The 144179-nt window shown below is 40.0% G+C and overlaps 2 protein-coding genes across 2 annotated transcripts; one reads left to right on the top strand and one right to left on the bottom strand.

Moving 5' to 3' along the window:
• Nucleotides 1–89367: 89367 nt before the first annotated feature.
• LOC126341837 (UDP-N-acetylglucosamine transferase subunit ALG14 homolog) lies at nt 89368–90080 on the bottom strand. The gene has a single exon (XM_050001805.1). The coding sequence runs from the start codon at nt 90078–90080 to the stop codon at nt 89415–89417; it is 666 nt and encodes a 221-aa protein (XP_049857762.1). The 3' UTR covers nt 89368–89414.
• A 91-nt stretch (nt 90081–90171) lies between these two features.
• On the top strand, nt 90172–143580 carry LOC126341821 (protein TFG-like). Its single transcript, XM_050001804.1, has 7 exons — nt 90172–90781; nt 98002–98143; nt 107483–107725; nt 112573–112716; nt 113989–114288; nt 132059–132212; nt 141908–143580. The coding sequence occupies exons 1-7, from the start codon at nt 90704–90706 to the stop codon at nt 142137–142139; spliced, it is 1293 nt and encodes a 430-aa protein (XP_049857761.1). The 5' UTR covers nt 90172–90703; the 3' UTR covers nt 142140–143580.
• Nucleotides 143581–144179: the final 599 nt, after the last annotated feature.

Here is a 144179-nt window from a genome sequence, read left to right as displayed (position 1 = left end):
ACAGGAGGAAGCATTGCTTGTAAGATTTGATAATTAAGTACCTCCTCATAGCGGTGGTATTAAGAAACCTTATGCTGACCATTTCTCGAGAAGGTGGCAATTAGCAATTGCTTAACTTGTATGTTTGACCTATGTTTCGCTTAAGTGGTATTTGTTAATAGCCCTGCTTTGTCTTCTGAGCTTCGCGGCCGGTTTGTTTCTATTATGTTGTGGTGAAATAAATATAATCATTCAAACGACAAATGACGTTGCTATTCTGGGTTCGCCCTCGCACGCTTTCCTTCTCCTACCCCATCCTGTGTTTTGAGGTTTCATACTGAAATGAAACTTTTAGGTACATTCAATACAGCTGGTTGGGTCATCCTGCTCAAAGAGCCCGAACAGTCTCTCCTTTGCAAATTACATGTTCATAACATTATGATGCAAATGTTACCAAGCGAAATGTATCCATTGAAAAGGAAATATCGAATTACGTGGACGATCGAAGCACATACAGACGTATTCGGTACTGCGACATATTCCCTTCATTGACGAGTGCACGACTTGCCCAACGCCCTGTGGACGTCGCAGAAGATTGTGGACGCGGCCAGGTCCCAACACACAACTCAATCATGCTGCCCCACAGGTTCGACAGGCAAGTTGGTCACTGTTGCTTTGAGCCGGTATCATGCATGGGTTTCGCACACCTCCCAGCACTGTCGAGAGGCAGAGATCAGTGTAAAGGAATGTACACTTCAAAACAAAAGAAACCAACACCACGAAGGAATTATCCGAATGGGACAGGAATCAGTTGATATGAAATGTCTGTACAAACAACGAAAGATTATAGAATCAGAAAAAATGGATGATTTATTCAATAGGCCGAGCATTAGAAATTGAAAGTCAGTAACATGTTGGTTGACGTCTGATCTTTATGCAAGAAATTATCTGGCTTGGCATTGATTGATAGTTGTTGGATGTCTTGCTGAGGAATACAGCGCCCAATTTCGTCCAATTTGCGCGTTAGATCGTCAAAAAATCGAGCTGGTTAGAGGGCCTGGCCCATAAATCTCCAAACGTTCTTAATAGAGGAGAGATCCGACGGCCTTTCTGGCCAAGGTATGGTTTGGAAAGCATGAAAACAAGCAATAGAAAGTCTCACAGTATGCATACGGGCATTGCCTTGCCGAAATGCAAGCCAAGTCATCCTTGGCTTGCAGGGCAACAAAACGGGGCGTAGTATATCGTCGACATACCTACGTGCTGTAAGGGTGTGCGGATGACAATAATTGGTCCTGCTATGAAAAGAAATGGCACCCCAAACCATCAGTCCTGATTGTCAGGCTGTATGGCGGAGGACAGTCAGTCAGGTTGGTATCCCACTGCTGTCTGGGGAGCGTCCAGACACAGCTTGAATGCAGGGCTCATCACTGAAGATAATTCTACTCCAGTCAATGAGATGCCTGGCTGAAGAAATGTCTAGAGATGCCTCTGTCAGCTGTAGGGTACCAATTTGAATTTCATCCTTCTACAGCCCGAGAACCAGCACTGATTGTCTGGGAGCCATTTCTTTTCATAGCAGGACTCCCTTGCTTATCATCCACGGCATCCTTACAGCACAGCGGTACATCGACGGTATTCTACGCCCCATTTTGTTGCTCTTCATAACGAACCACCCTGGGCTTACATCTGAGGAAGGTAATGCCCCCGCTCACACGGGGAGAGTTTCTACTTTTTCATACGTGATTGCAAAGCCCTACCTTTGGCCAGCAAGCTCGCCGAATCTCTTGCCAGTCGAGAACGTTGGAGCGTTATGGGCAGGGCCCTCCAACCAGCTCGGTATTTTGACCATCTAACGCTTCAAATGGACATAATTTAGCACTATATCCCTCAGGATGACATCCAGCAACTCTGTCAGACAGTGTCAAGTCGAATAACTGCTCGCATAAGGGAGAATGGTTGACCAATGCGTTACTGGCATGCGCAGCTTGTTAAGCATTTTCCCTTGAATAAATCATCCAATTTTTCTGAAACTATACTCGTATTTTTTTGTGCATGTACATCAAATCTACCGGTTTCCCTACCATTTGGATAATTTCTTCACGGTGCATCTTTTATTTTTTTCTTAGGGTGTATTTCGGTATCTGCTGACGTAAATACGGCTGTACCTGCTTTGATCCAGTGTGTCGTCTCAACAGCCCTTCTCAGAGAGTAAAAATGACACTAGGAGTAACGCCGTATAAGAGTGGGAGACGCTTGAATAGCAAACGCTTCTGCCACATTATGGACAGCAAATACAGGAAAATACACACGTGTTACAATGCACAGCATTTACCAGCACGACACTGAATGTTCACCAGCAGCAGATTTTGATTGCACAGGTGTTCAAGGATTTGCACTTCTGAAAAGCCTGCCTTTGTTTTTGTTTTTGTTTTGTTTTGATATCTCAGAATAGTTAGCTTTTTAGCTTCATAAAATTGTTCATTCATTCCCACTGCTGTAGGAACTGAGGTTATACACATTCACAGACACGCACGTAATTTAAAACGCTCCAAGCAGTTTGCATCAATTAGCCACCTCCTTCCCTTTTATTTTCCTTTCATACGAACGATAAGGTAGCAAATCTTTTATTAAATGGATGAATGCACTAGCCTTCCTTCTCATAACACTATGCACAAATCATCAAGAACCATCAACAAGCTGCGACGGCAAAAGATAAACGTTATCATTAAGTCAGTAAGATAAAAACAAAACTACCCTGAAGAGTCAAAGAAATTGGTATACTTGCCTAATATCGTGAAGGCTTCCGAGAGTACGCAGAAGTGCCTCAACACGACGAGGCATGGACTCGACTAATGTCTGTAGTAGTGCTAGTAGGAATTGAAACCATTAGTCCTCCAAGGCTGTCCATAAATCCATAAGAGTACGAGGGGGTGGAGATCACTTCTGAACAGTACGTTGCAAGGCGTCCCAGATATTCTCAATAACGTTCATGTTTGGGGAGTTTGATAGCCAGCGGAAGTGTTTAAACTCGGAAGAGTGTTCCTGGAGCCACTCTGTAGCAACTCTCGACGTGTGGGGTATCACAATGTCCTGCTGGAATTGCCCAAGTCCGTCGGAATGCACGATCGACGTGAATGGATGCAGGTGATCAGACAGGATGTTTACATACGAGTCACCTGTCAGGGTCGTATCTAGACGTACTACGGGGTCACATATCACTCCAGCTGCACATGCCCCACACCATTACAGAGCCTCCACTAACTTGAACAGTCCCCGTCTGACATGCAGGATCCATCGATTGATGAAGTTGTCTCCGTACCGGTACACGTCCATTCGCTCGACACAAATCGAAACGAGACTCGTCCGACCAGATAACATGTTTCCAGTCATCAACAGTACACTGTCGGTGTTGACGGCCCCAGTCGAGGCCTAAAGCTTTTGTGTCGAAGGGTCATCAATGGTACACGAGTGGGCCTTCGGCTCCGAAAGCACATATCGATGACGTTTCATTGAATTGTTCGCACACTGACACACGTTGATGGCCCAGCACTGAAAATCTGCAACAGTTTGCGGAAGGATTGCACTTCTGTCACGCTGACCAATTCTCTTCAGTAGTCGCTGATCCCCTTCTTGCAGGATCTTTTCCTGGAAGCAGCGATGTCGGAGATTTGATTTTTTACCAGATTGCTGATGCTCAGGTATACTCGTGAAACGCACGTACGGGCAAATCCCCACTTCGTCGCTACCTCGGAGATGCTGTGTCCCATCGCTAGTACGCCGATTGTGACACCACATTCAAACTCACTTAAATCTTGATTACCTGCCATTGTAGTAGCAGTAACTGATCTAACATCTACGCCAGACACTTGCTGTGTTATATAGGCGTTGCCGACCGCAACACCGTATTCTACCTGTTTACATTTCTCTGTACCAATTTCTTTTGCGCTTCAGTGTAAATCTCCCTTTCATACGTCCTTAATAAGGAAATAGGGCGTTTCTGATGACCACAAAAGAAATCGTTATCGGGTTATTCTTAAATCACATCTAGAGAGACTGACTTGGCAATATCTTAATTAAACGCATGCTCCAAAGACACAATACGTTCGACGAATACTCTGAATTAGGAGAGAAGTATTCTTTATGTCCTTTATGTTTATAGGGCGTTTCTGATGACCACAAAAGAAATCGTTATCGGGTTATTCTTAAATCACATCTAGAGAGACTGACTTGGCAATATCTTAATTAAACGCATGCTCCAAAGACACAATACGTTCGACGAATACTCTGAATTAGGAGAGAAGTATTCTTTATGTTGCGCTGAAGTACATTCTTTGATATTATAGACAAAGGTAACGAGAAGGAATGTGATATAACACAGAATATGAACGTTCTTTAACTGAAAACGATGTAAATGTGACGCTCTGATTCATTTATACTGCGTATCTAAATTAAGATTCCCAGGAGCCATTACCTGTAAATATCAAACAGAACTGTCCACCATTACTGAAATGTCAGTACTTGATGTTGTAATTCGACAATTCTACCCACTTCTTGGCTCTCAACACGTTGTCTTATAGGAAGTCTTACTTAGTTACGGCGGCCGTAATTTAAGTTAGAAATTAGTTCTGTCAACAGCGTGATCGTCAGAGATGGATATCTTATTCTATAGGACAAGATAGGAGAGTGACTAGTGCTGTCTCTGATCGTGATGCACAGTCATTTAGGAAAAATAAGTTAGTGCCTTATACTATTGCCACTCCTCAAATGAAATTATTCAGAATAATTAATGGCTCCATAGCAAATGATTTCAAGAACAGCTTACAAGAAATGACCTGGGATGAAATTTATAATAAGCAAAAGGGCGACATAAAATTTAATCTACTCAATGATAAATTCATATCATTAACTGAAAATAGCGTTCCGCGTAAGTTAATCAGAATGGGCACTGAACAGTCGCGGATCAATAGAGGGACTGAAGTATCTTGTGAAAGGAAAACGGAAACGTATTTGTTGTCACATGCACACTATGTCAGAAATCAGTAACTCCAACAACAGACTTAAGGCTATATGGAACGTAGTGAAACGAGAGACAGGATAACCAGCCACAGAATTGGGTAATATCGCTATTGTATTAATTGGAAGTGATATTAATGACTCACAGGTAGCAATTATACTTAATAATCATTTCTTAAATATGATAGAAAATATGCGAACAAACAGTTGAAGGAAAAAATACTGCCTCTTTCAAGATTATGCTATTAGACAGTTCCGAATTCAGTTATCCTGTCATCTCTTCACAGATCGGCCAGCATCACATCTTCCTGTAGGATGATACATTATCTAAGGGCAAGTTTCGGTAATCTATTGTCCTCCGTCCTAAAAATGTGGTTCACCCAACTTCTCTTGTTTACGGAAATTCTATTATTCAACGCGAATTTATTTGATTGTTGCCTTTTCTCTTCATTGCGTCTTTTGTCTTTTGAGGAGTACCTTTCACCGATCTGAGGAACCCTATTTTAGACGATTGTATTTTGTTTCCAAAATTTGTTTTATTCACACCTCGTCTCGCTTCAGTACAATCAATAATCGAGTTCGATTCCAAGTGTAGGTGTAACTTTTTTTTATTTGATACACTTAACGATATAGTGTCTGGCTTCTTAATCGTTACACAGCACGTACAGAGCACGTAATGCTGTCACACAAATGAGAGTACAGTCGTTTCTTCCTACAACACTTTTAAGACGTATTTTTCCTTTAGTGTTTACTCTGTTGTCTTCCACGCGCTATAACCCTCCCTGCTCTCCGGTACATTGTCAACAGCTTTTCTCTTTTTACGGTTATACCAATTTTCCAAAATTCCTCTAAAGTCGAAAAAGGTTGATTGCACTCGTCTCCTTCTTGTTACATTTCTGATTCTTTTATCCCAGTAACTATGGAAATCACGTCATCTAAATATACTGTTTTGCACTACTCGATCGACTACTTTCGGACGCAGTTTCCGCTGTACGTTACTGCTATTATGTCAGTCGATTAGTGTCAGCTACCAGACTTACCACATTCATGTACATTACGTTTCTTTAGGACATCGCGTCACCAATCAGGCTAGCAACTCCTTCACAGGTAATTACGAAACTCTGTTATTATTTTTATCTTTCTCTGCCTCGTGATGACTGGGTGTTGTGTGATATCCTTAGGTTACTTAGGTTTAAGTAGTTCTAAGTTCTAGGGGACTGATGACCATAGATGTTAAGTCTCATAGTGCTCCGAGCCATTTGAACCAATTTTTTTTTTTTTTTTTTTTTTTTTTTTTTTTTTTTTTTTTTACTGGGTGTTGTGCGATGTCCTTAGGTTAGTTAGGTTTAAGTAGTTCTAAGTTCTAGGGGACTGATGAGCATAGATGTTAAGTCCCATAGTGCTCCGAGCCATTTGAACCATTTTTTTTTGACTGGGTGTTGTGTGATGTCCTTAGGTTAGTTAGGTTTAAGTAGTTCTAAGTTCTAGTTGACTGATGACCATAGATGTTGAGTCCCATAGTGCTCCGAGCCATTTGAACCATTTTTTTTTTTTTTTGGACTGGGTGTTGTGTGCTGTCCTTAGGTTAGTTAGGTTGAAGTAGTTCTAAGTTCTAGGGGACTGATGACCATAGATGTTAAGTCCCATAGTGCTCCGAGCCATTTGAACCATTTTTTTTTTTTGACTGGCTGTTGTGTGATGTCCTTAGGTTAGTTAGGTTTAAGTAGTGCTAAGTTCTAGGGGACTGATGACAATAGATGTTAAGTCCCATAGTGCTCCGAGCCATTTGCCATTTGAACCATTTTTTTTTTTTTTTTTTTTTTTTTTTTTTTTTTTGACTGGGTGTTGTGTGATGTCCTTAGGTTAGTTAGGTTTAAGTAGTTCTAAGTTCTAGTTGACTGATGACCATAGATGTTGAGTCCCATAGTGCTCCGAGCCATTTGAACCATTTTTTTTTTTGGACTGGGTGTTGTGTGCTGTCCTTAGGTTAGTTAGGTTGAAGTAGTTCTAAGTTCTAGGGGACTGATGACCATAGATGTTAAGTCCCATAGTGCTCCGAGCCATTTGAACCATTTTTTTTTTTGACTGGCTGTTGTGTGATGTCCTTAGGTTAGTTAGGTTTAAGTAGTGCTAAGTTCTAGGGGACTGATGACAATAGATGTTAAGTCCCATAGTGCTCCGAGCCATTTGCCATTTGAACCACTTTTTTTTTTTTTTTTTTTTGACTGGGTGTTGTGTGATGTCCTTAGGTTAGTTAGGTTTAAGTAGTTCTAAGTTCTAGGGGACTGATGACCATAGATGTTAAGTCCCATAGTGCTCCCAGCCATTTGAACCATTTTTTTTTCTGACTGGGTGTTGTGTGATGTCCTTAGGTTAGTTAGGTTTAAGTAGTTCGAAGTTCTAGGGGACTGATGACCATAGATGTTAAGTCCCATAGTGCTCAGAGCCATTTGAAGCATTTTTATCACCTTTTTCATCATCATCATGTAACGACTAATTAAATTATTTCAGCTTTCAGTTAACTGGCCGTTCTTACTGAAGGCAGTACGTATGCTAAGAATTCCACGCTAATAAGGTTTGTAGTTATTTCTGCCCTATAGAATATCAGGTACTTAATTTCAACTTGTTGTTAATCTTCATGTATATTTTTGACGTGTTAGATCAACAATTGTTAGTTCAACATTTAAAAAATTGTAGTTATAGGGTATGTATCGTTTCAGAAACTGTGTACTATTAGCAGTATAGGGCATATCAAAATTCTAAACCCAGAATTGAACTCCCTAAATCGCTTCAGGAAATTGCCAGGATGATCCTTTGAAAGAGCAAGGTGGATTTCCTTCCTCAATCTGGAAACATTCCAAGCTTCTGCTTCGTCTCATATGAGCTCGATGTCGAGGGAATGTTAAACCCTAATAACCCTAATCTTCCTTCCTTATTCGTCTGCCGTCAGCGATTCTGGTGGATTTCGCGTGACATCGTTCAAATTCCATCGATTATAACTTCACTCAATTTTTTTTTAAAATTATTACGCTGTGCTACCGTGCCTGCTCGCTAACGGGGCAGCACAGATAAATAGTACTACATGAAGATACTTGCCGTACAAGTGATTACAATGTTGCCAAAGTATCAGTCTTCTATGTCCGTTATTCTACCGACAATACGTATGGGACTAAAGTTTGTCAAACATATTCTTGGGCAGTTGGCACGCGAGGAATGGCGCTGTAGCGTCCGAGTGCGTGAATTTTTGTTCGTCCTTTATAACGGAACTGTGGCTCTGAAACCCTGGACAACTGACGGCGACGGGATAACGTCTTAGAACTTCTGGTGATAACTTGACCCGAACTTCTCAACTCAGCGTAGAACAGGGACTCAGTGGTCGTTAAGTCGATTACAGCGTCACTGAATAGGTATACTAAGAAAAACAGGAAACTCTTTCAGTTTAGCAAGATAGAGACAAGAAAAGGATTTCTGATTATCTGACAGGACATCACGAAAATATCACCTCAAGCATTGAGAATGTTGAGCATCAATGAACAAAATTCAAAACCATCGTACAATACGCTGCAGACACGTATGTCCTGAGAAAAATTGTGAAGGATGGAAAAGATCCACTGTGGTTCGACAACCGCATCAGGAAGCTACGAAAGCAAAGAGAGCTTCACTGCAAATTTAAACGAAGCTTAAGTCACACGAATTAAAAAAAAAAATCAAACGAAGCCGAAATTAGGGTAAGAAAGGCTAAACGTGAAGCGTTAACGAATATGAAAGTAAAACTCTAGCTACCACTCGGCACAAAATCATAAGAAGTTCTGGTCTTATTTTAAATCGGTAAATTGATCGACGCCATCTCTCCAGGCACTCTGTGACAACAATGGCACTGAAACAGAAAATCACACAGACTTTATGCATAACAGAGTTTTCACACACTTGTAATTTTCGTGATTCTGCAAAACCTCTCGTTTAGCCAACTGTACCGTTATGTGGCTGATGGCAGTGAAGGAATATGAGGTGGCGCACGAAAAACCGACCCCGAGTACTGACTGCTCGCCAATTACGCTACGAGCAGGATAATTAGGCAGTGAAGAAACAACAATAAGCTAATACAAACAACTTCGAGACAATAGATGACGATTGGTAAGCGACAATGAGCAGTCTAGTACTCGGGGCCGATTTTTCCACTGTACCACTGAAATAATCTTGTAGGAGTTTTCATATTCTCTTTACAAAATGTGACTCCATACACTCGATTACGAAGCGCGGGCTTCATTCGTTTGTTAAGTCGGTCTGCCTTCCATAACAATGAACATGCTCTTTTACCTTGGATCAAAAAAAGACGGAAAATGGCCACTCGTGTGTTCTGTGTCGACATCCTTTGCATGTGTAATAACAAAAATCTTGCCATTTTACAAGTATTTCTTCTGTTGTTTATCGAAATAGTGAAGTAAGCTGATACGCTGTTTTGTTACCTGAAAAGAACCCGCCCGGTTAGCCGTGCGGTCTAACGCATGGCTTTCCGGATCGGGAAGGAGCGCCTGGTCCTCGGCACGAATCCGCCTGGCGAACTTGTGGCGAGGTCCGGTGAGCAGGCAATTCTGTGGATGGTTCTTAGGCGGTTTTTCCATTTGCCTCGGCGAATGCAGGCTGGTTCTCCTTATTCCGCCTCAGCTGCGTACGTGTACACCACCATTACCCTACCACGCAAACATAGGGGCTACACTCGTCTGGTGTGAGACTTCTCTGGGGGAGGGGGGAAGCGCCGGGGGCCGAACCACACAATAACCCTGAAAGAGTGGTTCGGTGTGGGGCGACGGAGGGGTGAAGTGGACTGCGGTAGTCGTCGTGGGGTTGTGGACCACTGCGGCTGCGGCGGGGACGGAACCTCTCCGTCGTGTTTAGGCCTCCGGTTAACATACAACACAAGATCGGAAAAGATGTATGTATTACATACCACGTAATTTTTATGTAGTTTACGTAATTAGAAAATACATTTTAATTACAGGTTGTGGGCGCCTAATAGAATACGAAAAGAACCAGAAGTTCAGAGTACAAAAAAGGTTTGAAACAGATCTAGAATGGGCGTGCGAAGCGAACGAAACGAACAACAACAACAACTCGATACGAAACTAACAATGAGCAGCCGGCAGTGGAACTGCGACGAGTGGCCACGCGAAGAAGGACGAGTCCGTCCGAGCGAGACCGAGACAGATGGGAAAAGGACCGATGATGGAACGAGACCGGCCGACGTGCCCTTCGGGAATGAGACCGACCGTTTCCCGTTCCCGGGAACTATAAGTAGAAAGCCGCGACCGAAGTGAACTGTGAAAGACCGTTCCTTAGGAATTCGTTCCTCGGTCGTACCGTTCTTCTTGGTAATCCGTTACTTTGGACGCTTTAGTTCGAGAACGACCCATCTCTAATGTGCAATCGCGTTTGTAAACTAACCTAACAGTACACAGTACACTACAGGCTGAAGCGAATTGTAGTGTGAGGAGGGCTATGCGAGAGGCGTTCAATGAATTCGAAAGTAAAGTTCTATGTACTGACTTGGCAGAAAATCCTAAGAAATTTTGGTCTTATGTCAAAGCGGTAGGTGGATCAAAACAAAATGTCCAGACACTGTGTGACCAAAATGGTACTGAAACAGAGGATGACAGACTAAAGGCCGAAATACTACATGTATTTTTCCAAAACTGTTTCACAGAGGAAGACTGCACTGTAGTTCCTTCTCTAGATTATCGCACAGATGACAAAATGGTAGATATCGAAATAGCCGACAGAGGGATAGAGAAATAATTAAAATCGCTCAAAAGAGGAAAGGCCGCTGGACCTGATGGGATAAAAGTTCGATTTCACACAGAGTACGCGAAGGAACTTGCCCCCTTCTTGCAGCGGCTTACCGTAGGTCTCTAGAAGAGCGTAGCGTTCCAAAGGATTGGAAAAGGGCACAGGTCATCCCCGTTTTCAAGAAGGGACGTCGAACAGATGTGCAGAACTATAGACCTATATCTCTAACGTCGATCAGTTGTAGAATTCTGGAATACGTATTATGTTCGAGTATAATGACTTTTCTGGAGACTAGAAATCTACTCTGTAGGAATGAGCATGGCTTTCGAAAAAGACGGTCGTGTGAAACCCATCTCGCGCTATTCGTCCACGAGACTCATAGGGCCATAGACACGGGTTCACAGGTAGATGCCGTGTTTCTCGACTTCCGCAAAGCGTTCGATACAGTTCCGCACAGTCGTTTGATGAACAAAGTAAGAGCATGTGGACTATCAGACCAATTGTGTGATTGGATCGAAGAGTTCCTAGATAACAGAACGCAGCATGTCATTCTCAATGGAGAGAAGTCTTCCGAAGTAATAGTGATTTCAGGTGTGCCGCAGAGGAGTGTCATAGGACCGTTGCTATTCAAGATATACATAAATGACCTTGTGGATGACATCGGAAGTTCACTGAGGCTTTTTGCAGATAATGCTGTGGTGTATCGAGAGGTTGTAACAATGGAAAATTGTACTGAAATGCAGGAGGGTCTGCAGCGAATTGACGCATGGTGCAGGGAATGGCAATTGAATCGCAATGTAGACAAGTGTAATGTGCTGCGGATACATAGAAAGATAGATCCCTTATCATTTAGCTACAAAATAACAGGTCAGCAACTAGAAGCAGTTAATTCCATTAAAAAAAATGGCTATGAGCACTATGGGACTTAACATCTATGGTCATCAGTCCCCTAGAACTTAGAACAACTTAAACCTAACTAACCTAAGGACATCACACAACACCCAGTCATCACGAGGCAGAGAAAATCCCTGACCCCGCCGGGAATCGAACCCGGAGACCCGGAAGCGAGAACGCTACCGCACGACCACGAGCTGCGGACTTAATTCCATAAATTATCTGGGAGTACACATTAGGAGTGATTTAAAATGGAATGATCATATAAAGTTGATCATTGGTAAAGCAGATGCCAGACTGAGATTCATAGGAAGAATCCTAAGGAAATGCATCTCGAAAACAAAGGAAGTAGGTTACAGTACACTTGTTCGCCCACTGTTTGAATACTGCTCAGCAGTGTGGGATCCGTACCAGATAGGGTTGATAGAAGAGACAGAGAAGATCCAACGGAAAGCAGCGCGCTTCGTTACAGGATCATTTAGTAATCGCGAAAGCGTTACGAAGATGATAGATAAACTCCAGTGGAAGACTCTGCAGGAGTTACGGTCAGTAGCTCGGTACGGGACTTTGTTGAAGTTTCGTGAACATACCTTTACCGAGGAGTCAAGCACTGTATTGCTCCCTCCTACATATATCTCACGAAGAGACCATGAGGATAAATCAGAGAGATTAGAGCCCACACAGAGGCATACCGACAATCTTTCTTTCCACGAACAATACGAGAGGGGAATAAAGGGAGAGCTGATAGAGGTACTCAAAGTACCCTCCGCCACACACCGGCAGGTGACTTGCGGAGTATGGATGTAGATGTAGATGTAGATTCCAAGCTCGACCGCTTCTTTTCGTCACCATTCGCCCCGGCGCAATCAGTGTCTCCAGGAGAAGGGTGTGACGGCGACGCCGACAGCTGGACGCCGCGTTAACCTAGGAGACGAGGCACACGCTGCGGTGCACACGTAGTCCAGCGGCTGGGCGAGCAGCGCGTGCGGGCACGCACGTTCACGTGCGCCACACGAGACGTCCGCGACGCCTTGACCCACACAGGGCCAGCAGCGGCTGCCGCTGTTCCCCACTCCGGGCGCGGGGAGTCCGGGCGGAGCAGCACGTACGCACGCTCACCTGCTAAATGTAAACATTGCCTTACAAGAAACTGCATGCAGCAATCCGTGGCGACCTGCCTGAGTAAACACAGCTGTGGTTGTCGCCTTTCTCTTGCCACTGCAAATTCTCGTCCACCTAATTGCACTTCATTGTTTTTGCGATAGTGTCTGTACATTATCGTCCGCCAATCAGGATAAACACAACCCATTCTTTTCACAATCATTAATTCCTTTCACAGTCTTAATCATCACTTCGAATAAATGGAGTTACGTAATAAATTTTTTTCTTGCAACTTCCTGGGATATTTATACTGTTTGCCACACTGGGTCTCCAACCTGGGACCTTTACCATTCGCGGGCAACTACTCTACTGGTGAAACTTCCTGGCAGATTAAAACTGTGTGCCCGACCGAGACTCGAACTCGGGACCTTTGCCTTTCGCGGACAAGTGCTCTACCATCTGAGCTACCGAAGCGCGACTCACGCCTGGTACTCACAGCTTTACTTCTGCCAGTACCTCGTCTCCTACCTTCCAAACTTTACAGAAGCTCTCCTGCGAACCTTGCAGAATTAGCACTCCTGAAAGAGTCTCGGCCGGGCACACAGTTTTAATCTGCCAGGAAGTTTCATATCAGCGCACACTCCGCTGCAGAGTGAAAATCTCATTCTGGAAACATCCCCCAGGCTGGGCTAGGCCATGTCTCCGCAATATCCTTTCTTTCAGGAGTGATAGTTCTGGAAGGTTCGCAGGAGAGCTTCTGTAAAGTTTGGAAGGTAGGAGACGAAGTACTGGCAGAAGTAAAGCTGTGAGTATCGGGCGTGAGTCGTGCTTCGATAGCTCAGATGGTACAGCACTTGCCCACGAAAGGCAAAGGTCCCGAGTTCGAGTCTCGGTCTGGCACACAGTTTCAATCTGCCAGGAAGTTTCATATCAGCGCACACTCCGCTGCAGAGTGAAAATCTCATTCTACTCTACTGGTATTTTTTTGACGTATTTTCTTTCTGTCTGTTTGTTCATCGTTTTTCTTGAGCAGTTCTGTGCGGGCGTTACATGTATAACCTCCCCCTTCGGCATGGTATTAACTTCTGTATCCTTTTTCAATGTGAAACACTATTTTTGAAATCAATGTTTCATCATTCTAATGAAACAGGTTATACTATCATTTATCTAGCGCATGGCATTAGCGTCTAGGTATCCACGTCCATTGAAAATCTTTTTTAGTATGCTAAAACATAAGAATGATGTTGACCTTTTAGTTTCAACATTTTTTTTATTTTTATGTTCACTCAGAAAAAAATTGTTCACTAACTTTACGTAAGACATTATAGAGTATCAAGTTTTAACACAAGTCAGCCGGCTGGACTGGCCGGGCGGTTCTAGGCTCTACAGTCTCGAACCGCGCGACCGCTACAGTCGCAGGTTCGAATCCTGCCTCGGGCATGGATCTATATGATGTCCTTAGGTTAGTTAGGTTTAAGTAGTTCTAAGTTCTAGGAGACTGATGACCTCAGCAGTTTAGTCCCATAGTGCTCAGAGCCATTTTTTAACACAAGTCAGAAACACTTTCATATGCGTACATGAAAATTTCTGTACAAAAGAATGACAATGAAAATTTGTGCCGGACCGGGATTCGAACTCATACTTCCCGCTTATCGCGAGCGGTCGCCTTACCATTTTTTTTTTAGTTTGTTCGTTGTACACACATCAAAAAAAAGTTTTGCATCAACTCGGTTCCGAGAGTACAGAAAATTGGAATGGAGATCAACGTAAACATCATTTCCGCCATTTTTATTGCTCATGAAAACCACACATTGTGTGTTGTACCACCATACAGCGAGATCTTCAGTGGTGGTGGTCCAGGTTTTTGTACACACTTGTACCTCTAATACCCAATAGGACGTCCTCTTGCATTGATGCATGCCTGTCGTGACATGCTATCCACAAGTTCATCAAGACACTGGTTGATCCAGATTGTCCCACTCCTTAACAACGATTCGGCGTAGATCCCTCAGAGTGGTTGGTGGGACACGTCGTCCATAAATAGCCGCTTTCAATCTATCCCACGCATCTCCGATAGGTTTCATGCCTGGAGAACATGCTGGCCACTCAAGTCGAGCGATATCGTTATCCTGAAGGTCATTCACAAGATGTGCACGATAGGGGCACGAATTGTCACCCACGAAGACGAATGCCCCGCCAATATGCTGCCGATATGGTTGCAATATCGGTCGGGGGATGGCATTCACGAATCGTACAGCCGTTACGGCGCCTTCCATGACCACCAGCGGCGTACGTCGTCCCTACATAATGCCACCCCAAAACAGCAGGCAACCTCCACCTAGCTGCACTCGCTGGACAGTGTATCTAAGGCGTTCAGCCTGACCGGGTTGCCTCCAAACACGTCTCTGACGATTGTCTGGTTGAAGGCATATGCAACACTCATCGGTGAACAGAACGTTATGCCAATCCTGAGCGGTCCATTCGGTATCTTGTTGGGTCCATCTGTACCGCGCTGCGTGGTGTCGTGGCTGCAAAGAGGGCCTTCCCCTTGGACGCCGGGAGTGAAGTTGCGCATCATGCAGCCTATTGCGCACAGTTTGAGTCGTATCACGACGTCCTGTGGCTGTACGAAAAGCTTTATTCAACATGGTGGCGTTGCTGTCAGGGTTCCTCCGAGCCATAATCCGTAGGCAGCTGTCATCCACTGCAGTAGCAGCCCTTGGGCGGCCTGACTGAGGCATGTCATCGACAGTTCCTTCAGGAGTTCTGGGAACCGCGGTGATGCAAAACTTCTTTTGATGTGTGTATTTGGTCGTAGCGGAGGTCACATGACATCCATTGAAGTCCGTTGTTGATCCTTTCAGTCAGTTTTTTTTATTACAGAGACCAGCCAGGTCTTTGACCGAGCACGCTGAGCTACCGTGTGGGCAACACCATTAGGCTATCCGAGCACAATTCACAGCCACACTCAAACTTCCATATGTTGTGAACCATGTGCCCATAACTTGTACTCGTACATCCATTATCTATATTTCCGTACAGGCGAGACATTTTGCTTGAAACTTGCTTGCCCGGTGTCGGCGGATAAATACAATACTGCAGTGGCTGTGTTGTGGAGATATGGTTGCCGACATATGGAAATTTGGGTCTGGCACGACGCCCACGAGAAACACGTGCCGTGGTGAGTACAACACAGCACGTGCCAACTCAGGTCTTACACGAGTGCCAGCAGCCGTCTCCGGAGGGGAGCGAGTAACTGTTTCATACGAGTGTAAGAATTCTTGACTGCATGTTGAAATGCTTGCAAGTTCTCGACAGCACACGACGAAATTAAGACCTTTAGCGAGTAATTCTCCAATCAGAAACTGATTTCTCGCGGGCCCTGCATGGATCCGAGCGTTCGCAAAGTGTGTCGAACAAGCCGACTAGAGTGACGTCACCAGTTCGTTGCCGGGCCCGTATATCTCGTTGGCCTTGGTGTGGGCCTTGACTCGTGCACGGATAGATTAATGTAAGGCGACCTCTCGCGATAGCAGGAAATACAGGTTCGAGTCGCTATGCGGCGCAGATTTTCATTGTCGTCATTTCATCATACAGCTGACGGATGTCAATAGTCCCAATTGCGAGTATATTTCATGTGTCTCCTAACGGCTGTAGTCGCCGCACAGCCTGTTCCTTTGAACATGCATACATGTCCAAAGGAACATTGTACATTAATTCAGAATAACACAGCCACTGCAACATCATACTTTGATACTCACTTTCTCATAATTATCGAACAAACACTAAATGCGTAGTATATAAGCAGTCTAAAAACTCACAAGAAGTGTGTGCAGTGCAGTGTGGTGAGGTACTGATGTGATCGAACAGAAGTTACTGCGAATTTCGTGGTATATAGAAAACAATATTCTTTTCAGAAACATCTAGAAGCTTCTGTTAGTCAAACTGCTAAAAGGTGTAAGTTCCGCCTTTTAAAAGCAGAGACAAATTTAAATAAAATTGTATTTTTTATTAATGCAAAATTCTTAGAAACGTAGTGGAAACAAAAGGTATTTATATAGCTACGAAAGTAAATTCAGTAATTTTCAAAGTCTGTCAGTTATCAACGTTTATATTTAGCGTTTACAAGAAGATAAATTATTTCTGAAGAAGTTAGCAGTGGCACTGGTATAGGAAAATAAGTCTTTGTTTAATGAATAATAAGAGTTTACTTTAATCACATAAATTCGGGAAACAATCATATATAAGTATCATTTGTTGTGAATGATATCAAGAAAAAAATGAAACCAGATAGCTTTTTACACATATACACTCCTGGAAATTGAAATACGAACACCGTGAATTCATTGTCCCATTAAGGGGAAACTTTATTGACACATTCCTGGGGTCAGATACATCACATGATCACACTGACAGAACCACAGGCACATAGACACAGGCAACAGAGCATGCACAATGTCGGCACTAGTAAAGTGTATATCCACCTTTCGCAGCAATGCAGGCTGCTATTCTCCCATGGAGACGATCGTAGAGATGCTGGATGTTGTCCTGTGTAACGGCTTGCCATGCCATTTCCACCTGGCGCCTCAGTTGGACCAGCGTTTGTGCTGGACGTGCAGACCGCGTGAGACGACGCTTCATCCAGTCCCAAACATGCTCAATGGGGGACAGATCCGGAGATCTTGCTGGCCAGGGTAGTTGACTTACACCTTCTAGAGCACGTTGGGTGGCACGGGATACATGCGGACGTGCATTGTCCTGTTGGACCAGCAAGTTCCCTTGCCGGTCTAGGAATGGTAGAACGATGGGTTCGATGACGGTTTGGATGTACCGTGCACTATTCAGTGTCCCCTCGACGATCACCAGAGGTGTACGGCCAGTGTAGGAGATCGCTCCCCACACCATGATGCCGGGTGTTGGCCCTGTGTGCCTCGGTCGTATGCAGTCCTGATTGTGGCGCTCACCTGCACGGCGCCAAACACGCATACGACCATCACTGGCACCAAGGCAGAAGCGACTCTCATCGCTGAAGACGACACGTCTCCATTCGTCCCTCCATTCACGCCTGTCGCGACACCAATGGAGGCGGGCTGCACGATGTTGGGGCGTGAGCGGAAGACGGCCTAACGGTGTGCGGGACCGTAGCCCAGCTTCATGGAGACGGTTGCGAATGGTCTTCGCCGATCCCCGAGGAGCAACAGTGTCCCTAATTTGCTGGGAAGTGGCGGTGCGGTCCCCTACGCCACTGCGTAGGATCCTACGGTCTTGGCGTGCATCCGTGCGTCGCTGCGGTCCGGTCCCAGGTCGACGGGCACGTGCACCTTCCGCCGACCACTGGCGACAACATCGATGTACTGTGGAGACCTCACGCCCCACGTGTTGAGCAATTCGGCGGTACGTCCACCCGGTCTCCCGCATGCCCACTATACGCCCTCGCTCAAAGTCCGTCAACTGCACATACGTTTCACGTCCACGCTGTCGCGGCATGCTACCAGTGTTAAAGACTGCGATGGAGCTCCGTATGCCACGGCAAACTGGCTGACACTGACGGTGGCGGTGCACAAATGCTGCGTAGCTGGCGCCATTCGACGGCCAACACCGCGGTTCCTGGTGTGTCCGCTGTGCCGTGCGTGTGATCATTGCTTGTACAGCCCTCTCGCAGTGTCCGGAGCAAGTATGGTGGGTCTGACACACCGGTGTCAATGTGTTCTTTTTTCCATTTCCAGGAGTGTACATTATCTACTTTGAAACTATGTCATTCTAAAGTTGACAACTAATTTTCGTGGCACAACAGTATCACACAGAAACAGAAAATTACTATTGTGCAATGGACAAATTTTGAAAGACACACAACTTGGCAGATTCACCAATGTACAAAGCGTTTATGTGAGAAAGATGGATCTCATACGATGCAGCGAAAAATCGGAATAAACATTACTGAAAATAAAATGGCGTCGCAGATAACAGATATTTCAAGAAGTTTCTGTAAATCTTGGTTTTTTATACATGACGCCATTCAAATTCCAACGATGAAAATTTCACTAACTTTCTCTGTTATAGACGGGTGCCAGTCCTCCTACCGAAGATGATGAGCCATCGTGCCAGCAACCGATTGATCTAACCAAAGCACGTATGTCTCACGAGCCGCCCTTAACGGCTTTGCCTCCGCGTGCCTCATTACCAGGCAGTACATACCGGTATTTCTACTAAACAATAGCGCCACAGAAATGCAGAAACCAGATTAAAATGAGGTGGGGCCAAGTCGGGACTGTGTGGGGGATGATCGATGACAGTGAACCCAAGGCATCGAAACTGTTGCACTTGTCCACTTCGTGTCCTGCATTGTCATGTTCAAAGAGAGGGTGCTCCATGTGTGGGCGAACTTTCTGAGGTTAGAAAAGCTTGCCGTTGTCGCCGAGCGGTTCTAGGCGCTGCTGCTACGGTCGCAGGTTCGAATCCTGTCTTGGGCATGGATGTGTGTGATGTCCTTAGGCATGGATGAGTGTGATGTCCTTAGGTTAGTTAGGTTTAAGTAGTTCTAAGTCTATGAGACTGATGACCTCAGATGTTAAGTCCCATAGTGCTCAGAGCCATTTGAACCATTTGAGGTTAGAAACTCTGCTTGAAATACAAACAGTTCTTACAGTTTATCCAGCGAACTATCTGTCACACTGACTGAAACGGTATACAATCGGTCTGCGAGTATCAAAATATATGACATGAGTGGCCGTGTCTTTTGATTGCATTTTTTCACTTTTTTTACACCGCCAAGGGACGATAGACCTTAATATGTGACAGAAAATTTCAACTTGATGCGTCTACCTGTTCCTGAGAAAAACGGTACTGAACTGAAGGACATACAGATGGACGGACGACAAATCCGAAGGCAGCGGTCCCTACCGCCCACTAGTGCGCGTTTCAGCTTTCTTTTGGGCAGTAGGCGGTTGGGTGTTAAGTTTATATAAAATTTTTACATCAGGTATTTGGAAAGAAATTATTATTATATGCTTTAACTTGCTGGAACTCTGCTTTATAAATTTTATAATACAAAGTTACTTTCTTACTTCATAAGTTACCATTACTATAGAACTGGTGGGTGTTTAAAAAAAATTACTGCTAACACATATACAAAAGCTGGCGGTAGACAAAAAAGGTTGACTGCCCCAGCTATAAGGGTTCCTTTTTTACCGATTCGAGTGCGGAACCCAAACAAATTATCGTTTATGCAGAACCAAACAAAATTATTTTTCTCTTAAAACACGTATACAATATTAATGAAAATTAATCACTTGGTGAACTTTAACTTAGAATGAAAAGTCAAGATCGCAATAGTATTTGTTTATTTATCGGTTTCGGCTTATGTAAAAGCCATCTTCAGAATTTTTTGTCCCCTGTAGCTGGTGCTGGCGGCTCCTCTGTTGTCTCGGGATAGCGCGATCGTGTAGCGTAAGATCGTGATATCCCAAGACAACAGAGGAGCCGCCAACACCAGCTACAGGGGACCAAAAATTCTGAAGATGGCTTTTACATAAGCCGAAACCGGTAAATAAACAAATACTATTGCGATCTTGACTGTTCATTCTGATTTAAATATAGCATCTGGTCGGTGTTCTCCAGAGACTATGTTGCCTAAATTTATGAACATGGGGAACTGAAGCATCTGTTATTTCTTAATGAAATACATATATTGGCTATACGGATTCCTTTTTATCGATTCAGGTACGGAACCCAAAAAATTGATCGTTAACATAGAACTAAACAAAATTATGAGATATTGCACTGATTGTTTCAAGAGACTGTGCCGACGGACGAGCTGGATGCGTCCGTAAGTATGGACAACGAATCTAGTTGTCGTATGACAACCGGTCGCCATTTTCAACTAATCTCACTCGCCTTCAAATTCATATGTTCGGCCCGTAAATTCCAGCGTTCTATTTCTCATTTTGCTTTGGTCGCAAATACACTATGCTCGGCCAGAGGCAGCTGTTCTTTGTTCAATGAGTTTGTTAACACGTTTGGCCGTTCCCCGAACGACCAAGCCTGACGAAGCGGGGGCACCAAACGTGTTAAACGTGCTCATCAGTATTTCGTGAACACTAATACACTAGTTATGGGAAAGAGGACGCATGTACCTGCCGGTCTAATAAAACGAACGCTAAATAAAGGAGGCACGTCTCCGCGTTTCCGGAGCGGTATATCCTCCGTAAAACGCTATTGTGGAAATTCATAAACATTACACAAATTTTGGCGCCGAATTGACACAACAGTATTTCGAAAGGCTATTGGTAACAATTTGTAGAAATGAAGCATGTACATGGAAACGAACCTTCACGGTTTCTTTACATGTCTTTAAAATAGTTAAATAGCTGGTCTGTTTTGACATGGGTTCGACGGTGGACGACTCTTCTGCACAATAGAAAAGACCCATTATATTAACCGCGAGGCGGACTTCCATGAACCGATTAAATATTGCTAAAATACATTTCCTTAAATAAGTCCTAGAGCTTTAGTATAGTTGGACAAACTATCGTGGTGCAGGCGCCGATCTTGTATCTAAATAAATTAATAAGCAAGGAAGGGCGCCTTACTTAACGTAAAAAGCGAGACACACAGTTTGCTTAGAGCTCTCTTAAATATCAGTTCGGTAAAGGGAGCACCTCGGTATCTCGGTATCAGACTTGCAACGGATCACCACTGTAGCAGTAGTTGGGGAAATTTGGTAACTTTTTCTGGATTTCCTCACAACAAGTCGTAGACCAAAACGTGTTCGTAATCCTTCTAGTCAGCTCTATCATTTGCAGCGTACGTAGAATCCGCTTCCCCGACCGAACACCCCCCCCCCCCCCAACCACACCCCACCCCCTCCCGTCACCTCCACATGATACGTTTGCATATTCCCAAACTGTTCGTGCGACTCAATATTAGAAGGTGATTTCAAACACACATTTTTTCGTGTGAATGGTAAGACGATTATCAAATAATTCTGTGCAATGTAGTAACCAGATCGAAACGCCTAGTCCCCACTAATATCATTTTGATCCTCGATTTAGAAAACACACAAACTTACAAAATAATTATGAACTTTTTAAGAGATTGTTAGCTGTACATACACTCCTGGAAATTGAAATAAGAACACCGTGAATTCATTGTCCCAGGAAGGGGAAACTTTATTGACACATTCCTGGGGTCAGATACATCACATTATCACACTGACAGAACCACAGGCACATAGACACAGGCAACAGAGCATGCACAATGTCGGCACTAGTACAGTGTATATCCACCTTTCGCAGCAACGCAGGCTGCTATTCTCCCATGAAGACGATCGTAGAGATGCTGGATGTAGTCCTGTGGAACGGCTTGCCATGCCATTTCCACCTGGCGCCTCAGTTGGACGAGCGTTCGTGCTGGACGTGCAGACCGCGTGAGACGACGCTTCATCCAGTCCCAAACATGCTCAATGGGGGACAGATCCGGAGATCTTGCTGGCCAGGGTAGTTGACTTACACCTTCTAGAGCACGTTGGGTGGCACAGGATACATGCGGACTTGCATTGTCCTGTTGGAACAGCAAGTTCCCTTGCCGGTCTAGGAATGGTAGAACCATGGGTTCGATGATGGTTTGGATGTACCGTGCACTATTCAGTGTCCCCTCGACGATCACCAGAGGTGTACGGCCAGTGTAGGAGATCGCTCCCCACACCATGATGCCGGGTGTTGGCCCTGTGTGCCTCGGTCGTATGCAGTCCTGATTGTGGCGCTCACCTGCACGGCGCCAAACACGCATAAGACCATCATTGGCACCAAGGCAGAAGCGACTCTCATCGCTGAAGACGACACGTCTCCATTCGTCCCTCCATTCACGCCTGTCGCGACACCAATGGAGGCGGGCTGCACGATGTTGGGGCGTGAGCGGAAGACGGCCTAACGGTGTGCGGGACCGTAGCCCAGCTTCATGGAGACGGTTGCGAATGGTCCTCGCCGATACCCCAGGAGCAACAGTGTCCTTAATTGGCTGGGAAGTGGCGGTGCGGTCCCCTACGGCACTGCGTAGGATCCTACGGTCTTGGCGTGCATCCGTGCGTCGCTGCGGTCCGGTCCCAGGTCGACGGGCACGTGCACCTTCCGCCGACCACTGGCGACAACATCGATGTACTGTGGAGACCTCACGCCCCACGTGTTGAGCAATTCGGCGGTACGTCCACCCGGTCTCCCGCATGCCCACTATACGCCCTCGCTCAAAGTCCGTCAACTGCACATACGGTTCACGTCCACGCTGTCGTGGCATGCTACCAGAGTTAAAGACTGCGATGGAGCTCCGTATTCCACGGCAAACTGGCTGACACTGACGGCGGCGGTGCACAAATGCTGCACAGCTAGCGCCATTCGACGGCCAACACCGCGGTTCCTGGTGTGTCCGCTGTGCCGTGCGTGTGATCATTGCTTGTACAGCCCTCTCGCAGTGTCCGGAGCAAGTATGGTGGGTCTGACATACCGGTGTCAATGTGTTCTTTTTTCCATTTCCAGGAGTGTATAATTAAGTGCTACGGAGAACTTCTCCGACGTACACGTATTTACATATCGCGTAACCATTAACTTCTAATAGCCACTGTGTAACGAGAAGACTATGTTGCAGTTATCACTCCAAAACATATTCGTGTGTTTGTGATGTTCTCTACCTTTCTCCTCAATAATCTGAAAGAAATGTATTTCTCATTCGTTGTCTTGATGCGACGTTATGATCGGGATTCAGCTCATAAGTGGTCTGTACGTACTACCATAAATTTGTTGAATCATCCGATGTACTACTTATGGAATTTGGTAATGACTGCGTTTTATGTACTCCACATGCCAATAAACAGAGCGACGTGCACCCTGCACTGTTCGCAGTTTTGAGTCCATACAGTGGACATCTGATATCCGCGCTCGGCACACTTGAATAAGACATCAAGGGAAACTATTTGAATACATTGGAGGGCATAACACAAATCACACTTGAAATTAGTAAATCTGTAGATTAAGCACTTGAATGTTGTATAAATGGATTATTTAGATCTGGACACGAACATAAATAATTTGCAACTGTTTTTTTTTATTTATTTATTTTAATCGAAAGCCGACTGCATCGTTAGGGGTACGTGAAACCCTATCCATGGTTAAATGTGCAGGCCTTGTAGTTTGGTGTTGAATAAGATATGTCGGTCTGTGAAATTTAATTATAGTTAACAGCATTTCAAAGGCAGAAGGTGACAGAAGAATTTGGGGAATAATATAAGGTTTAACGAAATTTACCAGGGACGTTCAATAAGTACAGCAACACATTTTTCTCCGAAAACAGTTTGGTTTTATTCAGGATTCCAATACACCATGTCGGTCGATGTGCCCGAGGGGTTCTAGACGCTTCAGTCTGGAACCACGCGACTGCTAAGTTGCAGGTTCGAATCCTGCCTCGGGCATGGATGTGTGTGATATCCTTAGGTTAGTTAGGTTTAAGTAGTTCTAAGTTCTAGGGGACTGATGACCTCAGATGTTAAGTCCCATAGTGCTCAGAGCCATTTGAACCATTCGAATTCACCATGCTATTCTGCACTCTTTTAAAACCCTATTGTTCAGCATAATGCGGCGGCGTTACGGCGCCTTACTGACAGGCTCTATATGCCCACATGTTACCACTTTACTGGTCACATTGGAGCACAGATCTTGCTACATGAATAACCTTCCCATCACCCACGTACTGCGTCCCATGGAGTGCAGGCTTCATTGGAACAAACAGATGGAAGTCGAAAAGTGCGCGATCTGGGCTGTAGGGAAGAACAAATCTTTGCGTATCCCAACTGGTGTGTTAGCACCACCAACAGAGAGGTCCAGCCGAGCAGCGAGGTGTTTGTGATCTGTCGATAACCTCGAGTGATTGTGTCCGCACGTACCAGTGTTGCAGGAGTTGGAGGGCGGGAGAAAGGAAAATGTGGACTCAGCGGCACCGAGTGAAAATGTGTAATGGACCTTCGATCCTGGGATCTCCTGCCTACTAGGCTATTGTCACTACTGCGCCACCCGGACACAATGTTCATCGCAATTGCCCGGACTGTCCCAGTACGCTCCTCGACCGACCCACACTCCCACTAAGAGCGCCACCCGTCTCCGTCCATGTTCCTACAAGAGGTGAAAAGTGATTGTGCGTTTGCACTGAAGATGGTGCATTCATAACCCATTGAGGCGACTCCAATATATCAAAGTGTGGTTTCTAATTTTGGACAAGTCCAATATAACAGGCACCACGCATTCAAGTAATTGAAATAGTCACAGCTGTGTGCTGCCGGCCAACACGCGGGAGATCGGCAGGTTTGCGCGACCTTGTTACGATGATAATCGACGCGTCGCCCAACGGCTCACCAGGCTTTTCCTCTCTGCCAGGTCTCCGCAGACATTCTGCAAGCGCCTATGAATTTCTACGACGCTCTGATTTTCCTCCAAACGAAACACAATGACAGCTCCTGCTTGGAACGCACCTCCGTAACGGATGCCATTTTGAAGTAACGTATAACACTGCCACCTATCGGAACTTTATGAAACTACAGAGGCTGAAGCGGGAATATGCCACGATGTCCCACAACAAATTTCACATTTTGTAACGAAGCCGGCCGAGAAAAAGAAATGCGTGGCTTAAGTTATTAAACGCGCAGCGTAGAACGCAAACTGCGCCCGCTCTATTTTAACATAACGACGAAATGAAAACAACCAAAACAATCTACCAGACGTCACTCTAACAAGAACTTTATCATCTGTAGGGGCAGCAAAAAATGAATGAATCAAGAATAGCTGATAGAAGCATTAACCAGCAATAGGTAGATAAAAACTGGCCATGTAAGTAATCGTTGAAATTACGGATTCATTTTCTTGAAAAACTAACAGCCCATATCAATTTTCATGTGGACTCTTAGTTTTGTTTCAATACTTGTTTAAAACGCACAGAGGCATTTTGCGCAAATTTTTCTTCTCCTCTTCTTAACTGCTTTAACGCCTTCTCTGAAGTAAATACGTTTTTATTGAAGAAAAACTTCAACTGAAAAAATTACAAACAGAATGAATGCTTCACTCTGCAGCTGGGTGTGCGCCGGTTTGTAACCTCCAGTAAAATTAAAGCTGTATGCCAGAGCGATCTTCGGACGGGGAACGTAGGCAAGATTTGCTTCAAAGTTCGCAAAAAATTAAGAGCATAAAAACAAGTTGCACTCTTTACTTCTGTAACATATAGTACGCCTTTTGCAAATGCTTCGAAAAAAAAAAGACTTCTCAGGTTCATAATAAATATGTTTCAGTACTATGGGGAGGTGCGGAGCAATATCGTTGTGTCAGACACCTTAAGTTTCAACAGAACTGAAATATCGGGAAAGCTGTTAACGTTTCATTCGAAGGCACGAGCAACTCACGTGACTAAGCTACGTGGTCAGGAATAAGGCAGACAAGCCATGTGATGTTCCAGGCATCCGTCTCTGCTGTATTTCGGGACGCAGAGTCGGTCACGTAGCTCCGTGTTCCCAGAACCCGCAGCGAGAAATCAGTCTCATCTGGCAGGGCAGTTGTGTCTGCGCCTGCGCGTTGACTCAGTGGGAGGAGTCGTGACAGCTTCCGCAATTAACAGGCGAACGGCGGCGTAGCCTGTCCGCCTACTGGCAAACTGTCACGTAATACGTGCAGGCAGGCATGAATGCACCATTCGGCAACATGGCAAACTGTGGTACTGCTGTTGATATTTCACAAAACTCGAAAAATTACCATCCTTCACTTTAGTCCGAAATTATATTTTGACACTGCAAAACTTCAAACTGACGCTCTTACTTTAACTCATAAATAAATATATTTTTATGGCGAACTAAAGTTTCAAATATTGAAACTTGTTCGTGAAATTCGGCGTAACTGTAATAGGTATAGATGTACTACCTAAAGCGAAATATTTAAAATTTTTGCCGTATTGGAACTTAAGCCGGATTTCCCGCTTATCGTGAGGGGTCGCCTTACCACTTGGGCTGTCAGGTGGGAGATCTGGGTTCGAGTTCCGGTCCGGCAGAAATTTTCATCTTTCCATTTACGTCGTGCATCTATATACTGATAAGCCAAACCATAAGGACCACTGTCCATCGCGGCGTTAGATGCCGTTGCGGGCACGTGGCGCGGTAACAAAAGTACGGCGTGATCAAAAAGTCAGTATAAATTTGAAAACTTAATAAACCACGGAGTAATGCAGATAGAGAGGTAAAAATTGACACACATGCTTGGAATGACATGGGATTTTATTAGAATCATGATGGTTATCGGGCCTTTTTTCTTCGAGGAAATGCGTGATTCTTATTCTGTAAGTGCTACCGTGACGGGTGAGAGGTAGGCCGATATGTTACAGAATCGCATCATCCCCAGCCTGGCTGCTAAACACCTGCTGGAACGTACGATGTTTATGCAGGATGGCGCTCAGCCTCAAACTGATAGACGCTTGAAAGATCTCTTGAGCGCGTCGTTTGATGATGGTCGTGTGCTCAGCCGCCACTTTCGTCATGCTTGGCCTCCCAGGTCCCCAGACCTCAGCCCGTGCGATTATTGGCTTTGGGGTTACCTGAAGTCGCAAGTGTATCGGATTAACCGACATTTCTAGGGATGCTGCAAGACAACATCCGACACCAATGCCTCACCATAGCTCCGGGCATGCTTTACAATGCTGTTCACAACATTATTCCTCGACGACAGCTATTGTTGAGAAATGATGGTGGACATGTTGAGCATTTCCTGTAAAGAACATCATCTTTGCTTGGTCTTACTTTGTTATGCTAATTATAGCTATTTTGATCAGATGAAGCGCCATCTGTCGGACATTTTTTGAACTTTTGTATTTTTGTGGCTCTAGTAAAACCCATGTCATTCCAAGCATGTGTGTCATTTTGTACCTCTCTATCTTCATTATTCCGTGATTTATTCAGTTTTCAAATGTATACTGACTTTTTGATCACCCAGTATGTAAACGGAACAGCTACACAAGGGATCACTCTAGGCCGCAAATGGGGAAATCCATTGCGATAAGCGACTTTGACAAAGGCAGATTATTATTACACACAGCCTGTGAACGTGTACCTCGGAAATGGCGAAGACGGTCGAATGTCTGCATGTTACTGTTGTGAGCGTCTGCGGAAAGAGGTAGGACAATGGGACTACAACTAGGCGCTTAATTTTCGGACGTCCACATTCTTCACAAAACCTGAGGTTTGGAGGCTTGTCTGCTCTGTAAAGTAGGATAGATGGTGAACTGTGGCATCTCCGCCCATAGAGCACCATGCTGGTGCACGCACAAGTGTTTTGGAACACGCTATTCATCGTAAATTGTTGAACATGGAACTCCATAGCAAACTACCACTACATGTTCACATGTTTACCCAACGACATAGTCGATTACAATTGCTGTGGTCAGAGGACCATCGGAATTCGAACGTCCATCACTGGAAACGTGTCAGCTCTTCGGCTGAATCACATTTTTGCTACACCAGGCCTCTAGTCATCTCCACAAACGCCGTCATCGAGGTAAACAGCAGCTCGGAACGTGCAGCGCACCATGGATGTAAGCTGATGGGAGCAGTATTACGCTCTGGCAGATATTCTCCAGCACTTGCATGGGATCTGTGGTAGTAATCGAAGACATGCTGACAACAGCGAACCATCTACATGCTTTCATGCTTGATGTCTTCCCTCACAGCGATATCGTCTTTTAGCAGTATAATTGTTCATGTCTCGGAGCCAGAAGCGAGCTACAGTGGTTTGAAGAGCGTTGTACTGTTCTCACGTTGATATCTTGGGACCAAATTCGCCTGATGGAAACCCTATTGAACTTATCTGGGTCGCTACCAGGCGCCATCACTGCGGCTTTTCATTGACGCAAATTACATGACCAGTGCGTCAACATCTAATAACACATACTTTCACAGACCTATCCTGATATGTACAATCAGTTATGTATTTCGTTCCAAGATGGACAAACAAGCTATTAAGCAGGTGGTCACCATGTTTTGGCTCATCGGTGTACCTATTACAGTTAAGTTGACTTTCGGGCATAAATTTCAATATTTAAAGCTGTAGTTAATCATAACAGTAAAAATGTATACAAGGTGAAGACGGGCCTGTGATGAAAATCACAATGATAGTCCATGAGTTGTCAGCTGTCTTGATTCTAAAACCTGCACAGGAATCACAGGAGGTGCGTGTGTGGATGAATGAATTCATAGCCACCAAGAAGAGATAGATACACATGTGACATATGGAACTTTGGATCAGTCCGGAGAGTGTGGTCGGATAGTCTAAATGGTAAGGCGATCGCTCATGCAAACTGGGAAATCCGAGTTTGAGACCCGCTCGGGCATAAATTTTCATGTGTCGCTTTGGTAGTTGATGCATAACTGTTACCTTTAAATAGAATTTCAGGAATAAATTTGATAAACAAGTGCTCATTTTTATTTTTAATATCAAAAGTGTGTTGTTCTGCTGTGGTCATCAGTCCAAAGACTGGCTTGATGCAGCTCTCGACAATGTTCTATCCTATGCAAGTCTCTTCATCTCTACATAACTGTTGCAAACCTACATCCATTCAGTGAGGTGTACTGAACTTTTCCTTAAGATGAGTAACTACAAAAGAATAAAATGTTTGTAATTGTGAATTTACCTTATACATGTAATGAAGCTGGATAATCCTCTCGTTTTTATCAAATTCGTTTTAAACCTGTCATAAAATTCAGATTCAGGCTTCAGCTGCCGTAGGAGATCCTTTTTCAGCTAGCAACAGAGCTACATTTGCTAACCTTTTTGAATTTGTGAACTATGTACAGACTTTTCTATCCTTTTTAGGGCTTGAAAGCTTCTCTCAGCTGCGACACTGGAGGAAAGAATAGTCTAAATAAATTCACATAATTTTACAGTTTTGAGTTCATTTGACTTAATAAACCTCAACAAGCCACCACCACTTTAAGGACGTATTTCTCCTGAAATCCATGTAACCACAAACTGTGACCTGAAGAGGAATGGTCTGTGGACACTATGGGAAACCTTTAAAATTGTCAGTGTTTTATATAGTGTAACACAAAGAATCAGTTTTTTAAGCCCATATAATGCTGATCATCTTTTAAGACATCTTTTGGGAACAGCCTTAGCTCTCACACTTTTTTAATTGTATTTTTTGTTGCAAGTGAAATAAACCATGCTAATTATTTATGTTCACCATGTGTACACATTACTCAAAATATAAACAAAGTAGAGGGTATATTTTTTCTTGTAAGTTCTTTACACTATAGTCTTTAAAACAGACTATTGAAAAGATGGTGCTGTCATAAACCTTGGTAAAAAAATTTTAAGTATTATTATAAAAAATTTGGAAATGAATTCTGGGTTTTTCTTCAAGTAAGCATTTTATTTTCAAAGTTAAGCCACAAGAGTTGTCTACTTTTTAGTTAAGCGTGTTTTAAGACCATATACAAAATTTCAGTACTCTATCTTTAATAGTTTTTAGCCAAAGTGTACCAGAACATGAAATAATTTAACTTTTGGGAAATGAAAGTTAAATTTCCTTTTTCTATTAAACCTGCTCTAACGCAACCCAGGTCCATATTCATCTTTCTTCCTACGTTGTTCTTCCCTCCTCTTTTTCACTCTACTTCTTCTTATTCTTGCTTCTTTGGTGGCTTCGAACACTGATTTTTCTGGGTCAAAGAGTCTCCTTTGGTCAACAGTTATTAGAGCTCTATGCATATTTAGTCCACCAGCCACTCCATCGGTTCCATAACATGAAGCCTTCACACTGCTTCATCACTGAACATAGAACAGCACGTAGCACATCTATTTGCAAAGTATTTAGTCCTACTAGAAAATTTTTTGTATTTGTCCCCATATACAATTGCTGAAACTTTCATGTGGATTTTGAGTCCTACATTTCTCTAATAATCTTGTGTCACTAAGATCCCTATACAGTATATAGGCTTTATAGCTTCCATTACAGCAAACGGCAAAGAATATTTAAAGCTGTAGGTCTCACCTTGAGCAACAGCCTCCAGGTAGTCACATCATGAATCACTGCCAGGAGGACAGAGTGCATGACATGGGTTGTCATTTGTGGAGGATTTATGAAAGAAGGTAGCTCGTACTGCCTTCTTTTCCCCCTCAAGGTCATATTTATTTTGTCTTTTGACGTCCATAATAATACTGCAACCTGTCTATTTCTTCGTTTGTAGGCCAACCATGTCTACTAATGCACTTACGATCAGCTAATTTCTTTCCCTTCAAATTCCTCTTCACGTTCCTCATCTTGTACCTTACCTTTTCTGCACATGTCCAACACATTCCATTTCTTCATTTTTTTGTGGTTTGGATTCACAAACTTTTTGCTACCCTTCTGAGTCTCCACCTCCTCGGTAAAGTGTATAAATCACACCATAGTTGGCCACTGACCTGTCAAACATATTCACAACACCTCCAGATTCCATCCCACCTATATAACCACAAAAATTATCAAAAATTTATGATTTGCAGTTACACTAGTATAGCCATGACAGTATTTGGTAACACATTCCACACCAATGACTTTACCATTTATAAATTATGTGTCGCTTTGGAAGTCAGATCTCGAAGATGGAGAGATCTGGAGAGACTAAATAAGAGTCTTTGACCGTTCTTTCCACTAACCTCTCGTCTTCTAAAGTTGTGTCCCCAGCACAGTCGCAGCTCGTGGGTCGTGGGATCTTCTTCAGCGGAGGTTCCTATGCTGTCAATTCGAACCTGTGATTGTGATTTTTCTAGTATGCCAATTCCCCAGGTTAGTCGCTGTATGTACAGAGGGCAAGATCTGTAGCACTGACAATGATGGTAGGCGACACTTCTTATTAATGTATCCTGTTTGGTTATTATTCAAATATTCACACATTTAAACTATTCACTAACGATAGACTCATAGGGTAACCATGAGAGACTGTCACACTAAAAACTGCGTTAAATACAATGAACAGAATGTAAATAATTACCAAGGGAAATCAGGCATTTTGGCACCTAGCATCCAAACTTGTCAACCAATCAGAAGCAAGTTCAGTACAATTGGCATATTATCCCACGGGACTTGTACTGTACATACTGTACCATCTGTTGCTTGTACCTCACTCCACTTCTGTACCATACCTACTTCACATGTACCAAGCTGCATCAAGGAGAGTATCTAACAAAATACGATACTGGTGGCCATATCCAGGAATACCACACATCCACCTCCTTCTTTGATTTCCAAAATTGGCCTGTCCTCGAAGACAACTAACAAGTTTGGAAATGAGAACATTTTACCCCAAATTTAGAAAAAAATGGAATTTCCCATCTCTCAGTAGATCCCCTACTCTAACAGTCATGGAAATTCTTAAAAAATAAAAATTAAAAAAATTAAAAACCCTAGGAAATTCTGTTCCTCAAATATCACCACAGTGAACCAAAATCATTGACTTACTAACGCTAAACATATAATTTCTCATCTTAATTCTATCAAAAAACCTTAACTATCACACATTACAACATGAACTTCTTCTTGCTACAAAATATCATTTATTATCTTCAGCTCATGGCTGTCCTTTAAATTTTCTGTAGTCTTGTTATTCAATAATAAACATCGGCACCTGGACCATTAAATCTCATCATAAACACTCACTGTTTATATCAGAGAGAAACTAAACAATTTATGTAGTCGGCGCGCAATGCCGTTCATCTTTACACAACAAACGTTTTTCACCTAATATCAGCGCAATGGCGTCCACTCCTACCTTATAACACTCACACTTTTTTTACTTATCCCAACACTAGGCCGTCCATATATGTTGATTACTATAAAATTGCTCATGATACTCTAAATTCTGTCAGCATACACGTGTCCTTACATGCAATTCATGTATAAATGTTACACAGTTTTACAATACAAACAATGCCGCAATAATATTTACCAAGTCTTTGTCACTGCTGTGGTGACTACAGGGCTTTCATTTGGATTGTCTCCTCATATGGCTAATGCTTTGTTCTCCCAACCTTGACTCATCAGTCAGTGCAGTCTCACATCACCTGTTAACATTTCGCCATACACTTCAGATGTGACCCAATCAGATCCCAGTTCCATTCCAGTTTATACCGGTGTCCAGTGCACTGCTGTCTTATGTCTACGTATTGAGAATAGAAATGAAATGAAAATAGCTCTCATTTTATACTTCATGTTTTATTTTCATTTCATTCGATAATTTAACTATACATTCAAACAAGATTCACAGGTCTTTTGAGAGAACTGAAGGTACCCTAGATCGTGATAACAGAGAAAAATAGTGAAACAAATCCTGTTGCTCTAATTCGCTCGTAGCTTGTTATAGAATTTGCTGCGCAAACATGTAAACGCTATGAATACAACAAACACTTCTCATGTGCTTTATGTATCTGTAACACAGTACTTATTATTGTCTGTGTCCAATGTGAGATTCATGTCTTGTGTTCTTTAGCTGTGTGGGTAACATTCCTACATCATGATACAATCAATAAAAATGTTTCGGCGGAACTACCTCACCTACTAATCCCTAAATGTATGGCTGACTCTCACATCTTCCTATTCCTTATCATCATATACGATTGGTCGACTTCTCTGTTTGATCCAGAACTCTTTCATCGTCATTTTAACTGTGGCTGGACTCATCCTAGCATATATATATTGCAGCGGAAACCTCATCACTGATGGTAATCACTCACAGACCATCTACCAATTGTTGCTGATAAAGTTTGATCTATTCTTTGTTCTAATTGTGTCCACTTACTTGGTTTGATGTCGTTCTCTCCCTCTGTGCTAAGCTGAAAGCTAACTATATAAAGAAATATAGATGATTGTTTTCTCTGCATTTATATATGTAATTTCTTTGTCTTTCATAACATATGGTACATAAAAGATTCTGTATGTAGTTTATAGTGTGTTCTCCATTCTGTATGGATGATAATTTCAGGTCTTATAGGCTAGGTTTTGTACTTGTTTCGCAAACTTTATGCTGCATGTTATCTTTTGTTATACATAAGTATAGTCTATGATCGGTTGCTTACTATTCAATCACTACATCTTTTGTTTCAGTTGATCAATTTTTTGTCTCTTTTTTATGTTTTTATCATTTTATCTTGAATAGAGAAAAAGGCTAGATAACAGATTTTAGTTCAGAATTATGAAGAGGGAAAAACTAACTGCATGGAAAGAAAGGATGTAAACTGTTAGTTAACTTAGGTACCAGTACCTGGTAGGTGTCAGCTACCTAGCAATGCAAAGAGTGCTACTGCCCCCTGAGGTTTCTCTGTTTCTGAAGACATTTTTTGATATCAACAATGTTATACAATCCTTTGCTCTGTCCTGTCATGTTGTCAGATATGGTGCCCTCAAACCGACAAATGAAAGCAACAGGATGTGAAATACCTTTGCTAGAAAAGTTATGAAATTTGTAAGCATTGGCATTACTGATTACTTCATTAACACGTTTTTTCTGTTCAACCCACATTTACAATTTATGTTTTAATGCAACTTCCATATTATCTACATTTTTACTCGCCTCACTTGGTTGAGGTATGTTTTCTACCTTCTATTCTATTTCCCTCAAATGACCCTGAATAGTTTTTATATTACCATTACAAACAGCTTCTATTTGTAATGCTTTATCGATAAGGACTCCATTTTCATCCTTTAAGTCTACGATTTGTTTGTTTTGCCTTTCATAGGTGTCTTTGCAGGTTTTGTTTCTTTTACTCTGAACATTACTTAATTTAATGACTCCTTCCATAACTGAAAATACAGAAGTATCTTGGGCTTGCATGAGATCATTTATTTTCACTACTTCATCATCAATCTTACGACTAACCTCTTGTTTCCACTTATCTAATTTTTGGCCCCATTCTTTACTCTCATGTTAATTCTTTTCTCAAAAGCCCATATCTTAGTTTCATGAGAATCAACCCTGGTCTCTAAATGTTTAAACTTATGGTTAATTTTTGCTCTCTCCTCGTTTGTCAGTTCTATTTTATCAGCAAGTAATTTTTGCTCTTTCTTTAATTCATTTGAATCCTTTTTTTAAATTCTTTTTACCCTTTTCTATCTATTCTTCTAGCATTTTGAATTATTTTGCCCCTTTTCTATCTTTTCTTCTAACCCTATTTTTAATTCTGGCAAAGCCCAGATACTAACTCCATTAATATTTCAACCGTACTTTTATTATTATCTTGTGCAGGCCATGCATCAGCTGATGCTGTTCCATGGCTTCATCTACATGTTCTGCTTGTTGATCCATTAGCAGTGGGGATGTCAGAGTCACTACCTCTGATATCACCATTCATCTTATTTAACTTATCACTAATATTCATGTCATCTACAGCAGAATCCATCTCTCCAATTTCACTATTGCTACTATCTGAAATTATGTTTTCTCAGATGATTCTGGTAAATAGCTATCATCCATTTGATTTTGTACACTTTCTTCCTTTACCACTGAATCTAATTTTTCCTGTACATTCTCCATTACTGGCTTTAGGTTAATATGCTCTTTACTTATATTACTAATTTCATCTGTCATGCCCTGTAATTGGCTTGGCTGTACAATTTAATTACTCTGGGGCTGCACAGCCTCTCCACTTCTAAGATTGCATCCCGTTTCGCCTTCCCCTGACATTTTGTTATTAAAGAAATTATACTTTTTATCCCTATGATTGCCAATACCTTCTTTTCTGGCGCGATGCTGCTGCCCGCCGCGTTGTTTGTGTGATATTGTGTGTCTTCGGCTGCCGTAGTCAACCACAGACGCCTATCTCTTCCGTTTGCCGCTTGCTGACGCTGGCCTGCAGCTGGTGGAGGCGACAGGTGTTGCTCCCATGTCATCCGCCTCGCCTGCTGTACGCTGCTCTGCTGACTGCTCTCTGAAGCGATGTGTCTTGTAATGGTGAAATAAAATGTAATCCTTTTGAACCACACACACACCTATGACTTTACACTTCAATTTTCCGTTTTCACTTTCAGCTACGTGACGCGGATTAATTAGCGGCATTTATAAATTTTGTTGCCCAAAGAAACTTACCAAAGTTCAAATAGGATATAATTTCACAGTTCACACAATGTCGCTTTTTATCTGTTTCACTGTTCATACGCTATTGATTCGGGCATTTTATGATAGATCTAATCACTACAGTCACTCTTCTCACCAAGGTTTTCACGTCTCACCCAGTTCACAGTTCTCGTCAACGGATAGTAGACTCTTCTTCATATATACGTTCCCCAGCAAGGAGATACCATGTATAAATTATACGTATGTCCCTTTGGAAACCCTTTGGAAATCAGATCTCGAAGCTGGAGAGAGTGAATGAGAGTCTCTAATCGTTCTTTCCGCCAACCTCTCGTCTTCTAAAGTTGTCTCCAGCGCAGAAGACAGTTCGCCGCTCGTGGGATCTTCTTCAGCGGAGGCTGCTATGCTGTCAATTCGAACCTGTGATTGTGCTTTTTGCGGGATGCCACTTGCCCAGATTAGTCTACGCATCTACAGAGGGCAAAATCTGTAGTACTGACAATGATGGCAGGCGACAAGACAGCACTTCTAATTAATATATCCTGTTTGGTTATATTCAATATTCACACGTTTACACTGTCTTTTACAACACACAACATACTTTCTTAATTGTATGGTAACTTTTCCATCCAACTACCGAAATATGAAACACATGCTCAGCTCTCCAATATGCACTAGACAGAGTTAGTATTATATATTCACCACTAGGTTATGCCCGATATAGAGAACAAAACGTCCAGCTCTGAAGAAGTCCCGAAACAGAGTGACTTGGTACATATTCACATCTAAGTAACGCACGAAACAGAGATACGTGTCCGAGCCTCCAGACCACCCAAAACAGAGATATGTGTCTGGCCCTCCAGACGCAGTCGAAGTATTTTGTATCCGAGGCGCGCCGAAAAGTGACTCGAAGGTGTCCGAAACACTTCGGTTACAATATTGTTGCTCTTATGTTGCGCAGAACTAGTGAACTTTAATAAACAAAAACGATAGACTCATAGGATAACCGTGAGAGATTGTCATGCAAAAAACTGGGTTAAATAAAATGAAAAGTATATAAATAATTAATAAGAGACTTTAGACGTTTTGGCGCCTAACACCCGATTGTGTTGGCCAATTAGAAGCAAGTTCAGTACAAATGCTGAATTCTCCCACGGGACTGGTACATACTGTACCATCTGTCCTTATACCATACTCCATTTTCGTACCACATGCTACTTCACGAGTATCAAGCTACATCAAGGCGAGCTTCTAGCAAAATGACATACTGGTGGCCGCAACCAGGAATATCACATATTGTCCAAGAAGGTAGGAGTCACTACACCATTTAGGGAACTATAGTCTCTTCGTTACCAGCATGCATCCAGGTCTGCAGACATACATGTACTGCTGCCATTCACTTCTACACCTTCCTGAACAGTATTTTTCATACTACCGTTTGTAACTTCTTCTAAAGTGTGTAGAATCATTTTATTGTCCCTGTCAAACCTTGTAGGGGAGGTAAGTCCATAAGAGCACAGAAAATTTGAGCCCTTCTGTACCCTTTGCCTACACATCTAATAGCAAAAGAAGGTTTAATATTTGTGTTATATACTCTATGTTTAGTTGTACCACAAGTACAGCCACATTCGCTTAAATCACAAAAATTACAAACAATTCTTAATCTTGATTCACAACCTCTTCTTGCACATATCTCCTCAACTACCTTCATACCACTGTTTCCACATTCCTTACATTGCAAAACTTCATTCCTTACTTCAGGTAGAGAAGAGAGTTCAACAATAACACAACCTGCATCAATAGTTGAAGTTTCTATCTTATAAGCATTAATAGTGGCAAGCCCATTGCCCAAATATTTCGCTTTTATCTTCGAAGCATTTGGAGTAGTTGCAGCTGATTCAAGAGTTGTATCACATTGTATTTCAGTAATAGCACAGTTAATACATTTGGTGAACCAGTTACTATAAAATTTATGTTTTTTGACACGGAACTTCTTAATTCTTCCCATTGTTTTCAAGTGGAATAAGAAACTCACGCACACAATAAGAAACTCGCGCACACAATTACTTCATCGTAAAAAAAAATATTTGCACCAAAAGAATATCAGTGACTAAACTTTCAGTATAAACGAAAGATAAGCAACTGTACAGCTTTCGCAGGTTAACCAACTTAAGCGACTAAAAAGTCATAAAAACGAAACAAATGAGGGCAAAATTTTATTTTTAATAGACCTGACTGCGTGTCATGGAGGCATCGTGGTGCATGCAGCCACTTTTAAATTCCGCTAATTTTGGTACTTTCTATGGTCCATTTTCCTGGAAGTAAACTTTTTCTTGTTGAGAAAACTAAAAACAAGTTTTCAAGACAAAAATTAAAAAATCGATATTTTGACAGTTAATCGTATACAAGTCTCCTTAAGCAGGAAAAAATAAAAAAAAAGATCCATAGCAGTCTTTTAGTGGTTGAAATGCATGTTCAGGGGAACACTGTTTATACTGGTCAAAATTAAGCACATTTACAAGTTTCACAAACAAAGATTCCAAAACACAGACTTTATCTTACAGCTCTGGAAACATTGTGTCCATAATTTTGCAACAGATCTTTCTGAAGTTTGTTTCCAAACTGACTGGAGCACTACACCTAAGATGTTTAGTTACTTGCTCATTCACATGTTGACTATTAATGACTCTTTCCCATATTCTTTCAAATACATTGGTTTTGAACATTTCTTCGAATTTATTAATTTTTGTTATATACTAACCAATGTCGTAAGCTCTGGCTTGCAATGTATCGAATAATGCATCAGTGAGGGGGAAAATATATCCAAAAGTATGTAGAAGGAAGTTGAAACTCCCGTCTAGCAGCTTAATTTCAAATTCTTGAGCAGCAGTATAGGCATCTCATCTGAATCTATAACCTTCTTGAAAAGTGAAATCATTTCACTGCGATACTCATATACAGTTTTCATCAAACTAAATGCAGAACACAGCGTGGCAGACACTTCGGCCAAAATGTTGCTTTACTTCGTCATTTAAAAGCACTTGTTCTTTTGATTGTCTTGGGGGAAAATGTACAATGACCATTCAGAATGAGGATGAAAATTCTGTATCCTTTGGTCCTTAACACAGCTTGTGATGGCACTAAATTCAGTCAGCAAGCTAAACCATGAAAGAACAGTGAAATAGGAATCGTATTTTTCACCATTCAAAAGACGAACTATGACTGCAGCTCCATAGGAACTCTGAACGATTAGCTTTTCATCGTCCGCGTAATTTTATATTAGCTGTAAGGCAAAATGATATAGTTCATTAGCTGATCTATCATCAGAAATGTTAATGAATTTTAACAATTTTTCATGCACTTGGCGATCAGCTGTGACTAACAAAAGATCGAAGAGACCTGTGAGAGGTTGATCACAACGTAGCTTCACCTAGAATAACTGAGACAAAACTCATTTCGCTTACTGGTACCTCTATTCTTATTTTATTCACGAATGTGTTTGAACAAGAAGAATTAAGCCGTTCTTTATCAGATTTACACTCATGTATGCAAGGAAGAATGTTGTAAATAATGTTTCAGCTTTTTGTCACAATCACTGAGGAGCTGTACGATTTCAACGTAGAGACCCAGGTGATTCATCGTGGCCTCCGAACGCCGTCTCTTGCGCTGATGAGAAACAAACTACACCAATTAAGCATTTCATTGTGTCCCTATTCTTTCGTACAAGATTGTTATGTTGTAAATCAAGAACTGTCTTCTCCTCATCCAACATGCGATCAATTCTGTCTATCCAGACAGTTTTTCATTGATTATGGAGAGGAAGTGGTTCTGAGACTGGGTGCGTTTTTATAATAGATTTGTGAATGATAGCCAAGTCACAGTAACCAACACTATTCCAAATGGATTTGCCACTTCTGAACAAAATTCACGATGAAGACAAAAATATATTAAGATACAGCAAGACGCAAACCTACTTCCATTGACTGCATAACTCAACATTTCTCACCACAAGACCACAGTGAACACATTTAACTGTAACCAATACTATCATTCATCTTAAGTTCTCTTGAAGAATTTTACCACAATTGCGTTGTTAACTGAGATATAATTGCAACGAATCATATTAAGAGGGACGTGACTGTGATAAATTTTCAATGTGCTGTTGCCTTGAAATGTCAGGATGTCATAACATGCAACTTATAATGTGTGTACAATGAAATACGGCGAAATGTAATACGGCGATGGGCTACTATCTACTTTCGCAGTTGCATCGAATTGCAATACGTCATGAATGTTAACCAATGAGCAAATCCAATTCCTTGGCATCATGGAAGTGCAGTAGCTTTTACTGACCTATAGGTAACATCGGTTCTTATTTAAATCGTAATCCACAGCGAGCTTGAAGTTACCAAGTTCGCTGAGAATCGTTAGAAATCGGCAATGCTGAATATAAAATAGTGTGTATTTCTCAACCCATGTAAGCATAAAGGATTAAACTGGTCGTACAATGGTATTTGGAGACCTAGATAGGGCACACTGACAGTAATGAGGCCACTTCCATGTTAGTACTGATCGTTAATCCACATACTGAGCAGACAGCAACCACTTTTGTGCCGCAGCCTTCTGTATGAAGACACCAGGCCTGTCTGCAGGAAGTTACTACAAGCGACCTGCTGCTGGTCTTCTGTGTGGTCTTCTGCATGTCAGTACTGACAAGGACAATCAACACCATCTTGAAGAAGAAGCTGAACTTCAAAGGGAAATATAGCATCAAGAACAGTTTAGATTTAGATAGCAAGTTAACAGATGTTAAGGTCCCAATAAATGCAAAATTAGTTTCTTCTGATGTGCATAGCTTGTTCATATGTATTCCAGTGAAAGGCTGTCTTCCTACATTGGGCAGATGGTGTGGTCAATCTGTAACAGGCTTAAGGAACACCACGGAAGCTGTAGACTGAGGAAGCCTGATTCAGCTTTTGCTGAACATTGCCTGAACAATAATTACAAATACACAATAGATGTATAAGTTCTACACAGAGAGGGAAAGGTGGCCAAACTCGACCAATTGAAAATTTTAGAAACTGGACAAACAAATGGGTATATCTCCACACCTATTATTAAACGAGCAAACCCAATTCAATTATTAACCTCTTTTAGATGAGATTCCATCCCCAGGGTAGAAGCATTGTAGTTAAGAATATCTTGGCTGCTGTATAACTTAACCCAGTCACTGTAGTATAATTAGTGAATGTGTAATAATGTATGTTATTTGTTAAAAAATGGTCATTGATGTCCTTGTACATTAAGCTGTGGATTGATACTTTAAGAAATTGAGATTATCTTTGCCTTGTCATCATGTTTATCTGTGCATTATCATCTTTGAGAATCAGTAATGTACTTGAAAATGGACTTATTACCTGAAACCTGGGTTGTACAGTAAATAATAAATTGTGAAACGAGGCTAAAAAAATAGTGTTTGTTTAGTTAATTGGAACTCCGCGCCATACCCCCCTCAGATTTTGTGGTGAAATGGCCCAGTGGACAGCCAGTCAAAAACTGAACACAGATCGAGCATGGAAACAGAAAGAAGGTGTAATGAATTGTGAAAAGAGAAGCAAAACAGGAACTGTGAACAGGCCAGGCTCAGGATGTGCAACATAGAGCGAATTTCAGCAGGTGCAGCGTCATGATTAAGTGCTCATGGCGTTGGACTACAAAGCGAAAGATCCATGTTCAAATCACCGTCGTGCCCCTTTTTTCACAAGATTGTGAACTTTCCATCTGGTCATTGAGGTGTACGTTCTCCTTCTGTAGTCTCTGCAATTGTCATGTTATACGCTGGTTACAAAATGTGAGTCATGTGATAAGAAAGTACTAACATCGCAAGTAAATATAACGAATAGTGAGAGCAGGCAAGACGTCTCACAGACCTTTCACACAAATGAGTACAACAAATAAATGGGTATGAACTATGTTACAACATAGGAATTCAAGACTCAAAACTTCCAAAACGCAGTCTTAACATGTGGTACTTGTGCAGGAAAAATAGGATGTACGTATGTCTGGAAGTCTCTTCCTTACATCTCACAATTGTAAACAGACTTTGCACCATGACGGAGACACAAATCTGAATACAGTGAACAGACACGTTAATGACCAGACGGAAGTTCATAGTTTCATAAAAAAAGAGGACTTTTTGGGAGAATTGAACATGGATCTCTCTCTTCACGGTCCAATACTGTGACCACATTTGCTCGATGTTGTAGATCTTGAGCTTGGAACGTTCACTATTTTTATTTTGCTTCTTTTTTCACAATTCAGAACACCTTCTTCCTGTTTTCATGCTTGATCTGTGTTCCGTTATTGACGGACTACACTCAGGGCCACCTTACCACCAAATCGGAGGGGTGTGTGAAGGGGAGTTTCCCTTGTGGGCAGCGACATTTAAACACCCGCCCAGCTGAGTTAGTCATGAAGGGCACCACGGGTGTGTGTTAAGGCACCTGCCATGTGCCGGTTGCGTGGCAACATCTACTGATGCGGCCTTGAAGCCGCCGCTGCTGCCACCAGACCACAATCCACGAATATCTGCAGGGCCGTTGCTAGGTGTTTCCGTGTTTCGCCGCCACTCCTTTTTACTATCATCAGTCTCCCCAATATCCCCACCTCCCCATCACCACCAACAAGAAATGACGTCTGCAGCTCGTGGTCTAGCTGCTAGCGTTGCCCCCACTGGATCACGGGGTCCCAGGTTCGATTCCCGGCCAGGTTGGGGATTTTCTCTGCCGGCGAGCTTTGTGTTTCTGTTGTCCCCATCATTTCATCATCATCATCATCATTCGTGACAGTGTCTAGACTGGACTGTGTAAAGATTGGAACTTTGTAGGGATGCTGATGACTGCGCAGTTGAGCGCCCCACAAACCGAACATCATCATCATCAAGAAGCAACGGCACAACAACGCAAATCTCGTATTATACGTTTAATCATCAAGTTATGCTGACCAGACATCCACATTTTTGGGAGGTAGTCCTCAGCTTTTGTGCTTTGTCCCCAATTTATTTAAAGCTGACAGTGGACAATAAATGTCCTCAGTTTCTTTTTCCTTTTTCTTCCCTCAATTTTTGATATTTCCCAAAATAATTGAAATTGAAAAAATGCAATGAACATTTAAAACTAGGACTCAACTGAATATGCCAGTGTAACCGAATTTGCCATAAATTACTTATTTTATTTAAATGAAAGAAAATGGACTAATGAGTAGATGATCAGGGTCGGACTGGGTACAAAGGGCACACATGGCATATTGATGTGAGAGGGCCCTTAGTAAGTACGAAAGATGCAAGGGTAGGGGCGGTTATTGCCACACCATATAGCCGAAGGCCACAATTTTTTAAAGTTCAATAAGGTGTGTTTACGTTCTAAAGAATTTAAATTTCGAGTTGTTCAATGAAAGGAAGTTAGAGGCTAGTGGCATACGTAGCAAAGAATTCTTAAATTTTCTGATATTCTTAGTTTAACACAGGTAATAGTTCAGTTAAAATTATAATGTAAAATGTAATTAAATGATTAAACTATGAAACCTACAGAATTCGTTTCTACGACGTTACCACATCTGGTGAACTTTATTGAGACTTGACCAAACAATCATTTAAATTATGAAATATACGGAATTCGTTTCTACGATGTTATCACATTTGGTGAACTTATTAAAACTTGATTAATCAATCAAAAACTTCGTCAAATTTTTGGATGACTTGGCACACTCATTATAACTTTATCACAAAACATTACAACAGTGTTATTAATACTGTCTGTTTCAGTGTTAAAGATTACGAATGCTTATATGATTTCTTGTCGTAAAAGTGCGTGAAGCCTACTCTCTACTAGCTTTAAAACAGAAAATGTCCTTTCTGACGTTACTTGTGTAAATGCAACGTCAGCAAAGTAAAATATGCAACATAGTGATTGTAGTATGCACTACAGCTTGAAAGCACAATGCACACAACTTTTGCAAATACGTTCCGTCGATAAACAAGTAATGACAGGCTCTTACTGGTTGTTACTTGCGAATACGTCAAATTTTAAGGAAACTACAGCTAATTTGTATGAGAAAAGACAATGTAGCTTTTTGGCGCGCTGCGAATCTCAGACACTCAGAGACAGACGTGTGCATGGTTACGATGAACTGCTCTTACCTTTTACTCCTTTTAGATATGCTGAAAGAGAAGTATAAACCCTACCTTGTGAAACACGGCCCACTCCAGTGCCTCAACAGACATGAATCAAGATCACATTTGTTTCAGCTTCGTATTCAATAGTGGCTACGACAGTTTTGAGGTAGGTAGGGGAATGTGTTTACTTTCGTCAGAGTAAGTAAAGACTAATTACGTAACTTTTCTGTATGCTTCTGGAAACAATTTGGTGTTTCATTTATTCTCCACATTTGCTCAGTTTTTTTCGCTTATTGATTTGAAATTATTTTTTTTCACTCTTTGCCACCCCTAAAATCTTACCTACCTAGGTGGCTGCCTAGTCTTGCCTAACGATAGAAATGGTGTCTTTTTTTCTGTGAGCGGTCGTCCTACTACTTTTTTTTTGCAAGTGCTCTACCATCTTTTCTTTCTCCTTTTTGCTTTTCATGTTTAAAATTTTTTGTTTATTTATTTTTTGCTTCTTCGTTTTTTTATTTTTAGTGCTCTACCGACTTTTATTTTTGTTTAAAAAAAAATAACTTCGCTGTAGAGAACAAAAGGAATAAATACCTACTACCTGAGCAAGAAGTTGCAAGTAATGAGAAAACAAATAAAAACCTCTATTGTTTGAAAACAAAAGACTACATTCTCCATATAATAAAACAATATGCCTTGAAAACATAATAGCATAAATGAGTGTATTTTCTCAGCATCCCTCTTTTTCTTCTTGTAAACGTAAATAAGTATACAGTTTCAACACAGGAGCATCCCCGCCTCTTTTTATTTTGTTTTGTTTTTTGGGGGTGTACATATGAAAGAAAACAAATAGGTTGCAGATTCAGAGCTATGGGTGAATGGGATAAACATGTGTAAGGAAAAAAATTATAAGATGAAGAGAAAAGAGAAGTGAAAGAAATTAACAATACCTACTACGCCCTGCTCCACTTTGGTGTGTCATCAGAACAATGTCCATTCTGTATTGACCATTAGAAGGGGAATCTGGGATTGTCCAGTCTTGGCTGACATGTTTTGTTGAGATTCCAACTCAGCTGGCGAAAATACTCTGTAAATAGTTCACAAAATTGGCCCAATAGTGTAGATGTCGGCGAAGGGTGTACTTGGAGGCATGTCCAGTCTGCAGGATTGACGATGTCGTCCTGGAAGTGGTAGATGATACCCATGCCACTGATCCATGTGATGGAGTGCCATTTACACAATGGAAAGCAGGTCGTATCAGGATTCATCACGATGGTAGGATATACGTGATGTGGGGTTACTCAGAGGTAGAAACCCACAATCTTCTGTATGAGAGTCCAGACAGCTGCTGCTGGCCCACACTCAAAAAAATGTAAATCTGTATCTTCAACATTGCACTTGAGACACAGGGATGAGTCCACCAGAGCAATGTGATGCACTTTCTGTCTTGTAGTATATTTGCAGTTGATGAGAAAGTACCATATCAAAGTGGTGTCAGTGCTGTAGTATGGTTGGTGGATCGTTTTCCAAACTGTAGGCCATGAAACTTAGGGATGATGTGCTTCGACGGGTTTTCAGGATGGGTACGTTTGGAGAAGGCAGTAGATGTTGAGGGTGGTCATCTTCCTGCTCCTGGGGAGCATATTTAGCTGCTGTATTCCAAACGGAAACAGCTAATGTGTGGGATGAGAGGTGGGGTGTGTGCCAAAGACGTTGGTGGGTATCTCTAAACAGCAGCGAGCTCGGTGGTCAACATTCCAGTAAAACTAGCATTTTGACTTTTTCATAACTAGAGCATAGTATTGGTGTAAAGTGCCATAGTCCTGGCTCTCAAATTAACCAGATCGAGCCCACCATCCCACTTTGGTAAGGTGAGGGCACCATACTGGACTTTGAAGATGTGTCCAGAACACATAAAATATCCAAAAGTCGCCTGTAGTCTGGCTGCCACTGTTGCAGTGATGGGCAGAATCTGTGCAATGTGGGATATCCAGGCTGCCAGATGGGTACTGACAAAGGCGACTCCTTGGCACATATTTATCAGCCGTAGTAAGTGATTTTATATGTTTTCCTATATGCGTTGCAGTAGCGCCTAGAAATTGGTCACCGAGGTGTGGCGAATGTCTCGCTTGCACACCAATCCGAAACAGTGAAGGGCGTCCACAAGTTGAAAGGGGACTACACTGTCTGCGGGAAGTCCACGGCCAATCTTCATGGCGCATTATTTTGCGACATTCATAGTGCTCCCTGTCCCTGCAGTGTAGCAGGTAATCCACTGTACATCAGCCACTGAACGTATGATGAGGGCCAAGTCATCCGTATAGGGTTGGTAGCAGAAAACATGATCCCACAGTAGAATACCTGTCAAGCACTGCCGTAATCCACAAATAAGTGGTTCCATCGCAATGACATAAAGCACAGTCGACTGTGGGCAACCCTGTCGTACTGAGTGTTCAGTCCATGTAGGTTCTGTAACTGTGCTGTTGACGAGAAGCCTGGACATTGCCCCATGCAGAAGCTGCATAATCACCTGCTTAAACATCAGGGGAATCGCCATCTGGTCTATCAGTGAACTGAGGAATGCATGACTGATGTGGTCAAACACTTGATTGAAATCGGTGGAGATTAAAGTACCTGACAGTAATGAGTGTGTTGCCACAGTGATCACATCTCAATATTCACTGAGGGTTGTCTGTTTATTATGATCGTCGCCTAAGGATGTTTGTTCCTGGCAAACAATCTCTCTTAATACGTCATGTTTGAGTGAAAATCATGAAGTCAGTATTGAGTAACATGAACGGCCCACGACTCTCGAGTTTTGTTCCTCCTGCAGGTTTTGGGACAGGTATGAATAAGTCTTCCACGAACGGTGGTGGCGGGAGTGCTGAACCAGACAAAAGTCTGTCTCTCCATAGTGGTAACATCAAATCTTGGAAGGTTCTGTAAAATTCGAGCGGTAAACCAACTGCGCCTGAAGACCGATTCAGTGATCCTTTGCTCACAGCACAATGGACGTCATTGGCGGTCACTTCTGCAGTCAGGAGGGTTGCAGCCACGGCGTTTAGTGTACAATGTATCTCCTGGGCAACCCCAGCAATGGCCTCTGCACCGGCAGGTACTTCTTGATAGAAAAGTCTGTAGTGCATTGTGAAGGCATCCGCAATGGTAGCTTGTCAAATCAGCTGTCGTCCATCAGGTAGCTCTAAAGTTGTCATTAAGGCCTGTTGGCATCAATGAACATTTTGAACAACATGATGCATAGAAGGTTCTTCACCATTAATCCTATCTTGGCCATATGCTCGTATAATGGCTCCTTCTAGATGGTACCTGATCAAGGTTAAAATCTTGGCCTTGATGTATTGAGCCTCTTTTAGATGGTCCAGGGATGGAGGATGAACCGTGAGCTCGTGTAGTGTTACAAAAGAACTCTGTTGTGTGGTGATTCCACCTGGCTTTGGCCCTGCCAAACCTGGGCAGTTTGGCGCACAGTAACCACCATTGCAGTGTGGTCTTGTACCGCGTGATGCATTGAACACAAGGATGCCACATGTTGGTGACCTGTTGTTGACAATCAGGGTCCCGCAGTAGCGTGAAGTTGAGTTTCCAATGTCCTGCGCTGCGCCATATAGATTGCCTATGTAGGTTCATGGTACAGATGTAGATGTCATGATCTGAAAAGGCAGATGGCCAACATTCTGCATCGATGGGAAAGCGTTTTAGAGTGTCAGAGATATATGTTTTATTGAGTCAGCTGGCGGAGTGGCTCATGATGTGTGTATGCAATGGCAGTCGCTTTGTACCACTCTCCAAGTGTCGAGGAGATGAAGGTGGCGGATGAGGAAGCAAAGTTCCTGATATGTGGTGAAATAAGGGCGTTGGTCTGTACGCTTGAGAACACAGTTGAAATCTCCACTAACGATGAAATGATCATATCTGCCGAGGAATAAAGGCGTGATATCTTCTGTGTAGAACTGGGAGCGATCCCTCCATTTATCAGTGCCTGATGGGGCATAGAGATTTATGATTTTGATTCCTTCAACTGTTATGGCCATCCTTCATGCCACTGGGAGATATGCGACATCGGAAACTGCAATCCCTTCTCAGAGGAGAAAATGTTTGCAAAGCTCGTCAGCAAGGAAGTTGATGGCGACAGTGTTTTGCGATAGCCAAGGCATGCTTCTTATTGATTTTCTTGAATGTGGAGCTACCATAAATTCTGCTTGGTAATGTCAAACTTTGCACAGCTTTAGAAGAGTAGTTCAAGACAAATGCAGAGGAATGCTGGTGTCCAAAATTGTGTTTCTGCACAATGCCCGACCTCACACAGCAAACCACACTAAAGAACTCCTTAATTCATTCAAATGGGAAATTTTACCTCATCCGCCCTACAGCCCCGATCTTGCACCAAGCAACTTGCACTTGTTTCCCAAGATGAAGAATTGGCTTGCAACGCAGCACTTTGACAATGATGTGGAATTCCAGGCAGGTGTGACCACAAGCTGAAGTCTCAGGCAGCAGAATTTTACGAAGAAGGTGTTTCAAATCTTGTCTGCTGCTATGATAAGTGCCTCAATGTGTTTCGTGACAATGTGTAAGAGCAATATGTCAGTCGCTCTTTCAGATGTATATAATAAAATGTATTGCTTGTACTTAGTTTTTTTAATGCCAAAATGTTTCCTACTTTCTGAATAGCCCTTGTATATAGGCGTCACCTGTACTTTTTTCCAGTCTCCCCCACCTCCCAGAAAAACATACACAAACATACACACAGCCCCTCCATTACCAACCTGAAGATGGCAAATATGTCAGGACGTGTCCTACTAACTGATCCCTTTTTTTTTTTTTTTACAGGCAGGTTGCATTGTAATTTCTTTTCTCCTTGACTTGTTCAGTGTCTCCTCACTATATATTCAATTTACTCGTCTAATTTTCACCACTCTTCCATAGCACTACACTGCAAAAGCTTCCATTCTTCTGAACTGTTCACTGTGCATGTTTCACTATTGTACAAGGCTGCACTCCAGATGAATTGGGAGATATGATACTGCACGAAGAATTTCACAGAGCACTGAAAGACCTAAGTCAAAACAAAACCCCAGGAGTAGACGACATTCCATTAGAACTACTGATAGCCTTGGGGGAGCCAGGCATGACAAAACTCTTCTATCTAGTGAGCATGATGTATGAGACAGGCAAAAGAAGAATATAATTCCAGTCCCAAAGAAAGCTGGTGTTGACAGGGGTGAAAATTACTGAACTATCAGTTTAGTAAGACACGGTTGCAAAATACTTACATGATTTCTTTACAGACGAATGGAAATACTGGTAGAAGCTGACGTTGGGGAAGATCAGTTTGGATTCTGGAGAAATGTAGGTACGCACGAGGCAATACTGGCTCTACGACTTATATTAGGAAATAGGTTAAGGAAAGGCAAACTGACATTTCTAGCATTTGTAGTCTTAGAGAAAGCTTTGGGCAATGTTGACTGGAATACTCTTTTTCAAATTCTGAAGGTGGCAGGGGTAAAATATGGGGAGTAAAAGCCTATTTACCATATGTATGGAAACCAGATGGCTGTTTTAAGAGTTGAGGGGCATGAAAGGTAAGCAGTGGTTGAGAAGGGAGTGAGACAGGGTTGTAGCCTATCCCCAATGTCATACAATCTGTATAATAAGCAAGCATTAAAGGAAACAAAAGAAACATTTGGAGTAGGAATTATGACCCATGGAGGAGAAATAAAATCTTTGAGGTTTGCCATTGACATTGTAATTCTCTCAGAGACAGCAAATGACTAGGAGGAGCAGTTGAATGGAATGGACAGTATCTTGAAAGGAGGCTATAACATAAAAAAGAGGAAAACAATGGCAATGGAATGGAGTTCAATTAAACCGGGCGATGCTGAGGGAACACAATTGGGAAACAAGATTATAAAAGTAGCGGATGGATTTTGCTATTTTAGCAGTAAAATGATTGATGATAGCCACAGTAGAGAGAATATAGAGTCGGAATGGCAAGAAAAGCATTTCTGAAGAAAAGAAAACTGTTAATGTTAAATGTAAATTTAAGTATTAGAAAGTCTTTTCTCAATGCATTTGTCTGGAGAGCAGTCTTGCACAGAAGTAAAATGTGGACAATAAGCAGTTCAGACAAGAATAGATGTGTTCCTACCGAAGAATGCTGAAGATTAGATGGGTAGATTGTGTAACTAATGGGGAATTAATAAATCAAACTGGTGAGAAAAATGTGTGCACATATAAATGAAAAGTGGTCACAAATTTTCAATTGTTACTTGATATTCATTATACTGAAGATTTGCCATATATCTGAACAGATCAGAAAATTATCATTTCACATCATCAAGCCTCCAATGAGTTCATAATCACTGATCCACTAATTTAATTAATTTATTTTTGTCATTGTGCCAGAGGTAATCTACAACTCTGTCCATCTTGTGTGAAGGGGAATTAAATGATGATGGAAAGGGAAAAGTTGTATGGCTGCATACAAATCTTTCTAGTTTTCTCCAAGATCAAAGCTTTTGTTATGGTTGTGATGTCACTTGTCTAGAGGGCAGCAAAGTTGATCCATACCAGCACAAGAAATTTTCATCACTGTGACTCTGCTAGTTTTATGGGTGAAGGTGGTATAAGTGCAAGTTTAAATACAAATAACTTTACATTCCAAACCTATCCACACTACAGTATTCGACAGACTGATGCATGTTACACTGTTGATGGTCATCTTTCCAATGGATGGACACATTAAACTTGGGTACTCGTAGTTCTTCTGGACTCCACTGTTGTCTGAGTCCAGACCCTTTCTTTAAGTGCTTCCTATCCCTTACAACACAAGCACAATATTACACTTTTATGATTCCTCATCACAGTCATCAAGATTATGCAGTTACACATCTAACACATGATATCACATGAGGGAATGTTGTAAACTGTCTTCACTGGGGTTGAACCTAGCACAAAAATGTGAGGTTTCTGTGCAATCTGAAAATTTAATGAGTGAAGGGTTTTCATTAAGGAGCCTTATATGAAACTGAAAAATTTTCACTAATATTGTGCATAATTGTGCTTCTTTCCATATTTTAATGATAATTATAACATTTTATGATGCACTAGAAAAATTGAATTCTATATCATGGTGAAATGTAATAATGGATGACAGTGACTTCTGCTTTGCAACATCACTCACATGTCCTCCATGAAAAAGGTGAAGATGGTATGGTAATTTGGGGCTGTTAGATTTATTTGGGCTTGGATACTTATTTTTCAACAAAGATAATAAGAATTCACATACTGAGGAGAACATTTTAGATAACAGGATACTTGTTGTATGCTGCAACAATTAACAAAGCTTTTCTGCCTTACGATGACTCTGCTTCTGTCCACTTACCAAGGATTATTGTCTTGAAGCTCAAAGAAAATGGAATGCATCTGATGCAACAGCCAAACGCTGATCAGAGCCAGCCCTGTTGAACATATTTGTAATTATCTACTTTCATTTGTACACCAGACCAATTTGTACAAAAATTTGGTAACAATTATTCACCACAGTTAAGAAAGAGTCAATCAAATTAAACCTTCACTGTATCAGAACACAGTGGAAAGTCTTCCCAGAAGATTAAGTGCTGTAATGGCAATAAAAAGAAAGAAGAGGACCTGAACTCTATTACAACTATAGATATGCAATGACATAGAACAAGTTGATTGGTTATAGTAAAATTAACAAAACAAGTGAAATATCAAACAAAAATTGTGTCTTTTAACTAAACTGGAATGTCTGCAGAGGAGGGGAGCAGCATACATAAAGTATGGTCAGATTCCAATTGTTTTGAAAATAATGTCAAAGATCAGCAGCAGCTCTAACAACATCCATGGCATAAGGTCCTTCGTAAATAGTAGTGAAAGAAAATGAAATAAATGTTAGAAAGCCACAACACTTGAAAATAGTAACACACAGTACTGTTGAAATGAGCATAAGTAAGATGATGTTATATCTTGACAGCAAAATTAAAGACAGTGCCTCAGAGTAGTGGAAAATGTTTTCTTCTTTTTTGAGGCAGTAGCAACGTATGTAACATTTCAGGGAGAGGAATGTCTCATATTGGATTCACAGGGTCACCTAGACCTCATGTAAACAGTTTAGCTGAGTAATTGTAAGTGCTTTTGTATAAAGCTATTAAAGACTTTTCACACACAGCAGAAGTAATTGATCTCAATATTAATACACTGAAAGGTAATTGTTATATACAAAGTTCTTATGATGTGTAAACATTTACAGCCTTATTTTAGGAGCACAGAGCCCTGCAGTGCACACTCAGAAGTCACAGAGATTAACAGATTATAACACCATTAATGTACCTCAGAGTAGTCAAAATGTATAAATGCTAAATAAGAACTATCAGTTCCTTGTGGTGAAATGGTTAAAAATACTAGTTATGAAAGTGAGCTCAGAAAAAGTGCTAGTAGAGGTAAGGCAAACAAAGCAAACAAAATTATACAAGTTAAAAATTGCAGATTTGAAAAACAAAAAGTGTCAAAATCACAAACTCAGGAAAATAAGTGTTAAATACACTAGATACTTAATGGTCATAATTGCACTGTTAAGCTGTTTTATTTGAAAGTTAAGGATAGTACAGATCTAGTTTCCAAAATAAATTATAAACAATGTATTGTAATAGTATGAAGAAATTATTGAAAGTGGAAATGCAATGAACAGCTCTAAGTATCATACTCAGAAAAATGATAGTAAAACTGTATGTGGACATTACTTGTCAGGTACCACATCATTTCAATCAAATCTTTCTTCTTTTCTTCCCAGATGTAGCTTGTAACATCCAGGTCAGGTAGTTGCATTTTCTTGATTTTGTCCTGTACTCATACATTTTCTCAAAATAGAAATACCTTCCCAGGTCTCTTGATCTTAACTACATAAGGCTTATGTTTGTCCAACTGTAGCCACTGTACTTCAGATTTGTTTGGATTTGGTGTGTATATATTACAATCTGCTGCTTTTTTTGAAATTGAAAAAGTCAGATGCGTTCATGTTACGATAAAAAAATGGTTTTATTTGTCTTGATTGCTGTATCCCATCCTTTACATCTTCTGCAACAATAAATCTGGGTGGGATGAGCTTCTGCAGGAATATGTTTATTACTTTAATTTCTGTATTCATTCCTTCCATTTTTCAGCTTTTTCCTCACTGCTGCCACAGCACCCTCTCTTGTAATTTGTTGTTTCTTTGCATTCAAATTGTTACAAAAAACTGCTACCTCCTCCATTTTATCTAAAACTGAGGAGTGAGCGCACAGTACATAGAGCCTTTCATATGTTAACAGCAGTAGCTGTTAAATCACGCACCATCTGTTGACTGCATTTGCTGCTACATTCTCATTCATGGCAGTTTGAGCCTTTTATACATGATTGGGATTTCCATGTGATTTCCATTTAACACAAAACCTCAAAATTTCTTATAATGGCACTAGAGCCTCTTTTAATTTAAGTCTTCGATCTTGTGATGTTAAAATCTGGAGATGTGAAGACTTTTGCGCAACTCTGGATTATTATAGAAATAGACGTGTTCAGAGAAGAGTAAGAAATGTATCATAATGACTGATTATCAAGGAAAGAACTATAAATGACATTAAAAAAACTCTCAGATAAACAAAACATAAGACATTTGTGAGACTTACAGAAAGAAATTCCTAATGAGAAACACCAAATTCAGATTCCTCAAAAATGAAATTCAGGAACAAACTATCAAGATATGAAGAGATGGGACTCCACTAGGCATTGTCTGCACTCATCACAACTGGGAAAGGAAGGTTGGTGGAGTTAATTAGTGTGAGTATAGCATGTGGGCGTGGGGCCACACATGGACAAATGACTGTTTTTATGAGTATGACTAGACCTTTTTTCTAATTATAAATAACGACAACCAGCTCTGCGCCCCCACAAGTATCCCAACTGACAAAGATTTATACATTGTGTACACAGAAGACAGCATGTGCCACAAAAGAGTGCAAAAACTCCATAGAAATTTGCTTGGAAATATCTATTCTTCATCAAATATGCAGTCCATTAAAAATAAAATACACCAACTTATGTATGTCCATGCCACTGCATGAGCATGAGACTTCAGCTGATGATATGTAGGAGAAAAAGTACCACCACAGCTGTATCTTCAGAATGTCTTTGTTGTCTCACATGACAGGTTTCAGCAGCACATCACCGCCATCCTCAGGCCCTATCACTGACATAACAATATTAGATTTCCTTGGCACAATTATTGTGGAGTCCTTGTAACTAGCACACATGGACTAAAGCCTGCCCGGTTAGCTCTGCTGTCTAACGCACTGCTTTCCGGGCCGGGAGGTGTGCTGGTCCCCGGCACGAATCCGCCCGGCAGATTAGTGTCGATGTCCAGTGTGCTGGCCAGTCTGTGGACGGTTTTTAAGGCAGTATTCCATCTGCCTTGGCAAATGCGGGCTGGTTCCCCTTATTCCGCCTCAGTTACACTATGTTGACGATTGCTGCACAAACACTGTCTCCACATACATGTACACCGTAGTTATTCTACCATGCAAACATTTGGGGTTATATTTGTCTGGTGTGAGACATTCCCGGGGGGTCCACTGGGGGCCAAACCACACAATAACCCTGGGTTCGCTGTGAGGTGGTGGTGGGATGAGTGGACTGCTGTAGCCTGCTGTGGGGTTGTGAACCACTGAGGGCTACGGCGGGGACGAAACCTCTCCATTGTTTCTAGGTCCTCATTTCCATACAATACAATACACATGGTCTAGGTTTCCTCACAAGGGACTCTCTACAATGTAGTGTAGTTTCAAGTAGTAATGTCATCAAGGTCAAATGGTTATGGTGTTGGGCTACCATATGGGCGACCTGTGTTCAAGCCTCCCTGCAACAAATGAATGTAACAGTTTCACAATCACACAGTTTCTCTGTGCTCTGTCAGAAGATATGTTTTTAATGTTCTTCAAGTTGTGTTCCGTTTGGAAGTTTTGACTCTTGAATTCCTTTGCTGTAACATAGTTCACGCCTGTCTATTTGTTGTTTTCACTTCTGTGAGATGTCTATGTGATATCTCACCTGCACGTTTACTTGCGACGGTAATGTATTCTAACCACATGACTTATTCTACAACCAATGTATAAAATGACAAATATTTAAATGACCAGATGGACGTAGAATGAAGGCTTTCACGACCGGGTGACATGGCTGTTAATATACTTTTTGGGATGTGAGGTCGTGGTACAAAAACTTTTCTGCTCCTTACATTTCGTCCAGGACTGCGCTGGACTTCCTCAGAGGCACTGCTCGCTGAGTCGTGCCAACTGACTGGTCGGGTGTCTGAGAGCGACTTATATATTGTGAGAAAGGGGGGCGTGGTTCGGGAGACACGTGATGAGCAGTGATAATCCATAGGAAAGTTAAGGTTGACTATCGATTACCACCTTGTCAAAGATAAAACTTGTTAGCATTTTTGTAGAGCCACTGTCCATATATCGCTAAGTTTCATAGCCTCCTGTTTCCTATTAAAATCATTAAAATTTATAAACATCACGATAATTTTAATAGGAAAGAGGAGGCTATGAAACTTAGCGATATATGGACAGTGGCTGTACAAAAATGCTAACAAGTTTTATCTTTGACAAGGTGGTAATCGATAGTCAACCTTAACTTTCCTATGGATTATCACTGCTCATCACGTGTCTCCCGAACCACGCTCCCCTTTCTCACAATATATACGTTGCTCTCAGACACCCGACCAGTCAGTCAGCAAGACTCAGCGGAGCAGCGCCTCTGAGGAAGTCCAGCGCAGTCCTGGATGAAACGTAAGGAGCAGAAAAGTTCTTGGACCACGACCTCACATCCCGAAAAGTATATTAACAACCAGATGGACGGTTCACACTTTTGTGGAAAAAAATAAAAATAAAGAGCATGAGAAATATTTCAACATGTGTCGCATGTATGGCAATCCTTAACCATCTCCACTTAACCACAATGTCGTTAGTCCTGTCAGCTCACACTATACTGAACTTGTTTTCCTTCAATAACTCACTGTTTCTATTTAGCTTCTCTCTTTCTTTTTTTGTTCAAAGTTGAGTACACCTTTTTCCTTTCATGCTTGATCTGTGTTCACTTTTTAACAGACTGTCTACTGAACGATGTTACCACAAAATCTGAGGCTGTGTGAGGGGTGGTTTTCCTAGTCAGGAGTCTCCTCCCGACATGGTGCCAAGTAGAGACTCCTGAGGAAAGCTAGCCCATGTGTACTAGTAACAAGGACTCCGTAACAAATGCACCAGGGGAATCTAATACTCTTTTTGGCAGTGGTGGGGCTAATGATTGTGATAATGTGCCACTGAAACTAGTCATGTAAGACAATAAAGACATTCACAAGATACAGCTGGGGTGGTACTTCTTCTTATATAAAATACACCAGTTTGCAGGGTGTCACATAGTTCAGAATCAGTTTTAGACCATGTGCTTTCAGATATCGACAGGGAAAATTGTAAAATATTTATGCCATGCCTTTCTGATCATTACTGTCAGCTACTAATGCTAGATGGGTTTTGTAAAATCTCCAAAACTGCAGGCCTTCAGAAGTATCTTCTCCGAACGTAAAATACATACTTTTTCTAGGGCATTGGCAAATGAAACATGGTATGAAGTGCATACGGACAACAATGTGGAGGTTAAGTTCTCTAAATTCTGCATATTGTTAAGTTAAGTTTTGAGATGGCATTTTCAAAAGTAGCGATCTCTACTACGGCAGCCAACAAAAATAAATGGATACCTGTGGGTATTATAAAGTCCTCCCAGACACTTAAATTCATCAGTGCTTTACAAAAGCAATATACTAATCCACAGAGTCTAGATTACTGTCACAGGTATAAAGAAATACACAGGAGGGTACTGCTTGCTGCAAAAAATTATTCAATGATAAAATAATATATTATGTAGAAAATGAAAGTAAAGTAGTGTTTAATTTGATTTATTTCATGTTCCATAGGTCCAACTGTGTTGGGTTCACAAGGACGTGGAACGAGTCAGTTTTTACAAATACAATGTGATAACCTTATAGCATATACAGACATTTGAGTACATAATTATATAAAAATTGATACAGTGAAATCTTCGAGCAGCAATACAGTAAAAGGAAAATACATTAAAGCACTAAAGAAAACAGATACAGAGCACACACAAATACAGAGCTTAAGTTAAATAACATTCTTAGTAGCATTATGTCAACATGTATTATATAATATTATATTTTTACAATTTTTTTTAGTTAAAACTTCATCTACACTGTAAAAGCCTTTTTCTAGCAGAAATATTTTTAGTGCTTTCTGAAACTTACTCTTGTTATGAATCTCTGTCTTTATTTCAGAAGGAAGAGCATCGAAGAGTTTTGTTCCAGTATAGTGGACACAATTTTGTGCCAAGCTCAAATTTCTATGCTCACTGTGTATGTCATTCTTCCTCCGTGTGTTGTGCTCATGATAATTACTGTTTGGTTGAAATATCTCTATATTTTCACAAACAAAACACATGAGAGAAAAAATATATTGGCATGCAGCTGTGTATATTTTAAGTTTCGAAAGAGTCATAAAACAAGAAACTGGGAAAGGCACACACAAGTATAATAACATACAAATCAAACAAGCATGGAGGCAGAATTAAAGAAAATTCTCAGGAAGTGGAGAAAATTTTTAATGACTACTTCTCTGGTATTCGGAGATGTTGCCATAAAATCTACGTAAAACACGTGTAATGCTCACAATGACTTATGCAGCAAGCATAAAGCAGTTCTTCACAACAGAGCTTTAAATCAGGAAGACAATAATGAAATTAAAAATAAGAAGTCAGCAGGTATAGATGAGGTTTCAGTCCTTGTTCTAAAGGCACATATAGATAGCTTAAAAGCTCTATTAACAAACAATAAATGAGTCCTTCAGTTCCCGTATCTTTCCAGAGAGCCTACAGCATGTACAAGTTGTGCTCTTACTAAAGAAAAGTAACGCAGACAGTGCTGAAAACTACAAGCTAGTTTCACTACCTTCTGCATTCTCAAAGACAACTGAAACAATCATGAAGGATAGACTAATGGGTTATGTGAATAACAATGATTTGCTTCTGAAGGGGGAGAAATACTGGGTTGGTGCAAATGTCCAAAATATTTTTCCACACAACAGATACACATAACAGAGACTTTAGTCATATCAATAATATATTCTCCTTCACTACTTACAAAAGCCTGCCAACACGGGGATAACTTTTTGATTACACAACTGTAGTAATCATGTGGTATTGAGGCAATGAACCCATGAACGATCTTCATCCAGAAAAGAAATTCTTTGAAGGTTGTTTGAAAGAGAGCAGCAAATGTGGAAATCTGAGGCCATAGGATCAGGTGAATAAGATGGATATGGAATGACTTCTCAACCCAACTCCTGTATAGTATTTACTGTCAGTCTAATAGAATGCGGATGAGCATTACCGTAGAGTAGCATCACTTCAAGCAGTCATCCTGGTCATTGTTCTTGGATTGTGTCTGCAAGATGTCTCAGTTTTTGATAGCAAATGTCAACAGTGATGGTTACACCTTGAGGAAGCAATTCATATAAAATCACACCGTCACTGTTCCACCAGAAGCATAACATTATCTTTTATGAATGTGCGCAGGTTTTTGTATAGGAGTTGCTCCTTGTTTGGGTTGAACCATTCCTTTGTTTTCTTCTTTTTTTGGGGGGCGAGGAGGGGGGGGGGGGAAGTAGGGGTGTCATCAGTCTTCTGACATTGTGGCATGAAACGAATTCCTCGCCTTTGCCAACCTCTTCATCTCAAAGTAGCACTTGATATCTATGAATTCTATGAACGTGTCTTGGTTTTTCTTTATTCTTGCTTACATTATCCGCCATAGTGTCAGAATTGCCTCTCTGGTTCTTTTGCCTTTTCTAAAGCCAAACTGATTGTCATCTAGCACATCGTCAATTTTCTTTTCCAGTCTTCTGTATATTACTGTTGTCAGCAACTTGGACGCATGAGCTGTTAAACTGATTGTGTGATAAAGCTTGCACTTGTTAGCTCTCAGAGTCTTTGCAGTTGTACATATGATATGTCACCAAACTCCTACATTCTACACACCAATGTGAATAGCCATTTTGTTGGCACTTCCTCCAATGATTTTAGAAATTCTGATGGAATGTTACCTAACCCTACTGCATCATTTGATCTTAAGTCCTCCACAGCTCTTTTAAATTCTGATTCTAAAACTGGCTACCCTATCTTATCTAAATCAACTACTGTTTCTTCTTCTATCAAATCAGACAAATCTTCCCCCTCATAAAGGCAGTCAATGTACTGTTTCCACTCTCTCCTCTGCACGTAACAGTGGAATTCCCATTGCACTCTTAATGTTACCACCCTTGCTTTTGTGTCACAAAAAGTCATTTTGAATTTCCTGTATGCTGAGTCCATCCTTCTGACAAACATTTCTGTTTCGATTTCTTCACATGTTTCATGCAGCCATTTCATCTTAGCTTCCCTGCACTTCCTATTTATTTCATTCCTCAGTGACTTGTATTTTTGTATTCCTGAGCTTCCCAGAACATTTTTGTACTTCCTCCTTTCATTGATCAACTGAAGTATTGCTTCTGTTATCCATGGTTTCTTCACAGTTACCTCCTTTGTACCTGTTTTTCTTTCCAACTTCTGTGATGGCCCTTTTTATAGATGTCCATTCCTCTTCAACCGTACTGTCTACTGAGCTATACCTTATTGCTGTATCTATAGCCTTAGAAAACTTTGAGCGTATCTCAACACTCCCTAGTACTTCCGTATCCCACTTCTTTGCGTATTAATTCTTCTTGACAAATGTCTTTAACTTCAGTGTACTCTTTATCACTACTATATTGTGATCTAAATCTATATCTGCTTCTGGGTTCACTGTATTGGTACATAAGAAAAGCACTGACAAAAAACGTTAGTGCGAGCGCTGTAAGTATCAGCAAAAGATTTATTTTACTATGATGGAAGGCGGTAACAAATGAGGGAAACCTCATTCAATTTTTTTGTCGATTAATAAAGAGACCCTGTCTTTAGTTCTCGTGGTGGGAAGACGTTTTTCTTGTGAATCAATGTGTTGTCTGAATAATAATCCTATGAAAATACTAAGTCTCAAAGTTCGTTTTTGTGCACAAAACCACGAAAATCTATTTTCCATGCATTATCTCAGTGTCAGGTCAACAAGTGGCCTGCATCAGAAGAGGAAGTCTGATCACGAATTAATGTTATTCACATGGCCAAGATCATGGCAGAAGAAGATGAATATAACCAAGGAAACCAGACATAAGTTCACAACACCACTGGCTCACAATTTACGGGATTTGTGAACTAAACGTGAGAAACAATTTATTCGCTTCAAAAATCATAAAAAAATCAAATATGTCCATAGCATAAACCAATCTTCTTCCTTTTTTTTCTTTCTTTTTTTTTCAACACCTTACAATCCAGTACCTAATTTTGGAATCTCTGTATGACCATGATGTAATCTAACTGAAATCTTCCCATATCTTACTGCCTTTTCCAAGTACAGCTGCTCCTCTCGTGATTCTTGGACAGAGTTTTCTTTGTGTTAGCACAAAGACACAATTTATCATCACCAATAATGATACAGTTAACGAGTCAGTTCATGACGAGCAAGCTGAGATCCACATATGGTCGCCTGATGATTTTTGTGATTTTGAGCATGTGGTTCCCGATACACATAATTTTTTAATCTTCCCATACCATGCAAATGTGGTGTGATGGTGGAATGATCACAATTCATCACATTTGCCAATTCCCAAGTACACAAATGTGAATCATTGTGGATTAATACGTTCAAATGATCTTCATCATACAGTGGAAGTCTTCCTGAATGTGGGGTCATCAACGTCAAAATGATTCTCCTGAAAAAGAGAAAATAATTTTCTTGCTGTACTCTGTCCAATGGCATTATCCACATGAACAGCACAAAAGTTTCTGGATGCCTCCACTGCTGTCAAACCCAATATTGAACTCAAACAGAAGAATAGGTTGGAAATTTTCTGGTTTCTCCACTTGGCACAAATGGCTCGTTTGTACTTCCAGTGTCCACAGCTCCACTTACTATCTCCAAATGACAAAATGTAGACTTGAATAACAATAGTGAACTACAAATAAAAAAAGAACACTCAATAAATAGGCCCATAGCAACTGGAATACCAGCATGGAGAATAAAAGTGTTATGAACTTGTGTACCAACCTAATACAGTATCAGCTATTACAGATTTCACAAAAGTGGTGCTTGAAGCTCCTGACAAGGGTGACTGTGTCACTGGCATATTCTTTGACTATCTCAAGACTCCTGACACTGTTGACCACAAAATACTACTAAATAAGCTAGAAGCACTATTTGTAAGAGATACAGCAAATGAGTGACTTCAGTCTTACCTGCAAAACAGGGTGCTGAAGGTGGAGATAGTTCACCCATCTACTGAAGATAAATTTCTAGTAAAACAACTGTCAGACAAGAAACATATAAACAAAGGTGTTCCTCGTGATAGTGTGCTGGGTCCACTTCCATTCTTAATATATTGGGTGAACCAGAACTCCACCAACAAACTTTCAGAGCTTGTTCAGAGATATCTTCTGAGTATTTTGGTATCAGGGATTCATGTTCTCTGAAGGTTCATTATGCAGTAATAATTTAATTATGATTTATTCAGTTTGTCACATCAGTTACCTTTGTAGTGAAAAAGATTGAAATATGCAATCATCAAAATGTACAACACATACAGTTTCTCATAGAACCCTATTAGCAGTTGCAAAAGGACTGCAATGTGGTTACTGTCACTGCAGGAATAGCTCAGCATAGGCACCACTGTGCTGCTCTTCCCCTGCATTTATTGAAACTGTACACAAAGTGCGTATTGGTCAGCTCTTCATCAACAAACCTATCCATAATGTTTTGTATCATCGTTAATGTTCAGCTAATATTGTTGGACAAACAAACATGAGGCAGAACAGTGCAATACTGAATGCAAGCTTGAGGTTGAACAGTAAAGTGAGAATTGTTGTTGTCAATAGCAAGTGTGTGAGTGAGTGAGTGGAACATTTTTGTTTCAAAACAGAACACACAGCACATACTGTTGACATTTACACTGCTATGCACTATTTTCAGTACAATATAGATATGAAGGTAAATGGGGCAAGAAACCAAACCAACAGAAATAACTGCATAAGAAGATGCTGGAGACTGTGGGTCCCTTATACCAAAATACTCAGAAGGTATTCCTGAACAACCTCTGAAGGCATTCGGCAGAGTTCTGGTTCACTCCGTGTGTGTGTGTGTGTGTGTGTGTGTGTGTGTGTGTGTGTGTGTGTGTGAGCAAATGAAGCTCTCAAGGATGTTTATGACCAGTCAATAAGTAATAAACTAACACTGAATACAAATCAAATGAACAGTGTGCTCTTCAGCATATAGAAGTAACACAATTCTGCCATATTAAGCATAGTGATAAATTTATAGATGGCATAACAAGCACAAGGTTTAAGGGGTGAATATTGATTGTCTGTAAACACTGAATGAATACAGGAAGATGATAGTGAAAATAATGTCTTCTGCATGTATTGCTCTTAGCTTTCTGTCATGTATTTTTATGTACACTCACTTCTTAGCCATGGGATTCTCTACTGGCTATCAAAGGTACAAAATGTGGATACAATTTTTACACTGGACAAAAGTACATAAGAATAAGAACTAGATGCAGTAGTTGGGTTCTCTGCAAAGAATTGTTTAAAAAACTGGGTATCCTTAATGCACCACAAAAGTACAACTACCAATCTGTTGTGCATATCAGAGGAAAATATATACTATGGAATTCTCTGACTTAATGCATGCAGAAGGTCCATCAGGAAGGAAACTTTTAAAATACATCTGTTTAAAAAGGCAGCTCAAATTTTCTTTATAACTAGTGTATACTACATGTCAGAGATTACTTAGAAGAACCAGAGTAATGGTTAATAATGAAACTGGATAACTATGTAAAAATGTCACATTACAACACTACAATGTGTTGCAAGCATATCATGTGCCAAGACCTATAGTGCTTGTTAGTAATGTCTTGTGATTCTCCTGAGTTCAACATCTCACTCATCATGGGAGGATGAAGACTCAGTTTTGCAGGTGGACTTAGAGGATGTCATGAAGACCAACACAGATTATAGTGGCATGTTTACTGATTTGTAATCAGTTTTCTAAATGGATTAGAGTTAGTGCAAGGGGTACAGCAGTGAGTTTGTGGCTCTGGAGGCATTAGTGAGGGCCCTAACATGTGCAGTGATGAAGAGTAAAACTGTGTTTGTATCAAAGAATATTGTACAACAGTCATTAACTAAATGAGGCAGAGCAGTTGATAATATCCCGACCTTATATTCAGGAAGATGGAATTTGCTCTGTCTAGTCATCTGGATTTAGGTTTCCCTCAGTCACTTCAGGCAAATTCCAGGATGGTTCCTTCATCAAGGCTACAGCTGAGCACCTGTTCTATCTCCTTAAAGCACTCTCACATCTTCTGGGTGTATGTATATTTCTGAGCTATTTACTTTCATTGCATTATGATGACAAACATTATATAATTGTATGATGATCCCTGGATGAATAAATGAGCAAATATATATCTGCTTCTGGGTTCACTGTATTGGTACATAAGAAAAGCACTGACAAAAAACATTAGTGCGAGCGCTGTAAGTATCAGCAAAAGATTTATTTTACTATGATGGAAGGCGGTAACAAATGAGGGAAACCTCATTCAATTTTTTTGTCGATTAATAAAGAGACCCTGTCTTTAGTTCTCGTGGTGGGAAGACGTTTTTCTTGTGAATCAATGTGTTGTCTGAATAATAATCCTATGAAAATACTAAGTCTCAAAGTTCGTTTTTGTGCACAAAACCACGAAAATCTATCTTCCATGCATTATCTCAGTGTCAGGTCAACAAGTGGCCTGCATCAGAAGAGGAAGTCTGATCACGAATTAATGTTATTCACATGGCCAAGATCATGGCAGAAGAAGATGAATATAACCAAGGAAACCAGACATAAGTTCACAACACCACTGGCTCACAATTTACGGGATTTGTGAACTAAACGTGAGAAACAATTTATTCGCTTCAAAAATCATAAAAAAATCAAATATGTCCATAGCATAAACCAATCTTCTTCCTTTTTTTTCTTTCTTTTTTTTTCAACACCTTACAATCCAGTACCTAATTTTGGAATCTCTGTATGACCATGATGTAATCTAACTGAAATCTTCCCATATCTTACTGCCTTTTCCAAGTACAGCTGCTCCTCTCGTGATTCTTGGACAGAGTTTTCTTTGTGTTAGCACAAAGACACAATTTATCATCACCAATAATGATACAGTTAACGAGTCAGTTCATGACGAGCAAGCTGAGATCCACATATGGTCGCCTGATGATTTTTGTGATTTTGAGCATGTGGTTCCCGATACACACAATTTTTTAATCTTCCCATAGCATGCAAATGTGGTGTGATGGTGGAATGATCACAATTCATCACATTTGCCAGTTCCCAAGTACACAAATGTGAATCATTGTGGATTAATACGTTCAAATGATCTTCATCATACAGTGGAAGTTTTCCTGAATGTGGGGTCATCAACGTCAAAATGATTCTCCTGAAAAAGAGAAAATAATTTGAACAGCACAAAAGTTTCTGGATGCCTCCGCTGCTGTCAAACCCAATATTGAACTCAAACAGAAGAATAGGTTGGAAATTTTCTGGTTTCTCCACTTGGCACAAATGGCTCGTTTGTACTTCCAGTGTCCACAGCTCCACTTACTATCTCCAAATGACAAAATGTAGACTTGAATAACAATAGTGAACTACAAATAAAAAAAGAACACTCAATAAATAGGCCCATAGCAACTGGAATACCAGCATGGAGAATAAAAGTGTTATGAACTTGTGTACCAACCTAATACAGTATCAGCTATTACAGATTTCACAAAAGTGGTGCTTGAAGCTCCTGACAAGGGTGACTGTGTCACTGGCATATTCTTTGACTATCTCAAGACTCCTGACACTGTTGACCACAAAATACTACTAAATAAGCTAGAAGCACTATTTGTAAGAGATACAGCAAATGAGTGACTTCAGTCTTACCTGCAAAACAGGGTGCTGAAGGTGGAGATAGTTCACCCATCTACTGAAGATAAATTTCTAGTAAAACAACTGTCAGACAAGAAACATATAAACAAAGGTGTTCCTCGTGATAGTGTGCTGGGTCCACTTCCATTCTTAATATATTGGGTGAACCAGAACTCCACCAACAAACTTTCAGAGCTTGTTCAGAGATATCTTCTGAGTATTTTGGTATCAGGGATTCATGTTCTCTGAAGGTTCATTATGCAGTAATAATTTAATTATGATTTATTCAGTTTGTCACATCAGTTACCTTTGTAGTGAAAAAGATTGAAATATGCAATCATCAAAATGTACAACACATACAGTTTCTCATAGAACCCTATTAGCAGTTGCAAAAGGACTGCAATGTGGTTACTGTCACTGCAGGAATAGCTCAGCATAGGCACCACTGTGCTGCTCTTCCCCTGCATTTATTGAAACTGTACACAAAGTGCGTATTGGTCAGCTCTTCATCAACAAACCTATCCATAATGTTTTGTATCATCGTTAATGTTCAGCTAATATTGTTGGACAAACAAACATGAGGCAGAACAGTGCAATACTGAATGCAAGCTTGAGGTTGAACAGTAAAGTGAGAATTGTTGTTGTCAATAGCAAGTGTGTGAGTGAGTGAGTGGAACATTTTTGTTTCAAAACAGTACACACAGCACATACTGTTGACATTTACACTGCTATGCACTATTTTCAGTACAATATAGATATGAAGGTAAATGGGGCAAGAAACCAAACCAACAGAAATAACTGCATAAGAAGATGCTGGAGACTGTGGGTCCCTTATACCAAAATACTCAGAAGGTATTCCTGAACAACCTCTGAAGGCATTCGGCAGAGTTCTGGTTCACTCCGTGTGTGTGTGTGTGTGTGTGTGTGTGTGTGTGTGTGTGTGAGCAAATGAAGCTCTCAAGGATGTTTATGACCAGTCAATAAGTAATAAACTAACACTGAATACAAATCAAATGAACAGTGTGCTCTTCAGCATATAGAAGTAACACAATTCTGCCATATTAAGCATAGTGATAAATTTATAGATGGCATAACAAGCACAAGGTTTAAGGGGTGAATATTGATTGTCTGTAAACACTGAATGAATACAGGAAGATGATAGTGAAAATAATGTCTTCTGCATGTATTGCTCTTAGCTTTCTGTCATGTATTTTTATGTACACTCACTTCTTAGCCATGGGATTCTCTACTGGCTATCAAAGGTACAAAATGTGGATACAATTTTTACACTGGACAAAAGTACATAAGAATAAGAACTAGATGCAGTAGTTGGGTTCTCTGCAAAGAATTGTTTAAAAAACTGGGTATCCTTAATGCACCACAAAAGTACAACTACCAATCTGTTGTGCATATCAGAGGAAAATATATACTATGGAATTCTCTGACTTAATGCATGCAGAAGGTCCATCAGGAAGGAAACTTTTAAAATACATCTGTTCAAAAAGGCAGCTCAAATTTTCTTTATAACTAGTGTATACTACATGTCAGAGATTACTTAGAAGAACCAGAGTAACGGTTAATAATGAAACTGGATAACTATGTAACCATGTCACATTACAACACTACAATGTGTTGCAAGCATATCATGTGCCAAGACCTATAGTGCTTGTTAGTAATGTCTTATGATTCTCCTGAGTTCAACATCTCACTCATCATGGGAGGATGAAGACTCAGTTTTGCAGGTGGACTTAGAGGATGTCATGAAGACCAACACAGATTATAGTGGCATGTTTACTGATTTGTAATCAGTTTTCTAAATGGATTAGAGTTAGTGCAAGGGGTACAGCAGTGAGTTTGTGGCTCTGGAGGCATTAGTGAGGGCCCTAACATGTGCAGTGATGAAGAGTAAAACTGTGTTTGTATCAAAGAATATTGTACAACAGTCATTAACTAAATGAGGCAGAGCAGTTGATAATATCCCGACCTTATATTCAGGAAGATGGAATTTGCTCTGTCTAGTCATCTGGATTTAGGTTTCCCTCAGTCACTTCAGGCAAATTCCAGGATGGTTCCTTCATCAAGGCTACAGCTGAGCACCTGTTCTATCTCCTTAAAGCACTCTCACATCTTCTGGGTGTATGTATATTTCTGAGCTATTTACTTTCATTGCATTATGATGACAAACATTATATAATTGTATGATGATCCCTGGATGAATAAATGAGCAAATATATATCTGCTTCTGGGTTCACTGTATTGGTACATAAGAAAAGCACTGACAAAAAACGTTAGTGCGAGCGCTGTAAGTATCAGCAAAAGATTTATTTTACTATGATGGAAGGCGGTAACAAATGAGGGAAACCTCATTCAATTTTTTTGTCGATTAATAAAGAGACCCTGTCTTTAGTTCTCGTGGTGGGAAGACGTTTTTCTTGTGAATCAATGTGTTGTCTGAATAATAATCCTATGAAAATACTAAGTCTCAAAGTTCGTTTTTGTGCACAAAACCACGAAAATCTATCTTCCATGCATTATCTCAGTGTCAGGTCAACAAGTGGCCTGCATCAGAAGAGGAAGTCTGATCACGAATTAATGTTATTCACATGGCCAAGATCATGGCAGAAGAAGATGAATATAACCAAGGAAACCAGACATAAGTTCACAACACCACTGGCTCACAATTTACGGTATTTGTGAACTAAACGTGAGAAACAATTTATTCGCTTCAAAAATCATAAAAAAATCAAATATGTCCATAGCATAAACCAATCTTCTTCCTTTTTTTTCTTTCTTTTTTTTTCAACACCTTACAATCCAGTACCTAATTTTGGAATCTCTGTATGACCATGATGTAATCTAACTGAAATCTTCCCATATCTTACTGCCTTTTCCAAGTACAGCTGCTCCTCTCGTGATTCTTGGACAGAGTTTTCTTTGTGTTAGCACAAAGACACAATTTATCATCACCAATAATGATACAGTTAACGAGTCAGTTCATGACGAGCAAGCTGAGATCCACATATGGTCGCCTGATGATTTTTGTGATTTTGAGCATGTGGTTCCCGATACACACAATTTTTTAATCTTCCCATAGCATGCAAATGTGGTGTGATGGTGGAATGATCACAATTCATCACATTTGCCAGTTCCCAAGTACACAAATGTGAATCATTGTGGATTAATACGTTCAAATGATCTTCATCATACAGTGGAAGTTTTCCTGAATGTGGGGTCATCAACGTCAAAATGATTCTCCTGAAAAAGAGAAAATAATTTGAACAGCACAAAAGTTTCTGGATGCCTCCGCTGCTGTCAAACCCAATATTGAACTCAAACAGAAGAATAGGTTGGAAATTTTCTGGTTTCTCCACTTGGCACAAATGGCTCGTTTGTACTTCCAGTGTCCACAGCTCCACTTACTATCTCCAAATGACAAAATGTAGACTTGAATAACAATAGTGAACTACAAATAAAAAAAGAACACTCAATAAATAGGCCCATAGCAACTGGAATACCAGCATGGAGAATAAAAGTGTTATGAACTTGTGTACCAACCTAATACAGTATCAGCTATTACAGATTTCACAAAAGTGGTGCTTGAAGCTCCTGACAAGGGTGACTGTGTCACTGGCATATTCTTTGACTATCTCAAGACTCCTGACACTGTTGACCACAAAATACTACTAAATAAGCTAGAAGCACTATTTGTAAGAGATACAGCAAATGAGTGACTTCAGTCTTACCTGCAAAACAGGGTGCTGAAGGTGGAGATAGTTCACCCATCTACTGAAGATAAATTTCTAGTAAAACAACTGTCAGACAAGAAACATATAAACAAAGGTGTTCCTCGTGATAGTGTGCTGGGTCCACTTCCATTCTTAATATATTGGGTGAACCAGAACTCCACCAACAAACTTTCAGAGCTTGTTCAGAGATATCTTCTGAGTATTTTGGTATCAGGGATTCATGTTCTCTGAAGGTTCATTATGCAGTAATAATTTAATTATGATTTATTCAGTTTGTCACATCAGTTACCTTTGTAGTGAAAAAGATTGAAATATGCAATCATCAAAATGTACAACACATACAGTTTCTCATAGAACCCTATTAGCAGTTGCAAAAGGACTGCAATGTGGTTACTGTCACTGCAGGAATAGCTCAGCATAGGCACCACTGTGCTGCTCTTCCCCTGCATTTATTGAAACTGTACACAAAGTGCGTATTGGTCAGCTCTTCATCAACAAACCTATCCATAATGTTTTGTATCATCGTTAATGTTCAGCTAATATTGTTGGACAAACAAACATGAGGCAGAACAGTGCAATACTGAATGCAAGCTTGAGGTTGAACAGTAAAGTGAGAATTGTTGTTGTCAATAGCAAGTGTGTGAGTGAGTGAGTGGAACATTTTTGTTTCAAAACAGTACACACAGCACATACTGTTGACATTTACACTGCTATGCACTATTTTCAGTACAATATAGATATGAAGGTAAATGGGGCAAGAAACCAAACCAACAGAAATAACTGCATAAGAAGATGCTGGAGACTGTGGGTCCCTTATACCAAAATACTCAGAAGGTATTCCTGAACAACCTCTGAAGGCATTCGGCAGAGTTCTGGTTCACTCCGTGTGTGTGTGTGTGTGTGTGTGTGTGTGTGTGTGTGTGTGTGAGCAAATGAAGCTCTCAAGGATGTTTATGACCAGTCAATAAGTAATAAACTAACACTGAATACAAATCAAATGAATAGTGTGCTCTTCAGCATATAGAAGTAACACAATTCTGCCATATTAAGCATAGTGATAAATTTATAGATGGCATAACAAGCACAAGGTTTAAGGGGTGAATATTGATTGTCTGTAAACACTGAATGAATACAGGAAGATGATAGTGAAAATAATGTCTTCTGCATGTATTGCTCTTAGCTTTCTGTCATGTATTTTTATGTACACTCACTTCTTAGCCATGGGATTCTCTACTGGCTATCAAAGGTACAAAATGTGGATACAATTTTTACACTGGACAAAAGTACATAAGAATAAGAACTAGATGCAGTAGTTGGGTTCTCTGCAAAGAATTGTTTAAAAAACTGGGTATCCTTAATGCACCACAAAAGTACAACTACCAATCTGTTGTGCATATCAGAGGAAAATATATACTATGGAATTCTCTGACTTAATGCATGCAGAAGGTCCATCAGGAAGGAAACTTTTAAAATACATCTGTTCAAAAAGGCAGCTCAAATTTTCTTTATAACTAGTGTATACTACATGTCAGAGATTACTTAGAAGAACCAGAGTAACGGTTAATAATGAAACTGGATAACTATGTAACCATGTCACATTACAACACTACAATGTGTTGCAAGCATATCATGTGCCAAGACCTATAGTGCTTGTTAGTAATGTCTTATGATTCTCCTGAGTTCAACATCTCACTCATCATGGGAGGATGAAGACTCAGTTTTGCAGGTGGACTTAGGGGATGTCATGAAGACCAACACAGATTATAGTGGCATGTTTACTGATTTGTAATCAGTTTTCTAAATGGATTAGAGTTAGTGCAAGGGGTACAGCAGTGAGTTTGTGGCTCTGGAGGCATTAGTGAGAGTCCTAACATGTGCAGTGATGAAGAGTAAAACTGTGTTTGTATCAAAGAATATTGTACAACAGTCATTAACTAAATGAGGCAGAGCAGTTGATAATATCCCGACCTTATATTCAGGAAGATGGAATTTGCTCTGTCTAGTCATCTGGATTTAGGTTTCCCTCAGTCACTTCAGACAAATTCCAGGATGGTTCCTTCATCAAGGCTACAGCTGAGCACCTGTTCTATCTCCTTAAAGCACTCTCACATCTTCTGGGTGTATGTATATTTCTGAACTATTTACTTTCATTGCATTATGATGACAAACATTATATAATTGTATGATGATCCCTGGATGAATAAATGAGCAAATAAATAGTTTAAGATAATATTGCTGATATTTTATGGCCCACAGTGACACAAACAGCAGATGTGTCACATTTTTAATCAGTATTATGTTGAAATAATAAATAAACTGTTATAATACCAAAAATTAAGAGCATAAATATCAGCACTCAGTGTGTAAGAATGCTTCCACATATTGCCAACAAAACAAACAGGTGTAAATAAATAAATAAATACATTTTATATAACATAAGAAAACCACTGAGGGCTAGATGGTACGTCTTCCAGATAACAAATAGGTGATCTAACTAATTAATGGAAAATCTCATATAAAGATGTGAAACAATTAGTAACAAAGAGAATAGAAACCATGCCTCCATCCTTGCTACCTTCCCTGTTTTCCTTTCCCTGTTGCTTCACAACCTGGGTTGTGAGTAACTAAATCCACTTTCCCTTCTTCCCTTTCTTTCCCCTCTCTCCTCCCTGATGAAGGAACATTTATTCCGAAAGCTAGGAACTTAAATTTTCGGTTGTTTTTTGTGTTTCTATCGGCTGTACTGAGCTGAGGTAAGTACTGGCCAGCCCCTCTATCTCTTTGTTAGTAATTGTTAGATAACAAATAGGCATAGACTGATGAAAACCTGTGCCAGGCAGCTAGTTACTAAATACCAAACGCATGGTAGGTACAGCATATCTGAAGGGCTGCAGTGATATCATTTCATGTCTCTGCAACTTCACTGATTATCTCCATTGATTTACTCATTTTATTTCTGTGGATTAATTTCATTTGATATTTATTAGGCTTACAAAATGTTGCTCACTTTGACTGGTCTCGTGGAAAATGTAAACAATAAATTTTCGAAATTTAACAACTAACTCTCTGCAAAAGATCTGTCATTGAATTTAAATAAAACAATACTTGCAATTCAGTAAAGCACAAGGTGTGAACACACTATTAGAAATGACACAGAATACTCTTAATTCTTAGGAGTTCCTAGTGATTTGAACCCAAACTGGAAGTTATACCTCACAGTTCTTCCGTAATTTCTTAGCTCTGCAACTTCTGGATTAGAGATGAAATCAGATTTTTGAGACAAAAATGTAAAAAAGCTGACCTACTTTTTCTATTTTTCATTTGGTAATGTCTTGCAACATTATAATTTTAGGGTAACTTGTCACTGAGGAAAAAAGTTTTACCTCTTGTTGACAGCTCTTTAACAGCTGGATATACTGACAACAGCCTCAAACTCCATTATGAAGCTTGCTCTCAGTGTTTTTAAACAACATAACATTCATACATATAATACTGGAAGTAGAAATGATGTATACTATCAATCAGTCAGTCTTAGTGTGGCACAGAAAGGAATCAGGTGTTTTCTACATGCTGACTATCCACAAGACTTTCAGCTGAATTTTTAAAATTTTTATTTCGATGTTTAACTCATGTACCTACAATAAATTTCAAGACAATATTGTCTTATCTTCAGGTATCTGTTATGTGTGCTTCATGGACTGAAAACCGTAAACACGGTTAACCATCGTATCGTCAGGATAAGTACCTATTGTGTATCTGCAACGCAATTTGACAATTCATTTCCAACACCCTCTACTCTCTGTATCAAAATGAAAAATTCAACACAGAAAGCACTTGACATGAATGATCAAACTGTGGGGCACATACAAGGTAGACATGACAGTTACAGTACTAACAGCATTTGATTCATCAAGCATGCCTAACAGGTACCTGAAAATGAGACAATATTGTCTTGAAGTCAGCTGCACATACATGAGTTAAATACCAACACAAATTGAAATATGTGTGTGTGTGTGTGTGTGTGTGTGTGTGTGTGTGTGTGTGTGTGTGTAAAGAGAGGGACTATAACTCACTGCATGTAATGAGGCATTATAGTTGTAAAATTAACTCATTCCATATCACAGTGAGAGGTCACAATTATGATCCACAGAACAAGAAATAATTAATTAATTGTTCACTAAATTCAACCACAGAACTAGTGCTTACAAATGGCATTAGTATAATGGATGTATTACATACAACAAACCACCATTCACAATAAAAAACACAGTGAAGAGAAACATATCTCAACATAAAATGAACATTATGTAATTTTTGCCTGTCTACTACGTATAAAACAATGACAACATTTTGAAGCAGTTATTGGAGAGGCACAATTTGAAAACAGAAACATCTGCCTCAACTGAAATATATATGTAGTTACTGTTAAGTAAGCAGCTGACTGTCAAAGCTGCATTGCTAAGTAAGAAGTGGAGAATGTCACTTTGAGTGAATAATGTGTTGTGAGTCATGTGGTATACAAATATGTGTTGCTGTTCGAAGCCAAACTAAAAAAAAGTAATGTTATTATTCTTGTAATGTACTTAAATATTACTGTGTAAGTTTGTAAAATGACTCAGTCAACCAAAGACTACCACTACTGCTGCTGCTGCTGCTACTAATAATAACAATAATAATACTGATAACAGTGCTGTACGTCAACACCTATGTTTTCAGTTACAGCTATCAAATAGTCACTCTACAAATACATGGTTCAAATCAAACAGTCTGAATTCCTACCTTGAAAAACAGATATTTTGAATTCTTAGACAAACCAAATGTGAGGACATACTAAGAGTTAAGCTGGGATCATGAAGAAGTACCTCAGTTGGTTAAAGATGGGGAAGAAATTGGCTATGAATTTATTGAAGGAGACGTTGACACACTTTTGAGAAGTAGTTTGTAAAACATTGTTTGCTAATACAAATCATATTAATCTTCTTTGTTGCCTAGGTTGTCTTTTACTGTTTCCATTCAAGTGGTGCTTCAATAATATTTGACTGAATAACATTTTCACTCTGCGGCGGATGTGCTGATATGAAACTTCCTGACAGATTAAAACTGTGTGCCAGACTGAGACTCAAATTCGGGACATTTGCCTTTCATGGGCAAGTGTCCTTCCATCCTGAGCTACCCAGTACCTCATATCCTATCTTCCGCACTTCACAGAAGCTCTCCAGCAGACCTAGCACTTCTGGAAGAAAGGATACTGCAGGAGATATGGCTTAGTCACAGACTGGCGGATGTTGCCAAAATGAAATTTTCACTCTGCAGTGGAGTGTGCACTGATATTGAACTTTCTGGCAGATTAATACTGTGTGCCAGACCAAGAGTTGAAATTGGGACATTTGCCTATGTGGGCACGTGCACTTAATCAGCCAGGAAGTTTCATATCAGCACAAACTCCACTGCATAGTGAAAATTTAATTCTGGGAACATCCCCCAGACTGTCACTACACCATGTCTCTGCAATATTCTTTCTCCCAGGAGTGCTAGTTCTGCAAGGTCTGCAGGAGAGCTTCTGTGAAGTTTGGAAGGTAGGAGACAAGGTACCAACGGAATTGAAGCAGTGAGAACGGGTTGTGATTCATGCTTTGATAGCTCAGATGGTAGAGAACTTGCCTGCAAACGACAAAGGTCCTGAGTCCAAGTCTTGGTCCAGCACACAGTTTTAATCTGCCAGTTGTTGTTGTTGTTGTTGTTGTTGTTGTCTTCAGTCCTGAGGCTGGTTTGATGCAGCTCTCCATGCTACTCTATCCTGTGCAAACTTCTTCATCTCCCAGTTCCTTCTGCAACCTACATCCTTCTGAATCTGTTTAGTGTATTCAAATCTTGGTCTCCCTCTATGATTTTTACCCTCCACGCTGCCCTACAATGCTAAATTTGTGATCCCTTGATGCCTCAGAACATGTCCTAACAACCGGTCACTTCTTCTTGTCAAGTTGTGTCACAAACTCCTCTTCTCCCCAATTCTATTCAATACCTCCTCATTAGTTATGTGATCTACCCATCTAATCTTCAGCATTCTTCTGTAGCACCACATTTCGATAGCTTCTATTCTATTCTTGACCAAACTATTTATCGCCCACGTTTCACTTCCATACATGGCTACATTCCAAATAAAAACTTTAAGAAACGACTTCCTAACATTTAAATCTATACTTGATGTTAATAAATTTCTCTTCTTCAGAAACGCTTTCCTTGGCATTGCCAGTCTACATTTATATCCTGTCTACTTCGACCATCATCAGTTATTTTTCTCCCCAAATAGCAAAACTCATTTACTACTGTAAGTGTCTCATTTCCTAATCTAATTCCCTCAGCATCACCCGACTTAATTCGACTACATTCCATTATCCTCGTTTTGCTTTTGTTGATGTTCATCTTATATCCTCCTTTTAAGACACTGTCCATTACATTCAACTGCTCTTCGAAGTCCTTTGCTGTCTCTGACAGAATTACAATGTCATTGGCGAACCTCAAGGTTTTTATTTCTTCTCCATGGATTTTAAAACCAACTCCGAATTTTTCTTTTGTTTCCGTTACTGCTTGCTCAATATACAGATTGAATAACATCGGGGATAGGCTACAACCCTGTCTCACTCCCTTCCCAAGCGCTGCTTCCCTTTCATGCTCCTCGACTCGTATGACTGCCATCTGCTTTCTGTACAAATTGTAAATAGCCCAGTATTCAAGTCAACATTGTCAAAAGCTTTCTCTAAGTCTACAAATGCTATAAACGTAGGTTTGCCCTTCCTTAATCTAGCTTCTAAGATAAGTCGTAGGGTCAGTATTGCCTCACGTGTTCCAACATTTCCACAGAATCGAAACTGATCTTCCCCGAGGTCGGCTTCTACCAGTTTTTCCATTCGTCTGTAAAGAATTCGTGATAGTATTTTGCAGCCGTGACTTATTAAACTGATAGTTCCATAATTTTCACATCTGTCAACACATGCTTTCTTTGGGATTGGAATTACTATATTCTTCTTGAAGTCTGAGGGTATTTTGCCTGTCTCATACATCTTGCTCAAGAGATGGTAGAGTTTTGTCAGGACTGGCTCTCCCAAGGCCGTCAGTATTTCCAATGGAATGTTGTCTACTCCTGGGGCCTTGTTTTGTCTCAGGTCTTTCAGTGCTTTGTCAAACTCTTCACGCAGTATCGTATCTCCCATTTCATCTTCATCTACATCCTCTTCCATTTCCATAATATTGTCCTCAAGTTCATCGCCCTTGTATAGACCCTCTATATACTCCTTCCACCTTTCTGCTTTCCCTTCTTTGCTTTGAACTGGGTTTCCATCTGAGCTCTTTATATTCATACAAGTGGCTCTCTTTTCTCCAAAGGTCTCTTTAATTTTCCTGTAGGCATTGTCTAACTTACCCCTAGTGAGGTAAGCCTCTACATCCTTACATTTGTCCTCTAGCCATCCCTGCTTAGCCATTTTGCACTTCCTGTTGATCTCATTTTTGAGACGTTTGTATTCCCTTTTGCCTGCTTCATTTACTACGTTTTTATATTTTCTCCTTTCATCAATTAAATTCAATATTTTTTCTGTTACCCAAGGATTTCTACTAGCCCTCGTCTTTTTACCTACTTGATCCTCTGCTGCCTTCACTACTTCATCCCTCAGAGCTAGCCATTCTTCCTCTACTGTATTTCTTTCCCCCATTCCTGTCAATTGTTCCCTTATGCTCTCACTGAAACTCTGTACAACCTCTGGTTTAGTCAGTTTATCCAGGTCCCAGCTGCTTAAATTCCCACCTTTTTGCAGTTTCTTCAGTTTTAATCTACAGTTCATAACCAATAGATTGTGGTCAGAGCCCACATCTGCCCCTGGAAATGTCTTACAATTTAAAACCTGGTTCCTAAATCTCTGTCTTACCATTATATAATCTGCTGATACCTTCTAGTATCTCCAGGATTCTTCCATATATACAACCTTCTTTCATGATTCTTGAACCAAGTGTTATCTATGATTAAGTTATTTATGCTCTGTGCAAAATTCTACCAGACGGCTTCCTCTTTCATTTCTTAGCCCCAAACCATGTTCACCTACTACGTTTCCTTTTCTTCATTTTCCTACTCTCGAATTCCTCACCCGTGACTTCCTTCGCTACCTGAATAATTTCTTTTATCTCATCATACATTTCGTCAATTTCTTCATCATCTGCAGAGCTACTTGGCATATAAACTTGTACTACTGTAGTAGGTGTGGGCTTCATATCTATCTTGGCCACAATAATGCGTTCATTATGCTGTTTGTAGTAGCTTACCTGCATTCCTATTTTCCTATTCATTATTAAACCTACTCCTGGATTACTCCTGTTTGATTGTGTGTTTATAACCCTGTATTCACCTGACCAAAAGTCTTGTTCCTCCTGCCTCCTGCCAGGGAGTCTCAATATTTGACTTGGTCACTAGTGGGTACTAGCTTGGTTTGAACAGTGTTGTGGAATTATTTATTACCGTATTTACAATGATCTGATATCACATTTTTGCATACTGTGCTTGGTGAGTAACAGTACTGAGAGCAAATATGAGCTAAAAGTGGTAAAAGTAGGGTAGTGTCTGTACTCATATTTGTTCAATTGTACCTGGAAAAATGGAAAAAGGGTCCTCATCAATGAAAATATTAAAAGAGAAATTTATACAAAACAATGAGAGTTGCACTACAGTGTACCACTGAGAAGACAGAGTATGTTGGTCAAAATAATTGACACTAGCTGGAGGAAAAAGATGAAATACTGATAGAAATACCTTTGTTCTAAGGCAGTGACAAGGAAGCACTGCTGGAAAAAAGTCAGAAGATGAACATAAACTTTGTGTTGATACATAAGAATTTAGATAAGTTTTCTTTCTGGCAATAGGATAACGGTAATTAGTGATGGTATGATGTTTTTACACTTTGATCCATTCGGATCTATGGGAGGGGACTGCCAAGGTGAAAATGACCATGAGAAAAAAATTGAATAACCAACAGAATGATAATGTTCTATGAGTTGGGATGTGGGATGTCAGAAGCTTCAGCATGGTAGGAAAGCTAGAAAATCTGAAAAGAGAAATGCCAAGTCACAAACCAGATATAGTAGGGTCAGTGAAGTGAAATGGAAAGGAGACAAGGATTTCTGGTCACATGAGTATATGGTAATATCAACAGCAGCAGAAAATGGTACAACGGGAGTATGATCCATTATGAATAGGAAGGTATGGCAGAGAGTGTGTCACTGTCAACAGTTCAGTGATAGGGTTGTTCTTATCACAGTCGACAGCATACCAACACCAACAATGACAGTTCAGGTATACATGCTGACATCACAAGCTGAAGATGAAGAGACTGAGAAAATACATGAGGATACTGAATGGGTAATTCAGTAGTACATTTATGCGAGATGAAATGGAATGAAGGTGTAGGGGAAGGAGAAATGGCTTCAAGAGAATATGGGCTTGGGACAAGGAATGAGAGAGGAGAAAGACTTGATTTGTGTAATAAATTTCAGCTGGTAATAGTGAATACTCTGTTCAAGAGTCGCAAGAGAAGGGGGTATACTTGGAAAAGTCTGGCTGCTAAAGGAAGATTTCAGCTAAATTACATCATGGTCAGACAGAGATTCAGAAATGAGACAATGAATTATAAGGCATACCTAGGAGTAGAAATTGACTAAAATCACAATGTAATAGTGATAAATAGTAGGCTGAAGTTGAGGAGATTATTCAGGAAGAATCAATATGAAAAAAAGTGTAGCACAGAAGTACAAAGGAACAATGAGATACACTTGAAGTTTTCTACGGCTATAGATACAGCAATAAGGAACAGCTCAGTAGGCAGTACAGTTGAAGAGGAATGGCCATCTCTAAAAAGAGCAATCACAGAAGTTGGAAAGAAAAACACAGGTAAAAAGAAAGTAACTGCTAATAAACCATGGGTAACAGAACAAATACTCAGTTGATTGATGAAAGAAGGACGTACAAAAATGTTCTGGGAAACTTAGGAATACAGAAATACAAGTCGCTGAGGAATGAAATAAATAGGAAGTGCAGGGAAGCTAAGATGGAATGGCTGCATGAAAAACGTGAAAAAAACCAAAAAAGAAATTATTGTCAGAAGAACAGACTCAGTACATATGAAAGTAAAAACATAAAGACTGCAACAGGAATTCCACTGTTAAATGCAGAGGAGAGACTGGATAAGCAGGAAGAGTACATTGAAGGCTTCTATGAGGAGAAGATATGTCTGATGTGATAGAACTACAATCATTGGTGGAAGGGTCAATGAAATGACTATTCACTCTGGTATGTAGAATACAGGAGTCTAGCGACACACCATCTGACTTTTGGTAAAATATAATAAATATAATTCACACAATTCTGAAGACTGCAAGAGCCAACAAGTGCCAGAATTATCACACAATCACCTTAAAAGCTCACTGATCCAAGTTGTGGACAAGAATAATATGCCGAAGAATGGAAAAGAAAATTGAGGATTTTTTAGATGATGATCAATTTGACTTTAGGAAAGGTAATGGTGCCACAGAGGCAATTCTGATGTGTTTGGCAATGGAAATAAGACTAAAGAAAAATCAAGACATGTTCATAGGATCTGTCAACCCGGAAAAAGTGTTCGACAAAATAAAATGGTGCAAGGTGTCCAAAATTCAGACAAAAATAGGGGCAAGCTATAGGGAGAGATGTGTAATATAGTGCTATTCCAACTTGAAGAGATTGGCACAGGAGAGGAATTTGTAGCAGACTGCATCAAACCAGTTAGAAGACTGGGGAGGGAAAGAAAAAAAAAAAAAAAAAACGCCAAAGGAGGAACACACTCACCTAACGAAAGAACAAGAACCTCAAAAAATTTACAATGGGGTAAAGTTCCAGAAGTTTTTAAATTTCATACTCCAAGATGAAAGTTTAGTAGATGAAAATAATGATCACCATTACATGATTCAAGCGGAAGCTGGTTTTTTGAAGATGTGTTGCTAGAACATATTGAGGATCAAACTACTCAAGCTTCATGAGAACTTAGTGAAAATGTTTTAAACTCTCTCTGAAATAACAGGACAATGTACATTTTTATCACAACTGTATTTCATTTTATTGACATAACACATAATTAGTGGTCACTAAGAAAACATATTTACAATTCGGCTTGCTTCCTAGATTTAAACACAGTTTATTACAAAAGATGTTGATTTTCCTTATGAACTGCTTTTAGATTTAGAAAACAAGCCGAATTGTAAAAATTTTTCATAGCAAACCACTGACAATGTTTACTACCAATAAAACAAAATACTTTTAATCGCAGAAATATGCATTTTTTGGACTTGCAGAGATGAATTGAAATACCTTGGATACTTATGAAGAAACTATAGACAATATAGGTACAACAATGAAGAATTCCATTAAAAATGTAGAAGCTTTCTTCTTTACTAAAGGAATAAGTGATGTTGCTGTAAAAATTAACAGCAATGGTAATGGAAATGAGATTGATATAGAACTTAATTCTGAAATGAATAAACAACCTACAAATAACCAAAAATTCCAGTGAGTGAATTAAAAATAAGCAAGAGCAGAGCAAGAAATTTTGGTGTGACTGAAAACTATAAGGTGCAAGTAAATTAGATACATTTAATTATTATTTAGCCTATACAATCCCTATGACTTTAACATTGAACAAGTCAGATGAAATCAAATAACTTTAAAACTCTACTGGAATAAAAATTGTTCTAAAATTCCCTGGAAACTAATTTTTCAGTGTTGAGGCAGAAAGCAGAGCAGCTCTCAAAAACATGAAGCTCTCAGAAAAACATATGGTGATGCTGCAGAAACTGTAATGCTGTAGTAACTACTATGTTTTGGTGAATCCAAATTACAAGTAAGTTATTAATTGTTGCCATTCAATGTTGAGGTCTACATCTGTCACATGAAACCTCTCACAGTATCCAAAAATAACTCTCATGTTAGGGCAGAAAGTGGCAAATAAACTATCCACGAGCAATGACTGATGCTTCAAAGTCAAAATTTACAATGCCAAGAAAAGTCCAAAATTTTAAATTCTGCTGAATTCTAAACATAGTAAAATAACAGTAAAACAGCTCATTTTTACAAAAAAAAGGGCTGTTGTTTCTCTAAATATGCAAAACATATGCTGGATACTGAAATAAGTATGTAATAATTATATATATATATATATATATATATATATATATATATATATATATATATATATATATATATTATATAATTTTGTTACATTACATAAACAATTATTTCACAATTGCAACAACTCCATTAAGCTCTAAATTTACAAACCAAGAAACCCAGAATTCCCAAAAGCTACTTGTAGCAAGAGGGTAGAACCAACAACAAACATGAAGTGTTATAAGTGATAAAAAGCTTGAAACCTAAAATATCAGTAGGAGTTGATGTGGTGCCAGTGTATATCATAACAATGACAGTTCCACAGATTGCAAGACCTTTGGCATATATATATACACACTCCGTCTTCAGGCCACAAGTGGCCTACCGGGACCATCCGACCGCCTTGTCATCCTCAGTGGAGGATGCGGATGTGAGGGGCGTGCAGTCAGCACACCGCTCTCCCAGTCATAAGATGGTATTCTTCTACTATTCGGTCGAATAGCTCCTCAATTGGCATCACGAGCCTGAGTGCACCCCGATTTGGCGTCTGTAGTCAACTTATTAATCAGTGAGGGATTGTGTTCTGGAATGGCTGAAAATCTCAAAAGTGAGTCATTATTTAAAAACTGTGACAAGTATTAGGTAGAAAACTATCGGGAAATATCACTCCTCCTGTTTTCCAAAATATTAGAAAAGTTGATAAAGCACAGGATCAAAAAGTATCTAAATGACCATAAGTTGCTAAGCAGAAATCAGTGTGGCTTCCAGGCAGATAAAGGTATAGAAATAGCAATAATGTGTTACACTGAAGACAAAAATAAAAATCTAGAAAAAGACAATAGCATAGTAAGAATAAATTTAGATCCCTCTAAAGCATATGATACAGTCAGTCATTGAAATCTGTAAGATAGTTCGGATGTGTGTGGTATTCACGGGACAGAGAAAAGTCATTTGATTCTTACCTACAAAACAGAACACAGATTGTAGGTCTGATGTCAGCTTAGTACAACCAAAAAATAAATGTAGTATCTGATGAAAAATAAATAAATAAAAATAAAAAAGAGGAAATAGGAGTACGACAAGGCAGTATTCTAGGTCTCATATTGTTTCTTGTCTATATAAATGACATCCACACCTTAGATGGTACAGCCAATGCTATACTATTTGCAGGTGATACTAATGTGATAATACATGCTCCAAGGCAAATACTGTAGACAATTTGTGATCAAGTCCTAAAGAGTGTCCACTCTTGCTTCAATGCAAGCAGAATTACGTTAAATGCAAGTAAAACAAATTATACGCACTTTGGGAAAATAAGCCAAAATGTAAATTATGATATGGTGTTGGATGAAAAAGTCATAGATACAGTGACATCTACAAAATTTCTGGGGATTCATGCCGATAAAAACTTAAATTTTAATGATAATGCAATGAAAGTTTTATAGAAACTTAATGCAACTTGTTTTGCCTATTTCATGAACAAAAAGCACAAACACTCAAAGGCATATGAGCCATACTGATACAAAACTTTACAACCAACTGCCTGTCAAGATCAGAAAGTTAGACAAAGAAAATCAATTTAAAGCAGAATTTTAAAAAAATCTGTTCAAACATTGCCTTAGTAAATGGCTGTGCAGACCAATAAACATTTTCTGGTGTTTATTATTATTATTACAGAATTTGACTCATTATAGACCACTTAGAACCTAAGACAAAGGTACAATCTCATTCTTTTTAGCTTCCCAGAACCTTTTCATGTGTTGGCTGATGGCCTGCCTCTGTTCATTTGACATCACCCTCCCAGGTGGTGAATTTCATCGTTGGGCAGGAAATTTTGCAACATTGATCAATAGCCTGAAATTTTACCTATTCTGTATGGTCTTTTCTGCGACATTAAGTTTTAACAAGTCCTTTCCTTGTCTCTTCCAGCCATCCCCTGGTACTTTTTAATTTTGAAATGAAGTTAAAAATTTTCTTCGTTAGCCTATTGTAATTTATTCTTCACATATGACTGTAAAATTGTAATCTCCTCTTTCTTATTGTGTCTGAGATGGTTTCAATGTTTCCTTATGGACCTTCTTTCCTCCTCTATTTTAGTTCTTTTGTGGTCCTAAAATTTTGCTGAGTATTTTCCTTTCTTTCTTTTCCAGTTCTTCTCGTGCACCTCTTTTATTCACTGTTAAGCATTCACATCCATAAAGTGCTTCTGGTTTAATTACTGTTGTGTAGTGTTTAATTTTTGCCTTGAATGATACTGTCTTTTATTGTATCAGTTTTGGGTGAGTTTGTATGCTAATTCCATTTTCTTTGATATTTTCTTACTTGTGGTGTTATGTAACCCATTTGTTTGTATCCATTCTCCCACGTACCTAAATCTATCAACTCTTTTGATGTATCTCTGTTGTGTTGAGGTTCAATGTATGCTGTTTTCTCATATGATATTAGTAGGTTGGTTAGTTTGGGGGTTGAATGGACCAGACTACAAAGGCCATTGGTCCCTTTTTCCATGACCATGAAACCCAAAAGGAACAAAAACAAGCAACAAAGGTAACAAGGGATAACACAGAACAAGAAAGACACAGACAAAGACCATAAAACAAGGAATTAAAAGCACAAAGAGTTGTACAGTGGTTGGCTGACCACGGAAACAAAAAAGGAAAAGCCAACCACCAAGAGACACACTATAAACCCCAATCTAAAACCATAGGCTAAACGCCAGACGCAACACACAAAAGGGTGGATGGTCCCACAGCTGTAGCTAGCCCATTTTTAGCAACTAAAAAGAGGCAGACACTAAAGACAGAGCCTTGCGAGACAACATTCTCCTTGACTCAGGTGGAACTGTTGGAGGGACCAACTTGCACGAGGAAGGAATGAAGCAACAGAAAGTTCTGAATAAAAATCGGAAGCAGACTCCACCGATGAAGCATGGAGAGGATGTGCTGCCACCATGATGTATTGTATGCCTTCCGCATGTCAAAAAAGACAGCAAACAGATGCTGACAGTGGGCAAATGCCATGTGGATGACAGACTTCAGGCAGACCAGATTATCGGTGGCAGAGTGGCCCTTACGGAATCCATGCTGGGATGGAGCCAGAAGGCCCCGTGACTCAAGTAGCCAACTCAACCTCTGGCTCACCAGGCATTAGAGCAACTTGCATGGAACATTGGTGAGGCTAATGGGGTGGTAGCTGTCCACCTCCAGTGTGTTCTTGCCAGGTTTCAACACGGGGATGACGATGCTTTCCCACCATTGTGATTGGAACTCACCCTCAACCCAGATATGGTTGGAAAGGTGGTGTCACTGGCAGTCCACCGAGAAGTGTTTGAGCTCTGATAGTGGATGCGATCCGGCCCGGGAGCCATGTCAGGGCAAGCGGCTAGGGCACTTTGGAATTCCCACAAACTGAATGGAGCCTTGTACGATTCGGGGTGGCGCATAAAGAATGAAAGGCTTCGACGTTCCAATCACTTTTTCAGGGAGCGGAAGGCCAGCGGGTAATTCGTACAAGCAGAAATCCGAGCATAATGGTCTGCTAAGAGTTCTGCAATCACGTCTGATTCAGTACAGACTGCTCCATTGAGGGAAAGCCCAGGTATGTTGACAGGGTATGAGATCCATAGAGTTGCCTAATCTTGGCCCAAACCTGTGATGGAGAGGTACAGATTCCATTGGGGAAGACATACCTTTCCCAGCACTTCTGCTTCCACGGAAAAATAAGGCATTGGGCTTGTGCACGGAGCCGCTTAAAGGTAAGGAGGTGTTCCAGTGTTGGGTGCCACTTATGATGTTGGAGGGCCAGCCTGCAATCTCTAGTCGCCTCAGCGATCTCTAGTGACCACCAAGGCACAGTCCTCCGCCGAGGGGACCCGGAAGAACAGGAAACTGCACATTCTACTGCAGAAATGATGCCGGTGGTTATTGTATGAACCACCATATCAATGGCTCCATGAGAAAGAGGCTCAATAGTCGCAATGGAGGTGAACAAATCCCAGTCAGCCTTATTCAAAGCCCATCTGGGGAGGCACCCAGGAGAGGGATGCTGTGGCAGTGACAGAAAGATTGGAAAGTGGTCACTACCGCACAAGTTGTCATGCACACTCCATTGGACAAACGGTAGAAGGCCAGGGCTGCAGACCGAAAGGTCAACGGCTCAGTACATGCAATGCGCCACACTGAAATGTGTGGAGGCACCATTATTTAAAAGAGAAAGGTCGAGCTGTGCCAACACTTGCTCAGCGACAGTGCCTCGGTCTGTTGCCACCAATACACCTCACAAAGGGTTATCGGTGTTTAAGTCGCCCAGGAATAGAAAAGGTGGCGGCAGCAGTTGGGCTATCAACACAGCCAGTATGTGCTGTGGGACATCACCATCTGGTGGAAGATAAGATACTGCAGACGGTAACAGCCTGTGACGTCCACACCCTAACAGCAACAGCCTCTAAAGGTGTTTGAAGAGGCACACGCTCGCTGTAAAGAGAGTTAAGGGTGTAGATGTAGATGCCACCAGATACCCTCTCATAAGCTGCCCAATTCTTATAATAACCCCGATAGCCATGGAGAGTGGGGGTTTGCAATGCCGGAAACTAAGTTTGCTGGAGAGCAATGCAAAAGAAACGGTGAAGGATGAGAAGTTGTCAGAACTCAACAAGGTGGTGGAACTTAGCGCAGCAATTCCACTGAAGAATGACATCGTCCACAGCCAAGAAAGGTGTGAAGGGACCGAGGAGGCAGCTTACGCTGCTGGGTCATCTACCGCCCCTGACGGAGAGCCTGAATCAAGAACCATTGCGTCTGAGGTAGAGGCGAGATTGAGGTCTTCGGGGAACACAGAATATCCACCTCATCCTCAGACGCAGAGCTGGTAGGTAGCAGTGGTGGTAAGGGTGCCACTTCAATTTCATTGGTCTTAGGGGTCTTCTTTCATGACTTGTGTCACTGCTCCTTTGGTTTCTCTGGGTGGGTGGGCTTCACGGGTTCAGCCTACGGGACAGGAGTATCGTGAAGCCCTAAGACCAGCTGCTTCTGGGCACTTCAGTCACTGGCGGGCGTCATCCTTTCCACTAGGAGAACACTGGGGAAAAAAGAGACCCCTTCCGAGTGAGAGGAGCTGAAGAAGTGGTATGCTTCTCTGGCTTAGAAGTGGGGGTGAACGTCTCCGATGGTTGGGGAGGGGGGTGTTGCTTCCGAAGTAGATGGTGCAGGAGCAACAGGAAGAGAAGCGCCCCCCACCATCATGGGGGCAGGTGTAGTCTTACTGTTCTGAGAGCTGAATGGAAATGGTGCAATGAATGGGGCTGGAACTGGAGTTACAGCCGCGGCATAAGATGTTGTCATGCACATCGGATGAAGCCTTTCAAATTTCCTTTTTGCCTCAGTGTAGGTCAGTCGGTCCAGGGTCTTGTAGTCCATTATTTTCCTCTCCTTCTGCAGAATCCTATAGCCACGCGAGAAAGGGGAGTTGTGCTCCCCCGCAGTTGATACAGATGGGGGGTGGGGGGGGGGGGGGGAGCACATGGACTATTGGGATGGGATGGACAACCACAATCTCGACATATGACGCTGGAAGTACAATGGAAAGACATTTGGTCGAACTTCCAACACTTAAAGCACCGTGTTGGGGGAGGGATATATGGCTTGGCATCACAGCAGTAGATCTTCACCGTGGCCTTCTCGGGTAACGTTATCACCCTCGAAGGCCGAGATGAAAGCACCAGCGAAATAGACACCTCGTCACTCTAAGTTGGCACGCAGCTGACTATCGGACTCTAAAAGAAGATCCCTGTGGAAGATAATAAATAACCCTGGACTGTATTTAAGCTCTTATGTGGCATTATAGTAACAGAAACATCCCACAGCTTATCACAAGTGAGTAATGCTCGTGACTGGGCAGAGGGTGCTATTTTGATCAAGACTGACCCAGATCACATTTTGGACAAGCCCTCCACCTCCGCAAACTTGTCCTCTAAATGCTCTACAAAGGACTGAGGCTTCATGGACGCAAAGGATTCCCCATCAGCTCACGTACATACTAGGTACTGGGGAGAATAAGATTCGCTGCCATCCGTAGCCTTCCGTTCCTCCCATGGCGTGGCCAGGAAGGGGAACGACTTGGGGTCGTACTTCTGTGCATTGAATTGAGCCCTGGAACACTTACAGACTGCTGGTGGCTGGCCACCAGCAAGAGATGATGTACCGCACTTCATTGCGGGTCATCCGCCCTGATGCCTCCCACTCCAACCAAGGACCCTCTGCATGTGCGCCACTCAGGCGCAGCAAGGGCCACCTGGCAGGATGGCCATTGCCGGGAGTCCCGATGCACCAAGGAGATAGGCATCTATCCCTTAGCATACATGGGGAGTTAACGGCGCAGGCATCAGCAGAGCGAACCCTGTGTTGTCAGAAGGCTACAACCAACAGGGTAAATGGCAACTCCACCACAATAGACTGGCTACCATGCTGGATATCAGGTGCAAATAAGTCCATGGTAGTCGTCGGTGCAGAAAGCGACACTGCTCAGCGCATGGTGGAAAACGCACCCAGGAAAGTGTCCTCGCTCAAACGATGGAGAATGAGTGGGACTGCAATTTGACAACAAGAAAGGGAGCTAAAGATCTCAACGCACTATGGACACAATGGACCATGTAAGGTGCCAATTGGCTCGCTCTTCAGGAAAATTTAGAAATATGGAGGTGAAACCCTACAGGGGACCATCACATAAAGACTGAAATGTAAGAGACTCCTGTTAGTCGCCTCATATGGCAGGCAGGAATACCTCGGGCCTATTCCAACTCCTGGATCCACAGGGGGGTGTATGATATTAGTAATCTGGTTTTAGCTGCAGTTTTGTGAAGTATTTCTATCATTATCTTTGCATATGTTTTGTCCTTAGAAATTACTGCAATATCATCAGCAAAAGTGAGAAATCTTACCTCAAATCTTCCTCTTTGTTCTCCTACATGGATTCCTTCAATGTTTTTCTCTAGTAGTTCTTTATCCCACTCCTTCGCCACCTTGTCTAAGACCAGATTGAAGAGAATTGGTGAGAGCTCATCTACCTGCCGAACACCTGTGTTAATTCTGATAGGTTCAATTTCTCCTAGAAATTTAATTTTTGAAGTTTTGTCTGTGAGTTTCAGTTCAACTAATTATCAGGTGGTTTTGTTGATACCTGCTCCTTCCAGTGTTAGTGTTTATATTAAGGCAAACCTAAAATCTTGTCTTTGATTCCTAAACTTTTTATTACATTTGCAAATCTACTGGACAAGTGTTGTGCAATATGAAATCTCTATTTAATTATTGTAGTGTGTAAAAGGATTTGCTGGCTAGGCAGCACAAAAGTAAAGCTCTACGGAAAACAGCCTTCACATTTATGATATCGTAAGTGTACATGTATATAAAGTTGTATTCTACGTACTATGTGAATTGTACTATTATATGTTACTATGTATTGTATACCTTGCATTATTTTCTTTGTAGTTTTTAATTAATAGATTTGCATATTCTATTTCCTTGAAATGCTTTCCCATAAACTTACATGTACATTTGCGCAACATCCAAACAATATTTATTTTCTGAAGGTGGATAAATAAAATAAATACCTGTTTTGTTTGTTAGGGAACTAAAGTTGTACACCTGTAAACACAGAGCAAATGAACTGATCTGTTGCTGTATGGTGTTAATGCCAGTGCCAATGCAAATGAGTCCTACATTATATTCATGTCTAAATGTAATGGCTTGTCTTGTTGAAGATGATTTGTTTTCTTTACTTGATGAAAAACGACACTCCCACAATAAACATTGCACTGTTGGATGTTACTGCAACTACAAATCATCATATGACAGGGGTTAGGTGGCACAGACAGTCAACCACGTGTGAATGATTACCGAATAAAGTTAATAGGCTCTACTTGTTTCATTACATTTCTTCTATTCACTCCATGTTTAAATGTAAGATAATGTCAAAAACACAGCTCTTATGTATCAGATGTTTATTACGTAACTTATTTGTTAGAAACTTGTTGTCATGGTTCAATGTGATAAACAATAAGTCTTGTCCAGGCATGGTACCTCACATATGTGACACACAGATCGTTAATATCCCCAGCTAGTAACTGCAAACCATAATGAAATTAATACCATTAACTAAAAACGGTGATATGTAATGTTTTCTTTTAATTATGAGCCTTCAGAATACAACTCTTACACCAGTCTTCCAAAATATTTACTTCTCTTATATTTTTGGTGCAATTCTTTCCACTGGACAAAAAATTCGTCTACAACATAATACAATATTTTTCCAGAAAGAGATAACGTATTCACTCTACACACACTCTCCACAAAAACTATATAGGTATCACTTACAAACATGACGTTCATTAAAAAAGAAATTATGCATATGGGTATACATGTACCAGGACCATTGCACAACAGTAATTTTGGCCTTAAGGCCCACATAATTGGAACACATACACAGAAGGAATGTAAAGTTGTAAACACAGATGTAAAATACGACTGACTGACGCTCCTACTACGTGGTATCTTAACTATCTTGAATTCTGCTTGCTTCAGATCACGATTAAATTTGTTTGCTAAAGACTCTTCCATTGACACTATCTTGGTTTCGCTAGAACTGTCTGAAGATGCCACGATGTAAATTCTGGGACTGTAGACACTTGGATTCAGGCATCGCGTAAGTCTTAGTATTTCGGCTGTGTGGCCACCGGAGCCAATTACGATCGCCGTTTTAATCTTGTTGCCGCAGACATGCTTATTGTACTGTGTTCTCTTAATTAAAATGTTCACTACTACATACAAAATTCTCCCAATCAAAAGTAAAAGTAGTGACAACAAAAGTATTACTAACATCCTGAACTCTGCACGTTCGTTAATTACCTGACACACTGCACATCACTTCTACATTACAGTCATATTTTTATGTTACGTTTACATAAACGTAAACAAATCCAGCTTTCGCAACAAAGATAGTTTATGGAAGACATAAATTATTCCACAGTAGAGATTCGAAAATTAGGATAAATCGCGCTGAACCTCTTGCTTAGACGATGTTCTCGATTGTAAAAACCTGTATTATTTGTAGGGGGAAAGATAACTGTTGGATTCTCTGCTTTTATTGTTCGTTGTTGTACAACTGCACATCGATTAGAGATGTACATCTTTAATGCCATGATTTGACGTCTGTGAACTTCAAAGACAACAGACCGGTAACGTGGACGATGGCGGTGGGGCTGTGACAGTGTTAAGTGTAAACTAAACATTGTGTTAAATTCAGACATACATTCTACAACTTTCAGCCGTTATGTTCAGAAAAGTTATATTCTAACAGCTATCATATTCTATATCATAATTGGTAGTTAACATTCAATTACGAGCTGGACGAGAAAGAGTAAAGTTAATTAAGTAAACAACTATCAAGTAAGATTTTATTATCGTGTACTATTTAGAATACTATAATTCCGTGTAGCATCAGAATGACTTCGTTCTCGAAAGGTGGTTCAGAAGACCAAACCTACACACATTTAGACCTTAGCGGGAAACTCATCATAAAGGTTTGTTACAACATAATCCTTTATATTATACGTAGTTTTATTTTTGTTTAACACGACAACTGGAACTGTTTGGGTGTTCAGACAGCGTGGTTCTTTTAAGAGAGAATCTATCCACCATCATATAATCCTGGATCCCATCTGATGTAAATACTTCAGTCAAAAGTGTTAACCTCGCAGAGAAAGTTAAAATTGATTGTGAAAAATTATACATTCGTAGCTTTGGTGTCGGAGAGAAGTTAATGGTGAGCTATTGCTGGCTCATATTTAAAATTTTCACATTGATTTTATATTGTTCCAGTTGTGGTAGCCATAATCTAGGTATTTAGAAAAGTCATAGTGATGCGAGAGCAAATTAATAAGTGTCCGTTTTGCATAAATCAGATAGGTCTACGATGTGTAAACAGACTTCAGGGATTTGTAAACAGATGATATCATGTGAATATTTGATAGTTCTCTCTTATACATAACAACATTTGCTCTCTGTAACCTACCTTACAGGGTTTGGGGAGGCCACATTACATACTGCTATAGCCTATCGCGTTCCCTTTCCAGTCGTGAACTGTATGTAGGAAGAATGACTATTGGGTAGCCTCTGCATGAAATGGAAACGATTTTGTTACTACGTTATTGTATTCCATGAGATGTATGTGAGAGAAATTAGTGTTAGGCCTACTTGACTCCTTTGGGACCCTGAACCTTCGGAATTGTAACAAGAAACCTCTCTATGATGCACTGACTTTGTCTGGTGTGTCCAGAACTGAACTAGATTTGTATGAATATCTCAATGGTGCTCGCTCCCTATGATGAAATAATCAGCTCCTCATTAACTCTCCTATAGCTTCTCTACCTTATACTACCAGTTCCAGATTGACAAACATCAACCAAGAACTGATTGAACAATAGTTTCTTAAACTACCTCATTTAGCATACATATCATTACATTTCCTTAAGGATTCTTTTGTCATATCTGTCTGGCATTTGCATTTTGTAAAAGTAGTCTTTAGTGCTAATTTCCCAAATTCAGTTGCCCAGGACATACTTTCCTATAAGTGTCATGCTTGTGACTATCCATTGATTGCCTATGGCGTAAGCAGATTGAGTATTTCGACATATTTACTCTTAGCAATTTCTTTGTCTTTAGCACTAGTGCCTGTCCTTAGCCCAATCATCAGGCTTCTGCAGGTGTCACTGCATTTTACCATGGGATTTTTGGTGTTATAATTACTCTGTTTGCTAGGTAGCCATATGTAAATGGTCTTTTGGAACTTCTGACGTACATAGGGACAGTTGCATAGCACTTCCTTGGAGCACATGTTATAAGCTATTTTCACATCTCATGACTTTTCTCCATATATAAAATAGTGAATGCTGTTTGCTGAGACTCCTTCAGTCCAGTGAAAACTCGTTCAACTTCTGGAAAGTGACAGCTTGTAATTGTATCAAAGCCTTCCAGAATTTAAATGATGTCAGGTTGATACCACTATTGCTGCTCCCTGAATCTTGTTGATGAATATAATGAATAGAGCTTCACAACTCATCATTGATAAATATAAACTATGAACAGAAGTCTGTTGCTAAGGCAGAATACTCTAAGTTTCTGGGTGTGTGAATTGATGAGTAATTGAATTGGAAGAAACACATTGACGATCTACTGAAATGGTTAGGTTCAGCTACTTATGCTATTAAGGTTACTGCAAATTTTGGTGATAAACATATCAGTAAATTAGTCTACTATGCCAATTTTCATTCACTGCTTTCATATGGCATCATATTTGGGAGCAATTTATCATTAAGAGAGAAAGTATTCTTTGCACAAAAGCATGTAATTGGAATAATAGCTGGAGCCCACCCAAGATCACCATGCAGACATTTATTTAAGGAACACGGGATATTCATGGTACCTTCGCCATACATATATTCATTTATGAAATTTGTCATTAATAACCCATCCCATTTAAAAAATAACATAAAGTGTATAGCTACAAACCAGAAGAAAGGATGATCTTCACTATTCTTGATTAAATCTCACTTTAGCGCAATAAGGGGTGAATTATGCTGCCACAAAAATCATTGGTCATTTGCCAGATAGTATTAAATGTCTGACAGATAGCCAAACAACATTTAAAAGCAAATTAAAAGAATTTCTGAATTACAACTCCTTCTACTCAATAGAAAAATTCTTAGATATGAAGTAGTAACTGAAAAAAAGTAAGTGTAAGGAAAACATATGTTAACGTGACATATTACACATCATTACGAAAATGTCGTATTCATGATCTATGGAACAAGGACTAATGTATGTATGTAAATAGCAGAATCCCTGCTGATTTCCACAGAGAACATATTTGATCTCCTGATGGCAATAACGTGTAATTGTAAAACATTCCATTACTCTACAACAGAGTGGCACCAGCAGTCAAATGATACTACTATTGCAAATGAAAAGTGCTGACTGCTTTGTTTGAGGGGTATAAATGGAAAGTTCTAGAAAAAGAAAAATAACAAGCGTGCTTGTTTGAACCCTCCGTATATTACCATATGTAACTGACACTGCAGTTCAGATATCATCAAAACATAGAATATTCACACAGGAATTGCTCATGAAGTGTAGCTTATCCAAAATTGTTGCTGACTAGTTGGTTGTAAGGTGGTTGTCATCTTTGGATACTGATGTGAAAATCTTTGATTCAGTTCCAGATTGGAATTATCTCGGGAGGGGTGGGGCGGGGGGGGGGGGGGGGGGCTGTGACCTGCTAACCGACATCTACCCAAATGAAACTGCTTGATGAACTAAACAGTGAATGTTACGAAAAGGATAGTTGCTACTCACCACAAATCTACATCTGTGTTCTGCAAACCACCCTTAAGGTGCACGTTACATTGTACCAGTTATTAGCGTTTCTTCGTGTTCCATTCATATATGGAGTGCAGGAGGAATGATCATTTGAGTGCCTCTGTGCATGCAGCAATAATTTCAATCTTATCCTCACAATCCCTATGTGAGCAATATGCAGGGGGTTGTTGTATATTCCTAGAGTCTTCATTTGAAGCTGGTTCTTGAAACTTTGTTAATAGACTTTCTTGGAGTCCTATCTGGTACGGGTCCCACATTCCCACATACTTGAGCAATATTCTAGAACTGGGTGCATGAGTGATTCGTTAAGCAATCTCCTTTGCAGACTTGTTTCCACTTCCCCAATATTCTGCCAATACAATGAAATCTACCTCCTACATTTCCGGCAGTTGAATCTATGTGATCATTTAATTTCACATCCCTACAAAGTGTTAGACCCAGGTGTGGTACTGATTCAAATGCTTTTTGTAAATCAAGAAATACTGCACCTACCTGGTTGCCTTGATCCAAAGCTTTCAGTATATCACATGAGAAAAGTGCGAATTGGGTTTCACATTATCGATGTTTTCGAAATCTTTGCTGGTCGACATTGAGGTGGTCATTCTGTTCAAGACACCTCAGCTTAGAATGTGTGCTAAGATTCTATAACAAATCAATGGCAAGAACATTGGACAGTAATTTTGTGGATCACTTCTACTACCCTTCTTGTAGACAGGTGTGACTTGTGCATTTTTCCAAGAACTGGGTGTAGTTTTTTGTTCAAAGGATCTATAAGTGATTGTAGTGTTCAGATTTAATGATTTCAGCTGTTTCTCAGCACCTCTGACACTAAAACTTACTTCATTAATCATTTCAGTGGTACGAGAATTAAATTGGGGCAATCTCCTGAGTTTTCCGTTGTAAAGGTACATTTGAAAATGAAGTTAAACATTTCAGCTTTTGCTTTGGTACCTTTAATTTCAGTTCCTGTCTCATTCACTAGTGACTGGACACTAACTATGGTGCCAGCAACAGCATTTACATACAGCCAGAATTTATTTGGGCTCTGTGAAAGATCATTGACAACATTCTGCTAGAGTAGTCACTGAAGGCATCAAGCATTGTGTCTTGATAGCCAAACATGTTTCATTCAGCATCTCTCTATCTATAGCCCTGTGCTTTGTTTTACACATATTACACAGTACTCTCTGTTTCTTTAGAAGCTTCTTTACAATGACTGTACACCATGGAGGCTTCCTCCCGTAATCAACTGTTCTATTGGGTAACTATCTATCCAGTGCATGGTCAACTATTATTTTAAACAAGAGCCAGAGCTCCTCTACCTGCTCGTGACTGGTGCTGAACATTTCGAGTTCCTCATTGAGATATAAGACTGCTGATTTTTTATCTTGTTTACCGAACATATATATCTTTCTGCTTGTTTTAGTTGTCCCTCATACTTTGGTAAACATTGCTGCCAGAACCCTATCATGTTCACTGATACCAGTTTCGATGTGGACTTCCTCAAAGAGGTCAGGTCTGTTTGTTGTCACTAGATCCAGTATATTTCTGTGATGAGTGGCGTTCCTAACTATCTGTTCCAGGTAGTTTTCAGAGAAGGTTTTTAGTAAAGTTTCACAGGATGTCTTATCACACTTACCACTAACGAAACTAATTTTCCCAATTAATTGTTGGGTGATTAAAGACTCCACCGATGATTGCAGTATGATTGGGAACTTAAGTGCAAGTGAACTGAGGTTTTTTCTAAAGTTTTCAGTTACATCGAAGATGAGTCTCATTGGCAATAGAAGGATCAATTATCATTTTATGCCCACCCCAGATACTAAGTACTGCCCAAACAATCTCACATGCAGCTTCAGTTTCTATCTCAGTGGATAGGCACAGCAAAAAGATTGTACGACACACACTCACGCTAATGCAACTCACACACACATGACTGCAGTCTCTGGCTGTTGGAGCCATTAGCAGCCAGAGACTGTGGCCTTGTGTGTGTGTTTGCGTGTGTGCGCACACACACACACACACACACACACACACACACACACACACACACAACGAACAGTGTGTGAGCTCTATGTCATATTTTATTGTTTTTACTTTTGTTAATCACTTGGTTATCTCAGAAGCGCGTGCGCACACACACAACGAACAGTGTGTGAGCTCTGTGTCATATTTTATTGTTTTTACTTTTGTTAATCACTTGGTTATCTCAGAAGCGCGTGCGCACGCGCTTTTGTAAGTTCTGTCTCCAACGAAAGCCTTATTGGCCGATAGCTCATTTTCTGACACTCTGTTTGTTGTGCCCGTGACACAGTATCTGCACTATATGTTGAATAGCAACTGTCCTTTTCATAATATTATTACATTCCATCCAGGATTTTCCATTGTTAAACAGTGAGTGTGACAAGCAAGCCTTCGAAGTGCAAGCTATCAGAAGGCTCGCTCCAGACTGGGAGCTACGTGGCAGTTATTCATTCAAAGTTAATTTCATGAGAAAACTTGTAACTTGAGCAGTAAGCAGCACATCAGCATATGCCAAAAAGAGTACATCACCATATGCCAAAAAGTTTTTCTTCCAGCCTTGACTGCACTGACACAATGAAAAACCTTGAGTACTGATTTCAATATGTTATGACCATCAACAGTTGCTGTGTTAGTACTGAAACTAGTATTTAAGTGTGTGCATAAATGATAAAGATGGATAAAAGAAATGCCTTTTTATTTTCAAGAAGTATGATTTCTATTTTCGGCCAGTATGAGCAAATGAACATGTACAGATATGCTAAGATCTATTGCTTCAGAAACACTGCACCTGAATTATTGTGAAGAGGTCTTCCATACACTTGAGTTGATTCCATTATGTACTACATTTTGTCTGCTTAGCAAAGATCCAATTCGATGTTGAGATTCTATCTTGTTACACTAACCATGTTAGCATAAAGCTTCAGTGAAATGAGGTTAAAAGGGTCAGTAGTATTGCTTCATTTGTAAGCGATGTTTCAGATGAGACCAAATAATACAGGTGCAAAACCCAAATTTTTATCTTGCTCTGTTACCAAAATACCAAATTTCCTCCTACTGAATTTTAAGAAGCACTGTTTACATTAGGGCCTAAATTTATATGTTGTTCTGTGGATTATTTGGGGGGAAAAATTCAGTACTTCTCCCGATACTTGCTCCGATATCAATTATTGTGCAATTTGCATGTCTCTTGGATCTATTGGTATACTTCTGGGCTCAAGACTGTGTGGTAGTGCTAATACCTTAAAATGACAGAAAATTTTTGTTTTCCAGCTATGAACAATCCATCTGGTATATATATGTTAAGCAACTGTTATGAGAATGAAAGTATCAGTGTCTAACAGTAACTGATTTATAGGACATCTACTGTAACAACAAACAGTGTGTGAGCTCTATGTCATATTTTATTGTTTTTACTTTTGTTAATCACTTGGTTATCTCAGATGCTACTTACTTTTAGTTGCAGACAACAGTTGTCAAGTACTGTAATGCAAGTAGTGTGATGTATTTGCAGCACATAATTTGTTTCTTCTTATAGTGTCTTTATGTTATTCTACAGTGCATCTGACACATGCTGCAAAACTACTTAGACAAGTGGTAGCAGACTCAGCAATATCCATTAACAGGGAGCTTGTGAATACCTCTGGTGCAGCACCACACCGCAGTTGCTACCAAGGCATTACTGCATACTCTCTCATAGATATGGAGATCTCATAGTGTTGTTTATTTGCAGTTGATGCACTGGTATGAAGTTCTGCACACTAAAGGATTCAGTCATTCTCTCATTTTGGTTTTCCATTTTTTACATCTGCACTGTGAGATAATTGTTATTGTAGCAACAAGCTGGGTCAGCTAGTTGTCTTGACAGAAAGGGATCTGGCTGCCCAGCGTGTTGGTGAGGTGTCTGAGTGACTGCTGCGCTTCATCATGAAACTGAAGCATAAAGGTAAACATTGCGTCATAGGGTACTAGTGTCTTTAAAGGTGCATAATGAGCTACAGGGCCCCTTCCTGTACAAATTGAAGCTGATATACATAAACGTTAGTGGATTCCGTCACAGTATGTGCCAGCACTGGTCTAAGGAGTACTAAGTGTTAACACAGACAGACATTGTACTCTTGCATGCTCAGCTGTTTTGCCAGTCACTTTGTTATTCTGATCCAGATACAATATTTACTCTTCAAAATCCTTTTCAACAGAATCTTATCCCAAGGGAAAAAAATTAATAGGCACATATGCTACAGCAAAGATCTTACATTTAAAAAATTGTTATATTCATATGCAGTGGACTAAGTGAAACTGCCATTGAACTCTTTATTAATAAATAGTCTCCTCCCATTTCCAGGCTCAGCTTGGAGATGATGTACGTAGAATCCCTATTCATAATGAAGCTATAACATATGATGAACTTGTACTGATGATGCAGAGAGTATTCAGAGGCAAATTGAGCAGTTCTGATGAAATTTTACTTAAATACAAGGATGAAGGTTAGTATCCTTCAGTTTGCCTTTTTTTTAAATGTAGTGTTAAGTAAAGAGGAATATCCAATATTGTTGCCCTTAACCAGTGATGTTGGAATGGTAACAGATGTCATAAACAGAATGAGGAATATCGTGTGGTATCAGTGGCGATTTTTCCAAAACAGGCACAGATAGGACTGGCACCTCACTGATGTATTTTGCAAACTGTGAAAATACACACCAAAAAGTGATGTCACAGCAGTCATTAACTTTGCTTGACTGGCCAGAAACATGTTAGCATTATTGAATATTCCTCTTGACTCATAGTATGTAACATTTAGTAGAAAAATATTATATTTCTTGTTATAGTAATGCAAAAAAAAATTCTTAAAGGACGAATCTCTCTAAATCTATGCTTTTTATGAGGGTCATAGTTGTCTGAAATGTCATGGTTGATCCAGTAACCAAAATTACATTTGAACTCTATGGAAATTTTTTGTATTTTCTTTTCTTTTACATCTATTGTTTGTAAGGGAATTGCGTGTATTAGCTGGAATGCCTTATTTCACTTATATTCCGTGTTCATATTAAATATATGCTATCCATATAGGAATTAAAATCATGGTTTCCTGGAAGACATACAATACATGAAGTAGCTAAAAGCACCAGAACAGACACAGGTTTGAAATTAGTGTCAGTAAAGTAAAGCCAGTAAGTAAAATTGACGACCATGTAAAGATTAGATATCTAGTTTAAGGACTTATAGTCTTCGCTATTGAATTGTGATTCTCATAATGCTGTCAAAGTGATTGAGATAAACCACTCATTGAAACCTATATTCACCATAACTAAGATTTCACATTCATATTTGTTGACTCAGAACCTATGTATCAGTTTCCAAGATAGCGAAGTCCTCAGGCTTCATTATAGATCAGTCTGTCGTCGCAACCTACATCAGAAAAATTATACACTACCAAAAAAATAGAACACCTGGAACGTTGACATCGATTTTGATCCAATGATGGCATATGCCACCTGAGGGATAGTAAATGTGCTGATAATGGTTTCATTGTTGTCCGCCAACATGTAGCAGTGGCATAACTACCAGAGCACCGTCTGTGTGTACCCTTTAGTAGGAAAAGATCACAGCCAGAAGGCTCAGTGTGGTGCAAATGTGTGAAGCAAGCAGGCAGCTATACCATGGAGATGTATTTGTGCTTCCTACAGTCAACTGAGTGAACTTGAAAGGGGTCCAGTTGTGGCTTTGGAGAACTGCCACACAAGTAGGACGTTAAGGTCAGTTGTGCAACGGTGCTGGTATCAGTGGTCAGCAACTGTCGCTATCCAATTATTAGAGTGGGAAAAGGGGCAAGCACACCTCTAGCCTGTCTTTCACTCGTACCACAGCATCGACGTGCACGGCTCAACTGGTGCCATCAGAGGATCAATTGGGAGATGGAATGGCATGCTGTGATCTTCAGCGATGGTGGTTGTTTGTACATATGATGTAGTGTGCTTTCATGCAAAGCATACTGGCCTCTCCCCAGGTCTTATGGTCCTGGGTGCAATAAGCTAAAACTCTCGTTCACCTTTGGTGTTTCTAGACCTGCACACAGAATGTTGTTAGCCCCTTTAGCTGTTACCGCAGCACGAAGATGATATTTTGTTCCAGCAGGATAATGCTCACTCGCACTCTGCCTGTGGAACTCAATGTACTCTGTAAGACTTGCAGCAACTTTCCTGGTCAGCATGACCTCCAAGCTTGACTCCAATCGAGCATGTGTGGGATATAATGGGATGAGAAATGTCTTGTGCGACTCATCAGCCAAAAACTGTTGCAGAACTACGTAAATAGGCCAAGCATGCATTGCACAACAAATCCCAAGACACTATTCACCATCTGTACAGTAGACAGGATGCCAGAGACAGCACCTGCATGTCCACTCATGGAGGCTACACCACATACTAATATGGGTGTTTCAATGTAGGTTGATACCTGGTATCTCAGAACTGCTTGTGTTAATGATTGATAAATTAATGATTTCATTTACTCCATATGCACTGTTACAGCAACAAATCTTGAGTGAATTGGAAACCTCTAAAAGACCCCCCCCCCCCCTCCTCATCTTCCCCTTCCCTGCTTAAAATGAATAGTTTTAGTGTTCTGATGTAACCCTGTTTGCACATATCTGTAATTGTGCTCTGCAACCCTATTATTCATGGGTCAAAGCTGATATTAGATATCAGTAGGTTCAATACAACCTGAGAAAGCCCCCAACCAAAGTACCCCATTTTCTTGTGGGAATTTGCAGTTAAAATGTACTTAGTTGTATGATGTCATAGTCGACATAGTGGATATATGTAGTGCATATTAATAGTTGCAATTATGATATCCACGTTGATCAAACCTAATGGATTATATTGTATTTTTCATTACTTCTCTGTAGACCCTCAAATTTATTTTAGATAATAGAAGAGATGTATTGAGATCAAATTTAATGCACAAAATACTGCCTTGTGTTGCTCCCTAGTCACTGTTGTTGTTGTTGCTGCTGCTGCTGCTATTGCTATTGTGGTCTTATAGCCCAGAGACTGGTTTGATGCCGCTCTCCATGCTACTTAATCCTGCGCTACCCTCTTCATCTCTCTCTGAATAACTACTGCAACCTATATCCTTCTGAATCTGCTTAGTGTATTCATCGCTTGCTCTCTCTCTAAGATTTTTACCCTGCATGCTTCCCTCCAATACTAAATTGGTGATACCTTGATGCCTCAGAATGTACCCTTGCCAACCGATTTCTTCTTCTAGTCAAGTTCTGGCACGAGTTCCTCTTCTCCCCATTTATATGCAGTACGTCTTCATTAGTTACATGATCTGCACATATAATCTTCAGCATTCTTCTGTAGCACCACATTTTGGAAGCTTATGTTCTCTTTTGGTCTAAACTGTTTATTGTCCATGTTTCACTTCGATACATGGCTACACTCCATACAAATGGTTTTAGAAAAGACTTTCTGACGCTTAAATATGTACTTGACATAAACAAATTTCTCTTCTTCAGAAACACTTCCTTGCCATAGCCAGTCTGCATTTTATGTCCTCTCTACTTCAACCATATCAGTTATTTTACTCCTCAAATAGCACAACGCATCTACTACTTGAAGTGTCTCATTTCATAATCTAATTCATTCAGTGTCACCTGATTTAACACAACTACATATATTCTCTTTTTAAGACACTGCCCATTCCACTGAACAGTTCCTCCAAGTCCTTTGCTGTCTCTGACAGAATTATAGTGTCTTCGGCAAACCTCAAAGTTTTTATTGCTTCTCCATGGATTTTAATACCTACTCTGAACTTTTCTTTTGTTTCCTTTACTGCTTGCTCAATATAAAGATTGAATAGCATCGGGGAGAGGCTACAAACCTGTCTCACTCCCTTCCCAACCACTGCTTCTCTTTCATGTCCCTCGACTCTTATAACTGCCATCTGGTTTCTGTACAAATTGTAAATAGCCTTTCGCGCCCTGTATTTTACCCCTGCCACCTTCAGAATTTGAAAGAGAGTGTTCCAATCAACATTGTCAAAAGCTTTCTCTAAGTCTACAAATGATAGAAATGTAGGTTTGCATTTCCTTAATCCTTCTTCTACGATAAGTTGTTGGGTCAGTATTGCCTCACCTGTTCCAACATTTCTACAGAATCCAAACTGATCTTCCCCGAGGTCGGCTTCTACCAGTTTTTCCATTCGTCTGTAAAGAATTTGCATTAGTATTTGGAGCTGTGACTTATTAAACTGATGGTTCGGTAATTTTCACATCTGTCAGCACCTGCTTTCTTTGGGATTGGAATTATTATATACTACTTGAAGTCTGAGAGAATTTCGCCTGTCTCGTACATCTTGCTCACTAGATGGTAGAGTTTTGTCAGGACTGGTTCTCCCAAGGCTGTCAGTAGTTCTAGTGGAATGTTGTCTACTCCTGGAGCCTTGTTTTGACTTAGGTCTTTCAGTTCTTTGTCAAACTCTTCACGCAGTATCATATCTCCCATTTCATCTTCATCTACATCCTCTTCCATTTCCATCATATTGTCCTCAAGTACATCGCCCTTGTATAGACCCTCTATATACTCCTTCCACCTTTCTGCTTTCCCTTCTTTGCTTAGAACTGGGTTTCCAACTGAGCTCTTGATATTCAAGCAAGTGGTTCTCTTTTCTCCAAGGGTCTCTTTAATTTTCCTGTAGGCAGTATCTGTCTTACCCCTCGTGAGGTAAGCCTCTACATCCTTGTATTTTCTCCTTTCATCAATTAAGCATGAGTGCGTGCTTGTGCAAGTACACTCTATATCAATGTTTTCATGGGTCAGTTCCATGGTGCTTTTCATCTTCCAGGCATCAAGCCCATTTCTAGAAGAGGAGTAGTAACAGTAGCTTCATTCATCCATAGATCTCTTTTTACAAGGATGTAGTACATGTCAAAATATTTACAAGTTTGGACTAGTTCAGCTAATTCGTATATATATATATATATATATATATATATATATATATATATATACACACACACACACACACACACACACAGACTTCTTACCTTCTCCCTTACCCTCTCCCTTAAAACCCACATCCTTTCGTCTTGCCCTCTCCTTCCTGAAGAAGCAACTATCGGTTTCGGAAGCTAGTAATTCTGTGTGTGTGTTTTGTTCATTGTGCCTGTCTGCCGGCGCTTTCCCGCTTGGTAAATCGTGGAATCTTAATATATACAGACTTCTAGTTAGAGACAATCATTAGATTTACTTCTGCTGTAGAATATATATACAAATAACTTATTAAATAATTTAACGCCATTCTGTTCACCCATATCTCATTACCAGTCACGGCATACACTATACGCACATTGTTACATAACACTTTAGTGTTAGTACTGTGCTATGCATAGCTTGGGGGCAAGTATTTATGGAAAGAAAAACAGAAGGAAAAAACATAATGTGAAGGTGTTACGTTGAATGTTGAATGTATTATAATTATTATTATTATTATTATTATTATTATTATTATTATTTATTTAACATTTTTTTATAAAACCCCTACTCTGTTTTATCTAAGTAATCCTTCAATGTATAAAATGTATTGTGTAACAGGTACTTTTTAGCTGCCTTTTTAAATAAGTGTGTTTTTGCAATTTCTTTAATTTCTTTTGGTAGTTTATTGTACAGTTTTAGTCCTTGGTAGAAAATGCTGTTTTGAGTTTTATTTTTATTTTTTCTTGGTAAATGTAAGATGAGTCTAGCTCTTGCCACGTGGTCATGGACAGAGCTGTTTGTGCAGTAATTACCAATATTATTTTTTATGTTTACAACTGACTGGTAAATAAATTCACATGTAGCAGTTAAAATCCCCAGTATTTTGAACAGATCTTTACAATGAGCTCAACTAGTATTTTTGGTTATTATTCTTATGGCTCTTTTCTGGACTATGAAAATTGGTTTCATATTTTGTGAATTTGTTCCCCCCAAAGAAAGAATGCCATAGCTAAGAATTCAGTGTACAAATGAATAGTATGTAACTGAAAGACACTGCATATTACATACTGATGATGGGATTCTAAGGGCTTAACATGCTGATGACATTCTGTTTGCAAGTACCTTTGTGTGTTCACACTACTTCAACTGAGAATCAATATTCATTTCTAGACATTTTGCATTTGTTTCACAGTCTTTAGAGGTGCCATCTACATTTAACTTAACATTGTGATTTTTCGTCTTCAAATTGAAATTCATAGCATTAGTTTTCTTTATGTTCAGCGTCACTTTATTGCTTATTGATCAACCATAAACTTACTTGAGAGTTGCATTTGCTTTATCTGCAAGGTGTTCTCTTGTTTTCTCGATTACTATAATATTGCTGTCATGAACGAAGAGAATTTTTTCAGCTAGAGTAACACTACTGGGAAAGTTATTGATGTATATCAGACAAAGTATTGGTCCTAATATGCTACCTTGCAGAACCCCTATATTAATGTATTTTGGTTCTGATCAGTGTTTTACTAAATGTTTGGATCTATTTGAAGTATGTGTTATCTCTGCTCTTTGTACCCTATCTGTTAGGTATGATCGAAACCAGTCATTATCAACCCCTCTTATTCCTATAGCTTCTAATTTATTTAATGTAATCTAGTGGTCAACTGTATCAAAGGCCTTAGAAAGATAAAAAAGTATGTCTGAGACACTCTCATCTTTATCAAGAGCATCAAGTACAACTTTTGTGAATTCTAATATGGCTGACTCTGTATTTTTTGCCACTTCGGAAACCAAACTGCGATTCACTTAAAGATTGTATTTATTCAGGTAATTCATTATATTTGAGAATGGTGACAGCAGTAAAATGGGCCAGTAGTTTTCTATGTCTTCTGCATTACCTTTCTTAAGCAAATGTACAACTCTTGCCTGTTTAAACTGCTCTGGAAATGTCCCTGATGTGAAGGATTCATTTATTATATTAAATAATGTGGAGAGTTTAGAGTATTTCATATTCACATTGGTTTCTTTATACACTTAATTCCAGCTTTGTTTTGCTAGTTCTTTTGAAAAATCTTTTATTTCAATTTCTGATAGATGTCGTTTGTAGGATTGTAGTTTAGTGAATGATTTGATGCCTGATTTTACTGTTGTTATTTGACAGAGATGGTCTGATAGTCAGAGATCTTTTATAGCTACATCTCATTTTTCCCTGTCCATATTTGTGGCCACGTGGTCAATTACTGATGCAGTCATTGTAGTAACCCTTGTTGCCTGTTGACCAATAGGGACATGCCAAAATGTTGAAGGATATTTATGAAGGTGCTGCTGGATTCATTTATGATATTAGTGCTGATGTTAATGTCCCCACACAGAATTATGTATACCTTTGCACTTGAGACTTTATCTAGAACTTCTGTTAATTTATTGAAATAAGTGTCCACACTACTGCTGGGAGTTTTATACACACACACAAAATGATTAATTTCTTGGTGATATAAAGCCCTGTTAATTCAGTAGCTGATATTTCAGTGTGTTTGTCTTCACTTACTGTACTGATGTCATGTCTTGATTCGAACTGCATTCCTTTTCTGATATAATTGCATGATTCTCCATCCCTTAAAGCAGTTCTGCAGTAAGAGTTTGCCCTTTCACACAATGATAATACTACATGTTGGATTTCTGTGTCTCTACACCAGTGCTCAGTAACACAAACTACTGTGCAGTTCAAGGATTGGAGCTCAACTTCTAATAGTTGTATTATATTTTTTATTGATTGCTTGTTTTGATGGAGAATTGTTAAGCCTGTGAAATGCCCCATGTTACTCGTTCCAATGTTTTGGTTTTCTTTGTGATATCTGGAATGTGTGATATTTGAAATGTTAAAGTCTGTCTTTTGAGTGATTGTTTCAGAATTTTTTAAACTGCTGGAGATACTCTTTAGCCAAGGAAACCTGTTGTCTGGTTTTATCTTTAAAAATACCTACTTTCCCTATCCATGGCAACAGGTATTTGACCATGTGCGGCCCAAGATCCACCCCCTATACTTTCATGAATCAGCTGTACCAATCTTCCCTTCCCAGTCCTGTTTAGGTGTAGGCCATGCCTAGTGAAACCCCATGTGTTGATAATCCCAACGGTCAACAGAGAAACATGAACAGAGTTGGTTGTCCTCAGAACCACTGGAGATGTGAGGTGAATCAATATGGGGTTATCCCTAACCCCACATTGATTCACCTCACAGCTCCATCAAAGTGTGGTCGATCATGATGCTGGAACGGCTCAATAGAGTATATGTTGGTGCCATGAGTCAGGGAATCTATGTTGTCCAGGTCACCACCTATGTCATATGCCCCATCCCTGTCCAAACTGTTTCCTGCCCCCCCCCCCCCCCCCACTATCACTACGTGGTCCTCTTTTGTAAAGTCCTTACATAAAGACCCTAAGTCCTCTATCACATGACTTAGCCCTGCATTTGGCTTGAAGATACTGGTGGGCTGGTATTCTGCCCCTAAACTTTCCTGTAACTGAGGGCCTAACACCTCACCTATGGCTACTACCTAGCAGCAGCACTTTCTTCTTCCTAACACTTTGTACGCTCCTAGGCTTCTTGGCCTCGGTTTAAGTGTGCTGCATGTTTCCTGCTCCTCGTTCTACCCGAGGCTCTTCTCCTCTTAACCCTGGCAGTGGTAGATACCTGTTTTTGGTGTTGATAAAACTGTCAGATTGCGTTTTATTTCTTCCTATCCTCCTACCAGCTGCCAGTTCCCAACCACCCTCCTCCCCCTATCTCCCTTGATCCTTAACAGTTCTTTCCTTGCTTCCTCCAACTGTGCCTGAAGGGTACAGATTTTCCTTTCCTGTTGCCCAATCAAAATGTTCCTACTGCATACTCTGCAGTTCCAGGAGAGAGCATCTTCCGTTCTCCCAACATTCTCCCCATTGCATGCCCCCAGTGAAAATATTTCTTATAAGACTGGCAAGAAACTCCTCTACTCTCTACCGTACAACAGCTCCCACATTTCTCACTCATGGTCAGTTCCAAAAGAACAATTAAGTTTAAAGAATGCTTTAAATTTGCCACGGACACAAGATTGGCTGTGTGTAAACAAAAAATGACACACAGTACATTGTGTTTAGAGAATTTACATTATCAAGTGTCTTTGGTCAGTTTTTAAACATTTATAACTTGGAAAATTTAGGCGTAGATCGCATTTATCTAACTAGTAAACAATACGAAATTTGTTAGTTAAATATGATTTAGAAACACTTAATTGTGACAAAACACACTGATGAAACTAGTAGCTGTCTTTTTTAAACGAATTTTGCACTATCAAGAAAATGTCATGCAGAATTTCCAGTTATGTCGTGATTATCAGGACTTACGATAACACAAAGTTTTTCAAGAACAAGCTCTGCCGGGGTGCTAACATTCAGTTATGTGACAAGAACAGATGCTACAGCAAGTATATGAAACAAAGAAAATTTAAATTTGACACTATTTCCTCTTAAATAAGTTCTTTTAGCGAATGAATAAAATACCTGCGATCTGAGCGGGCGGCCATCTTGTACTGTGCACACACAATGGAATAGTCAGTTATGGTTATTAAACTTGTATCAGTCATTGGAAAATAATGTAGCTGTTGATATTTTCTATGCTGTTTATTTTATTTTTATAATTTGTAACTGCTAATACATGCTTAATATTGGTATACGTATTCTGTATTTCAGACATGGACAATATTTTGTCACTGACTGTTTGCTAGTACTGGCTGGTACCTAATGTGAGTCTTATCCATATTTCTTAGTGGGTTCAAATATATTTTCATAGCACCTTTATTTTGTTCACAGATGGTGATCTAGTAACAATCTTCGACAGTTCAGATCTCGCTTTTGCAGTACAGTATAGCCGGATCCTGAAACTGCAAGTGTTAGTAGGTGGTGAGGCAGCATTACGAACTAAAGGCTTACCTCCATCTCAGGTATCAACAGTGAGAAAAGAACTGCAGGAGATTCGTGACCGGGTGAATTACCTGCTGGACACAATTGAGCCCCGTACAGTTGAGGTCACTTCATCCACAAGTGACTCACGAAGTTAGTACCAAATTTGGATATTATAATAACATATGTTAATGAATTTGTGTTTTTATGCAACTTTATCAAAGTGAACAGCTCACTGTTGTACCACTTTAATGAGTTGCAGATGTCATTTTTGAAAGAAAACCTGTTTCTCAATCTCTTTCGACTCGGGGAACCACTATGTACAGTTTAACCCAGCTCTCTTCTCTTTGTTGGCTTTAGTTATCGAACAGTCCACAAACAATTTGCAAAGTTGGACTTATATAAACAATGCATCCATTTGCTTACCAATAAAACAATGAGCACGTGGCTGTTAAAAACAATAAAAGTTATTTTACTTTGGTCTCATTGATGTAAAATTTATCTTTGGCTGGTTGTTTAGTTCGATGAACTCACCTCCTATGCAGGGAAGGGGTCATTGTTTTCATATATGTATGTTGAAATGTAACAGGGCAGGGACTAAGATTTCACTCCAAATTTTTAATGGCTGTCAGTTTCTTTCACTTAACATAAGTCAAAACAGTTTGCATAATGCAAAGAAAACATTTACAAACACCAAAGTTCAGTACAGCTCATCATGACTGCTTGCATCTATTTCCATCACATCTGTACAACACCAGATTCCAGAGTCCAACCAACTACACCATCATGCAGTTAACACTAAGTCAGGACTGCTTGTTACATACACAAATTAACAAGTTCATTGATACATAAAGTCACAGTTCACAGATGTTTGAATGCATCAGTCTTTTATGCTACAAAGATGTGTGTACAGTATTGACATGACTGAAATTTTCAAAGAGATTTACATGTATTTAACATTTCATTAATAAAAGCAATGATTGTAGGAAACAATACGTGCTATACTTATAGTGTATCAAGAAGGCAAATACTTTAGCATTTGATTTATTGTAATCTACAATAATTTGCCAAAAAATGAGGCATGTTTAGCACTTCAGTTACAACAGCCAACTCTGTGATGTAGGGAAAATTAAATCTATGTTTTCACACCAGACCAAAAGGTACACTTTGTTTTCTGTAGTGAATGGGACAAGGCATTTTGTGGACACTTTGTGAGAACACCTCAAATGGTCATTCCAAGTTAGACTGTGTGAGCATCGTTACATTATTGCAAGAGTACTTCCATTGTTTTGGCTGTTGCTTTATTTTTATTACATGATTTTTTTTAATACACTGCTCCCTCGCAGACACACAAATGGCGCACAACATTTTTAAGGGGTTTGCGATTTACATATTTGCTTCAGTTGGTCCTACAGCCTCATGCAGCTTCTGGATCTGCTGCGTACTCAGAAAAGATGGACTGTTCTGAAATTATAGTATGAATGACGCCCCTCTTTCACAGTCATCCCCAATCATTTCAAAATTAATAGTTTCTTTCGAGTATAGCCTTTGGCTGAGACCATTGTATGGGCAAATGATAGAGCAAGAACTCATTATGTATGTCTGATAGTAGAATCGACACTACTGAATATTCACCTGCAAATTATATACTGTTTATTTAATGTATGCCATAATGTGCTACGTTTAAACTGCCCCAGTTTAACTAGTTACCTGGATATTAGCATATTCCATAGATTATAATTGCAGTTTCTATGATGTGGAAAGAGCAAGTTTTATAATTACAGTATTCTTTCTCAGTGAAAAATATGTCAACATATTTGCGGCTAACACTGCTGTTACAATTTATATTTTGTGATGTACAGCATGGTATGTATGCTTAAACTTCTGTGGGCCAGTTAAATTGTCATGCTCTGCCACTCCGCAGGTGCTGAGGACATGTTTAATTGCCATCACTGGATTCTCCTGAAACGCTGTTAATGTGTTACATATCAGGTTCAGCCGCTCTCTCACGTCTGCTGACTAGTTACTTCCATATCTCAGTGAATAAAAAAAATTTGATTATTTATCACACAACATCTGTACATGCTATCATTTGCAAAAAACCTTGTTTCAATATCGTGAACGATTTGTTAACAACCATATGATTCGCGATGGGCAGGGACGGAAATGCGAGCATTGCACATTACCATCCTTTAGATATAAAAATCAATAACTCAAGAACAAAATGAGGTATCATTCTGCTCTAAATTTTAAATAAAATTTTGATATCTTTTCTACATTTCATACACTGCAATTATATTAAGCTAAAATCAGCCATACCCAAAGTTTATGCAATGCAAACTCTTTAAAATTTCATGCAAGGTTTTATTTAATTTGATGCAGTGCAGTAACTGTGACACAACATGAAAAGGAATTCAGTCCTTTATCGAGCAAAGGTATCGAACTGTAAGATGCACAAGAATCAAATTTTTTCATGTAGTAGTTTCCTTAAAATTGAATGACAAGCATGTCATGTTACAGCATGTCATAGCACTTGTACAGAAAGCAGATGGCAGTTATGGGTGAAGGCGAGTTAAAGGGGATCATTGGTTGAGAAGGTAGTTTCAGCGTTGTAGCCTATCATTGATGATATAAAATATGTGCATTGAGCAAGGAGGAAAGGAGAATAAGAAAAATTTAGAGAAGGAATTAAAGTACAGGAAAAAGAACTAAAAACTTTGAGGTTTGCTGAAGACATTGTAATTCTGTCAGAGATAGCAAAGAACTTGGAACAGCAGTTGAATGGAATGGACAGTGTCTTGAAAGGAGGATATAAGATGAGTGTAAAAAAAAAAAAAAAAGCAAAACAAGGGTAATGTAATGGAATTAAATTAGGTGATTTTGAGGGAATTTCATTATGAAATGAGACACTTAAAGTAGTATATGAGCTTTGCTATTTTGGTAATAAAATAACTGGAATATAAAATGTAGAATGACAATAACAATAAAAGCATTTCTGAAGAAGAGAAATTTAGCATCGAATGTAAATTTAAGTGTTTTGAAACAGTTTCTGAAGTTACTTGATTGGAGTGTAGCCTTGTATGGAAGTGAAATGTGAGCAGTAAGCAGTTCACACAAGAAAAGAGTAGAAACCTTTGAAGTGTGATGCTACAGGAGAATGCAAAAATTAGTGTGTGTGTGTGTGTGTGTGTGTGTGTGTGTGTGTGTGTGTGTGTGTGTTCGCGCGCGCGTGCGCGCGCAAACGTGCACGCACGCATGTGCACATGTATCAGACCAGTCTTCAGACTGAAGACTACACCAACCATCACACTAACCATAAAAAACACCATGTACCATAACATAACCTCCTCCATACCTCACTATTGGCACTACATGTGATGACAGATGACATTCTTCTGGCATTTACCAAACCGCCCTCCCATTGGATTACCAGAGGACACTTGTTTTCAGTCATTTACTGTCCAGTGGCGTCACTCTTGACAGCACCTCAAGCATTGTTTAGCAGTAACTACAGAGATCTGTGGCTTGTGAGGAGCCACTCCACCATTGTAACCCCATTCCTTTTAACTCCTTATATTCAAATGTTGTGCTAGCTGGACGGTTGGTAGGGCTTTGGAACTCGTGACTGATTGCTCAGTTGATTTCATGCATATTTTTACAGCTATCCTCTGCAAAGGTTGATGAGCCCTGTCAGGAAGTAAGGTGTGCCTGATCTTGGTTTAGTTGTGGTCGTTTCTCTGCATTTCCACATCACAATCACATCACCAACAGTTGACTTGGGCAGCTTTAGAATGGTTGAAATGTCTCTGATGAATTTGTTATTCCGGTGACACGCAATGACTGGTCAACGTTCAAAGCCACTGAATTCTCCTGACTGTCCCATTGTGCTGTTACTGCTTCTTTAATGACAACACAGTACTACCTGCCTCCTGTTATACTGACAGGTCTGCTGTTCATGACATCTAGTGATCAGTTCCACAGTACATATTGGTGTCCTATACTTTGATCAGATAGAGTATCTCAATTCAGGTAATTACTTTCACATAGAATATGATGGTTTAATTAACATCAGTTGTTAAAACAGTGGCAAATTACATAATACTTTACCTTGACAAAATATGTGTACAGATTTTTACCCTACTAATCAGCCAGTCATTTGATGTACATAAAAACAACGTGCGTTTGATTTTTATTTTCATAAGAATTGTTGTTTTTGTCTGTGGTTAGGTCTTCTATCCCCAGGTCAACCTTGATGCGCAGAACATCTGAGAGTATCAGCAGTGTGACTGGAATGACAGGTAATGATTGGTGTGACAGTACAGCTGTGTGTCACATCATTTTTGCTTTGAGTAATCATGTGGTGGAAACACTGATGGAAGGCACATTGGAGTGATTCAAGCAATGTTTTGTTGGTATGGATGTTGATAAACCCACTGCATAGTTTTTTGTTGTTGTTCAAACTCAGTATCATGTCAGACATCGAATGAAGTTGTAGTTTTGCAGGTTTTGGACAGAAATGTCAAATAAAATAAGAATATCCATTGGATATAGGGATATGGGTACCTATTAAATCCAGCTAAATTAAAATATAGAAATGAACAAGTGTATACATCTCAAGATACTAAAGAAAGTTAAAATTTATCTTTTTCCAGACTTAATTAAGTTTTGTTGTTTAGTTACCATTGCATAAGCAGCAGAGGGAGGATCAGGTGCAACAGTTTGTAGTACAAATGAATCCTTACCAGCACTGTAAACACTGTTTCTGTAATTTAATTTTGTACTACTGACTTGAACTGTTATGCAAACTAGCCTGAATTGTCTTCCTTTTCATCCTCCTGCTTCAGTTGTTATCCTTGCAGACAATGATACAGGCCAAAATCTGTGATGAGTACAGTTTTTCTGCTGCTGTGTTTCAAAAATTATTTTCTTATTGCTGAACTGCTAAAAATAACAGTGCAGTCTTCTTCATTATTACAGTAATGCTCATACGTCTTTTTCAGCTGGTCAGCATGAGATGAACAATCCCAACCCGAATATCAGTTCACGAGAGTTTGACCCTCTCCAACAGGCACATCAGAAAGCTGCTGAGAGTGGCCAGGTTGTCAAGGAAGAGGTTTCGCAACAGCCACACCCTCCAGTAGATGGTAACTACTTCATTCTCAATATGTAGTAATGTTAGTACACCCAAGTCATTATTCAGTATTTTGGGTGCCTGCATGTATAGGAGGGGAAGAATTTCAACTTGTACCTTGATATTTATTAGTAATTTATTAAATAAATTTATTTCACTTTATAGAGCTAAATTATTCTCATAAAACTCAGTTCATTGTAACACACTGGTCTTCAAACATTAACTGGAAGGATAAGAAACAGAACAGCTGGATCAGTTGTCGTATTTTAATAGACGATTGCTTCTCTCTCTGTCGTCATAACACTGATTTCAAGTGCCATGAAGAGAAGGCTACCACTGAGAAAGGATCCTGCACTGATGCCAGTAAATTATTATGGTAGATGTCAGTAAAATTGCCTGTAAAACTTCAACATACTAGGTACCCATTTGTTACAAAATTCTTATGCAGTAAATGCAGAGAATGGTCACACGATAGCAATTTTCAGAAAGATAATACTAAATCTAGATTTGATATGATTGGATGGATAAAAGAAATGTACACACCAAGCAGCGGCAAGAGGAAACACACATAAAGATTAGAGAAATGTCTAAGCTTTCGGAGCCAGTGGCTGCCCCTTCTGGCACAAGGGTTGAAGAGGAAGAAGGAGGGACAACGGAAAAGGACTGATGATGTTTAAGAAATTGTAAATGTTCAGAAAAAGTGGCCCAGAACCTCCAGTCATGGGAGACTTACCGAACAGGGTGACAAAAACCTCACCAGTCCTTTTCCTTTATCCCTCTTCTTCCTCTTCAACCTTTGTACCAGGAGGAGGAGACACTAGCTCTGCAAGCTTGCACAATTATTTAACCTTCATGTGCATTTTCTCCTGCCACCATTTGGTGACTAGATTTTCTCTGTCCAGTTATATTTTCAGAAATTGGCTATTTCTGTTAATAAATCTAGATTTGATATGAAATAAAATCTACCAACATCATTGCTTTGTCGTTGAGAAACGGGTACCTAAGCAGTTTTTTAGCTGCGTATACACAGTTAGGTTATTTGTAATATTTCTTACAGCAGTGGCTTTTGAGATTCACAGGTTTCTCTGATGTCAGACGCAAAATTGCACTTAAACCTTGCTCCTTTTCTCCTGTGATCTCTCTCTCTCTCTCTCTCTCTCTCTCTCTCTCTCTCATATGTATATGAACTCTCAGAAGTAATTTTATATGAGCTGTCACAGTTTTCACCCGTATTACTTAATTCTCAAAGTCAGTGAGTAAAATGTTTGTTCTTCTTTGCCATCAGGTTCATTGCCAGATGGTGGACGTGGCAGCACGCCAGATAGCTTGGGCAGTGCTGGGTCACGGCGAGTCTCCTCAGCATTTCCTGATAACCAGCAGTCTACGCCACAACCACCACCTCAGACTGGCTTTCAGCCTATAAATTCTGGTCAGCCACAACAAATGTACCAGTCTCTCCCACCTGACCATCAGCAACAACAGCCTCAGCAACAACAGCAGCAGCAACAACAACCACCACTGCAGCAACAACAGCAGCAGCAGCCCCAGCAAGGTGGACAGCCTCAGCAACCTTTCCAACCTCAGAGTATGTAAAACTATTTTTTTCTCCTGATGTACAATCCATCACCTACACACTCTGCAGAAGCATATTGTGCAGTGAATGATTATATTTGAAATAATTTGTTTGTGTGTATTGCTGACCCCAGTGTGAAATTACAAAAACCGTTGTATTCTGAAAGAATTTTCCAAAACCTGATTCTCTTATGATGTGGCTTCATAATTTTTACACGAGCAAATGTACTATTGACTGTACCGGTGAAAATATGGAACAAATGGCTGTAGATAATTCAGTTTGTTCTCTCTCTCTCTCTCTCTCTCTCTCTCTCTCTCTCTCTCTCTCTCTCTCTCAAAAATTCGTTGATATCTCAGAATGTGACCATCAACCAATTCCTTCTTATTGTCAGGTTATGCCATAAATCTCTTTTTCTCCCCAATTTCATTCGGTACCTCTTTGTTAGTAAAGCGATCTACCCACCTCAACTTAAAAATTTTTCTTCACCGCTACACTTCAAAATTTGCTATTCCCTTCTTGTCTGAACTGTTTACTGTCCACATTCTGTACCCATACAAGACTACACCCCAGTATCAGACAAGACTTCCTGTCACTTAAATTAATGTTCAGTGTTAACAACTTCTTACTTTCTTTGCTATAGCCAGTTTGCATTTTATATTTTCTCTGATTTGGCCATCATCGTTATTTTATTGCCTAAATAGCAAAACCCAAATTCTACTTTTAAGGCTGGTTGTATAAAGCAGTTGATCTTCATTTAACACAGTAAATGACCTCAGTTCAAGATGAACTGGGAAATCTGTTTCATAAAGATGTAAATCCAAACAACCACCACCACACAATTCCTGCTTCTTATTTATGGTAGATGTTTTATTAATATCTGCAGTTGAAGTGCGATAATGATGTCAATAGCTGATTTTAGTGGTGTTGCCAAGTGTGTTTTGAGTTAAAAACAGTGAATCTCCCTTAGTGGATTCAAGGGTAGTGTTATACAATAGAGCAGAGTACTGAACAGAGTTCAGTTTCTGAACTAAGGAAAAAAAATACCTTCAGTCAGCATTCTTTCTACGATTGCTCCTTACTGTCTCAGTTCCTACTCTGATTCCCTCAGCATTACTTGATTTAATTTGTCTACATTACCCTTGTTTTACCTTGTTAATTTTCATCTTATGACGACACTGTACATTCCATTCGGATGCTTGTCCAAGTCCTTTGCTGTCTCCAAATAGCATTGAAATGTCATCAGCAGACTTCAAAGTTTTTGATTCTTCTCAATGAACTTTAATTCCTTCTCCAAATTTTTCTTTGGTTTTCGTTACTGCTTGCTCAATGTATAGATAGAATAACATCAAGGATAGACTATAACCCTGTACAACTCCCTTCTGGGCCATTGCTTCCCTTTCATGCCCCTCAACTCTTATAACTACCATCTGGTTTTTGAACACGTTGCAAATAACTCTATGCTACCTGTATTTTACCCTGTAACCTACATAATTTCAAAGAGAGTTAACATAGTCAACATTGTCAGAAACTCTCTTCAAGTATGCAAATGCTATAAACATAGGTTTGCCTTTCCGTACTCCATCTTCATAGACAAATTATAGGGTCAGTGTTGCCTTGCATGTACCTACATTCCTCCAGAACCCAAACTGATCTTCACCAAAGTTAGCTTCTATCAGTTTTTCTTCTTTAAGCAATTTGTGTCAACATGTTGGAAGCACGACTTATTAAACTGATAGTTCGGTAATATTCACAGCTGTTAGCACCTGTTGTGTCTTTGTAACTGGAATCATTACATTCTTGTTAAAGCCTGAGGGTATTTTGCATGTCTCAAATATCTTACAGATTCATATAAACCAATAAACCCCATATCCCGTTCTTTAAAGAATCGAACTTGCATGTATAAAACTACTTCAAACATCTGATTGCTTTACAAATAAGTTAATGTGTCAGGTATTTGACATGAAGCACGTAAACAAGAAAAAGTTGAGGAAAGGTCTGAAGGTGTGTTTAAAGTTTGTTGCAAGTCACTAAGTCTTCTCATTCTCAAATATGGGATGAATACATTCTTGGTAATTTGCATGCAGTGAGTTACATTGACTCAAGCCACAAGTGCCCTTTCAAATATACTTGAGTTACTGTGTTAAACATTTGTTGTAAGATAACAGCTGTTAATGAGTAGCTAAGGACAGCATTATAAATTTTTAAATTTGGTCAGTAAGTGAATGGAAGTCCTTCATGCTTTCCCGGCGAGCTGTTGACATCTTGGATATTCGGGAATCCAGCCGGATGTTTGTGTCGTACTCGCACGATATTTCAACAGCGTGCCTCGCTGTCTTCTTCAGGTGCTACCTGAGACTGGTCCTTGAGTCGATAGAGTCCAGTATTTATGCCTGGGAGGAGCTGGGCGTTCCCTAATCGGTGCGCGCCGAGTCGTGTGTTCCATCTGAGGTCTGCGCCCGCCAGACGCGGCTACATTGTCCCTCTCTGGTTGCCGGTGTTCCCTCTGCCGCCCACGCCCTCACTGGCTGTCTTCTGAAGTCGAGTTCATGATCTGGGGTGTGTCAGATCTGGTCTCTAATGTCCAACACCTTGTCTCACGGCTGTTCTCTCGGTCTCCACTTATATTTCTCCCTGTGGATGATACCTTTGTCATCTGGCCCGGACCGATTAGGGAGCGCCCAGCATGCAACAGAAGTGGAAACCGTAGTAACAGTCATGAGATAGAGTACCCAACATCTCAGATCGGGTCTGACACACCCCAAATGACAACCACAATCGTTGAGGATGGCCAAAACGAGTGTCGACGGCAGTCGGAACATCTGCGACTGGAGGGATCCGCTGAAGCCGAGTCTGGCGGGCGCGGACCACAGATGGAACACTCGACTCGGAGCGGACCAATTAGGGAACGCCCAGCTCCTCCCAGGCATAAATAATGGACTCGATCGACTCAAGGACCAGTCTCAAGTAGCACCTGAAGAAGACAGCGAGGCACGCTGTTAAAATATCGTGCGAGTACGACGCGAACATCCGGCTGGATTCCCGAATATCCAAGATGTCAAGTGTATGGAATCTTGAAAATCAAACATTTGTTGCATACAGTGAAACCCTGCTTTTACACTTTCTAAAGAACTTCAAAAAATGGTGTAAATGTGGGAAATAACGTTGTAAGCTGTAAAAGTTATGTACAGGATAACCCCTGGCAATTTATGTGTGATATATATACATAACAGGTATCAAAAGACTTGTCAGGGACTTGTTTATTATCTAATGAAGGTTCATTATCTAATAAAAACCGCTGATGTAGCTGGAACTGATAACTGTCTGGGAAGTAGGAACATTTGACTCAATTTCATATGTCACTGTCGATGTTTCTGAAAGCCTGCATCTGTCATTCATTATTTAATTAATGAAATACAGCACTAGTTAAGTATTTTTTCATGCTTAGCACTACGCTTTTCCAGAATTTTTTTCTTGTCAAGTGTAAATATGTACTTAAGTATTTTGCATGGTGTTGGAATATGTGACTATGCGTCTCTTGCACTGTAGTCGTCTTTTTGAGGTTATCAGGTACTGTGCCTCATCAGTTATGAAGAAAACCACACACACTTTGTTTGTGTAACATCACAAAAAAATACATATTTAAATATTGCACTTGACACATTTTGCTCAGGTGCATAAAGTATGTAACCTATGCTGTGTTTACACTAAAAACATTTGAACAACTCAAAGTGAATGATGGTGTCAACTAGCACTCCAAGTGACCATACGCCAAAACACACTAAATATTGTTTGACAAAGATGTTATGATAATCACAGCAATCACGAAACTGCGTTTTTGCATAGAGACAGTTTGGAAATGGTTGTGATTGGTCACGATATCTTCATTCGAACAAACACAGTTACTCCCGCCCCCAGTAGAGCTTGGTAATGGTGGGAGATACTTCATGAATTTGTCCAACTTTTACACTTTACCGATTCAAATCCGCTGAGTACAGTGCCCTGGTGTCAAGAAACTTAACCACGTAATATTTGTAAATAGTACTGGATGGTCAACATCATGCCAGCATCATTTTTTCTTCACAAATGTTCTTTCATAATGTGTAAATTCTGGGAAAATTATAAATATGTTGACACAAAACCGGATGCAAATTAACATTATGGGCATAGGAAATTTGCTGGGACCGATAAAAAAATGTCATAAACAGTGGGAAAACGTTAATTCCGGGATCGTAAAGGTGGGGTTATACTGTAGTACATTTTTTGTATAGTGAGTGCAATAGTCCTCATATCTACACGATGGTGTCATGCATATAGATGTTTTAAAAGCTGACATTGTCAGTAAATGTAATTGCTTGTCTTAATGTAAGCCATTTAAGATTTTTCAAGGGCATTCGTAAAGTACAATAATTTTGTATCTTCATGCTGGATCAATAATCCTTTTAGATGTGGTACCAGCATAATGGATTACCTGTGCTTGGTGGAAGGTATCAAATGGTGTAAGGAAAAAAAGCAGTTGGTCTTCAGAAAATACTTCATCTCTGAACATTGTTGCATCTCTCCGTACTTTGGGAGACACATGTTTTTTATCTGGGAAATGTATACAATCAAGTGGATTGGTGTATCATTGTGAAATATCATCATAAAACATTTTGTTTCTGAATTGATATACTTTTTTACCCATTAATTATTTACATTAACTTACCACCTAGCTTTTGCTCTGTCAAGCAATTGAATCAAAGCTACATTATTCAACTAGAAATTACAATGAGAAATAGTTCAGTGTTGTGTGTTTCAGATTTTCAAGTCATATAAATACACTATTATGTCTGTAAAAGTCGCTATTTGTGTAAAAGAGAGAACAAATTTGTAACAAAAAGAGGTGACATCATTACGTGGCAAGACAGACCATAGATTTGGCAGTAGCAGAAAACTACGTGGGACGTGGGACCAGGTACAAATCTGCTCCAGTCACATGCAAGTTTGCAGTTAGCAAAATTAAATTTATTGGTGACAGGGAAGAAAAAGCAGTGACATTGCAGATGCAAAAGGTGACAACACAATTAAGCGAAATATTAAGCTGAGAAACTCAATGTGCAAATTTTGTCATGAAGGACACAATGTTAAAATGAAGAGAACTGAAGTATTTATATCACATAAAGAGCAGCCAAGTGCACACAGTAGATATACCATTAATCATATGGATAAAAGCATTATTTGGCAGCAGTTGCTGTGGTATCATGAACAATACCAGGAAATACCAACTATGTAAGAACTTTACAGCTGATGTACAGAACTGAACTTCAAAGCTAGCAAATAAATGTGTTTATGGAGAAAGTATGGAGTTGATGACAGAAATCAGAGAATGGACTGAATGGTGATGTGGCTTATGGTGCAGTGTACCTGACCCTAATGTTTACCATCGTGGGCCTTCGTTCAAAAGATATTGTCCTTGGAGAGCAGACGAGACAAAATTAGATGCCGCCTCTTAAAATAATGATGAGCTATGGAACAACATTATGGTGTAGTGAGTTAAACTTAGTGAGCTAATGCACTGAAGGTTGCTAGTACAGTCCTAGTTAGATTCAGTTTATTTTTCTTCAGTGTTAGATAAAAAGTTCTCAGTTTACTTGTGTCAAATTCAGTTAAAATCCTAATGTTTCAATGATTGCCCCCATTGTAATCATCAGGGGCTACATTTTTCTAGCATGAAACATTCTTATTCATTCAAACAAAACATTGAGTTTATCTAACAGGCTGTACACGATCACTGCTGATCTTTTGAAATTCCTGTATTTCATTGAGTTTATCTAACAGGCTGTACACGATCACTGCTGATCTTTTGAAATTCCTGTATTTAAAGTGACGAAGTGATTGTTCGCAGTTTGTTAGGAATGGCCCATGTAATTTTTGTCACATTTGCAAGTAATGTTGTAAATACCAGTTACTCTCAGGCTAAGACTACCTTTAACAGGTCGTGAAATTTCTTTAATTTTCTGGGTCACCATAAGATTGGTGTGATTCCTTGCCTGTGTAGGACTCTACCTTACTAGTTGTTGCACCACAGAATTAAAGCTGTGCTATGTATTGGTCCTCCTGGCCTTCTTTGAATATTCTCACATATTTGTTTCCTCAATAGTGTTGACCTAATATAATAGATAGAATACCCATTCTTCCTCCCAGGGGGCTCATGGTCCTTTCGTGAGATTGTGCTTGGCGCACATAGGACCCTGATCTATTGCAACCAATTCTTCCTTGCCTGGCTGCATTTCTTTCACACTGCCCTCCCTCGTTATCCTTGCTCCTTCTCTGTTGCCCCCTTGTTCCCTCTCTCTGTGTTCTGATTTATATCAACCTGGCTATCCACCAGGTTTCCTGTATTGCTTGCAGTTTTGTTCCTTCTGCCTGTTCCTTCATCCTATTTGGCATTTAGGCCCCCTCTTGAGGTTTGACCTCCAAAATTTCTTGTTTTTGGTGTGAGCCATTTGGGGAAGAACTCTCCCTAGCATCTATGGCGTGAATTCGTCTCCCCCCCTTCCTTCCCATCTCCCTTCCCCACTGTATTCCCCTTTCAACTTGCTAGGTCACCAGCATGTGTAGCAGTCGGTGTGGTGGGGCTGTTATGTACCAATATGGCTGAGCCTCCTGACAACACAGGGATTACACTATTGATACCTGAGCAGCTGTTCCCTCCCCATGTATGCCAATAAATGGTTGCTTGTCTCCTTGAAGCATTGGAACTCCAGCAATGGCCGTTGTGCTAGATGGCCTTTGCTGTGGCTGGGTGGAGCCCATGGGGAGAGTTCCTGGTCGGAGTGGGTGGTATCAAGGTTGATGCTTGGCACTTGAAGCATATCAAGATGCAAAAATGTGGCCGTTCTCAATTGGTTCTCTCTTCAAATAATGAAGGATCATTGAATGCTGCTTCATGTGACTTGTCAACCTCCCCTTGCCTGGCTACACATGTGAGGAGGGCCAGTCGTGCCATCTTGGGATGACACACTTTCCTGCTACCTCATGTGTATTAGGACGGATGGGGACACATTCATCTCCACAAAGTAACTTTGATTTCTTATATTATTACTTGATCGTATGTAAATAGCAGTTGCCGTAGATTAGTGATTCATTGATAATCATACAATTTCCAATGTCTTGAAGATTAATTATGAGTTACAATTGTAACGTGAACAGTGCTTAGCCAGTTGCGCTTGACGTTATAACTTCAGCGACGGCAGTGCGTGTGGATTGATGAGTGTTATGTGCTACAGATGTAATGTGAAGCCATATGTCCCTCCACCTATGTGGTGATTGCATTTTGGGTATGTGTCTTCGCACTGTATGGCGGATCCTCTGTGTTGTGACTGGACACCCACTCCCTGAGGGAAGCCCCTGTGTTTCGCAACCTGTGTGTCACTGGATTGCCTGGCTTACCAGAGAGAAAAGAAGATCCAACAAAACAAGTCCCTGGATAGTCTGTCTCATGCTGAGGCTCGCTAAAAGTATGAGAGATTTCATCCAGTGTCACTATCTTAAAATTTTTGCTACTGATACTTCGTTTCCTCCTTGTGCTTCTTCTTTACTGCAGCCTCGTCCCCCTCTCCCCTCCCCCTTGCTGCAGTTTCCAAGACCTCCTGTCCGAGAGCTGCTCCCCCTCCCTGGGCGAAGAAGTGCCCCCCTTCTTCAGCACCTGCCCCAGTGATCGGGCTTCTGGGACCCCTATGCCTGGTGTGTCTCATGCTAGAAGACTCCTAAAACCACTTGGCCATGAGATGCACCATCCGTGTGCCCCAAGGTCACCCGCTATCTATCAGTTCCAGATCTTGCAGACACCTGTCCTTCCCCTGTGCGCTGTACTCCTCCACCTCTGGAAGAGAAGAAACATAAGTCTGAAGACAATGCCCTCCTGATTCCTTCAGAGGTGCCATCTCCCACCTCACAACCTGTGTCTGACATCTTATTTATGGATGACACCCCATCCTTGTCGGTGATGACTACTGATTAAGTAACATGACCTCCCCTCGGCTTCTTTATGTCTAACCTGCACTCGTGCCACGTTATCATTCAGTGGAATTGCAACATATATCGTCTCCTACTGGAAATATGTCCTGTCTCCTCCTATTCTGCGTTCTGTCTTGTTCTTCAAGAAATGCATTTCCATTATGACCACTCTCTCATATTTCGTGGTCATCAGACATTCTGTCGGAACCGTGACAGTTACGGGGAAGCATCTGGCGGGGTCTGCACTTCGGTTTGCTCCAACGTCATTAGGGACTGGGATCCCCCAACATACCTACCTGGAAGCAGTAGTGGTTCAAGTGCAAACTACTCCCGCAATCAACATTTGCAATTTCTACCTCCCTCCAAGTAGGCCACTTCCATACATTGAACTGTCTACCTTTATCCAGCAACCCCCACCCCCTTTTCTCCTCCTTGGGGACTTCAATGCCCACCACCCACTGTGGGAAGTCCACTTCAGAGGGTAGGGGGTCTCCTAATTGACGAACTTATTATGGACCTCGATTGGTTTCCCCTAAATGATTCTCCTACATACTTAAGTGCCCCTGATGCCACCTTTATTGTTATCGATCTCACGATCTCCTCCCCTGCCCTCGTGGCTTCCCTACATTGGTCATCGTATGATGACCTTTGTGACAGTGACCACTTTCCAGTGAGTCTATCATTCGCTTGCTGCGGCCAGGTGGGCAGGTCCCCATGTTGGGCATTTCACAGTGCCAGTTGGCCTTTATATACATCTGCTGCGCACTTTGACACCTCCCTCTCGAATTCCATTGATGCAGTCATGCAAGGGCGACTCTGCCACTATTCTTCATGCTGCTGGCACTACTGTCCCCCCTACGGTGATGGATCAAAGACATCCAAGCTCCATAGCCTTCTGGGCCACCAGTGACAGTCAACTGTCCAGGGTCCTAACATCCAAGGTGCTCTGTGCACTGATCCACTGGGCCTCGCAGAACCCCACACGACACACTTTGCCACAGCATCTGCATCCTCTTCCTATTCTGCCACCTTTCTCCAGCAGAACTGCAGAGATGATCCAACACTTTCCCAGAGGCAACATCTCCTCAGGGTCTTCAACCGCATTGGTCTCACAGGTGCTTTTATGTCACAATGGTGAGACAGTGTTGTTATTCCTGTCCTTAAGCCTGGGAAGAACCCAACATCTCTCGATAGCTACTGCCCAATTAGCCTGCTGAATGTACTTTGTAAACTGCTCGAGAGGATGGTTAGCTTCAGATTATGTTAGGTACACGAATCTTGGGATGTTTTGTCCCCCGTATCAGTGCAGCTTCTGTGCAGGACCATCTACTCAGATTGGAAACAGCCATCTGACAGGCTTTTACTCACTGTTGGCACCTTGTTGTGGTCTTCTTTGACCTACGTAAGGCATACAACATGGATTGGTGCCATCACATTTTAATTACCCTCCATGACAGAGTCTTCTGTGGTCCCCTTCCATTTTTTATCCATGAATTTTTACCTCATCGACTTTTCTGGGTTTGAGTTTGCACTTCACTCAGTGCCCTTCGGATTCAGAAGAATGGTATCCCACAGTGTTCTGTGCTAAGTGTCACACTCTTCCTCATTGCCATTAATGGGCTTGCGACCTCTGTTGGACCTCTGGTTACCCTGGAGTTGTAAGTCGATGATTTTTGCATCTGGTGCAGCTCTCACTCAATAACACCTGCTGAGTGCCAGCTCCAAAGTGCCATCCAACGGGCCTCTGTGTGGGCCGCCTCCCATGGCTTCCAGTTTTCTCCCTCCAAAACATGGGTAATGCATTTTTGTCGTCAACCCACTGTACACTCTGATCCAAAACTTGACTTAAGTGGCGAGCTCCTCGATGTTGTTGCACAGTTCTGTTTCTTGGACCTTATTTTTGATTAAAAGCTGACATGTTGCCCCATATTTGCGTATCTAAAGACTACGTGCATGTGGCAGCTTAATGCTCTCCACCTCCCGGCCCACACATCTTGGGGTGCAGACCATACCACTCTTCTGCACCTTTACCATGCTCCGGTCTTGTCCAGACTAGATTATGGTAGTCAGGTTTATTACTTAGCAGCTCCTTCCACTTTGAAACTGCTTGACCCTGTTCACAATTGTGAGGTGCATCTTGCTATTGGTGCCTTTCACACTAGTCCTGTTGATAGTCTCCTTACAGAAGTGGTGATTCCCCCTCTACAAACACAACGAAGCCAAGTCCTGGTTTCTTACGCAATCGCCATTTGCCAATTCCCTGGCCATCCCATGAATTGTATGCTCTTTGCCAACGAGGGATATCTCCCTCCTGACGCCCGCCCATGGGTGGGATTACCAGTTAGCATATGTCTTGCTTCTCTCTGTCGGAATCTCCACTCACTGGTATGCACCTCATGTCTTTCCTCCCATCCCCCCCCCCCCCCCCCTCTTGCAACCCTCCGCCCCTGCACCCACCTCTGGTATGGTGCCTGTACTCCTACGGTTTTCCAGCATCTTGTATGTGGCATCCTTGCAGAGTTCCAGGCTGCCACCATCTTTTACACTGTTGGTTCTAAGACAGTCGATAAGGTAGGATATGCTTTCATGTCTCCCACTGGCTTAGAACACCATTTATTGCTGGAATCATGTAGTATGTTCACAGCAGAGCTTCTAGCCATTCACAGAGGCATCCTTTTTGTTTCTCAGGCTTGCCTCCACAGTGTTTAGAAATGGATTCAATGAGCAGCCTGCAGGCTATCAACCGATGATACTCTTGTCACCCTTTGGTCTCTGCTATCCATAACCTTCTCTCTGCCCTTGGCCATACCACCTGCTCAGTTGTCTTTCTCTGGGTCCCAAGACATGTGGGCATCGCAAGGAATGAACTGGCTGACTGTGTGGCTAGAGAAGCAGATACCTCTCCTGCCCCCCCCCTCCCCCCCCCCCCCACCCATTTTGTTTTATGATTCCAGTTGCAGATATGTGGATTTACGTCAAATCTCTCTTTGCCCAAAGATGGAGTGACATCTTGTGCACTGCTGCTCATAGTAATAAACTGTGCACAATCAAGGAGTCTACTGCAGTTTGGCACTCATCCTTACACTCCTCTCAGAAGGAGACCACTGTTTTATGCCATCTACGCATTGGTCATACCAGGCTTATCCATTGTTCCCTCCTATGTAACGACCCTATCCCGCTACATGGTTGTGGACCCAGACTGATGGTATTCCACATATTGGTGGAATGTCCACTTCTTTTGGCCCTTCATGGCAAGTATAGTCTTCCCGATTCCTTAAATTTAATATTACCACATGATTCGTGGATGGTTGAACTGATACTGTTTCCTCCGTTAAAGTGGTTTTTATTTCCAGATATAAGGTTTTACTTTACTCTTGGAGTGAGGGTAGGGTGGTTGTGTGTCGGACCTCTTTTTCAGTCTTCTTGGTCTGGGACCCCATGACCACTCGCCCATGAAAAGACTGCCCTTTTTCCAGTTTTTAGATTTGGTCTCAATATTTATGCCTTTTACTGTGTGTGTTTTAATCTTCATTATTTAATTATTAGACTCCCCTGACTGGATCCATCCACTTTTAGAAAACCATCTTTCTTCTGTGACTAGCTTCGGAATTGTGGGACTGATGACATCGCCGTTTGGTCCCATAACCCCTCTCAATTAATCAATACCGATTCTTTCTGAACACTGTTATCTGATGGTTAACCTCACAGCCAAGGTATTCCTTTTCTAAAATAGTCCTGCCTGTGTGTGGGTGTACAACACAGCTCACTTCTGGATGAGATGTGAATGCTGCACCCACTGAGATGCAGCTCTCCATGGCAGAGTCATCCATCTGATTTCCATTTGACCAACACAGCTAAGAAAAGCAACTTCCTGGCTATCCTCCACTTCAGCTGTAAACCTTAAGTTAGGATGCATAGCATTCATATAGTCAGTGAACTGCTGGAGCACTTCTCTGCCATGAGGCCAGATTAAAAATGTATATTCAGTTTATCTCAAGAAGCAGGATAGATGGAAGAGTGTGCTGTTCAACAATAGTTCTTCAATATCCTCTGTGAAAAAAATAAGCTATGTCTGGTATAATAATTGCCACCATACAGAAAATTAGTGATCTTAAGGGTGTGCCATAATAATTTTTCGTGTTCAGCATCAATGTGGTCTCTCCTTTTACAAAGGTACCAGTGGAACACATTTAAAAACTATCTAAATATAAAATATATGTTACTCAACTGGATGTTGAGAATTAGTAATCTATTGACTGCTCATTTCTTCCCTGAAATTTTAAAATTATTTCGGTACACCATGAGGACCATTTATTTTTTGTGTAGTGGAAATTATTGTGAAACAAAACAGATCACTTTTCTAGCCACACATGAAAATTAAAGAAATGTTGTGACATGTTACAGTCATGACAAAGTTATTTAATTGGGTAGATAAAAAGTCTACTCACCAAGTGGCAGCAAAACACACACATAAAAGATGGTTGTAATTGGCAAGCTTTCGGAGCCAGTGGCTCCTTCTTCGTGTAGAAGGATTGGAGGGGAAGGAAGAGGGGTGAAGCAAAAGGACTGGAGAGGTCTAGGATAAAGGGGTAGATTTTGGGAAAGTCATCCAGAACTGCGGGTCAGTGGAAACTTTGTGTGTGTGTGTGTGTGTGTGTGTGTGTGTGTGTGTGTGTGTGTGTGTGTGGTGCTGCCACTTGGTGAGTAGATTTTTTTATCTATTCAATTAAATAATGTTGTTAATAATTGATTGTTTTTGTTGTCATGCTATAGTCTTGACGTGAGTGTGACAGCACTTCATGGTGTTCCTTGGGAGCGTGGCAACAGTTTCACGGCCAGTCTTTATGGATTGTTGCCAATTGCTGTGTTTAGCGTCGGTGTAACCTTAAATACAGAAATTAAGAATAATTGGTGATGGCTGTTAAATATAAACAAGATTTTATTTGGATGCACGAGAATTCTTGTTCATGCAACAAACTATTGGGCCCATGGCATAAAGAAAGCAGTTGAAATCTGACTAAGTGAAAACAGCTTTAATAGAGACTCATGCTATGCATTTAGCAATGCATAGAAGCATGCAGTTGATAAAGAAAGAGCACAGAGTAAGACTTCTCATTGTGTACCCTCAGAGGCGAGTGATTACACTGTAAGCAATGCTGAATAGCGGGTGCAAACATAATCTATGGATGCAGAGGACACCACTTCAGTTCATGCAATTGTTGTGTTGTTTTCATGATGTAATTCAGCCTGTCAGATACAGTCCTCTGCACATAAGAGTGGGAGTCTTGCCAGGTTCATGACAGTCTGATTCTTACACTGACGATGATGATGGAGGCAATTGAAAGCTTGGGATTTTATCCAAATTTGATGTAACAACTAGACCTATGACTCTTTATCCAGGGCTCTGTCATGAGATGCTTCATAGCCCTGTTTCTTCATTCTTGCACTACTTTCAGTTCTGATAACCCTCATCATTATGTTTGTTATAGTAGTGCACTGTGGGACTAAGAGATAAAATATAATTGATTTCTTGTTTAAGATGCAACAGAAACACACAGATTTGTTTATAGTGTTATTATTTACAATTTTTAGAGTAATAGTATAGAAACATTGGTAACTTAAATTGTTCTTGCACCATAAATGTCACATCTTGCCACAGAGGTATCGAATTTTCAATAAATTTCAGGGAAGTAAAATTGTTTATTAATTTTAAGTTTCTGCTACATTGGTTTCTAATGTGTATAATTTGGTTCCTATAAACCAGTGTCAGTTGTACCCTTTATTTTCAGCCATACCATTGCATTTTTCACTGACAAACATAAAAAAATTCAGACAACTAGCATTAAATCCAGCTCCTCATATATGTCAGTCTAATACCATACACATTTCCACAATGGAAAGCCCAGGAAGAATCAGTAAGTAGGTCCCGGGTTCGATTCCCGGCCAGGTTGGGGATTTTCTCTGCCCGGGGACTGGGTATCTGTGTCATCCTCATGATTTCACCATCATCATTCATGTCAGTGACTATATTGGACTGTGTAAAAATTGAGACTTTGTATGGGCACTGATGACCATGCAATTGAGCACCCCACAAATCAGCCGGCCGCGGTGGTCTCGCAGTTCTAGGCGCGCAGTCCGGAACCGTGGGACTACTACGGTCGCAGGTTCGAATCCTGCCTTGGGCATGGATGTGTGTGATGTCCTTAGGTTAGTTAGGTTTAAGTAGTTCTAAGTTCTAGGGGACTAATGACCACAGCAGTTGAGTCCCATAGTGCTCAGAGACATTTGAACCCCACAAATCAATAATAATAATAATAATAATAATAATAATAATAATAATAATAATAATAATAATCATCATCATCAGAAAGTAGGGTTCCAGTGCCTGGAGAAACTGGCCATGTGTATGAGAGTTGTGAATGTGTGTGGGTGGGTGGTCAAGTTCAGAAGGACTGTATCCAGAAACTTGCAAGTAGATATTTTAGCAGTATTTTTTCATTGTGTCTTTCTGTGACTCGACACCACCTCTATGTAGTGAATAGCAATCTTTCCACTCCATAATACCATACCCACTTAGTTGTTTCTCCACTGCTTGCATTATGTCTGTTTTTGGTGGGTTGTGCAAGAATGTATCGTGTCCATTTTCTGGGGATTGCATCACCTGTATCAATACCCTCCAGTGTGAATGGCTATAGTGGGAGGTAGCTGGCACCTTACACTACATTGCCCTTTGGTTCATTCTCCTATCCCATCCTGGAACCGCATCATCCTCTTGTGAGAAAATTGTTTTGTACATGCCACTTGTTTTTAAAAGATGCCAGAATAAGTGAATTGTCACGAATGAACAAGACTTCGGAGTTTCAAAACTGCTGAACTATGTTAGATTTTTCTGAAATAATGTATCAGAATTAAAGTGGTCAGTGTCTTATTTAAGCGAAATATGGATTTGTGTATATTGTGCTGTGAATAAATGCTGGCAAAGTGTCCAATGCGTATTGTCAAACAGAAATGCCGATCAGCTTAATTGTTATACAACACACGGCATTGGTGTACAGAAGTGTAGCCTCTGGGCAGTGCTCTGCTCGTAAGGATACTAGAGTGTATTCTGTTACTGCTTCCCCTCCCTGTGTGTCTGCTGTAAATATGAAGGTGCTGCCCCTGTAGCCCATGTACTCAGTTTGCTTTGCCTGTTAATGACTTTCTCATCACTGCTAAAATTGTATGACCATGACGAGCCCATTTATCACCTAACAGGAAATGGTAGAAAATACCGAGTAGACTCATAAATCCTATGCCAATCACTTTCATGGAGTATCTTGTGCAGAAATTTGTTCTTGAGAAATAATTCAGGAGTGCAGTGAGAAAGCCATGTAAAGTGGTATGAAATTATGAACCCCTAATTTTTGAAGGTATAAATGTTGTAGGAAAGTTTTGTTAGACCACAAATACTTTTGGATTAAAGGAGATCATTCACCAAAAAGCAGAAGTGTAGAGCTGTCGATAGGCACACAAAATGAAAGAAAACTTGCTAGCTTTTGGACTAATCCTCTTAAGATGTAGAAATGCAAAACTGACACTGTTAGTACAGTTGACACCGTATAGGGAGATGTATGTGTGTTATTCTAGCTCATAAAAGGATTGCTGTGAAAGTTAGCAAGTTTTCTTTCTTTTTGTTTGTGCTTATCGATAACTCACTGCTTGTGATTTATGGGGAGTGGTCACCATTAATCAAAAAGTATTTAGAGTCTCATGAAGGCATTGAACAGTTGTATGTTTGAGCAGCTGTCACATGGTGAGAATATTGTGCAGCGGCTATAGCTTGGCTGCTGTGGAACCAGGCTGCAGGGAGCATCTAAAAAGACTAGCAGGGAGCAAGCCATTTCCCTGGTGATCAGAGCTAGCATGGGAACTCCGTGGCATACTTGTGGAGCATGCAGAGAAATGGAGGCTTCAGGTGCATGAAATAGGGAGACAGTCTCTAATATTTAGTGAAAATGCTTAAAACACCTTACATATGTGCCACAAAAAAAAAAAAAAAAAAAAAAAAAAAAAAAAAAAAAAAAAAAAAAAAAACTGAAAACAGCTTATGAATTGCGACAGTGAGATGAGCTTGTGAAAACACAATACTTAAAAAGTTACCAACATTTATGCTGTTTAGTGGTGAGGTTATCAATGCCCTGAATGCTGATGATGTCAGCAATTATGGCAGCAAGTTTTACAAGGAAACAAATTAGTGATTCATTACAAACGATTTATTTACGTTGTTGTTGTTGTTGTCTTCAGTCCTGAGACTGGTTTGATGCAGCTCTCCATGCTACTCTATCCTGTGCAAGCTGCTTCATCTCCCAGTACCTACTGCAACCTACATCCTTCTGAATCTGCTTTGTGTACTTATTTACGTATAAGCATATAATGTCATAACTGTGTATTCCTTCACATGAATGCACTGTCTCAGGCCAGCATGAGTATCCCCGTTTCCTTGTCTAACTGATTCTTACATTTAGTTAACTGTAATTTGATGTTCATAATGTATTTAAAGTTGTGTTATGACTAGTCAGTCTACAGCTCTGGATGTAGCAAGAATTTCATAGTTATGTATTATTATTATTATTATTATTATTATTATTATTATTATGAGGTGGCAAAATGACCCAGAGTATTAATTATATGACATCAATTGTGTGTTCTAATATGTATACATGTGAAATTTATGTTTAAATTTCTTGAATGGCAGTAATTTTGAAAGTGTGTTGAATAGCATAGTGCCCACGTGACCAGATTCTTCTAACAGTTTGCAGAGTAGAGCTTGAGGTCTTTTGTCGGGTGCTGGAGAGTGTGATAAAATCAGAGTAGTTTGGGCAACCAAAGTGCTGTTGGGCTTCAGACTTCTAGAATATTTTGTGATCGTGAGCTGAACACATGGGAACATGTCAGGCTTGGAATTATATTGCCACAAAATTTTCAAACCACTTTTGGTGACTGTTTCTTTTTCAGTCACACGAACTTAACTCTGTTTAAATGTTTGTAAGCAACAATGGAATTTAGTGATTTTGCTGCATTTAATGATTTGAATTGTGTAACAAACCTGTTTTGTATTAATCGTGATAATCTGTCTCAGTTATGATGAACTTTAGATTATACTGTGAACGCTACGAAGTTTGTGATCTTGAACTTTTAAGATTTTGCTGCTGGCTCTTAATGAATTAATACATGGCTTCATGGATTTAGTCCTGTTTGTAAATGCTCTACTGGCTGGCACTATGTAACTACATTTCCTTTACTCGTTTTAATGTTGTTCAGTTATCAATTCAATGTGAGGCCACTAGTCACATACATTTGTGTTTTTTGTTTTGTTTTTTTAATGAACTTTGGGTACAAATTATAAACAAGCCACTGTAGATAAAAACATTGCTATACACGTTCCTTTTAAATATTTATTTGTTGCTCATAACTTGTTTTATTTCTCTAATGTCTACAGTCGTAAAATGGCTTAAAGATTAATTTTATGTTAAGATATGGCCTTGAAAGCAATTGTGTATGACCATCCCCTACTGATTTCAGCGAGTCATACTGAAATACTAGATCATCATGGAAAATCCCCTTTAAGTGTAGGGAAGGTTTTCAGTGAAACTCCCCCACTTCAAATTCAATAGTATCTTGAGTTGGTCTTAAGATCGCTCCTATTATTTCCACAGTTTCTATTGCTAGATTTGTAATTTTGTTTTTTATGTATTCAAGGTTATAATTTTATTATTATTATTATTATTATTATTATTATTTTGTGCAGATTACCCACGTTACCCTGTGGCATTTGTCGGTGGGCCTGTAATGGGACAGCAACAACCACCTCCACACATGATGGTGCAGGGTGCTTCAGGTCAGCAGCCAGGAGTGCCACAGAATGCTTATCAACCATCATACCAGTACCCCTCTGTGCAAACGTAAGTCGCTGGAATATTCTGTATGAATGTCCACAAAGAGTTGTTAGGTTTGTCAATTACACTACTGAATTATTGATTGTGATGTGTGTGAAACTCGGTTCTTGATAACATCAGTCCTTCCTGTGCTCACTTAGGCTGAGTGCAACCAGATAGGTGGTTTGATTTTCACACACTCTGTTTTTGTCATTGGTTTCTTAGTGATTAGTGTCCTCAGAGCCTCATATATGAAATACCAATCATTGTCCCCTAACTCCAATACCAGGTTGGATACGACCAGCATCTTGGTTGCACTATTGCACAACAAGAAATCTTTCTCCTTCAGCATTTCGGCCCTACTATTCTTCTATCCTGCATCTTACCCAAAACTGACCCGCTTTCAAGAGGAGATAAACCCTTAATACCTGTTATCATCACTGTAGCTTCGTGCTCAGCATATCCCAGCTGTTTTCCTCCTTTGCAACAGTGAACCAGTTTCTCTGTTACATTATAGTGTGTCCATGTTTTTTTCTTCCCTATCAATTTCTGTTTTCTTCCTCTCCTCTCATCTGGTAATCTTAACCTATTGTTTCTCACACTGCTGATGAGTTTACTCACTTGATTCCCTCTAAACTGCTGTAATACATTGCTGTTAATGTCATAACCTTTAACAGCAACATAATGAGGACAATTCCTAAGACAGTATTAAAAAGACTTACAGATTCCTGAATACCATAGATTCTATACTATTTATTATTATTATTAACATATTGAATGTTGACTCACTGAGGTGGTCTGCTTACATGTAAGGGCGTGAAGGCTCCAACCTTAAAATGTCAAGTAAATACAGAAATAAATTTAAAAAAAAATTAAAAATTGGTGGACATATATCTTGAACACACACAGTTGTCACTTACTAACAGACTACTCTGACCATGAAAACTTCTGTTAAGCTCTATAGCCTGTCCAAATACTTGGAAATGACACTTCAGCAGGAACATGTGGAGAAACCGAGCAAAGTTACCCCGTCCTGCCCGGAACGTATGTAATCTTACATTTCGTCAACTTGCTCAAACTCATTAACTATGTGATGTTCGAAGGTGGAACCACATCAGTATCTTCTGGAAGAGCTGTGCTATCTTTTATTTGTGGTAGCACATTTTTAAGGAATTATACAAAAAGATTATGAAAGTACATGTACTGACAATGTTACTGAATTTTTAACGTAAAAGGTAACTATTTTGTGATTGATTTAGAGAAACAATTATGTGAACAAAATCTCAGAGTGGATCATATTTTTATTTGCCCCAAACTGGGATTTCATTGGAAATCTCTAGCACAAGATAATTTGAGTTAAATGTGATGAATGATGCTGTGTTCACCCATAAAAACCTTGTCAGCTGTCCGTTTGCTTTCATTGCCAGAAACAGAATGCTAGGTTTATAATTAGCCCATTATTATCTTTTATGAGAAACCTATCAACTTATTTGTTATAGAGCAAAAAATAATCCTGTCAATTGTGGTGAGGAAGCTTTCTGTTTTGGAGGGAGGATTAGGGGTATCCGATACACTACCTCACTAGTGCAGCAATTACAATGCAAACAGTGAGAGGGATTTCTTTTGTTCAATGAAGACAAAAGTTACTGAGATTAAATTCATTAGACTCTGTTGTTGATTGCAGTCTTCTTGTTAATAGTAATTACGTATGTAAATATAATTTTGCCATATGGGTACACTACAGTATTTACTTGAATCTAAGCCGCACCTGAAAAATGAGACTTGAAATCAAGGTAAAAGATTTTACCGAGTCTAAGCCGGACCTGAAATCTGAGACTCGAAATTTGAGGGGAGAGAAAAGTTTTAGACCGCACCTCCATATTGAAATAAAGTTGGTCCATTGTAACACGAGACACGATTTAGGTCGAATGGATGAAGATAGAGCTACAGTAGTTTGGTTCGAGTCGTAATCTAAGCAGTTAAGCTTTACCAGGTAGCCATTGCTATGTGTCAGGTGCTCCATCCGTATTTATTGGGGATCCTTCCTTTTTCACGTGCTTCATCTGCATTATTGTACTGTGTCATGCATTGTTTGTCTCATTCTGATAATGAGTGTTTACGACATGTCGCCGCGTGCAGCATGCCTTGCTTTTGTGTGCAGGAATTGTATCATTAGTGAAACAATGGCAAGAGCCTCCTATTTGTTGTTACTTACACTGCTGCTTTCTTTGATAATGATCAACAAAAACCAAATAATAGACTGCATATGATAGAAAATGTTCTGAATGAGAGTTTAGTGAAAATTTTTCTCCGTTTGAAAATCTTTGCAGGCGCCTATTTACTACATTACATTCTGCACAGAATTTAGTCATCTTAGATGTAAAGGCAAGGGGAAACTACGGCCGTAATTTTTCCTGAGGGCATGCAGCTTTACTGTATGGATAAATGATGATGGCGTCCTCTTGGGTAAAATATTCCGGAGCTAAAATAGCCCCCCATTCGGATCTCTCGTTATCAGGAGAAAGAAAACTGGCGTTCTATGGATCGGAGCGTAGAACGTCAGATCCCTTAACCAGGCAGGTAGATTAGAAAATTTAAAAAGGGAAATGGATAGGTTATTAAAGTTAGACATAGTGGGAATTAGTGAAGTTCTGTGGCAGGAGGAACAAGACTTTTGGTTAGGTGAATACAGGTTTATAAACACAAAATCAAATAGGGGTAATGCAGGAGTAGGTTTAATAATGAATCAAAAAATAGGAGTGCGGGTAAGCTACTACAAACAGCATAGTGAATGCATTATTGTGCCCAAGATAGACACGAAGCCCACGCTTACTACAGTAGTACAAGTTTATATGCCAACTAGCTTTGCAGATGATGAAGAAATTGAAGAAATATATAACGAGATGAAAGAAATTATTCAGGTAGTGAAGGGAGACGAAAATTTAATAGTCATGGGTGACTGGAATTCGAGAGTAGGAAAAGGGAGGGAGGGAAGGAAACATAGTAGGTGAATATGGATTGGGGCTAAGAAATGAAACATGATGCCACTTGGTAGAGTTTTGCACAGAGCATAACTTATTCATAGCTAACACTTGGTTCAAGAATCATGAAAGAAGATTGTATACATGGAAGAATCCTGGAGATACTAGAGGATATCAGATAGATTATATAATGGTAAAACAGAGATTTAGGGACCAGGTTTTAAATTGTAAGAAATTTCCAGGGGCAGATGTGGACTCTGACCACAATCTATTGGTTATGAATTGTAGACTAAAGCTGAAGAAACTGCGAAAAGGTGGGAATTTAAGGAGATGGGACCTGGATAAACTGAAAGAACCAGAGGTTGTACAGGATTTCAGGGAGAGCATAAGGAAACAATTGGCAGGAATGGGAGAAAGAAGGACAGTAGAAGAAGAATGGGTAGCTCTGAGGGATGAAGTAGTGAAGGCAGCAGAGGATCAAGTAGGTAAAAAGACAAGCGCTAGTAGAACTCCTTGGGTAACAAAAGAAATATTGAACTTCATTGATGAAAGGAGAAAATATAAAAATGGAGTAAATGAAGCAAGCAAACAGGAATACAGGCGTCTCAAAAATGAGATCGACAGGAAGTGCAAATTGGCTAAGCAGGGATGGCCGGAGGACAAATCTAAGGATGTAGAGGCTTATCTCACTAGGGGAAAGATAGATACTGCCTACAGGAAAATGAAAGAGACCTTTGGAGAAAAGAGAGCCACTTGTATGAATATCAAGAGCTCAGATGGAAACCCAGTTCTCAGCAAAGTAGAGAAAGTGGAAAGGTGGAAGGAGTATGTAGAGGGTCTATACAAGGGCGATGTACTTGACGACAATATTATGGAAATGGAAGAGGATGTAGATGAAGATGAAATGGGAGATACGATACTGCGTGAAGAGTTTGACAGAGCACTGAAAGACCTGAGTCGAAACAAGGCCTCGGGAGTAGACAACATTCCATTAGAACTACTGATGGTCTTGGGAGAGCCAGTCCTGACAAAACTCTACCATATGCTGAGCAAGATGTACGAGACAGGCAAAATTCCCTCAGACTTCAAGAAGAACATAATAATTCCAATCCCAAAGAAAGCAGGTGTTGCCAGATGTGAAAATTACCGAACTATCAGTTTAATAAGTCACAGCTGCAAAATACTAACGCGAATTCTTTACAGATGAATGGAAAAACTGGTAGAAGCCGACCTCGGGGAAGATCAGTTTGGATTCCGTAGAAATATTGTAACACGTGAGGCAATACTGACCTTACGACTTATCTTAGAAGAAAGATTAAGGAAAGGCAAACCTACATTTCTAGCATTTGTAGACTTAGAGAAAGCTTTTGACAATGTTACCTGGAATACTCTCTTCCAAATTGTAAAGGTGACAGGGGTAAAATACAGGGAGTAAAAGGCTATTTACAATTTGTACAGAAACCAGATGGCAGTTACGAGAGTCAAGGGACACGAAAGGGAAGCAGTGATTGGGAAGGGAGTGAGACAGGGTTGTAGCCTCTCCCTGATGTTGTTCAATTTGTATATTGAGCAAGCAGTAAAGGAAAGAAAAGAAAAGTTCGGAGTAGGTATTAAAATCCATGGAGAAGAAATAAAAACTTTGAGGTTCGCCGATGACATTGTAATTCTGTCAGAGACAGCAAAGGACTTGGAAGAGCAGTTGAACGTAATGGACAGTGTCTTAAAAGGAGGATATAAGATGAACATCAACAAAAGCAAAACGAGGATAATGGAATGTAGTCGAATTAAGTCGGGTGATGCTGAAGGAATTAGATTAGGAAATGAGACACTTAAAGTAGTAAAGGAGTTTTGCTATTTGGGGAGCAAAATAACTGATGATGGTCAAAGTGGAGAGGATATAAAGTGTAGACTGGCAATAAGCGTTTCTGAAAAAGAGAAATTTGTTAGCATTGAGTATAGATTTAAATGTCAGGAAGTCGTTTCTGAAAGTATTTGTGTGGAGTGTAGCCATGTATGGAAGTGAAACATGGACAATAAATAGTTTGGACAAGAAGAGAATAGAAGCTTTCGAAATGTGGTGCTACAGGAGAATGTTGAAGATTAGGTGGGTAGATCACGTAACTAATGAGGTGGTGTTGAATAGGATTGGGGAGAAGAGAAGTTTGGGCCCAACTTGACTAGAAGAAGGGATCGGTGGTAGGACATGTCCTGAGGCATCAAGGGATCACAAATTTAGGATTCGAGGGCAGCGTGGAGGGTAAAAATCGTAGAGGGAGACCAAGAGATGAAAACACTAAGCAGATTCAGAAGGATGTGGGTTGCAGTAAGTACTGGGAGATGAAGAAGCTTGCACAGGATAGGGCAGCATGGAGAGCTGCATCAAACCAGTCTCAGAACTGAAGACGACGACAACAACAACAACAACAACAACAACAACAACAGATGTAAAAATCTTATCAGTTGCCTGCTTCTTTTCTGACTGTATCACTATTCAGCATAAGAATAATACAAATATAAACATGACATGATATGTATATTCTCCCGCGTTAGATAGCAGCAAACACGAAAAGATACATGGCATAATGTTTACATTCTTATTATTCTTATGGTGAAGAGAATACTGCATGTGATTCACGATTCATAAAAGTTCCTATTAGCAACGATCTCTTGTCACAAGTAGAAAAAAATTCAGAACGTAGAGTTGGCCATATTGACATACATCCCAAACAGTCTTGCCAGTTGGATTTCCGCAGTAGATTTTTAGTGATATTTAAAATGCAGAGTGTATTCTCGTCTTCAGTCCGTAGACTGGTTTGATGCAGCTATCTACGCTTTTCTATCCTGTGCAATGCAGAGTAGCAAAACTTATAAAATAAGAATAAAAATAACTTGGAAATTAAATGCTGGAATTTAAACAAAACTTTATTAGGTTTGTAATACATCTTGTACGAAATGTTTATAATATCAGTCATGATTCTGAATCACTATCACTTGATTCTTTGTTGCTCATTTCTTCATAGAGAGCATTGCCCTCCATACCATTTAGTGCATTGGATAGCAAACATTTTTAAATGCTTGTTGCACAGTCTGGTTTGGAACACACTTCCATGTATCATAAATCCATTGGCACATTTGTGACAAACTTCCACATTTTATACGTCCTGTTGGTGTCACTTGTCTGTCACTTTTCGAAAACCAGTCGGTGTACATGCGTTTAAGCTTGTCGCGTCACTGTTGTGCCTGCAAATCATGCCTGTGTAGTGCTACATATATTCGACGCCAGAAGTTAATTGTGGCAGCAGATTCCAACACTTTTCAGGACTTCTGATTACATTGCATTAGATTTTAAGCCGCAGGTGGTTTTTTGGATTACAAAAACTGGAAAAAAAGTGCGGCTTCGATTCAAGTAAATACGGTAAGTGCACCCACCAAACATTCAGTTGACTCCACCTGTGCATTTTGTTTGTTTGTTTCTTTGTGTGTGTGTGTGTGTGTGTGGGGGGGGGGGGGGGGGGGGGGGGATGACAATGGTAAAACTCTACCAACATTATTCTTGTCACCTATCACAGATCCTTGATGATGTGATCATTTCTTAAAAATGAATTTTTTTAAGTAGCTTGCATATGATATCCAGATTTCTTTCAGTTTTCAGAGGTCACTTTCCTAACAGTTGCTGACTGGCTGGACATATTTTTAATAGTTCATCAATTTTGTATATGGGGAACTGAGGTATTGGATCCATAAGATCTACATTTTTTAAATTATCATTAACTTCAATATCCTGATGCTGAAGTCAATTATCTCCTTTCACTGCTGCCATTCTAGACCTCTTGTCAGTAATAACAAATTGGTTGGAAGCATCATCAAACACTATTGTTGATGGTCCAGACACATAATAAACAATCATTTTCTCTCAAAATGGCAATGGTGTGGACAAGAGCAACATTGAACTGTCCCACTGAGTAATATTTGACAATCCTACTTCTGACGATATTCACTGTGCCACAGCACACACTAGTAGTAATGTGATCTCCAAGTTTTCTCAGTGTGAATGATTAATGGTGTACAGTCAAGTTGTTGTTTCCATTTTATTCAAATATTGTGATGAATAGCTCAGTCATCTTCTTCAGGTTCTGAGAGTTCTGCTGTTGATCAGTTTGGACTCCAACCAGACTGTGAGCTATCATTGGCATCAACTGCTATTTATAGTTGCTTGTGAATTTGACACTGTACTGTTATGTTTTGCAGAGCCCAGACTGATAATCACATTTTGTTGCTTGTGGTGGCCAGATTTATATAAACTGGGCGGTGGAGCCCAAGCTTTATTTAAATAGTAAACTTCATCCTTCTTTATTAGGTTTTCCATCTTTATTTCAATAGACTCCATAATTACGCTGTCCCAGGAACTAGGCATATGTCACTTCTGGTCTCTTCATATTTCATTTCATGATGATATTCGAGACAGTGCTTGGTGGCAACTTATTTTCTAGGCCTTTTTATTTGGGTGCCCTGCTGACATTCCTTGCATTTTTCCTCAACACATCTAACTGCTTGTGAGCCCCATGTAAGACAGTGCCACATCCATGGAATGCAGTAAACACCTGGCTTTCGGAAACCTAGTTCATCTGTAGCATTACACAGAAGACTTCTTACCTTTGTTGATGGGAGAAAAAAAAAACACTGGATATCATGTTTCCATAGGAGTGTACCGATCTTTCCAGATATTGGTCCAACATGGGGTAGATAGCGATTCTTGGCTCTTTCTGTTCTCAGGTTTTCTTGATTTTGACAGCAATGTCTGACAACAAGTAGTGTGCCACAACTTTAAGAGGAATAAATAATGACGTCAGTGGCCCATGGAATAGTGGACATAGTTTTTACAATGTTCTGAGTCAAAATATATGGTGTTGCTTTTAGATTGTATAGGTGTGTGACCACTAGACAAATTTCTGATATACACTATTGACATGAACATGTGTCGGCAAGACTACAGTCTTCAATGAATGATTTTTCGTATTCTAGACCTTGTTTCTTCTCAATTGTTTATTACCTCTCTGAGAACTAACCATGATCAGTACTTTTACATTTATCTTTGTTGTTAAGAAATAGGAATTATACCACTTGAGGCTTTCATACGTACGTGGTAGCTGTTGAAGTGGTTAACATTACTTTGTCATCTTTGTCATATAAATAAGATGTCACTACTATAACATGTAAATAAGATTTATAGCACCAAGATTACAGCCATATGTATCAATACCATGGTGCACTTACATTTGTAATTGTATATCATCAACAATTAACAAATACTAGGATATTCCTACTCTTTGTATTATGTTAAATTTAAATGTGCTGTTTAACATGAAAGCTTTTGAGTCTTTTATTTGCCTAAAAGTTTTTATGTACATGACATGTTTCACATACCTGTGTTACTTGCACTTATTCCTAAGTAATGTTCCAACACATATATCAAAAATATCACTTCAAGCCTCACTGGTTAATTACTGAGAGAGTAGAATAAGTAGTTGCACTGTATTGTATTAATTCTGAATTAAGGCAAAATTACACAATTTAGAGTTGGCTATGTGTTAATTTAACATACAAAGCTGTATATTTACTTACTAAAATGTACTTTAAACAACGTCAGTGACTAGCTGGACTTAAATATTTATGTATGCAGCAGATATCATCGAGAGGTTTGTTACTGTTTGTTTATGAGCAGGCAACTTCATTGTATACTAAGATAAACAGGTACTACAAAGATGTAACAACTACCAAAGAAAATAAATTGCTCCTAAACTTTCCTATCCTACTGGATACTGAGTCCAAAGACTAAAAGAGGTCACCTGCTTGTAACAGGAATTTCTTTGACCAAGACAATTTGACTCTTAGCCAACTGTCATTCAGTCAAGATGGTGTACTCAGTAAAGAAACAGAGCAGTAGGCTCTGCCAGGAATAGCGACTCTTAGACGATGTGTCTAATTTTGTACTTTAATATGACAGTATGCCATCTTAGGCACTTTATAACACTTGTAAATAAGCATTACAAACATGGATTGTTATACGGTTATATCGCTTGTTATGTATCTCACTGTTATTGTCTAACCTGCTTTCAGAAAACACTTGGTAATGGCACTTAGAAGCCAAAATCATGATTGTGTAAGTGTAAATGTAACAGTGTAAATAAACAGTCTAATGGCAGTAATATCTTTTTATTATGACCGTGGCCCCACATAATGAAGTCTTCTTTGTGGTAAGTAGCAATCTATCTTTTCCTACATTGCAGACTTCTTTATTTGAAACACTTCAATTCAGTGGTAAATTTTAATTTGGTCACCATGGACATTATCAAGCGACAACACACAAAATTTTACATGTTTCTCAGAGGTGAAATTTGTTAGTTGACAATGAAATAAAGTATTTGTTTCTAATAGGAAAACAACTAGCTCTAGAAAAAGACTTCTTTCAGAAAATAACGAAGTCTTCTTCAAGAATATAAGGAAAAGATAGATATGACACACTGAGTTGCAGACAGGCACAACGAAAAGACATTTGCACATTAGCTTTTGGTGAAAGCCTTTGTCAAAAAGGAAACATGCACTCATTCATTCACAGAAGCAAACCCCGCCCTCCATATCTCTCTCTCTCTCCCCCCCCTCTCCCCCCCCCCACCCCGTAACAGACCCCTTTTAAGATGAATGAAAAATGAAAGTATTTTGAAGTTTTTGTATTGATTTCAGGTATGCAGGTGCTCCCCAAAGTTCTGGTGGGCCTCCAGCAGTTGTTAGCGGTGCTTCGCCTGGTCCTCGACCTCAGCAGGGCCCTCAGTCATTTTCAGGGCAAGAATATGGTCAGCAGCAAGGTGGATACATGCAGCCACGTTTCATGCAGCAGTCTGCTGCTGTTGGTGGAAATCCTTACAGCAAGGGCAGTGCCTATAATCGCCCATCATCGCAGCCAGGCTATCAGTAACTTGTCTATGTTTTTGGATCACATACTGTATTGCAGCACATTCCTATTATAAAATTGTTTATTAGTTGGGCATTTTTTCCTTGCAATGTATGTGCAATTATGCTCAGTAATTATGTCCTGCATGTACAGTATAGTCCCAATAAAATTGTTTAATATGTTTAGATTTTTATACTACTGCATGTATAAGCTCTATTTTTGTTTGTATCTGCAAAAGAATATTACTAATATAGTTATATGTCAAGTAATTAGGTTTTACAATTGAACTTGATACATTGCTGATGTATTGAAATTTTTCATAACATTGAGTAACTTCCTGTTAATTAGTAAATTATATTTCTATTACTGTACAGTTTTTTTTCTAAAGATGAGTGAAAAGTGAATAATTCAGAAAGGCAAAATACTTATTTTGCATTACAACTTGATTACCCTGAAACTTATTCTCCTCAGACATACCTTGCAATGATATTACCAAGGAGACCATAGTGTAAGGTCATTGATGAATGTAGGCCTTCTGCACATCAGTTGGGTAGAAGTAATTTGCCCCTCAATTTTGAATAACACTATCACCCTTATGCAAAAGTAATTGGTCTGAAAAGCGCGCTGTTTAATTAATAATGTAGTTTTTTGGGTGTTGATAAAAGAATTCAAAATCAACAATGCTGGAAAAGACAGATTTCCATAAAGACATGTTAAGTTGCAGACAGGAAAAATTAAGCCACTTAAATAAAGCTTTCAGCCACAGCCTTCACCAGTAAAAGAAAAACACACACGGTTCATACACACAAGCAAGCACACCTCTGCGCGCAACTGCTAACTCCAACATCTCAGGCCGGAAAGCAACTATTGTAAGAAAACTGTAAATGTCGGCATTTTGGGCGAGTTTTTGTTATATGGGTATTAGGCTGTAGTCTAAGGCAAGTTTCTGTGCCTAATGCTGAAAAATATCTAGGCTATAAAGATGCTGTTAGAATTTTCAAATTAAACAACTTAAGTTTGAAAATTGTCTTTATAGACTGCAATTATTTTTCTATCATTGTGAGAGTAAACATTAGATACAAAACCTGCCTTGGACCACAGTCTAATACTGACAAAAGTCTGCATTGTATGTAACATTTGCTTGCCCTGTAAGCTACTTTAAGATTCTGTAATAAGTGTAATATAAATTTTGTTGCTAGCAGAGCCATTTTGAGCTATAACATTTATTATAATTTATGTTGAAAGGTGCTGAATATTAGTAATATTGTAAAACAGGCCTACATAGCTTAAATAATGTGGACTACCATTTCTCATTTAAGCTATGAAGTGAAATTCTTGGTGGCAGCTACTTTAATGATGACCACCACAACTTGCAGTATGCAGTATATGATGCAGCAGACTTGACATTAACATGAAAAATGTGTAATGATTGTTATTTGAAAAATAAAGTACAATTTTTGTATCATTGGCTTTTATTACTTCCACATAAAGTTAAGTAATGTGGTTATTAAGATGATACACATGTTCAGAAGGAGCAAGGTTCAAACTGCTATTCAGATATCCCCCAGGGGGCTCATGGTTGGATGCTTGGAACATGAAGCATATCAAGCTGCAAAAACCTGGTCGTTCTCACACAGATGTCTCTTCAAATGGTGAAGGATCCTTAAATGCTGTCTCGTATGACCCGGCAGCCTTCCCTTCCCTGGCTACCCCATAGGAGGAGGGCCAGGCTCGCCGTCTTGGGCTGAAACCTTTTCCTCGTTACCTCACCTGAACTAATACGGATGGGGACACATTCACCCCCACAAAGCCATTGTTTTTCATGGAAACTATCGAGAACAGGTTTGGTGAAGTAGAGTCTATTAGTGTGATGCGGTCAGGCTCCCTGTTGATCAAAGCTTCTTCTGCCACCCAGTCCGCAGCTCTTTGTGCCTGTGATCATCTTGGCAACGTCCCAGTGTCTAACACTCATCACCAGTCTGTGATAATGGTCCAGGGAGTCATTTTTTATAGGGACCTCATACTGCAAACTGATGAGGAATTCCGGGCTAATCTGGAGCAGCG

The sequence above is a fragment of the Schistocerca gregaria genome, chromosome 1, assembly GCF_023897955.1.
Source record: "Schistocerca gregaria isolate iqSchGreg1 chromosome 1, iqSchGreg1.2, whole genome shotgun sequence".
Classification (NCBI taxonomy): Eukaryota; Metazoa; Arthropoda; class Insecta; order Orthoptera; family Acrididae; genus Schistocerca; species Schistocerca gregaria.
Note: the sequence above shows the minus strand (reverse complement) of the source record. Positions and strands in the feature narration are given on the sequence as shown.

Excerpts from the sequence above, each read along its gene's own strand:
- LOC126341837 (XM_050001805.1), bottom strand. The coding sequence starts at position 90,080 with ATGTTAGTAATACTTTTGTTGTCACTACTTTTACTTTTGATTGGGAGA.
- LOC126341821 (XM_050001804.1), top strand. The coding sequence starts at position 90,704 with ATGACTTCGTTCTCGAAAGGTGGTTCAGAAGACCAAACCTACACACAT. Across the intron at positions 98,144-107,482 it reads ACTTAAATACAAGGATGAAG|ATGGTGATCTAGTAACAATC; the intron begins GTTAGTATCCTT and ends TTTTGTTCACAG. Across the intron at positions 114,289-132,058 it reads GCAACCTTTCCAACCTCAGA|ATTACCCACGTTACCCTGTG; the intron begins GTATGTAAAACT and ends TATTTTGTGCAG.